At 44.9% G+C, this 144179-nt stretch overlaps 4 protein-coding genes across 6 annotated transcripts in view; 2 read left to right on the top strand and 2 right to left on the bottom strand.

Moving 5' to 3' along the window:
- Positions 1-43353: 43353 nt before the first annotated feature.
- Positions 43354-82946, top strand: RARRES1 (retinoic acid receptor responder 1). Its single transcript, XM_084769448.1, has 6 exons — positions 43354-43705; positions 63794-63859; positions 69197-69380; positions 75728-75864; positions 80953-81015; positions 81095-82946. Exons 1-6 carry the CDS (start codon positions 43451-43453, stop codon positions 81326-81328), a joined length of 939 nt encoding a protein of 312 aa, XP_084625574.1. The 5' UTR covers positions 43354-43450; the 3' UTR covers positions 81329-82946.
- GFM1 (G elongation factor mitochondrial 1) lies at positions 82888-128555 on the bottom strand. Its single transcript, XM_084769445.1, has 18 exons — positions 128347-128555; positions 126552-126704; positions 124900-125032; positions 122467-122671; positions 119999-120115; positions 116772-116922; positions 113277-113431; positions 112168-112252; positions 107918-108055; positions 106623-106724; positions 104617-104673; positions 101321-101458; positions 100056-100138; positions 90119-90281; positions 88537-88681; positions 84380-84540; positions 83338-83391; positions 82888-83234 (listed from the first exon to the last, which is right to left on the bottom strand). Exons 1-18 carry the CDS (start codon positions 128428-128430, stop codon positions 83103-83105), a joined length of 2256 nt encoding a protein of 751 aa, XP_084625571.1. The 5' UTR covers positions 128431-128555; the 3' UTR covers positions 82888-83102.
- Positions 94033-100028, top strand: LXN (latexin). Its single transcript, XM_084769449.1, has 6 exons — positions 94033-94380; positions 95452-95514; positions 96351-96528; positions 96816-96952; positions 99368-99430; positions 99695-100028. The coding sequence occupies exons 1-6, from the start codon at positions 94252-94254 to the stop codon at positions 99791-99793; spliced, it is 669 nt and encodes a 222-aa protein (XP_084625575.1). The 5' UTR covers positions 94033-94251; the 3' UTR covers positions 99794-100028.
- Positions 128556-144122: 15567 nt separating the features above from the next.
- MLF1 (myeloid leukemia factor 1) overlaps positions 144123-144179 on the bottom strand; it is a 24994-nt gene continuing 24937 nt past the window's right edge. For all 3 annotated transcript variants that reach the window (XM_084768534.1, XM_084768536.1, XM_084768535.1), the window contains one exon: positions 144123-144179. This exon is cut by the window's right edge and continues 525 nt beyond it. The gene's annotated coding sequence lies outside the window, so the exon portion shown is untranslated.

The following is a 144179-nucleotide window of genomic DNA, read 5'->3' as shown; positions in this document are numbered from 1 at the left end:
AGTGTGCCTAATCTCTCTGAGAAGTATAAGTGTTTATTCTGAATGCCCGTTTTCCTTCTGTTTGTCTAGGATCAGGCATATGCAAGACGCCGGGTGCCAGAGCAGGGCTCTCCAATGAGCTTGTTTGCTGGGCAACATTTCGCATACATCCTGCAATTTGCTACTCTTGGGAAGTGTCCTGTGTCATTTACTAAAGAAGAACTACGAAAGATTCTGCCTGCTTCCCCTCCCCCTAACCTCCCACCACCACCACCACAGAAGCCAGTAACATAATTTATGCTGGGCCCCAAGGGTGCCCCTGCAGACACCCTGAGGTGGCCTTGGGGACCTATGACACTGCCTGGCAGCCGCCCTCCGGGAAACGTATGCAAAACTTCAAACCTTCCTCCACTGAGTTTTTGGAAAGAAATTCTCTTTGTCAGCTTTCATTTTGTTGATAAGAACAAAATTAACCCCGCCTGCAATATATCAAGAACTGTAGCAAGAAATGCTTTCCTACACAACAGCAGGCCGTTTAAACCCCGACGCATGCGCTAGGTCCGCACAGGTTTGCTTCCTCCGTGAAGTTTGGACTTACTGTGTACGCACCGGGTGATCTCAGGAAATGAGTACAATGTGAAATGCATAGCTTTTTCAAATGCAAAATGAGAAGGATCTTTCTCCAAACTCTTGTCCAACATTTGACTAATGTATCTATTTAATTAGTGTTGGGAAAATAGGTGTTACGTAAGTCATGCTGCCTACCAGCTCGCAGCTGGACTAGATACGTACCTGTGAAAACCTACTGTAACGTTGCCTTAAAGTGAGCCCTCCTTTCTCGGCAGGCAGAGCGGGCTCGGTGCTGCAAACCGAATTCCCTTGTTATGAATCACCTTGGCTTTAGGCACTTAGGGTTGCATGGAAGTAATTTTGAGCTAGTTGAATTGTGCTACCCTGGTTGTGATTACCACACTCAAACAGGTATGAGACAACCCTCACAAAACTAAGCAGAGCTCCAGGGAATTATGCTGAGTTTAAACCAACAAGAAGGCCAAGCTCAAAGGCTACAAACTCTATGATTCCATATATATATATATCACCGTGGAAAGAGCAGAATTCTACACATGGAAAACAGATTAGTGGCTTGCCAGGCTTGAAGATTTGGGGTCAAGGGGGGTGGGGGGAAAGGGAATAAACAGAATATTATTATTAATCGAGGCTATACAGAGATGAAATCACATATATCACTTTTTACATATTTATCATTATACATTAGATCTTTTTTCATTTTCAACCACAGACGGTTTTCACCTTGACTGTGACCTTGGTGAGTGGGAAACATAATATCTTTAATACATGAGTTAAATCTAAGATGGTGTTCAAATGAACCGCAGGTAACTGTTTATGTCAATAATAAATACAGTAGATTACTTTTTTAAACCCATACTTCGGACTTTTTATTACAGACGCAGTTGCTGACTTCCCATACATCAATGTGCTTAAAGTGCCATATGATGTCAAATGTTTAGCCTAACAGCATAAAATTGAGCAGAAACTGTAAAATGTGTTTTATGGATGCCATAAAGCTTGGGGCTGGGGGTCCCCTCTTTTGCATTACTCTGATCCATCAAGTCCACTGGAAATTCTAGATAGCCAATGCATTGGGGAACCAGAATTGGCCTTCGGATTTTCACTGACATTGACTATGACCTCCAAGACAGCACCAGTTTCCTACCAAAAGTGGGCAGGAAGGACAGAGGGCAGGCTCCTGCAGGACCCACAAGGTCAAAACACTAAGCCATGCTCAGTCATCCTCTGCACCCAAACCAAACACGTTCTCCTTCGCTGAGTACACTGTCTCGAGTTCTGGCCTGAGGCTCTTCAGTGGGCAAGACAAGATCGGGGCTGGTAGGCTGTGAGGAAGAGGTTGTGAGGGACCTATAGGAGACAATATGGTTGAAAGGGCTGAGGGCCACATTCCTGGTATCTGAGTGAACCGCAGTGCTTCTTAACCACTGAGCCATCTCTCTAGCCTGAGTAATTATATGTCAAGTAATGAAAGGTTTATTATTTTGTGCTTATGCTCACCAATTCTTGAAATAACGGTGAAATGAAACTTCATAGGAAAATGGGCTGACTGGGAAATGGAAGTCAGTGCAATGGTCTTCGAATCATAAAACCAAGACAGAGTACAGCTCAAGGTGGGGCAGGAAGCAAGTTTAATCGCTGAGAAAACAAAAGGCAGGCGACAGTGAAGATGTCAAAGCATCTGAAAGTGGCATTCTGGAAGTGACCGGCAGGGTGGGAGCCGTGGCATGGGAATTTGGAGTCTAGTGCTGGAATCTCAGTCAAAGCCCATGGCTTGGGAGGTCCCAGGCCCTGGGACAGACAGAGGCTGTGTCTATCACTTTTCGAAATCACCTCGCTGTCACGTCACCTTATAAATATCTGTGTCTATATCCCTGGACTGTTCTCAGCCGTGGTCAGAGGAGCTTCTTCTTGCAGGTGGGCACCGGTCAGTGTGAGACATAGAACTGGTCAGAGTGCTGGGAATGAGAGACTGAATGCTCGGACCGTAGACATCTCCTGCTGCCACCAGCAGGGCTCATGGGACATTCATGAAGAGGAAAGGTTGTACGGGGCTGGGCAATGGAGAGGGCTGTGGACCCTGGCTTGCTAGCCCACTCGTGAACTCGCAGCAGCTGTGGTGACCGGTACATTATCAAGCTAGACAAAATTCTAGCGTACATGGATACGCTAGAGTGGAGCTCCAAGATCCACTCTTTCTGAAGAGCTGTTGGCAATTGATAGTTGTGGGGGAAGAGCGGATCTTTTTTTTTTTTTTTAATTGTGTGGCAGCTGGTAGATTTCTCACGCTTCAGAGAATGGTCCTACACCCATACGGATATCGAGAGCAGTAATTGGACTTAGAATGTTTTTAAAGAGAGAGAGAAAGAAAGAAAAAGAGGACATGAAATTGGGGGAGGATATGTAAGGAGGGATTTGAAAGAGGGGGAAGGAAATGTGGTGGGTATGACATTTCCTTGTATAAATGCATGAAATTCTCAGGAATAAAGAGTAGTGACCCCTCCCTTTTTTTTTTTTTTTTTTAGAATAAACAGTCTGATGGCTACATTTTGCTGCTTGCCACTCAGGCATCTTCACCAGACAGAACGGTGAAGGCTCCGGGATTGCGTGAAAAGGTTCATAAATATGGATAGGGTTTTTATAAATACCGATTTCCTTCCAGCAAGATCATCACTCAGTTCCATTGTGTCACAGGTAATTTCTGCCCTCACAGCTGCTGACTCTGGAGGCTCTTTAGCTCGCGACTCACGTACAGTGTGGGGCCTGTGCCCACTCCGTAATGCTCGCTACCTCCAAGCATTACCCTGCAGCACAGTCCCGGTGTCTGGGGACAGGAAATGACTCATTACACTCACCCACCTTTCACCTTCCATGACAAGTTCTGCCCTTCTCCTGCCACCACAGTCTGTATAGCCTAATTGGCAGCACAAGAAGAAAACACCCCTGGGTGAGATTACTTCATTTACAACTTCCTCATTATGGCTAAGAATGCTGCGCAAGGCTGAGGGGGTGCTGGCATGTAGCGGGATGTTAGCTCACAGTCAGTCACATGCTAGTTGTGAAATGTATATCTGCTGGCTTTTCTTTTCTTATAACTGTATAAAAGACACACAGTTGGGTGGGAAAGGAAGGATGTGAAACTGGGAACTAATAAAAAAAAATACATGTTTTAAAAATATTGAGTCGACAAATAGCACTTTGTGAGTCTACACTTTTTTTTCTCAGTATGTATAGGGTGGGATATGCAGGTATGCATCATGTATATTCACATTCATTGTGTGTGTTCACATGTATCATGTGCGTTTATATGTATCATGTGTAATCATACTCCTGTAGAGTCTAAGGAGAACACTGGGTGTTGCTTCTCAAAGGATGTCCACATTAATTTTATTTATTGAAGGTGAAGTTATTTTGCTGCGCTACATTCTGATGATAGCTCCCTTCCCACATCTCCCAGATCCTCCCCACCCTTCCAACTCAACACCATGCTTCTTTCTCTCTTAAGAAAACAAACAGGCAAATAAAAATAACAAACAGGAATAAGATTAACAAACTAACAAACAACAAAGAAACAAATAAAGAGTATGAGGAATACATACGCACACAGGCACACATATATACATCATAAAAACACAAATTTGCAGCCGGGTGTGGTGGCACACGCCTGTAATCCCAGCACTCAGGGAGGCAGAGGTAGGCGGATCTTTGTGAGTTTGAGGCCAGCCTGGTCTACACAATAAGTCCAGGACAGCCAAGGCTATACAGAGAAACCGTATCTCAGGAGGAAAAAAAAAATTCAAATCACAAACTTGGGAACCATAATACACAAGCAAAGACCGGTATTGTTAAGGGGGGGGGGGCAGGGAATGCCTAAATGAAATAATATGAAACAACAAAAAAATCTACAAAATGCTACATTCATTTGGTGTTGGCCATCTACTGCTGGGCATGGAGGCTGCCCTTAGGTGTGGTTAGTATACCCAGTGGGACTCTCTTGAAGAAACTAATTTTCCCTTGGAGCAGTTGTTAATTGGTGATCGCTTCTTGGTTGGGGATGTGAACTCCTGACTACTTCCTCATGTCAGCGATGGGACTCCATCTGGCTTAGACCTGTGTGGGCAGTGTGCATGCTGCCACAGTCTCTGTGAGTCCATATGTGTGTCAGACCTGGGTGTGTCTAGAAGGCCTTGCTTCCTGGGTGTTGCCCACCCCTTCTGGCTCTTACTATCTTTCTACCTGGCCTTCCCTGAGCCCCAAGGGGAGGAATTAAATGGAGGCATCTCGTTTAGGATGGCTCGTCCCAAGGCTTCTTACCCTTTGCACATTGTTCAGTTGCATTAGTTCCTGTCAACAGCAGAAGGAAGCTTTTCTGATTGGCGGCCAAGTGAGACATTGATCTATGGGAGTTGTTGAAAGGTGCTAGTGTTTGTTCCCTGAGCAGAATAACAGTATGTGCTCTTCACCTAGGTCCATGGCCTATCTAGTCTCAGTCCTGGCCACTAGAGCAGGGTCAGGCACAGGTTCCATTTCATTGAGCTAGCCTTAAATCCAATCAGCTGGTGCTTGGGTCACTCCTAGAGCGTTTGTGCCTCTATTATACAGTCCATGCTGCGGGCAGCTCACTACTGAAGCCTGCAGGGTTGGTGGCAGGGCTGGCGTTTACCATCCTCCTCTGGTTTGCATGAAGAGTACTTTCCAGCACTGTGAGCACTAGTCAGTAGGGGTGAAGAATCTAGTTAGTTCTCGAGTTCTCTGTGTTCGATGAGACAGTTGGGTGGCGTCTTCAGCAGCGGAGCCTCATCATCAATTTGTAGAAAACAACCACTAGCCTTGGCAAGAGTTGTTTGGGGGTTTTCCATTTGGATCGTCTGGCTAACAATTTAATTAGATGTAACCCATTCCCAGCACTGGAGGTTTCACTTGGTGGTGAAGGATGCTGAGGTTTTGTCTCCCCCAATATTTGACAACTCCGTTTGTTTAGGGTAGAGACACGCCCTCTCCCCCCCCCCCCAACCACTCTGCATGACCAAAGTTCAAATTGGAACTCTGTACTTAGCCAGCCAGTGACTGTCTGGAGAGAAACACCCCTCAGAAAGCACCCCCAAATGCACATCACAGGGAGTTTGTTGTTGTTGTATTGTTTTGTTTGTTTGATTGGTTTTTGGTTTCTGAAGACAAGATTTCTCTGTGCAGCCTTGGCTGTCCTGGACTCACTTTGTAGACCAGGCTGGCCTCGAACTCACAGCGATCCACCTGCCTCTGCCTCCCAAGTGCTGGGTGGTACTGTTTCCCACTTGCCTTCCCTTTTCTCAAACAGAAAACAAAGGTAAACTAAGCAAAATACACTCTTTTCTTTTTCTTTCTTTCTTTCTTTTTTTTTGTTTTGTTTTTTTGTTTGTTTTTTTGTTTGTTTGTTTTTCGAGACATGGTCTCTCTGTGTTAGCCTTGGCTGTCCTGGAGTCGCTTTGTAGACCAAGCTGGGCTCGAACTCACAGTGATCCACCTGCCTCTGCTTCCAGAGTGCTGGGATTACAGGCATGCGCCACCACACCCAGCTGTACATTTTTGTTTTTCAATGTTCATGTGTGCTGGATGCATTGTTAGTACGTGGGGTACAGAGCCTCCCCATTTTGGCGTCTCAGACTGTCATGTGCCTGAGTCTTATGGAAATGTTTTCAAATGCAAACAAAAACACAGTGGACAGTGCTTTAGACACGAGAAGTTCATTTTGCTCATGTAACTAGTCCTTTCGTAAATAGGTACTTGGTAAAACTGAAGTTGCCCCAAGGCTCTGATGCTAAGATTAAAATGGTGTTGTTAGGTCCAAAGGAACCCCCCCAAACCACGCCAACCACCACCACCACCCCCAAAAAAGGAAGGGTCAAGGTGAGGGTCTGGGCTTAGTTCAGGCTAGACAACAAAAGTATTGCTGGCTGACAAAAATCAGCCCACTCAACACTCCTTAAGAAACCTGTGAAACAGGAAGAGCCACTTCTCCTGTCCCTTCCTACTCCAGTTAAGCAAATGAGGCATCTAGTTACAAATCAAAGTTCAAAGTTGGATGCTAAACTCCAGGCCTCCCCAGCTCCTCCAGGCCTATGCTGATTCCCAAGCCTCTCCTCGACTACCCTGCCCTCTATAAAGTGGCAAGGTTTTCTCAGTCACCCCAGTTTTTCCTTCTGCTCCCCTGGCCATGGCAGCTTGGGACTCCCCTAGATTCCTCTGGCCATCCTTCCATATCTACAATAAAAAAAAAACCTCTCCACCCAGGGGCAGCCAGTTCCGTGGCTTCACTGTACCCTCTTTAACAGATGCTAGTTCTGGAACAAACCCCAGGAATATGTGTGAAAGGAATGTGACCTAGCCTTAGGCTGGGACCCAGGTGAAAGCACTCTTGGGTGGCTTGACTCCTACTGAGATAAAGACCTTTGATAGACTCAGAGACAGAGGAAGTTTCAGCCCAAGACAAAAGACAGGCTCCTACGACCCCGCCCAGGGTATTGTATTGCAAAAAGGACCATGATTAGGAGGAAAAGGACTTTGGGGAACCAGAGTGAAAGAGATCAGAGGTTCCTGCCCACAGCCTCGGGAGTTAGAGAGGAGACCAGCAAGCAGGGGAGGGGAAGGCTGGAGTTCGGGCAAGGAGTTCAGGCAAAGAGTGTGCAGACTTCTATCAGGCAGAGGATCTTCGAGATTCGGCGGGGGGGGGGGGGGGGGGGGGGGGGGGGGGGGAGAAATTACGCCAAGGGATTTGCCCCTTGGATTTACCCCCCTGGAACTGATACTCAGAAGGTTTCATTCTTGTTCTGCTTAATCTCTTTTCCCTCCTAGTTTAGGGTAGTCAGGTTGTAAGAAAGATACTTTTTGTTTAATAAATTTGTAATAAAGTTTAATTGTTAAGGAAACAGAGCCCACAAATATGTAATTCTGCAAGCTTCCTTGGTGACACTAATTTGAGTCAGAGCCTGTGCCACTGCTCCTAAGGTCACCCAGCCTGCCGCATTCTCACCTTCTGAATTTTCAGAGTCGCTACGTGCTCCATTATCCACACAGGTGGTCCACAAGCAGTACGCCTTAGCACGTATGTCATGGACACAGGCTCACTGTGACAAGCAAACCCAAATCATATGTCAAACTAAACCCCTAAGATAGAGCTCTTTTCTTTCTTTCTTTCTTTCTTTCTTTCTTTCTTTCTTTCTTTTCTTTCTTTTTTTTTTTTTTAAGCAATAAGAGTAAAAAGAGGTGTGAAGAAAATGTTGGGGGCCGGGCGTGGTGGCGCACGCCTTTAATCCCAGCACTCGGGAGGCAGAGGCAGGCAGATCGCTGTGAGTTCGAGGCCAGCCTGGTCTACAAAGTGAGCCCAGGACAGCCAAGGCTACACAGAGAGACTCTGTCTCGAAAAACCAAAAAAAAAAAAAAAAAAGAAGAAGAAGAAAGAAAGAAAATGTTGGAAATGGGACAGCACGTAGCAATAGTATGTGGCTTAGAGAAAGCTTGGGGTGCAAAGAAAATAGGAAGCTTGCAGGCTAGCTCCACAGGGCCTGACAGGTATAGGATTGGAGGTACCACAAACCCCTCAGGGCATTGTGTATTAGTTAAAACCTTGTACTGAGCACAGGTGGGTGCTTGCCCTGGGTTTGACCACCAGCATCTCCTAAGTATCTGAAAGCCAAAGTAATCCTTGGCTACAAAGTGAGTTTGAGCCCTCCCTGGGATACACGGTACTCTTGTCTCTCAATATCTAGAGATAGATAGACAGACAGACACAAACATATATACATACATGTATATAGAGAGACGTATCGGAAGAAAATCAACACCAGCCAACCCTATAGAGCCCAAGGACACTTTATATCGCCAGAACTGGAAGATGCATTTCACAAAATGGCTGGGAACAAAACAGAGAATGCTGCCACAGGATTCAACAAAGATAATTGGAGTAAGGAGCCTCAGGCCCATGGGCTTTCTAATGGATTGTGTTAAAAAATAAATAAATACATAAATACAGAAAGAAAGAAAGAAAGAAAGAAAGAAAGAAAGAAAGAAAGAAAGCAGCAGTGGGTTTCCTGGTGTGTTTGAACTATGAAGAGGGCTTCAGAGATTCTGGGGCAGCATCAGAGCAGTTAGCATCATGTGTAAATTAAAACATAGCACTCATTTTTAACTCAAGTGCGAAAAAGGAAATGTTAGGTAACAATGAGACTATCAGCCTTCACTCTGTGCCTTAGCGGGGGAGTTTTTACACTAGCCCTAAGTGTGTCAACTTGGAATATCTGGTGTAACAACAGCAGCAGCAACAACAAAGACACCACTGCACACTACCAGAAGGGAGGGAACCAAAGTGCTAAATCTCGCCTGTCAGGGGAGTGGCCAGAAGCCAGGGCTGTTGAGTTTCATTTCACTGAAGGCTGGGTGGGAAATGGTCATCTTTCAGCCCGTGGGGAGGTTTTTGTGGTCAAAACTGTAATTCTTTCCCTCAGATTCACCGAGAGATCAGTCCCAGGCCTCCCCTGAGGATCGTCAAGGGCAGGCTCCAGGGATTTCACAGCCAGGCACAGTAAACTCCAGGTGAACTCTGAAGGTCCCTTTCCAGCTAATCCAACAGAGCCAGGACAGGAAGGAGACCCCATTGTGGAATGAGTACAAGGGTCTCTTCCTCAAGCCTTTTATTGTAGAAGGTTGCCTGCCGCTCCGCCCCTTGCCCCTCCCCCATGCCAGCCTTTTGCCCTTCCCCCCCATCAATGCCCTCAGTATCAGCAGGAAGTAGCCAAAGATTATTACTTTGCCTCTTATCCATTTATCATCAACAAAAGACTGGGATGATGCCGGGCGGTGGTGGCGCACGCCTTTAATCCCAGCACTCGGGAGGCAGAGGCAGGCGCATCGCTGTGAGTCCAGGACAGTCAAGGCTACACAGAGAAACCCTGTCTTGAAAAACCAAAAAAAAAAAGGCTGGGATGTTTGGTTTCAGGCATCTCTAGGTTCCTACCTGCAGCAGAGCTTGGCTAGCATACCCTGAATTCCTCAGCCCAGGGCGGGGCCTTCCCTCCTCTCAGGGGCCCTGCACTATATAAGCCAGACATTTTGATCTCCCCTCCCCCTCCCCCTCCCCCTCCCCCTCCCCCTCCCCCTCTGCCATCCTCTTTCTTTCTGCATCTCTCTTCTTTTCCTCCTCTCTCTGCACGAGGCTTTTGGGTGTTTTGTTTTATCTCTCGTGCATGGCAGCCGAGAGCTGCTTCCAATAACCCTGTGTTTATATAACTTCATCTCGCGATCAGCTCACTCCGTCACTTCAATCACTTCGCACCAGCTAAGCCCTCACAATGGGGGAAGAATAGTAAAGTGGTTGGTTGTTCATGCATTCACATTTTTAGTTTATTCAAACTTGTAGGGAGTTCTCTGTCAACGGAGAAGGTGCTCACAGTTCATCAAACTGGCACCAAAAGTAGACAAAGAGATTTCCAGATCAGCAGTAAACTAACCTTAAGCAAACCTTATCCTCTGGGCAGGTGGCTAGGCCATCCCTGATTGGCTGCTCATTATCTGTGGTATTCCCCATAACGGCTGAGCTCATTTCTGAGAAACGGAGGCTCAGGCCTGCTCCAAGCTAACCAGAAACTGAAGCCTGTCATGGAGTCAGCTAGACTTATTTAACCAGGCCTCCTCAGATACAGTTAAGGAGTTTAGGAAGATCCCCCCCCCCCCCGCCCCCAACCTTGGGCATACATTTGAAATTCCTGATGTTGACAGTTGGGTGGGAAGAGTCCCAAAACCAGTGGTGGGATCTCACCCTCAGGAATACGTAAGCAGAGAAACAAGCTGTTGATTGACAGTACTTATCTGGAGTCCATTTGACCTATGGATTCTAGTGAATTCCAGTGGCTCTTCTGAAGCTTGCAAGAATCTGGTAGCCTGAAGTAAAGATGGCAGGGAAGCCATGACTCTCCACCACAAAGATGGCTGCTGGTCATATGACTGCCCTTAGTCAAGATGGCACTGAAGCCATGGCTCTTCCTTTTACATGACAAAGTCAACATGGCAGCCAGCTGAGTGTTGTTAGAAGTCATTGCAGGCAATTTCAAAACATAGCCATCATTGTTGCTACTGCTGCTGCTGCCTCAGCTGCCTTGGAGATCTTGCATGGACAGGAGGAAGGCAGACATGGCTCTGACAGGCCTTGCCCTTTCCCCATTGCCTCTGCCTTGCTAAACTGTTAGATTCCATTCCTAAAGCTAGCCACCAAAGTCTATTCCTTTATCTGGCCACTTCCTCCCCCTGAGGCTGCCCACCAAGGGTCCAGCTATCAAAGTATTGAAGTTGGGCAATCAAAAGCCCCCTTCAGCTCACCTAATTAACATGCCCAATCAAAACAAACCAACTCATCCTGACACAGAGTTTTCCTTTCTCCCTTTACAAACCACACCTGACTCCTCTCTATTCAGAGGTAGTCAGTGCTTTCTCCCTCCAGTGCAAAGTATCCTCCCCCTCTCCCTTGATCCTTTTCTCTTCTCCCTTGTCCTCTCTCTCCTGTCTTGTCTCTTGTTCCCTGCTCTTTGTTCCTTTGGGCAAATACATCTTCTTTGTGCTGAGAACTTGGTCTTGGTGTGTCTTATGCCGATTCTGACCCTTTCACCTATTACACATCATGTTATATGAAGTGGGCACCCCTAATGCTCATGGGACACTCCTGCTTTCAGAGATATGACAATCCAACGGTACTGTGTAAAACGTGAGTGAAGCAAAATATATAAACGTATGACCAAGCACTTGAGTCATGAGTGCAGAGAATGGAACAACTGTGGGTCTTGACCTGCTCCCTCAGTGGGAACTGGAAAAGGCGTGGATTCCCCGCCACTGGCTTCCGATAGCTAGCATCATTCCTATGGATTATGCGCAGGCTGAGTGTGGGAAAATGGTGACACTGCTGCTGACAGGTCAACAAGGCACACATTTGGTTGGCATCCAGGAAGTGTTCCCATGTTTACCTTTGTGCTCTAGCTGAGGCAGAGAAGTGGCTGCTCTTCCCTTCCCAGCAGGTCAGTGGAAGGGGCCCCTACCAACAGCTGGTCCTGTCCTGTCTACTCCCTTAGTGGCTGCTAATCGATTTTTTTTTCCCGACTAGGGTAATGCCTACACTGTTACCTGGGAGTGCTGTAACCACATTCATTTGTATAGCTCCGTTTGGTGATTACTAGCTTTGGAATGTTGTATCTCCTCCCCTGTATCTTCGAGAATCCCCAAAACTCAATTCTGGGTCCATCAATTCATGTCAGTCCAGCCCTTCAGAAGAATTCTTGGACTCAAGAATGGCTTGTTTGGCCTTCACCTCACTCTTTTCTTTGCTCTAGCTACTTTGCTTTCACTCACATTTGTGAAATGTCAGGAGGCGCCATGTTCTTTCAGTTTAATAAATATTTCTCCTTAGCAAGTATGACCCCAACATCTGAACTCTGGGAAATAAGACAACTACAACAACAGCACAATCTTTCCAAAGCAAGTGATTCTGTGCATGCGTGTGTGTATGTATGTGTGTGTGCGTGTGCGTGTGTGCGTGTGTGTGTGTGTGTGTGTGTGTGTGTGTGTGTGTGTGTGTGTGCCCACACACATGTATGTGCTGGAATGTTTTTCCCCCCACTACATGCATCCTCAGCAGAGACTTTGGCACACTTAGACTCCCCAGAGGAAATATAGAATAAAGAAAACTGTAAATCTTGCATCTGGTCATCAAAAGCTCATCCAACCCCAGTAGGCATGTTGGGAGCTTTACTTTGTGTTCTGTTTAAAGGAATCTGTCCATCTTGTCGCTCAGGTTCGGGGGCGGGGGTTGGGGGTGCGGTTATGAAGCCTGCTCTGTCCGATTTCCTTTGGGGGGGGGGTCCTCAACAAGAGGACAAAGCTACCGCTGCCATTTTCCACAGCTTACCCATGCTCCATGGCATGATTTAATGAGTAGGAGCATTTTTGTGTGGGCAGAAGTCTCAGCAAAATGGTCCCCATACACTGCTCCAACCAGCCTTCCACTGATGTGCATACGCTCTGCCTTCAGGAAACGTAGTCCTGGAGAGAAGCTGGGAGTTCCGGGGTCCTATGGAGACACGCAGAGAGGCCAGTGGTCCAGACTGCCACAAAGTAACGCTTGAGGGCTGAAACCTAAGAGAGGGAAGAGTGCAGCCAGAGCGAGCAGGCAGAGAGCAGCAGGTATCCTGGGATACCGAGACATAGAGTGAAACCGCAAGAGAGAACACAAAGGGAGCAGGCAGCTGTGGATAACGGAGGGCACAGGGGGTGAAGGCAGATCACAGAGGGTCCTGTCGGGGGCTTTTCATCCATCGTGAGAGGCAATGAGGCCATTTAAACATAGAAAGCAAGCAGAGCCATCGCACTCGGCAAGCCTCACGGAGGAGTCGGCAGCTAGGCAGGGTGGCAGCGGAGGAGATAGACAACAGCAGAAGGAGGCTCTTTCAGGAGACCGTGGGGAAGGTCATGGCAGGTGACAGGAGAGTCCGGTCAGACCAGACCCTTCTAGAATTAGCAGCCGGAGCATGTGGGTGCTGTTCCCTGAGCATGAGTTCACGGAAGAACAGCTTCGGAGAAAGCCGTGAGGATGACTGCAGCCTGATCCTGTTGGGTTACCTGAGGACACCCAGTTCTATTAATGATTATTCAAAAAACCGAAAGAAAACACGCCCTCTCCTCCCTCCCTTCCCCCCTCCCTACGGACATCCACTTCACTGTCTTGACCCCAAGCAGCTAAGCATATTCATATGATCAATTTTCATCCTGAGGATGGGCCTCTCCTCTTCCAGAAACATCAGCTAAAAGAGACACGTGATGAAAGACCACTTAGATCAAAACAGCCCATTAGTGGCCTGCTGGGGAAGAGGGCAGGAGGCTCCTGGACAGACCAAAGGACTGGCTACTCACCTGCCCTGATCAGACCTTCCATGTCCACGACCAATGTTTGTTCTTTTCAACACAGATATCTGATACCTTCCCAAGAAGACAAGGAGTTTACAATTTGGCTTATTTTTCCATGAATTTGAGACCTTGAAGGAGCACAGTACACATGGATTTTGTGCCCAGTGACGCTGGCAGGAAGGTAGCTTAGGACTTTAGCATGAATCCTGTTGCTCTTTCCACCCCATACTCATTACCTTTCTCCAGTTACTCTGGATTTGTTTGGTTTGCTAAAACCAAACAGAACATTTATGTTCTGCCAGGATAGAATTTAGTTTCATTTCCATTTCAGAAAGAGCCATTTGCCCCTTTGCTCTTCCATTTCCTGCCCACTCTGCCTCCAGAGCTCCCACTCAGAGCCAGCACAAGTCCTATCCTGGAGGCCTCCATAAGTCCCAAGATGGCGGAAAGAGGTGAACGTGACATCCGTTCTCTGATATGACGAGCATCTCCGTCTAATTAGCAAACAGCAAAGTGCTTTTTAATATAATTGGTCTCTAAGTAAAATGCTTGATTGCTGAATCCAACACACAGTTATCATATTTTCTTTAAACATAAAAAAGTTCCACCATGCCTTTAATGCCAGCACTCTGGAAGTATAGGCAGGTAGATCTCTGTGAGTTCAAGGCCAGCCTGGTCTACAGAGTGAGTTCCAGGGTAGCCAGGGCTGTTACACAGAGAAATCCTGCCTTGAAAAACCAAAAGCAAAAGACAAAAAAAAAGTTCCTAAAACAAGCTTTAATTTCTAGATTAGTATCATACTAATAGTGCTTAAAAATTAATACCACAAAAATAATAGCTCATTCATTCCATTAGATAAAATAACTGCATCTTTCACTATTAAAATTTAATATGAGTTATGTTTTCTTGGAAGTCTCCAGAAAATTCACAATTAATCCTCAAAGCTGTAAGAAGGCCTAGAAATCAGTGAGAGAAGCATGGGACTGCATTTCGTAATTCATAGAGTACTAAGATTTTGGGGGCTATAGTCTTAAGTCAGGCCCCATTGGGCTATAGAATTTTTATCAAGCAGAGTGGAATTAGGGTTATGGAAATCTCAAATAAACCACTTCCAGAAAGGCACTTTGGATGTAGCAGAAAACAGGGCCTATGTGACTTTGGAAAGCTCAACCCCATAAGTAGTAAACAATATTTAGCTCCCCTGTCGAGCTTTTGAAACCTTAGAAGGCCCTCAAAACCTTTCCACAAAGCCAGGACAAATTGCTGAGGGGAGAACTTCTCCAACTGTTATGTAACTTGATACTCTCTACTTGGTGACAACATAGGGAAGAGGGAGCCCCCTACAGGGTGTCCTAAGTGTCACATTCTCACTGAGCCTCAAGCAACCTCTGCATTTGGGTACCTGTTCACTGCAGGGCAGCCCATGTGATACCTTCAAGACACAGGCCCACATCACTCTTTGTTTGTTTTTGTTTTTGAAGACAGGGTTTCTCTGTGTAACACAACCTTGCCTGTCTTGGACTTGCTATGTAGACTAGCCTAGCCTCAAATTCACAGAGATCTGCCTGCTTCTGCCTGCCTGCTAGGGTTAAAGGCGTGCATCGCCACTGCCTAGCCTGGCCCACGTCACTCTTAACAGGACAGAAATCCGTTCTAACAGGACCTTCTGAACTTCGTACCTGTCCCGTCTACATTCAGCTCTAACAGAGTGCCTAAGCTTAGCTAACGTTGCAGACCCTTATTACACACGGCTGCGGATGCTAGGAAGCGCAGTATCGGGCACCGGCATGTCTGCCGTCTGGTGAAGGCTGGCTTCCTTCTAGATGGAAGCATTTCACTCAACTCATACAGGCAAATAAGCTCCCTTAGGTCTCTTTTGTAAGGCCACTAACTCCTCTCGTGAATGTCATGCCCGAATCACCTGACTACAGGGAACAGAGTGAAAACTGGATGTGGATGACAAAAGTCAGACCGTCGTCATGGGTGACTCTTACTCATCCATTTGCCCGTTGCTCTTGCGTTTCCTGTTTCTGCCACATAAGCCTTCTGCAAGCTCCTCATACACCCCATATGGCCACTTTCTGGCCATGGAGGTCTAGCGAGGCCACTTGCTTCCCCACCCCCCTTCCTAGTCTCATGAGAACACTTCAGTTCTCTTCAGGAAACTCATTGCCTTGGATTAGTTTGCCTCTCCTAGAACAATGTCCTTTCCTTCAAGAATTTATCACGCTATACAATTATATATGATTATTCATTAATGTCATCCTCCTCCACGAAGCTTTGATTTCTATACAGACAACGCCATGCCATCTGTTTGCTTACTGTGCTATTTCCTAATGCCTGGCCCAGGTATATCAGCCTTCCAGCAAATGCTTCATGTGTGAATAAATGGTTCTGTGACAAACCATCTTTTACAAATAGAATATGAGTCCACTCTCTACCATTCCACACAGGATATACCAATACAAATCTATATCCCAAGTACAGGCAGAGTTTTCCCTTGCTTCATGTTCTCTACAATTTATTAATAAAGTTTGATTGTCTTAATCAGTGCATCTCTCCTCTCTGGGAAGAAAATAAATGCAGGCTTACATACAATGTGAAAGGGCTGTCTCGTCTCCTCCATTCACATACTGGCCAGATGTTGAATGGCTCTGTTAGTGTAACTGAGCTTTCTACAGTTCTATCCTGTTAGAGCCCTCACCCATGCCTTTAGTCAGAATGATACAGTGAGAAGGCTCTATCCCCATCAAGCTGACAGCAAAAGACAAAGAGAAAGGTTGCTTGGGTTGCGTGCTGGCTGGTTTCATGTCAACTTGACACAAGCTAGAGCCACTGGAGAGGAGGGAACCTCGGTTAAGGAAATGCCTCCCTAAGATCAGGCTATAGCAGGACTGTAGGGCTTTTTCTTTATTAGTGATTGATGGGGGGAGGGCCTTGCCCTTTGTGGGTGGGGCTGGCCCCGAGCAAAGGTCCTGAGTTCTATAAGAAAGTAGGCTGAATGAGCCGTGGAGAGCAAGCTAGTAAGCAGCGCCCCCTCCATGGCTTCTGCGTCTGCTCCTGCCTCTAGGTTCCTGCCCTGTTTGAGTTCCTGTCCCAACAGCCTTCACTGTGAACAGTGATATAAAAATGTGGACTCTTTCCTCCCCAACTTGCTTTTTGGCCATGGTGTTTCATCTCAGCAATAGAAAACCTAACTAAGACAGTTGCTCCTATGCTAGAATAGTATTAGTTTAGAGTGAATGGTAGTATTGGTCTCCCAGTTATAGAGGCTAGAGTCCAGCATGTAGTGGCTCACATCTGATGAAGGTTGGTGACAGCTATTCTGTGTTGTCAACTTGACTACATATAGAATTAAGTAAAATCCTAATGGCCTGTTGCCCTCCCTTGTGCTGGAAACTCCATTCCTTCCCTGGCATTACAGCCCACTTCTTCAGGGTTTGGACATTACTGAAGACCAGCTGAGACATGCAGCCTCATGGACTGAACAACTACAGGACTCTTTGCCTCTTAGTCAAGAGATAGCCGTTGTTGGACTACCTGGATAGGAGTGAGGCAGATTAGGGGGACAGAACACCCTTAACCTCCTGTGGGGAGAGATTCCACCCATCCTTAGAAAAATAAATGAGTCCATAGGCAAGTGAGTTCAGAGCTACCGTAGATTAAAATAAAGCAAGGTAACTCCTGATTAAGGACTAACTCAGGCCGGGTGTGGTGGCACATGCCTTTAATCCCAGCACTCAGGAGGCAGAGGCAGTGGAATCGCTGTGAGTTTGAGGCCAGCCTGGTCTACAAAGCAAGTCCAGGACAGCCAAGGCTACCCAGAAAGACCTTGTCTTGAAAAACAGGGAAAAAAAAGGACTAACTCAGATGCCTTGAGCATTCATAATGACTTGCCTTCATCAAGAAGCCAAAGGGAAATCTTGTATTTCTATATTTAAAGAAATTAGCTCCACCTCATTCCTACTTGCCCCAAGCATAGCACATTGTAGTTATTTTGTTTCTTCATTCCTAGTGATTATAATCCTGAATTGGGAGGTACCGAAGTTTCCATTCACCTATGAGGATGCCTGATGATAGAGTCTGTTTTGTTTTGTTTTTCTAAGTGGGAAGAAAATCTTCAGACTACTTCATTTACAGCCAGTCTGTCCTAATTAAAACTGATCTCTGTTTCTGTGAATACAAATTAATGATAAACAGTTCCTTTCAGTTTCTCGAGTAGAGAATAAGTCATCCAAGATAGCCCTGGATGACCCAGTTAATGACTGGAGCAAATTGAGTGAAGTTTTAAAAATATGTGACTAATGGTTCTGTCAAGTTCAAAAGCAAATGTTGGAAATGTACAAACCACATGCTCCAGAGAGAACCCAAGCCAGGACTGGAGTGATCGGGTCTCCATGACCCAACCAATTATTCAAGGGACATTAGCCTGTCTAATATATGTAGCACAAGCCTGGAACTCCAGGAAACATGGGCTGGAACAACTGTGCATACCAAAATGCTTCATTCCTACGTCATGTGTGTGGGGAGTTTGTCACCTGCCTGTGGATCTCAAATAAAACAGGGTAAATTCTGTGCTTGTGGGCGTTTGCCATTGCTGGGGGGTTGGGGGCGTGGGAGTTGGCTTTCTATGTGAAGTCAGACCCCAAGCCCACCCTACTTATGGGGACAGCGCTCACATTGACAGTTTTACCAGAACACAGGAATCCTGATCCAAAAATAGAAAAGCAGTGCTGGTCTGGGACCTTTCAAACCCTGGAAATGTAAGGAAACTGTCACCTGGGAGACTCCCGTGAAGGAACTAAGAAGTAAATTTTTAGACAAAGGGAACCATGTGCCTAAGATTAGAGATTATTTTCCGCTCACACCTAAAAACTTCTAGACAATGTGAAGGTTTCCAAAACCAACCACCGACTAAGCCACAAAAGTTATCTCCCAAACATCCAAATCCAAGGCCGGATGCATTAGAGTATACCTGAAATCATAGCGCCCAGAGGGGCGGCAGGAACATCGTGAGTTCAAGACTCTCCTCAGCTGCAAGGGAGGTTCAAAGCCAGCCTGAGCCATATGAGACCCTGTCTCACAAAACCGAAAACAAAACAAGTATCTGCTGGCACATAAGCAATCTAGGGGCAGGCCACTTCTATTCCTCCCCCTTTCCCTGGTTTTGAGACTCCCCTCCACCAAAATGCTATCATTAAAAATGAGATGGCACACCACGCAGTAGATATGAACGTGGATAGGTACTGTAGGAACATGGAGAGAGAATAACAAAGCAGGGGGTGGGGGGGGAGCCACAGGGGCACAGAGAAAGAGACACAGAGAATGAAAGTGGGGGAGGGGGAGTCGGTTCATCCTTTTATCCTGAGCTCCTGGAGCTCAATGAGTGGCAGGCAGGCGATGTCGGAGGTTACTGAGCAATCTACGGGGAGGCCGAGTACACGCCAACATTGTCAGTATTATTCAGATAAAGGTCTCTAACTGTCCTAGAGTACACGTAAAGTAAAGAACGATACGAGGCAATATGTTTGACTCTTTTCTAAATGTTCCTGAGTTAAATAAATAAATAATTTATTTTATTTTATTTTAAAAATTTTTTTATAAACAAATAATTTAAAAAATAAGTTTTATAAATATACCAAAGAAAATCCCATTCTCGTGGACGTGGCTAATGAAGAACATAAGTGAAAAACAGACATACTCAAAAAGAATTAATGACAGCGTTCAGTTCAAGAAATTATAAAACTAATAAGAAAAGCAGAAGAAAAAAAAAAAGAAAAAGAAAAGCAAAAGGAACTAACAAATGCTTCTTCCCTTGGGAAGAAGCAGAGAGCAGAAAATGCCTTTGGCCAACTCCTTTTCATTCCATTCAGAACCTAGTTAAGATGTTTCATGCTGCAGCCTGGCTCCCTGGCCCACGCCTGCAATCCCAGCGCTCGAGGAGGCAGGAGCAGGTGGATTTTGGTGAGTTCGAGGTCAGCCTGGTCTGCAGAGCAAGTCCAGGACAGCCAAGGCTACACAGAGAAACCATGTCTCAGAGGGAGGAAAAGGGTGTTTCATCCCGCTGGGGATGGAGAGATGGCTCCGCTGTTAAGAGCACCAGTTGCCCTTCCAGAGGACCCAGGTTCCATTCTCAGCACCCACCTCACAGTCTGTACCTCCAATTCCATGGAATTCAACGCCCTCTTCTGGTGTCCATGGGTACTGCAGGTACATGGTACACGCTGGCAAAACACCCATATACATGAAATAAAAGTAAAATAAATCTTTTTTAAAAGATCATATCCAAAGGCCCATGTCTCAGCTGATTTTAGATTCTGGAAAACTGGCAATTAACACTATGTAAACAGCGACAATTTCTAAAGAAACGAAAGTTCGAGGAAAAAAAACCTTCATAAAACTGCTCTATGGTAAGTGAGGCTGGGGAGATAGCTCCGCAGCTGCGTGCACTTGTTGCTCCTGTCATGGGCCTGGGTCTTGTTCACAACATGTACTTGGAGGCTCACAACATCTGTAACTCTAGTTCGAGGCAATATGATACCCTTTCTTGGTCTCCTCTGGTTCAAAACACGCGCATACATACATACATACATACATACTTGCAGGCAAGCACTCCTAAGCATCCTTTTTACTTTTAGTAAACAAAGTAAAAGGAGAAAATTCACTACACTAAATACAAAAAGCAGTATTACTACAGATAGAAATATTTTACAACTTCACCAAAGAATACTATGAGTATTAAAAGTATTAAAATAACAAAAGCAGACAATTAGATGGAAACAATTTATTTTTTTTAAAAAATTGAATAGAAATTTTCTTGGCTTAAGAATGTAAAGACATGAAGGGATTTAAGAAACTATCAGTAAAAATTTATAAAGCAAAAATTAAAAAGGAAGCCAGGCATGGCAGTACACACCTTTAATCCCAGCACCCAGGAGGCAAAGGCAGGAGGATCTCTGAGTTCTGGTCAGCCTGGTCTACATAGCAGCTTCCAGACCAACCAGAGTTACACAGTGAGACCCTGCCTATAAATAAATAAATAAATGTGGAAATTTCTTATAAAACCAAATATCCTTTTACAGTTTAGCACTCACACTACTTGGAGATTATCCCAGTGAGTCATAAGTTTATCTTATACTCAAAATTCCACACATGGGTGTTTCTAGCAACTTTGCTCATCATAATTGCCTGACTCCATGACAACCAAAAGGCCTGTGGGTAAATGAACAGATAAACTGTCATACATCCAGATGATGGAAATTTACTGAACACGCAAGAGAAACTGGTAGTCAACGCTTTGTAACTACATGGAGAAAAGTCAAATTCATACTACTCAGTAAAAGAAGCTAATCTGAAAATCATATACAGCTACATCACATCCTGGAGAAGGCAAAGCTGTGGAGATTTAAAAAAGGCTCAGTGGCTTCGAAGGGCTGAGATGAAGAAGAAAAACGAACAGAGAGAGTAGAAATCCGAGGCCGTAAAGCCGCTCCGTATGGAACCCTGACCCCACACAAGCCACACAGGTTTGTCAGATCCATAAAACGCTCAGCACCGAGATCGAGTTCTACTGCTGCCCACGCACTTTGGTTTGTAACGCACCGTGTGGCCGCATGCAACAAGCGCAGGTCGTAGCAGTTTAGCACATTGGTAGTGGAAGAAGTGGTGCATGCAAGGTGCAAACTCTGTGCCTCCTCAGTTTTGCTGTGGGGACCTAAGGCTGATCTAACGAGGTCCGCTCTGCTCCAAGCGGGGAAAGCAAGTGACAACAAAAAGTAATCACATGATTGTGCCAGATCTTTTAAGTCATAATCATCTTAAATGAAGAAATAGCAAATGCGATCCACCAATGTATTTGATTTTTGTTTTATTTGTATACAAGAGTGTGTGTGTGAGTGTGGGCCCACACATTCCATGGCATATGTGTAGAGATCAATGGACAACCATGGGTGTCAGTCCTCACCTTCCATCTATTTGTGACAGGGTCTCTCTGTGAGCCTCTAACAATTCTAGCTTTGCCTTCCACTCACCAGTAGGAGCAGTCTGCCATACACTGGCATGTACTACTGGGTCTTGCTCTGTGTGTGTGTGTGTGTGTGTGTGTGTGCGCGTGTGTCCAGTTTTTACTTGGGTTGTCAGGTTTGTCTGACAGATGCTTTGCCCACTGAAGAGTCATATAAGCCCAGTATAAATTTTATTCCAAAAATAAAATCATCATTTAACTTCACAAATGTAACCAGCTAAACATGCTAAAAGAGAAAATAATGTCCTTTAGTGGTTTTAAAGGATAAAGTTAACAAAATTAAAGCCCACTTATAGTCAAGCTGTTGACCTGAGATGCAGACTGCCTCTCTGGACTACGGTGCCAGCAGCCTTGGTGTACCTTCAAAGATGACCTCAGGAAAACACATCCATCAGTGGTCCTGATGTAGCAGGATACCCTTTTCAAATGAAAGTGTTCCAGATGGATTTGAATCACTATTACCTGGAACTCTTCATGCTCGGGGTCTTGCCTTCAAAGCATCTTTTCTATTTCCCAGTGGAAAGTCAGGAGCTTCTCTTTAATGGTGTTAATCTCCTTCGCACGTTCAGGTGATTTATCTATGACTCATGTAAAAGAAGCTAATCTGAAAATCATATCCAGCACACACACAACTTAGAAACCCACTCAAACTCTTCTTCCACACTGCAGATTTTTTCATATGTTTCTAATCTGTCTGACTGTAAGTCTGGCCAATAGCAGGCGGCATTAACCATGCTACAGACTGTTATGCTGTCTTGAAATTCCCTCTGCCCACCCCCAAATAGTCCATTAGTATATTATTTAGTCCTATTCAAAATTTCAAGGCACTGCCAGACCTCATCTAGATTTTTTTTTGCAGGAGTAAGAGGCGAACAAACTCTAGTATCATTCCTGAAAAAGGCCTTTGTCCCCTTCTGAAAGCACATGAGCACAGTCTCCGCCGCTGGTGTTCTGGTCTCCAAAATCCCATTGAAACGGCCTGTCAAGCTCTGCTTACAGCATTCCAGGGTTTCATCTGCTAATTCTCTTTGGTTTGTTTGTTTGTTTCAAGACAGGGTTTCTCTGGGTAGCCTTAGCTGTTCTGGACTCGCTTTGTAGACCGGGATGGCCTCGAACTCACTGCAATCTGGCTGCCTCTGCCTCCTGAGTGCTGGGATTAAAGGTGTGTGCCCCCACCGACTGGCTACACCAGCTAATTTCTATGAATTCTCCCACATTATCCCACAATCTTTATTCAAATACCTATGAATGACATGACTCATGAGTTTACATGAGTCGTGGCAACCATCCTGCTTGTTGGTACCAATTTTCTATGGGAGTTACTGCTCTCCACTCTTTTGACCGAATACCTGGCAAGAAAAAGTGTAAGGGAAAAGGGCTTTATTTTGGTGTGCTTTGAGACAGGGTTTCCCTATGTAAATCTGGTGGCCTGGGACTTGCTATGTACATGAGGCTGGCTTCAAATTAAGAGAAGCCTACCTACTTCTGCCTCTCAAGTGCTGAGATTAAATGTGTGCATCATTACACCAACTAAAGAGAGGGGTTTTTTTGTTTTGTTTTGTTTTATTTTGTTTTGGCTTTTTGTCTCATAGTTTGAAGGGATGCGGTGCATGATGCCAGGGAAGCCATGGTGGTGGGTGGATGCTCAGTGGTAACAGGAGCATATGGCAACCGCTTGCTCACATCTCTGGACACTAGGAAGAACTGAAAGTGGAGACCCAGCAGTCAACTGGCTCTCTCTCTCCGTCCTTTTTATTCCTTCTAAAACCTCAGCCCATGGGAGGGGCTAGCCATAGGTTAGAAAGGAAAGCCAGTCTTACCATTAATTGCAGACAAAAGATTTGCCTGTTTATGTGTTGCTTTTTGTTGTTGAGTAAAAAAATATCACAAAGTTAACAGCTTTTAAATTTCCTTTGTCGTCGGGCGGTGGTGGCGTACGTACACCTTTAATCGCAGCACTCGGGAGGCAGAGGCAGGCGGATTGCTGTGAGTTTGAAGCCAGCCTGGTCTACAAAAGGGAGTCCAGGACAGCCAAGGCTAGTCCTGGCAATATACTCAAGTCTTGCACACACTTAAGAAAGGAGTTGGTGCAGGATGAGTATGTCAGGAAAGAAATCTTGGGTGATTTCTTATAAAGAAATCTGATAAATCTCATACATACATATATATATACATACATACATACATACATACATACATACATACATACAGTCAGAATATATATTCTGATTTATTAGAATGACTTACAGCTTTGGTCCAATTAGTCCAACAATGGCTGTTTACCAGCAGAAGGTCCAAGACGCCAGTAGATGTTGAGTCTGAGGTTGGATGTCTCATTTTGTCTTCAGTGTACACTGGAATCCTGAAGAAGTAGGCTCTAATGCCAGTGAAGAAATGGACTTGCTAGCAAGAGTGTGTGTGTGGGGGGGGATTCCTTCTTTTGTGTCCTTTAAATAGGCTGCCAGCAGAAGGTATGGTCCAGTTTAAAGGCGGACCTTCCCTCCTCAGAAAGTCTGGATTAAGGGTGTGTCTTCCCAAATCAAAAGATCTGGATTACAAGTGGGCCTTCCCACTACAAACGACTGACTCCCTCACTATTGTGCCCAGTCATTTGAGTTTTAGTTAATCCCAGATGTAGTCAAGTTGACAACCGAGAATAGGCATCACACCTCTACTCCTCATCAGACTTGATGCACAGTCATCTCTTTCTGTCATGCTCAGTTTCCAAGTGCAAACAATAAGCCGGTTGTCACTGTACCTAACATGATATTCCTCTCCCTTGTACAACTGCAAGTGCATTGTGCATTTAGAATAGGTGGCGATGGGTGCTGGAGAGATGGCTCGGAGGTTAAGAGCCCTGTCTGCTCTTCCAAAGGTCCTGAGTTCAATTCCCAGAGACCACATGGTGGCTCACAACCATCTATTATGTTATTGAATGCCCTCTTCTGGCCTGTAGGTGCACACACAGGCAGAGCACTGTATACATAATAATAAATAAATCTTTAAAAACACCAAACAAACAAAAAAAAGGAGGTGGCGATGACCCTTGAGGGACATTGTTTTAATGTCTCAAACTTAATATGATAATCACTGATATGTAACTCTTAACTGATTTTACATCACAATAAAGAAATCAAGGAAAGAAAGCACAAATGTGTGTACAAACACATTCTTCGAATACAAGAGAATCACCCATGCTAATTATAATCCTTGTTTCTGCCACTAGTCACCTGGCCTTAGCTGGTATTTATAACTGCCTTCCTCTAGCACCTATTCTGCATTTCCTCCCTCAGCAAGCACTTCAGCAGGTCTTGGCTCTTCCTGGAGGAGTGACCTTCATTCCTGATGTGCCCTTTGTCATCCTGCCTGGATTAGGCTATTGTAGTTTCCCACTGGCTTTAATCACAGGGACACGGCAGCACCAAGAGATGCCCTAAAGGATCCCCTGAACTCCAGACATAATCTTTCTTACCTCCACGTGGAGAAGCAATCCAATCTCCCCATGGTAATCCGGATCCATCACCCGCGCCCCCCACACACACTGTAATGCTTTTCTTAGCCTGTTAACTTAAGGGCTTCAGAAACCCAAAATGGCCAAAGGGAAGTCTGAGCTTCCGGTACAATGGAATGTTTGTCGTGGCTCCTGGCAAGAATGCTCTCCTTTCTGGCATCAAAACTTCTACACCAGTAGAACTTAAGGTAGTGGGGACAAGCAAAAAGTTTCCTGATCAATCACTAGGGTGTGATATTGAATGAAACTATTCCCTTTTCTATCCACTGATTCCTGGGCCCAGGGATTCTTGCTATGGGAGAAACCATACCATATATTGGGTGTTGATTAAAAGCATATATGGCTTTCTGAAGAACCCTGCCCAGCCCTTCAGGCTGCTGCCACATAATGGCCATTCCATCTTTCTATCAGGCCAGCTGCCTCAGGATGGTGGGGAACATGGTAAGACCATTGGATTCTTTGATCGTGGGCCCACTGCCACACTTCTTTGGCTGTGAAGTGAATTCATTGGTCAGAAGCAATATTGTGTGAGATACCATGACATACAGGCGTCCTGTAAGTCCACTGGTGGTGGCTTTGGCAGAAGCATTACATACAAGAAAGGCATTGTCCTGTCTATGAAGAAAGTGGCAGTCAACCTGCCACCAGATTGCTGGCTGGTCATCCCCGGGGAATATCTGGGGCTCAGTGTTGGTCTTTGCTGTTGGCAGATCTGGCACTCAGCAATAGCTGTAGCCAAGTCAACCTTGGTGCGTGGCAGTCCCTGCTGTTGAGCTCATGCACAAGCCCCATCTCTGCCACCATGGCCACTTAGCTCATGGGTCTGTTGAGCAATGGCAGGGATGGCTGGGGAAAAGGCTGACTGTCCGCAGAATGGGTCATCCTATCTACTTAACTACTGAACTCCTCCTCGACTGAAGTCACCCTCTGAGGAGCATTTACAAGACAACTTCACATCTTTCACCCATTTGGAGAGATCATCTAATCTACACACTTCTTCCGCAGATATCTTTCTCACCAATTTTCCAATTATTCTCTTTCCAAGTTTCTGACCATCCAATCCATTGGCTCTAGCCCATGAACCAGTGAACAATCACAAATGTGTCCATTTCTCCTTCCAAACAAACTATATGGTCATGGGTACTGCCTAAAGTTCTGTGAAAATTTCCCTCCACCAATGTCCTTGGGGTTGTCCCAGAAAGGGGTTGTAATTTTGCAGCTGTCCACTTCTGGATAGTGGCCGCATAACCTGCAGAGCCGTTAGTCAGCCAGGCCCTAGTCTTCTGTTCTTAAGTCAGTTACTCTTTTTTTAAATTTTATTTTAAGACTTTCTTTTTTATGTGCATTGGTGTTTTTGCTGCATGGCTATCTGTGTGAAGGTGTTGTATCCTGGAACTGGAGTTACAGATAGTTGTAATGCACACAGCACTCTAGCATTACGATCTCCCTGAGCCTTAAAACCCTTTCGTCAGCACTAAGGCAAGAGATACCACGCATCTTTCTCCTTTTCAGTAGGTCATCTTTTGACAAATGCTTCAAGCAACCATTTAAACAAAAATTTAACAGTGTTTTAACTGTGTGAGTGTCCATATTAAGTCTAAAATCTCCATTCAGTGGGCCCATATCAGTAAACTCAGCCTGATTGAGTTTGTGTGTGTGTGTGTGTGTGTGTGTGTGTGTGTGTGTGTGTGTGTGTGTTTCTTACACCACGGTCCCACACTTTTGAAATCCATTCCCACACATATTCCCCAGATGTCTCTGTTTGAATGAATTAGCAAGCTGATTAAGCTCTTTAGTAGTGCAGTGCAGCTCTGCATGAACTACACTTTCAACCCTCCCTCCCCCTCCTGAGAGCCTGCTTTGCCTTAAGTGTAATTATAGGTTTAGAGGCAACTGTTGCTGAGCCTTGAGGGACATCCATCTTGGCCGGGAGTCTCCTTCAGAGAAGTCACAGCTGGTTTAACAGACAATGAAGGATTGTGGGAAATGCGATCCTTCAGGGCTTCCGAGTATGAGTCCATCTTCTGCTGAGGGTGGAGAGACTACTTCCTCATGTGAGATAAACCCTTAAGAATCTGAGGATTCAGAGTTCTCAGCTTCTCATCCCCATCCCACATTACAGGATTCTATTCTTTACCAATCAATGCCCTGACTTTAACTGCCAACATCTTCAGAGCCTGGGACTAGAATTTTCAATATAACTCAGCCAAACCTTATAATGAAGAGTTTGGCTTGATTTTCTGTAACTTGACTTCTATGGCTTCTGGAGAGAAAATCTGTCCCCAGACAAACTTAGAAGCCTTTAGACTGCTTTTGTTTGTTTGTTTATTCACTTTACATCCCGATTGTAGCTTCCTCCCAGTGCCCCTCCCTCCCTCCCTCCCTTCCCTCCCCCTCCCCTCTTTCCCTTACCCTTTCCTAGTCCTCAGAAAGGGAGGCCCTCTTCCCCTATCATCTGACCCCAGCCTACCAAGTCTCATCAGGGCTCCCTGCATCCTCTTCCTCTGTGGCCTGGCAAGGCCTCCCCGCCAGAGGTAAGCGATCAACGAATGAGAACCAGAGTCCATCTTTATGCATCTAAAGCCAGTCCGTTTTATCACTGAGTTCATCGTCCTTCATCGTATTCTGGGATGTTAGAAGTTGGTTAATTTTCTCATGGAGCTCATTCTTTTTTTTGTCAGTTTATCCAGAGATGTTAAAAAGCAACAAACCAGTATCATCATTTTCCTTATTTTTCAACACATTCTTAAAAGTTTTATATACAGTCATTAAATCCATTGCCATTCACAATTGATGAATCAGGATAATCAAATGCATTTATCTCCTTAAGTCTGTAAGTTCACACCATGGGTTTTTAGTACTCTCTGAGCTTTAAGAAGAGGCTTCAGTAACCATAGCTGTTGGCAAATGGAAAGCCTACTCCAGATACTTAAAAAAATTCATCCTTGCTGGGTGGTGGTAGAGCACACCTTTAATTCTAGCATTCAGGAGGCAGAGGCAGGTGGATCTCTGTGAGTTCGAGGCCAGCCTGGTCTACAAATGGAGTTCCAAGACAGACATGGCTACACAGAGAAACAAACAAACAAACAAACAAACAAACAAAAAACCCAAAAATTCATTGTTATACTTTCTGTTGCTTTAGATCCACTCCTGGTGCCAAGTCTGTATTAGTCAGGGTTATCTGGAGGAATAAAACTTACAGAATGAATCTGTATATATAGATAGAAAGGGTATTTATTAGAGTGGCACACAGACTGTTGTCCAGCTAGGCCAACAATGGCTGTCTATCAACAAAAGTTCCAAGAACACAGTAGCTGTTCAGGCTGGATGTCTCAGCTGGTCTTCAGTATATGCCAGAATCCTGAAGAAGGAGCCTCTAGTGCCAGTGAAAGAACGGACTTGCTAGCGAAAGAGAAAGCAAGCAGGCAAAAAGAGCAAGATCCCCTCTTCCATGTCCTTTATGTCGGTGTGGTTCTGATCGAAGGTGGACCTTCCCACCTCAAAGGTACAGATTAGAAATTGGTCTTCCTACTTCAAGTGATTTAATTAAACAATTGTCCCTCACAGACGTACTCAGTCATTGGGGTTTCAGTTAATTCCAGATGTAGCCATCCAAAAGTAGCCATCACAGAAGGGAATATGAACTCTGGGTCATCAGTTTTTTATGGAAATATTAATCCTGCTGGAATTAGGTGATAGGATTTGATAGGATGGGTGAGTGGATGCTTCCCATTTCAAGTCCCCCAAATGTGCTTGTCTTTCCATCTTGCCTCATTCCCAGAGTTTTCTCCACATTACTATCACAGTGATAAACATGGAGTGATCCTTACAAGGTGACATTGTAGCCTTGTCTTCCACACACTCAAATGCCCTGTCTTGTTCATTTTCTTCCCCAAGAGCTGCCATGACTGTCTGCAAGGCCAAGCCTCAGCAATCCCTCTAATTCCACACACACAACAGGTATAGCATCTATGGCATAGTCAGAGATGTGCTGGCTATGTGTCTCCACAAACAGTGACCAAGACAAACAGTCCAATGGGTGGAATCTCCTCTTGCACCTACAATGCTTTGTGCCTGGAGGCCTCATGGAACAATTTGCCAGCCTGGTGTTGTGGCATTGGTTCTGTACACCCAATGACATCCATAGCCAGGCAGGGTGCCTCATTGTAGACTTGTTTTAGTTCTAAAATATTGCAGGTACGAACGTACAGAGTACATTGGTATTGTTGAATAATTCAAAGGGTATCTCCCTTGGGAAATGTGAGGAAACCAGAGATAGTACCAAGTGCCATATACAAGAACAGGACAATTTAACGTAAAGGAATTTTTAGTGTCATGTATGTCTGTCTTATTTCTCTAAGACATGTAACCCTCTAGCTGTATCCATTTGCATTATAAGTAAGACATGTTATAGTCTCAGACATGTGGAAGGTCAGACTGACCAAGGCTGTGGTCACTACAGGGCAAGAAGAGTGACCTGTACCTTGGCTGGGCACTGGCTTCATGGCACTGTGTACTCAAGAGCCGGACATTTTTCTGTAGACATCAATTCTCCTTTTAAAGAAGATATCCTTTTAAAAGTCCAGAAAGCAAAATGGTTAAACAAGGTCTAAGAGTTTGCAGAGGAAAGCACATACCACGGCTCTAATTTCTTTATGAGACAGGATAACAATTTAAAATATTAAGCAAATGGATGAGAATTCCCCAGAAATTTACTAAATTAGCTGGTAAGAGTAAGTGACTCATACATCCCGTGAACAGCAAAAAGGAACCAGCTGAGGGTTAGGCTTTGGCTGGAGACAAACGACCCAAATGCCCCAGCTGTCTATCAGCATCTCTGAAGCAGGTGTCAGTATTTAAGGGATCTCAGTCCCACATGTACCTTGTTGGCGACTGCACCCATACACACTAAACAACTGTAACAGAAGATGTGTCCCCTAACTGTTCAGAGGCCACACACCCAGGTAAGACCACCAAGCAAAGACTCAAAGGCTCGCAATTCGCTTCTCTAGAAGAGGGCCAGTGACTAAGTCCAAGCCACTGAAGGGAAACAAAAGAACATGAAAGGAGCTGCTATTAGGTGAGATTTGATAAAATCAGAGGGGCGGGGCCTTGACAAAGTTTATGGGGGAAAGTTCTGTGGTTTGAATTGGACACTGTACAAGTGCAATGTTAGAATGCACAGCAGACTGCCCCCTGCCCCTCTTACCCGCAATAGCCCTCCGTGTCACAGATACTGACATGCACCCAATTGAGAGACTGTGAATCTCTATGAAATTCGAGTGAAAGCCCAGGTCTCTCACCTGAAGAGGTGCGTTTACCTCAAAGGGGTTACTGATGTCCACACTTCCTGCTCCCCACCCCTTCCTGCCTCCTGCCTGAGAACAGGGAGTCTGGCTGCAGACGAATGGTATAAAAGCATCCCCATCCTCAGAAATGTGTCACAGAGGTTAGATTGGCCCCATTCCTCTCTTCAGAGCCCTTGCCATGCTGTCTGTCTGTCTGTCTGTCCATAGCATTAATAATGTTCACAATAAACTCCTTTCCCCCAGCAATGTCTTTCTCTTTATTTTTATTTTATGTGGGTGAATGTTTTGCCTGCACGCATGCCTGTGCATCATGCTCATGTCTGGTGCTCACAGAGGTCATAAGAGGCCGTTGGAGCCTTTGAAACTGAAGTTACATATAACTGTGACAGACCATGTGGGTGCTGAGAACTGAACTTGGATCCTTCGCCCAAGAGCAGCAAGTGCTCAATCCCTCCGTGTTCTTCTTGAAATGGCATCCTGCCGGGCAGTGGTGGTGCACGCCTTTTAATCCCAACACTCAGGAGGCAGAGGAAGGTGGATTGCTGTGAGTTCGAGGCTAGCCTGGTCTACAAAGTAAATCCAGAACAGCCAAAGCTACACAGAGAAACCCTGTCTCGAAAAACAAAACAAAAACAACAACAACAAAAAAAGGAAAGAAAGAAAGAAAGAAAGAAAGAAATGACATCCTAAGCCTGTCAAGTACACAAACAGTTTCAGCCAATAGCATGTGAACAGATGTTAAAATTTAGATACACTCACAAAAGGTCCACGGTAATGCCACTCTGAGTAGGCCTTCTAGTTGCCCATGATACATGCTAAGAACAACTGGCAACATGGTCCTGGAGAGGGGAATCCAGACAGTAGATGTAGACACCTTGACTATCTACAAACATTTCAGGAGGTGGCATTATTTAACATGAAAACAACAACAAACTACATGTCTCTAACCAAACTTCCTGGTTTGGGCTGTGTTCATGGACTTAAAGCCTAGCCTACGCTCCGGCAAGCCAGGGTGAGCTGTTGGCCAAGGTCCGAGTGAAAGTCGGGTACCAGCCAGCGGGGTCTGAGGCTCCCAGGAGCTTTTCTGATGAAGGCCCAGGGGAAATCTGCATGAGCAGGAGCTCCCGACTCCTTCCATGACAAGACCCTTAAAGACATTCACCTACTAGAAAACTCAGTGTGGCTACACCCTGCACATTCAACAGTGCCTTATAAAGAGGCCGTGTTGTGTTAATCATGTGTCTAGGGCTCCTGGTTTGCCCATTCTCTCTGCCAGTTAAAGAACTGAAAGGCAGGGAAAACCTTCAGCTCAACAGACAGTGGCAGAGAAATCTCACACACAGCCACCGGAAGCAGACAGAAGCGGCAGCTGAAGGCTGCTGGTGGGCAAGAGGAGACACACGAAGGCAGCAGACACACGGGAGAAAGACGCTCCACAAAGCAGAGGGGGCACTACGGAAGACCCAAATCCCATCTCTTCTCAAGAGATTTTTTTTTAAAGTCTCTGAGGGATCTTCCTCCTGTAATTTACAGTTGGTCAGTTTGAAGAAAAACAGGATGGGTGATTGGCACACAACTGTTAGGTAAACACACGCTGATTCCGCCTGGCCTTGAACTTGGGCCATCCATCCCCAGCAGCCCTACTGACAGGCCTTTTGCCTCTGGCCAGGAGGATGAGGAAGAAGCTGGACATGATGCTGGCTCCCCACCTTTACTACCTACCTGTGGCCTCTCTCCCTATCTGTCTACCTACTGAGAACCTAACTCCTGGTCCCTCAATGGTAGTGTCTTGATACATTTGTGACTTGCCTGAGCATGTGTGTGGAAGGCGTGATTTATGCCATCTGTAGTGAAAACCCAGTCTAAACCCCTTCCTTCCCAGGCCTCCTTCCAAGAGCAGTAATTACAAAAAGAAGGAACCCTGAATGTGGTCCAATTTCTTTCCATTCCATGCTACCATACTCCCCAGACCCTGAACATATTTTTCCTTGTAATACACACAGGCTTCATTTGCTGCTTCTTTTACATAAGACTTTTAGGAGTTCTGGAAAGTGATATCAAATGGAATTTTCATCTTGCACCTACAAGGTGAAAATCAAACATGCTCACAACATCAAAGAATCAAAATCCTATATGTATATATACATATATATGCAAATATTCCATATATGTATATATATGTGTGTGTATATATATATATATATGGAATGTCTTTCCATATATATGTATAATACATCTCAGCATCCTGCCAAGTCCAGGTGTTTTCTCAAAATTTGCATCCAGGACAGATTTTAAGTCATTACCCAAGGTGCTTCAGCCCAGCCTAACACTTTCCTAACCACAGATGGTCTCGCAGAGCCTGGACAACATGATGGAGAGACAGACAGACAACAGCATGGTGAGCCTCCGAGGAGAGTTCAAGGCCTAGAACCAGAGACAAACAGCATACCAAGAGCTTTGAAGAGAGGAGGAAATCAGGGCCCGTGTGGCAGAAGGTAGGAGTCTCGTCTTATACCTTCCTGAGGATGGAGATAGCTCCACAGCAAGGCTCTCTGGTGCCCAGAAAAGAAGCAGGGGATGGACTGTATGGCCACCAAAACCCCTTGGGTGGATATTTGCCTCCTCAGGTGACAGCCCTGCCCCTGGGGGTCTTCCAGCTTGAGAGCCACAGGCAACATCTCAGTATCTGTAAGGAAGGAATGGCTGATGCTGCAGATACTGTGGCCTGAATAGAGCTGGATTCTGACATTACATTCTCAAAGACTAGAGCAGGGACATACCCCAGTCCAGCCCTAAAAGAACAGTTGTTATCTGCTAATGAAGGGGTCAAGAGAGGACCCTGCATCGGGATAGGGAGTACACAATATGAGAGGCAGAGCTGTGAGCCTAAGACATGATGGACACCAAAACACAGAGCTCAGGAATTGAGCCTGGAAAGTCTGGAGCACTGACTATGGGTTAGAGGGATGTCAGGAAGACTCAGACTTGAATCTAACTATGCTGCGAGACTTAAGTATGCTATCAAAAGTCTAAGCCTTAGTTAGATTCCACATGTGTAATCTGATCTGTCAAGGGCTGGGCATCTTGCTCAACCAGAAAGGTTGGTTAACATCATGTGATTCGGCTGTTTATCATTGTTGTGGGTGGGTGGCCTGCCTTCTGGTACCAGGGTGGATGGGTGTCCACAATTCTGAGGGCTGGGAAGGTATCCCAGCCATGAGGTGGGATAGTATCCCAAGGCTATCCTAAGACACAGAAGCCCAGAGAGCTCACGGCTCTGGGGTGGGACAGTGTCCCAGGGTATCTTGAGGCATGGGATCCCAGGAACCTCACAGCTCTGAGAGGAAGCTTCCTCAACAGAGGCGATACTGCTCCCAGGGAGGGTCGCCCCAAACACCTGAGGAGCTGAGGAGCCTAGGAGCCTGAGCTCTGCACCTTCTTTGTTTCTTCTTGTCCTCTTCTTCATTGCTTCTTCTGAGGAGTGAGTCACAGCAGGCAGTGAGTCTCTTACAAGAGGTTTATTGGAGGGAGAAATCCAGGAGTAGCTGCCTCTGCTCCCAGAGAAGACAGCAGGGAACTGGGCAGACACAGCTTTTATATAGGGTTTCTCAGGGGGTGGAGCTTTCTGAGGCAGAGATTTCTGAGGCATGGATTGGTGGGATTTCAAGTCCTGAGCAAGGAGGAAGCTCAGGGATTGGTGGTCTTTACTGTTCGTGGATTGGTCAGTTCTCCTGATCAGGGATTGGTGGGGTTTATTGGGAAGCTTGAAGATTCGCCAGTTTTTCTGCTCAGGGATTGGTTCGGTTTTGTCCAGACTTTTCATCCCAAATTAGCATAATCTGGGACGAGTCCTACTGAGGGCAGTTACAGAGATCTGGGGCAGGGGGTGGGGACTGGTCTACTGGAATTTTCTTAGGCACTTTTCTGCCTTGAGGGGTTATAAAGTTTACAAAGTGCCCAGAATTTACAAAGAGTCCACCGTGAAGGCAGCAGGCTGAAGCAGGAAAGGTTGTCCTCATCGTGGGCAGCTCCCATGGTGACCGCAGCAGGGATTCTGAGGCAGGAAAGGTGTCCACTTTTCCATGGCAGTCCACTGAGGCAGGAATAGTCACCATGGACAGCTCCTGCTGAGGCACTGAAAGGAGACATTTTGTCCCCAGTCTCCATAGCGGTGGGAGGGAAAAAGAGGGGCTCACTGCCCTGAGGCAGGAAGGAGGACTGGCACAAAGCCACTTGAAATTTTTAGTGGCCCTGCTGCTCAAGAGCTAGCCGAAGAGTTGTGAGGGGAGAGCAGCGAGCTCCCCACAGCTTGGGGGAAGGTGGCACGTCACAGAGCTGAGGCTGGGGGCGGGAGTCGGGGGTGGGGTGGGGTAGCGGTTAGATGAAGCAGCAGGCCACCACAGCTTGGGGACAGGAGGCCTCTGTTGACCCAGTTCCTGCTCTGTTCTCTTTAGAATGTCTTCATCTCTTCCGGGATGCTTCTGACAGTGACTGAGTTCTCCCAGAAATCACTGTTTTCCAGGAGGTGCAGGAGTGATCCTATTTTAGGTAACCCAAATGCTTACCTGTCGTGAGCGGAGGTGAGCCGAGGTTTCTGATCAGACATAACAACATATCCCTGGGCATCAGACTATTGATTCAGTTGTGCCTGAGAAAACGGAATGCCCCTCAGAATCTCATGCCGGGAGAAAGAAAGGCTGAAGCCTGTGTCAGCCAGAGAAGGAACTCATTTCTAAGAAGACATTTCCTGTAGTCTGACAGGTTGTCAGACCTTCTGCAGGCTAGACTGGAGCTGACACAATGTTGGGTCAGTGATGGGCAGGACCATATGTTGACTAAAACTTTATATATATATATATCCTACCCATATCTAAACCTAAGTCTTATGTCTGGACTCCCAAAAATGGACTCAATTAGTTATTGAAGCTCTTTTTTTGTTGTTGTTCCTTTTACCGATGTGTCTATATTTAATACTCTCCATTTTCGGTTTCTCAGTATTCCTTGTCTATTTAATTGGCTTTCTGAGGGCAGGTGACTGTGAGGAGTGTCTGAGCCCAGGCTCTGACCCCAACAATCTCAGTAGCTATGTGAGATGCTTTTTAAAAAATCATATTTTTGTGTTCACATTGGCAACAGATAGACTAAATAGGAATGATATTGGGATTAGCATGGGACGTGCATGAGAATGACATGCAAATTCTTTTTTTTTTTTTTTTTTTTTTGGCTTTTCGAGACAAGGTTTCTCTGTGTAGCCTTGGCTGTCCTAGACTCCCTTTGTAGACCAGGCTGGCCTGGAACTCACAGCGATCCACCTGCCTCTGCCTCTGCCTCCCAAGTGCTGGGATTAAAGGTGTGCGCCACCACGCCCGGCTAACATGCAAATTCTTGAAGCATTCCTTTTTTTTTTTCTTTAGAAAAGTCTCAATAATTAAAGTCACTTGATGCTCTTCCAGAGGAGTTGGATTCAGTTTCCATCATCTACATGGCAGCTCACAAGTATAACTCCAGTTCTGGGGGAATCCACCTCCCTCTTCTGGTCTCCTTAGGTACTACATGAATGTCACACACTTAACCTATATATGTATAGGCAAAACACTCATACACATAAAATGAAAATAAAATTTAAAATATTAAACATATTTTGCATATCTCTAAATCTTCTTTAAAAACTTAGTTTTGACCCAGGTGTGGTGGCACAAGCCTTTAATCCCAGCACTCGGGAGACAGAGGCAGGCGGATCCCTGTAAACTCAAGGCCAGCCTGGTCTACAAAGTGAGTCCAGGACAGCCAGGGCTACACAGAGAAACCCTGTCTTGAAAAATAATAAATAAATAAATAAATAAACAAACAAACACCTGGTTTTGTATTGTATTTATATTTATGTGTGCACGTGCACTCATGCATGTGACACAGGACACATTTGAAAGTCAGAAGACAACTTAATGGAGTTGATTCTCGGCTTCCTTCCACTTGGTGGGTCTTGTGGAGAGAACTCAGATCACCAGGCTTGGCAGCCATATTGCTAACCCTGAATAACAAAAGGCAAGTGGGAGCAGCATGGGTGCCCATTGATCAGGAACGCTAACACCTGACTCCACCTTACTACGTTTGCTTGTGCACTGGGTCGTAGCAATGCTCGATGCCCCACTAAGATCTGCTCCATCGGTCTGCTTCATAAAGTTAAGCCGGTGATGGATCGCACAGTGGCGCCTCCAGCCAAACCTCCATGTACAAGTAGTTCAATCCACAATGAGCCTTTTTTATTGCGCCCTCGCTTACAGGCACTTTGTTACTGCAGCCGAGCCTAACCCATCCGGGCTGCAGCTTCCCTTTTCTCACAAACTGCTGTATAGTTTATCCAATGAACAGCATTCAATAGTTTTATTTAAACGGCAGACATATCAAAACTATTGATCTTTTTTAGCTTGAATGTTTAAAAACTTCAAATATCTTACTAATAAGGCAATGTACGGCGCCTTCATGGTGGTCAGAGGATAAGACAAAGCTTCTTTCAGAAGGTAGGACATCTTGCTTAGTTCAAAGAAAAGACAGTTTAACTAAGTTCGCTTTAGAGGGTAGGTGCAGCTAAACGAAGATGCTTCACAGTGAGCAATCACTCCACATTCACATGATCCGCTCTGTATACATCATTTCGCACAGAAGAGGCAAAGTGAATGTGACTGTGTTGGAGCCACACCTTATTCTGTTGTGCCATGCTTCTCGGTTCTCTTTTCTTTCTTTTTTAAAGATGTTGTTGTTGTTGTTGTTGAATGGGAGTGCAAAGGACGTTATGGGCCAGAAGAAGACATCAGATCCGCTGAAACTGGAGGTCAATGTACCCAGAACCAAGCTCACCTTCTGCAAGCTCTTTGCAGGCCAGGAGCTTTCGAGGCATCCATTGTGGAACCCCAAGTTTCACTTTTCCTTTACCTCAGGATGTTACTGGCCCCATTCCAGCCAAGCTCACTCTTCTCCTTCCTGGTCCTCCTATAATGAGTTCTCTCGAGCCCCCTTCCGTCTGGAACAGCTGCCCTTTAGCTCTTTCTTCTGAAACTCTGAAAATCCAGATTTTCTTGATCAGCTTCCTAACGTGAAGATCCACCCATGGGATCATGACATTCAAAGGCACTCAGCCCACTGGAGTCTTTGTGTCCTAAGTCACCAAGGTGATTATGCCACCTCCCCATTTGGCAGGTGATGACTTTATCAATACCCTGGTGATTATCTCCACTATTGTAAACATGCTCTGCGATGCACAGAATGTGTGGGAAGAATGGCAAGAAGGAGAAATACTGACCACACTCTCTCCAGCCCATCAGCCTGTTATCTAGGCTATGGTACGTGGGCAGTTGCCTATCTCTGGAGTATGAAGGGCTGGCTTTGGGTTTGCCTTGATAACATACTCTATGCAAAGTTGGCTTATAAGCACTAATATCACAGTTTCCCACGTCAATCATTTCATGAAAGTCATGTATACAAATATTAAAAAGTATTCAATATCTTTTCTCCTTATAATTTTCTTTGAAGAGCGTAAAATCCTAGGTACTGCTGCTGAGGCAGAGGTCCTTTTCACTTACGTGTTTCTCCCTGTAATGAATATACCAGCTTCTTAACTTTATTGCAATGTTCTTTGACTGAAAAAATGAAATAGTCCCAATGTGTAATGTATTTAACATCTCAGTTTATAGATGACAAGGTATAGTGTTAATTCATTATTGGAATGGCAAATGTCTTGCATTAAGTGGCCGGTGGGAAATAAAACACCATGCCAGAAGAAGACACCATACCAAATCCACCAGAATCATATGACTTGGCTTTACAGACACAGTCCTCTTCAGGAGCATGGCATGCCAACATTGATGGCTTGCTTTGGAAAATTGCAAACTCTAACAGAGGCCACTCACTACTTCCATTCCATTCTATTAAAACAAAACCCAAACCATCTGTTGACAATTGCATGCCAAAATGGGTCTATCAAGTCTTTACAAGAGAAGCATTATTTTCTGAAATCCACATAACTTAAATTACCTTTAGCTTCAAACATGAACACAAGATGATTTTAAAAGAATTGTTTCCTGCCCACAGCTAAGTGGAGTACAGAATAGCATTGCAAGTTTATTAATCACCCATGTTTAGTGATGTCCCTACATCCAGAGCAGGAGCACACACATGCAGGTTCCACTGTGAGCTTTCACATACAGGCAATAGTGAGACCACCAAGTGTTTTGAGCATAGGAAACTTGATGCTCCATCTTCTTCTATAGGACGGAAGTTTCTGTAAAGTATCTGGTTACCCTCGCTGCTATCATGGGTCCTAAGGCTGCTAGGCTGTGAGCTTCCCCTAGACCAGGAGTTTGACCTATGAAGACCTGATCCCAAGAAGGCTTCTTACTAGACACTTGGGTACATAAACACACCACCTCAGTTTCCCTGTATCTCAAAAGAAACTAGGATAGTGATTCGTTTACGTCAAAATAAACTAAGAAATGGGAATTGATAAAATGAAGTGAATCTACTTATGCTTTAGCCAGAATTGTTGCAGCAACATCATTTTATTTTTTTAAGATAAAACAAAGGCAGGAGATAATGCATGTGTGAAAGCTGTCAGGACTGTAGGGCTCGATCCCATCTGCCTCAGTACCACTCGATTCCTAGGGAACTTTCATTTATTTTCCCTGTTACATCTTTTCTTCCACCATTTCAGGCTCACTGAAATGTGAAGGGGAAAACTTCATCATATCCTCCCGAGTCCCTGTGAACCACAACACAACACTTGGCAGCAGCAGGAAACAGGCAGAAAGACAGTCTCCAAAAACTGTCCTTCAGTTGACTGCCTCTGCCAGAATTCTCCTTTTGAAACAAAATTATCTCAGCTTCCCTCAGTTAGTTTGGCTTCCACAGTCCGAACCCTCCAACAGTCCTTTGGTCTCCTGGCAAAAGTGAAAAGGCTCAAACAGTCAGGGCGGGGGGGGGGGGGGAGGACACTTGCATTTTCCTTTCATGTCTCAAGAGTATTGAAATGGTGGTTCCCCCCCCCCCCCCCCGCCACACACACACAAAATTACAGTTTCCCCATGGGAATCTCATTGGGGGAAGGAAAGGCTGACTGACACCTGGTCTGTAGTTGTCATATTGGGAACAAGTGGCCACATCTAGCTTGGTAAGACTGTTGTTGGGTCTCAGGCTTTGACCCCCTCCCTCAAACAACCCTGGCAATGCCTACAGTTGTGAAAGAGAGGAGACAGTGCCCCGGAGTGCATATGACCTCACTCCCTATTTTATGGTAAAGCAATCTGAGCGAATGGCTTAACCCCTCTAGTTCCCAGTGCACGGCAATAAACTGTGGCAATTTACCAGATCACCCTGTGAGAGCGAGCATCTAGCGCCATGTCTAAAGCATGGCTTCCCACGATTCCAACCTGCCATTTTATTAAACAAAACGATGTTACAGCCCCAAGTCAGGTCTTCAACTACGCTGTCAAATGTAGTTGCTGCCAGCCACAAATAGTTACCGCTAAATATGCTCAAATTAGGATTTCATGTCTTCAACCGCATTTGACATATCCGAAGCATAACTGAAGCTACATATACATATGCCTTGTGCAGATACAGTATTTTCATCAGAAAGCTCTACCGGACAGTGCACTTGGGTTCTGAAGCTGAAACATCAAATATCTGTTTCTTTGAAATCGTCCCTTGATGGGAGAGGAAAATACGAGCACCCTGCTTCCCGCAGCATCTTTTGGGGGAGGAACCTTCCTTGTCTCCAGTTCAGCCTTCTGCAGGGAAGCCTTTCTTCTTAACCTCCCAGGTTCAGAGAACTCTGGCTAGTGGCTGGACAGCAGCCTGCTTCCCTTTGCCCTTCAGCCTTTGACCCCCTGTAGCATGTGGGATAATGTGGGTAGGTGTGGGAACCTCCAAACTCAGGGTCTTCCTCCTCACAAGGAGCACCCCTAGGGTCCTACAGCAGCCACTGTGAGCCTCATGTGGCCCAGGAACACCATGAAGTCCCCCCATGAACCCAAAAAACTTCATGGCAGAGACCAGAGAGACCATAGCTACTTGGAAAGCAGTTGGCACTTTCGAGTAGGGAGCCTGTTTTTCTGTAGGCAGCCAAGAGCCTTCGTCAAGGGGTTTGGAGACAGACATTACAGGCTAGGGACGCAGCATAGGGATGGGTAAGTTCACAAAGTCTCATCCTAACAGGAGCCAAGGCCTCTTAGATCATGAGACGAAGTTCCAAGGAATCAGACGAGCTATGGTTTCTCCACTAGTGTCCCATGGCTCAGAATCTTTCCTGTCCTGTCTGGGCTTCCGTTCTCTATAGTCAAGGTGGGGTTACCGGATCCTTCTGCCAAGCCCATCTACTTTCATCTCCGCCAGGGGGAAGAAATAAAGACTTATACATGGCTTGATTGGTAACAGTACTTATAAAAGATTAGGTTATAGCGGCTGGAAGAAATATCTAAGCCTTTATTGAATAGCCCAGCAGTTTTGTTGTTGTTGTTGTTCTATTTTTTTTTTTTTTAGCACAACTCTTTCATCGTTCATTAGAAAAAAAAAAGAAAGTCACAGCTGGATTTATTGTTTTTTGTTTTTTTTTTTGTTTTTTTTTTTAATGATTCTATCTTCTTTTTAGCTTGACAGCAGCACTAATGATAGCAATTGCAGAGAGCCATTACTCTGTGCTCAGCACGTCCATGCGGGTATCGGCTCACCTAAACCTCACCAACCCTCAGTAAGGCAGAAGGGGCCACCCAAGAACAAACAGGGGAAATTCACCTTAAGCCAGGCGTCTTGGCTTCAAGTGCAGGCACCAGACTCTGGACAGCGTGTGGGTGCTAACACAGGTCACAAGCCCCTCATTTTAAGCCTGCCCACCCCCATGTTCCCCTCTCCACTCCGTTCTCCAGAAGCAACCACTGTAGCTGTTTCTGGTTGGTTCTTCCGGAAGGATTCTGTGTAGTCATTACTATCCAGAGGGCACTGGCGAGTCTTGACAGGGGGTATAGAGAGGGATACTTCTGAGTTCCGTGCGGTTGAAAAGAACCTGCATGTGTGTGTTAACAGCCTAAGTGCATACACACTGTGCACAGCTCACTTGTTCCGAGTTAACCCTGCAGCCGTGGATGAACGCAGGAAGACATCAAGTAGAGTTCAGATTCCAGGAAAGTCCCTGAGCCTAGATGGTCAATGAATGTGGAAGGTGACGAGAGTGGCACAGACATCTGTAGTCTCAGGGATGTGTCTGACCCCATGAGCAGAAAGGCACAGCAGCTCTGGTTTGCCTGGTTTCCTTCCTCCGGGCTCGAGATAGAAGGCAGCTTGTCCTCAGGCTGTTAATCTTCTGCCTTCTCAGATTGCCTGGCTTTCTAACAAAGTGCAACCTAAGGGTGCCAGCAGGCAGGAGGCAGAGGCAGGTGGATCGCTGTGAGTTCGAGCCAGCCTGGTCTACAAAGGGAGTTCAGGACAGCCAAGGCTACACAGAGAGACCCTGTTTCGAAAAACAAAACAAACCGAACAAATATTCAATCCTATCTCTGCTCGTTGGCATTCTGGACATACCTCACTAGTGTACACTAGCAGATTCATGTTTTCTGACAGCTGATGTCACTTTGCTTCCCAAGTGACCCCATGGGCACTGACCACGGTTCATCTAGGGACAAGGAGAGAGAGAGAGAGGAAAATAAAGTGGAAACTAAGAGGGTCTGGGCCTTTTTGAAATATTCAATCAACTCCCATGATTCTGATGTCCCCTTAGACTCTACTGACAGCCCTGAACAGGCCTAAGTCTCTGGCATATGGGCTGTCTGCTCCTCAGTTCTCCACGGAGTGTGTTATTGCAAACAGCACAGGACACGGTCTCTTGGCCTCTGTGACTGAGCCCCACTCACCTAGGTGTGTGCCTTCCAGGTGCTTATCTGGTTGCTCATCCTAATCTTCCGTGTCCCAGGTGTCTCAGGAATCTGCAGAAGGTGAAACAGTCCACAGATGGGCAACAGGGAGGATACTGTTTGGACAGTTGCTCTTTGTCCACGGGACTGTGGTTTTGATGGTCCTAGGGTGGCTTCCTCCAGAATTCCCATATTGGAGTGCTGCCATCTAAGGGTGCAGGTTGGAATGGCAGGGAAGCTACCCAACCAACTGCTCCCTTTCTCCGGAGGGCTTCCTCCAGCATGCCAGGCAGGATTTAACAAGCTAGGTCTCAAATATTGTTTGGCCTTTCAGTATGGCGGCCACTGACGATGAGGTGGGTTTGTCTTGAGTATCTCTGGCTGTTCTGGGCTTTCTCGTTTTCTGTCTGTCTGTCTGTCTGTCTCGTTTCATTTATTATTTAATCTGTTCTCTTACTAGGTGGGTGGTGGTCAGATGACAACTTGCTTGAGTGTATTCTTCCCTTCTGCCTCGTTGGCCTTGGGAAGAAACTCCAGTCACCAGGCTGAGTCATGGCAAGGGCCTTTTATTCCCTTTATTCGCTGAGCCATCTCGCAGGTCCCCATGGGCTTTCTCTCTTACCTGTGGTCTAGAAAACAGCAGTTCATTGCCATGTTGCGTTCACACCTCACTCCACTAGAATCTGGCTCCAACCCAAGGCCTCTTTCCAGTATTAATTAATCTACTTGATTCTCAGAACCTCTGTCCTGCAGCCCACCGCCCGTCCTCCCTGTCTGGTCTCCAGGCTGGCCCCCAGGTGCTCACTACCTGCCCGCAGCACGCTTTCCGGGTTCCCAGCCATCTCGTCTGAAATTCCCTACTAAGGCCCTAGGCCACCCATCCTGGCTCTTCTTTTACCTGCAGCTAACCTTTGGAGTGGGTTCTCTCTAAAACCCGAGAGTTGTGAAATCGTAGCAGCCTCAGGCAATAAACCAGGTTCCCACTGCTGAGGGCGGGGCCCCTGGCCCCTGGCCTCTCTCACCTCGTCGTAGGGGGTCACTCTCTTTGACTTGCTTTCCTGGAGGCGTCTCTGTTCCTTCTGCTTGGACACGGGCCGGCGACCCGGGGGCGAAGGGGAGTGGCCACCGCAACCTATTTCCGAAAGCACCACGAACCTCGTTTTGGGAGCTCCACGTCAGCTTCCCTCATCCACGCAGTCAGTTCTGTTAGCCCCAGTCGCCCGCATCCATGCATCCCTATCGACCTCCGTCGCCCGTGCTGCTGCTGAGCCTCTGGCTGCTGCTGAGCCTCGCACTGCCCGCAGCTGCCGCGACGCCTAGGGACCAGGAGATCACCGTAGTCCCCGCGCAGTCTCCAGCCGTGGGACTGCCACGCGGGATCCTGCAGCTGGCGGGGAGCACGGCACTGCATTTCTTCAACTTCCGCGCCGGCTCGCCCAGCGGGCTGCAGGTGCTGGCCGGCGTGCAGGAGGGCCGCGCGTGGGTGAGTGGAACTGGCGCGACGCGGCGGGACATGCGCGGGGACAGCCACACTCACAGCCCAAGATTGTGCGCGGTGCAGGGTAGGGGTATGGGCGGAGTCCTCCAACGCTGCCTGTGCCTTTCTGGCGTTTCTGAGGCCAGAAATACCTAACATATTAAGGCTGGGATAAGGGTGTTTGGGAAACGTTAGAAAAGGATCCCATGAACAACAGCCCGTGATAGAGGTACCCAGCGTGGGCAGCTGTTGGGATGTGCACTGTGTACCCAACCGACTCATGACTTTGAATCTAAGGCTCCTACCAAAGTAGGGGAGGTGTGTCCAAAACATAAACCAGCTCTCAGCGTCACAGGCAAGCTTCTGGTGTTCTGTTTTATTTGCGGGCCACTGTGTAAGGTTTCGGGACAAAGTAGTAAAGATCACTCAGAAGTCAGCCCAGGGACCATCTAGTTCCGGCGTCCTGATCTAAGCAGGGAGTGGGAGGGCAGCAATCTTCTGCTTCATGTTTTGCTGATTCTCAGGCAGCAGGTGTACATGTGGAGTTATACAAGTGAGGCCAAATTGCTCCTTTCATCAAACAGACTTAAAAAGTTACACAGCTGTGGAGCCCCAAAGGCAATGTGGCTGTCCGAATGTTCCTCAAATCCAGAGACCTACAACCTTACACCTTACTTAGAGCTGAGCACAAGATTTAAGGTCGAGGATGGTGGGGGAGGTGGTAACTACCATCTTCTATCTAGGGACTACCTTTTGGACTCTCAGCTTTGTTCCTTAGTTCTAGAAGAAGGCAAACTATTATGGCTGTTTAAAAGACAAACAAACAACAACACAATAATTTTTACTGTCTCGGGGACACTACCACCCCAAGCTCCAGCTCTTTAGTGTACTAGCTCACCAGAGAAATGAGGTCACAATTTAAGAGGAACTTGTCTTCCTCTCAGAGAGGAAAGAGTAGCCGTGAAAGCAACCTCTCTGGTTACCTGTGGGAGAATTCTTTATTAAATACAGCAAACAAACAAGCACACAAATCAGACTGACAAAGTACACCAATTTTCAAATACCCGGGATTATTTTCCTTCATTCATTTATGACTTTTAAAAATCATAAAATAAGACTAGTGAGGTGGCCACTGGGTAAATGTGCCCGCTGGCAAGCCTGATCATGTGAGTTCGACCCTCAGACCTGCAGGTGGAAAAAGAGAACCGACTCCTCCAAGTTGTCCTCTGCCCTGCACACGCCCGCCGTGGCGTGCATGCGCACATGCAATAAATCACAAAAATACCTTACACTTCTGTGCCTGTAGCTACCTCTTGGAAAAGGAGTCCCTGGCATCTTTACAAAAGAAGCTAGCTCTCAGAGCCCGAGGGAGAACTCACTCCCTTTCCTTTCACCAAGTGCTCGTTGCTGTTTATCATCGGCAGTAGTACAATGTCATGGAACTTCAAGGAGAGCCTACCTCATCATCCCAAGGGCTGTGTGTGAGACTGTGTGAGGGAGTAAGGAAGCACGGGATCCGAGGCACCAGCCCTGAGGAACAATGTCCTATTGTTTCCCCTCGACCTCCCTGATCCAGCAATTTCAGGAGGCAAGGAAAAGAGGTCAGTGTGCCAAAAATCAATTTCGCCCATGAATCCAGGTTGACACTGTTTTCCTTCAAAGGTTACTAAAGAAAGATCCACCCTTAAAGATGATCAAGTAGGCTGGTATTGGGGAGGTAAACATCTGGCAAGGGTCCATGAGGGTGGCAGAAATGCGAAAGCATGGCTAGGAATGGGGGCTGATTCCTCATGGGGGAAATGCATTGAGCTGGCTTCCTGGGAGCTGCAGCAGGTCCTGTTTATACTTTAAACTGGCTCCTGTGTGACCTCCTGGACACCCATCCGTAGCCTTCTCTAGCTCTCACCCCACTTAGCATAGAAACAAATCTATTCTGCCAACTCTGTGTAGTTATAAAACTTGAATCGTACGATACAGCCACCCAAGTAGCAAACAAAATATGAGTTAGTCCTTTCCCCAGGAGCTGCTCCTTAAGCTTCGTGTGTTAACCATCAAGCTAGATTTCCTGGCCCAGATGTGGCATAGCACCCTTAGGAAAAGCATCTTTTGGCATCTGCTTGGTTTTGAAGTGTTCTGGTCCCTAAGAGAGAGCACAAAGTCAGTCTGGTGAGGACGGAGTCCGGAAGACTGGGTCTGGAAAGGCAGAGCGTCTGCTTCCGTGACAAGAGCAGCCGCAGTATGGATTGCAGAAAGGAACTGTTGGTAGACAGCCACCCATGGGTGTAGTCTTCATTCCATGGGCACTTTGGTAGAATAATGTCCTAGGTTGTCACGTTGCCTCTGTCCTTCACCCAAGACTGATGGAGAGAGTGGGGGGGGGGGGGGGGAGGCGGGGGGGAAGCCAGCAAGTGAATGCCTGGGTGAGGGAAGGGATAAGATAGCTCGTAGGGAGCACTCCCTCCTCGCTTAGGGATAAGTACACTGGGACTAAGTGAGTTTTTCAAAGTAAGGGCCCATAAACAAGGTATGAAGTCAATTCACGTGGGCTCAGTTGCTTAAAGTTTTGGTTCTAGGGGTTGAATTCACAGCTCCTTGGTACGTGGTACATGTTCTACCCTAGAGGTACATGCTCTACCACTGAGCTACATCCCAAGTCCTATGTAATCAAATGATGTGGACCATGAGAGTACATAACAAAAGCGAGAGTGGTATTTTGTGGCATGGCCCAAATATTTGTGCATAAACTAGGTCATGATGAGAGATGCAATTCTCATCTTCAAAAACAAAATCAATAAACCAACCAAAAGCACAAAAGCCAGGCACCCAAATGATTTTTAAAGACCTCTTCCAGCTCTGAGATTTCCTTGATTCTCTTCTTAGTGCTTCAAGAGGCTCATTCTAGAAACACTGTCGCCCTCTGGTGGTCAAATGAAGTAATCACTGTGGGTTAAGGAAGTGGTCTCTGGTGTCCTGACAGAAGAGACTTTACAGAGGCGTGTGTTTTCTGCTGCTGCTGCCTAGTGTCACCTTGCTCCTTGCCACCATTCCAGGACTAAAACTTTCTACATTTCTGCTACTGCATGGGACAGCCTCAGGACAGTTAGCACGGAGCAGATTCCAGGTGGTGGCGGAGATACTTAGACCGCTGAGTGCCCTGGATCAGGCCCACGGGGTTTCTGCATTCCTGGATATGCTGCTTTCACTGACATTTTGAGATCTGAGCAGTTTTCTGGGCATTTATTTCCTAGGAAATCTAGGAATCGGCTGTTGTTTGGGAACTGATAAATGCCCCATTTCCCATCCAGGACCAGAGACAAACAAACAGCTTGACAATGCGTATTGGGAGAAGGGGATTGCCCGTGTTTTATTCCAATAAAAACTAGTAACACAAATATATCCCTTTTGTTTTGATGTAGGGTGTCTAGTTGAAGCTCCATGGGGTTTTTCTAGCAACAAAGCATACCCCATAACACATCATTTCTGTTTCTGTTTGGGTTCCTGCTAGTGGGGTGTGCCCTTGAGAAGGTCTGATGAATAGCACTCCAGTCTTACTTTCCCCCGTGTCTTCCACAGTCTTGGCTCACTCACAACAGCAAGGTTGAAGAGACAACCTCACCAGTTCTTCCTAGAGCATTTAACTTGGATTTTGTGAGTGTGCCGGTTAGTTTTCTGCCATCTTGACAAAAGCTGGGCCCATCTGATAAGAGGGAACCTCAGTTGAGAAAACATCTGCGTCAGATTGATCAAGTCCAGGGGTATTTTTTTTCCCCATTAATGATTGATGTGGGAGGGTCCAGGCCACTGTAAGCTGTGTTCCCTGGGCAGATCATCCTGAGCTGCTGTTTTGAAAGGAGGACTGAGCAAGCCATGGGGAGCCAGGAAAGCAGATGTGACTACTGTTTAGTTCCTGCCTCCAGGTTCCTGCCTTGCTTGAGTTCCTGTCTTGGATGCCTTCAGTGATGGACTATGCCGGGGAAGTGTAAACCGAAGAAACCCATTGCAGTCCCACCCCCAAGCCCCAAGTTGCTTTTAGTCATGGTCTAAAAGGTCGGTGGGCATGGCACATTTTTTTATACCCATTCTTTACAGCCTGAAGGCAAGTCAGGTGGGTTTTGGTAAGCAGTGGGCCACCCTTGTCAGGCCAGAAGGAAAAGTAGTGGTTGTTCTTTCAGGATTCAGCCTACCGTGGGGTCTGAAGCAGGAGCAGCGTTTGTCCCTTGGGCCCTATAGACCCAAGTGCATGCACTCCACTAGGAAAGAACCTCATCCCTTTTCAATCTACGGAGCACTTTAGTCCAACATTAGACACCTAATTACAACTCTTCTTGAAGCCTTCCCTCCATTAATGTCAATAATTCAGAGCCGTTCATTAAGAATGGGAAAGCAATGCATTATGTAGAGCAGGTCACGTGGAAACAAAAACCGGGGAATTAAAGGGGCTGCCATGCATAAGCAAGAGGGAAGACAATAAAAGAGTAAAGTGTAGTCATAATTTCTTTCACTGAAAGAAAGAGTCTAAGTGCTTTTAGGGCCTTCATGAGACAACCACTGAGTCAGAGGCACTCCATGTGAGGACCATGCTGTCTCTGGGCCTGCACACTGCCTAAGGGGAGACCTTATAGCACAGAACAAAGAGATAGCACCCTCCTGCCCCGGTCTGCAAATGCTCAGGCAGACTAGAGTCTTTGCAGCATCACCCCAGCTCCCTGACGGCAGAGTCTGCACTGGGTGAGGGAATGCCGGAAGTTGTCGACTTTTGACTGGCTTTCTTTGACCCTTGCCCCAAGTCACCCAACCTAACTGTATAGAAATGCCTCTGTAACAAATTGGTTTTTTTCATATTGTCTCCCTAGCCACAACATTTCACACTTGGATTTTCACATGTAAGACCAGGAGGTTTGTAATCACAGGGTGTTAGTGCTCCAAATAAAGGCTACTGGTGTATGTGTGGCGGGGGTTGAGGGTGGGTGATTGCTCCACACAGGAGTCTGCCCTAGAGTCTTCCTTTGTGGAAGGTTCTACAGGAAATTGAATGCAAATACTCAATCCTCAAAGGGCTAATTTTTAATATCAACTGATACAGTTTCAGTGACTGCTAAGTAGCGAGTCATACATGCTTAGATGCACACACAGGCAGCCAGGGCAGTGGCAGCTCATCCAGTGGGCTCTAGAGAGCTGACCCCACACTGGTGAAGGCTAGTAGCCATGACAGAGTCCTCTTGGGGTTATTTGTTACGGTCCCTCAGGGTATCATCTGGCCCTAAAATCAAGCTACAAAAGAGCTTGTGTGTACTTGCAGATAAGGCGTGTGTGAATCTATAGGCAAGGGCACATGTCCAGAGCAAATGTCACGTTAGGGAGCCCAGCCAATTCTAATTACTGTGATGCTGGAGGGTTCAAAACATGAAATACATTCACTTGTGGTTCTGGAGATCAGAGATCCAAAGTGGGGTCACACTAGGCTGAAAGCAAAGTGTCCCAGTGCCTCACTGCCCTGGGGGCTCAGAGGAAGCCCCATGGCCTTGCTTCTTCTTGGTACCAGCTGCATCCCTTGGCTCATGGTTCTGTCTTTTATCCTCAACACCAGCAGCGTCAAATCTCTCATCTCCAGAATAACCTAGGATAACTTCATCAGTCCATAATGGTAAAGCCTGTAGGGTCACTGTTTGCCCAACCACACCAGTCCGGAGGCCCTTGAAAATACTTCCCATGTTGCCAGGCATTGATGGTTCTTGGCACATGTCTACCTTTGCTCCTTTTGCTCAAGTCTTGAAACCATGGCTGTCTTTCACTGTGGAGCCACTTGCCTCCTGCCCTGCTTCCTGGGGATGACCAGTGTCTGCTTTGACATGGCTCTTCGATAGACAGCTTTCTTTGTTTATGGTCAGATCTGCCTCTTGGATTACACTGTAAGTTTCTGCAGGTCAGGGGGTGTCACATCACCTCAGCTTCTGCACCACACCACACTAGCACAAGGCCTTTCTGGAGACAGTGTTCAGAAAAATGAAATGACAATAGCAGGAAGGGCGCTGAGATCACTGGGAAATTTGGAGACGGCCAGACCAAGACCCTCCTGGCTCTCTCCTCACTGGGGAGAGGAGGCTTTGGAAACTGTGCTCCTCTTGCATCTAGCTTGGTCCAGCTTGGTCCAGAAATGAACCAAGCTGAAGACAGAATCTGGTGATTTCCCTTCACGCTTCCTACCCCAGGTCAAGAACATGTATCCGGGTCAGGCTGCTAATGCAGTGTCCTCCGGCAAAGATGGCCTCGTCCTCCACCAGCGGTGGCCTGTCCTAAAAGCGACTGACTTCTGTGATATAAACTGGGTTTGTTTTATCTGCCCTTGCCCAAAAGGAGGAAATGCAATAATATAATTCCAGGGTCTAATATAATCTGCACTCTGTCCAGAACCTAAGAAGGGCACAACAATTTTTATTCACGAATGAATTATTTTTCTCCAACGGAGCCTGACGCATAAGAGTAACCTTATAAAGTGGAGAGGTTTGCTTTTCTTGGAATAGCATGGCATTTATGTTTTCTCACCAACTATGAAGCTGGAGGGGACATTTAAAGATAGAATGTTAGACCACTGGGTCCTAGTGTGGCGAGAGCAGAGACGAGAGCCTCTTATCACTCCTTACAGCATAGCTTGCTTGTCGCTTGCCCATGTCCCCAGCTTGAAAACATTTAGGTCCTTAGGTGTGGACCTAAAGAAAAAGAGGGTCCAGAGTTCAGCAAGCAATGGCAGGAAGGAGGATTTTGCTGGAGCACAGGGGCTTCCTTTCACACATGAGCCTTGGCTGCCTCATCACTCACATTCTTTGTGTTACAAATGAGTTTGTAAACTGTGCCCTTAGCACGGAGACATGCCTGTCATTTCTCTTTTAGTTCCTTGGCTTCTTTCTAATACTCACGCCTCACATCTCAATGGCTTATACAATATTTCAGAAACAAGACAAAGCCGACGAAACCTGGCAACATTCGTCAGAGCCTGAGAAGAGTCCGCCCCAGGATCAGAGAGAAACAGCTTTGGTCCATTAGTATGAAAATCACATTGTGGTTGATATCAACAGCATTTACTGAAAATAAGGCCTGAATCAGTAGAGCTGCACTTAGAACATGTGCTTTTTTACTTCTTGGTGCGTATACAAGTGCCATATATAGCAGCCGACATGGCCACAAAGATTTTTGCTTTCTGTGGTTTCTTTCTGGTGGTCAACAGCAGAAGTGGAGTTTGCAGAAGTAAATAATTGCTAAGTTTTAAACTACAGTCCATCCTGATAGTCCGAACTCTCATGCTAGCCCACCCAGTCCCACCGTGAATCACCCAATCGTGTTGTGTGCCTGCACTGTAAGTCTACCACCTGCTAGTCCCTTAGTCGCTTCCTGGTTAGCAGGCCAACTGTCCCAGCACCACAGTGCTTGTGTCGAAGCAATTTTATCTGCTAATAGTTCTATTTTATTGTTGTTAGTTCTTATTGTGTTGGCTGGGGTTCTTTGGTTCTTTTTTTTCTTTCTTTCTTTCTTTTTTTTTTTTTTTTTTTTGGTTTTTCGAGACAGGGTCTCTCTGTGTAGCCTTGGCTGTCCTGGACTCACTTTGTAGGCTAGGCTGGCCTCGAACTCACAGCGATCCACCAGCCTCTGCCTCCCAAGTGCTGGGATTAAAGGCGTGCGCCACCACGCCCGGCCCTGGCCGGGGTTCTTTAGTGGAGCAGAACCGAGAAAATCTACATGTAACCTAAGCTGGGACTCACTGAATTGGCTAACACCGCTAGAGGCAGGACAGTTCCACGGCAGCCACCCGCAGACGGGAAAGCCTGTGGAACCTGTGGCTGCTCAGTTCCAGAACTTGTGGTTCTAAGACCAAAACAAGCCAAGGATGTGCCCCCTAATCTGAGGCTGAAGGCCCAGGGAGTAATTGTACATGTGCTTACACAAAGGCTGGACAATCCAGAGTCCACGGAGAACGGCTACCGTGAGAATGCCGGCTCAGGATAGACCAGAGCCTTCTCCCAGAACACAGCGAGGGTGTGTGTAGCTATGAAAGAACACAGTTTGCTATTAAAGATAGTCACTGAACTTCTTCCAGTGTCAGAACTGGTTCTTTGGACGCTAACATAGACCGAAGACTGGCTGAGAGGAGCGGCTTGTGATGAATGGGATGGGGAAGGGAAGACACGCCCTGAGAGTGGGTCTAATGAGCCGGATGGAGGTGCAGACGGAATAAGAAGACGGGAGGAGAAGGAAGCATATACATTTGGTGGCTTCTTTTCTTCCTAACGTATGTAGACTTTATTTAGAATTTATTTAACATTTTGGAAGAAGTTCAGTGACTATTTCTAATAGTGAATTTTATTCTTTCAAAATTCCATACATGTACGCTGTGTATGGATCCAGCCCTGTGGAATAAATATCTACTGGATTTTTGGCCTTTCCGTCATAAGGTAGCCACTGTTGGTCTAAGTGGACTAGCATCTAGGCCATTCTAATAACCCCAAACCTCTTTTGGAGACCGGATCTCCTCACATAGCCCTGGCTGCCCTAGAACTCACTATGTAGACCAGGCTGGCTTCAAGTTCACAGAGATCACCTACATCTGCTAGGATTCAAAATGTGCACCACCATGCCTGGCCTCAGTCCCATTCTCAAGGACCTGGTACAGGCTTTCCACATTGCTGGCACCCACACTTACTGAAGCCGTGCCTGGAAAGCACTGCGAAGCCACAGTGTGAACCATTTAACAAACAGATTGAGATCAATGCTCTTGGTGATCCTGATTCACTTCCTGTGAGAAGCAAGGAATTCACTAACTAAAAATTTGTGGGAAAAAAAAAAACAACAACAAAGAAAATAATGATGGCTGGCTGGTTGCTTCTAGCATCTCTGGCTTAATTAAGGAAAGAAAGGAACAGGCTCTGTGATAAAATTAACCAATTTCTAGCATCTCAGAATACAGTAACAAAGGAAAATAACAAACTCAGTGATGCAGTTTGCCTGGTCCCAGATGGGCATAAACAGTTGCAGTGTCCTTATGAGACTGGCTGAATTGCAACAAAAATGCAAGTCCCAGCCTCAGAGGGTGTCCAGAGTTAAAGTATTAATCACTAATTAGTATGGAATGGGATTCTGTAACTTAGGGTGGAGATGTGTGGGAGAAACCTACTGAGTGGAGTTCTGGGGGGCGGGGGTACACGGTATCTCATCTGAAGAAGTTCCATACCATTCCCAGTGAGCTTTCTCTGCCTCATGATTATGGATGAAGAGAAAGCTGCTGCTTCAGCACCATGCCTGCCTGCCTGTTTGCCCACCTACTTGCCCGCCCACCCACTTGCCTGCCTGCCAGGCTACCACCATGATGGCCATGGACCCTAAGCCCCTGGAACCAAAAGCCCAAAATTTAAGCTTTCTTTTATAAATGGCCGTAGTCATGGTGTTTTGTCACAGCAATAGAAAGTAAATATGACACCTTCCCTTAAGAGAGAAATACTACATAGCAAAGTACTTATCCGCGTAAAAGAAAGCAATGAGTGAATTTTCTTTAAAAATTACTTTATTCCAGGATTCCAGACTGCCTCTTCCAAATGTCTCTTCTTGGAAAATACCTACCCCAATACTAGATTGATAGCCTGTCAGTTGTGCTGATGCAGAGGGTAGAATTGCTGCCTTGATTCCTGAAGCACTGTAGCTTCATTCTCCAGACTTTGGATGTTTACATCGGCCACGCTTTGAACGGACCCATCTATTTCACTGATCCTGGTGATGGCTTCACTTTAACACCCATGTGAGTGGTGGTTGCTAGAATTACTTATCCCTCAGAACCCAGCAGCTAGAATTCTCCTCCAAGTGTGGTCCCAGGGCCAGCAGCATTGCTATCAGCTGGGATTTGTTAAAAGGCAAGTTCTCAGACCACACCCCAGACCAACTGGATTAGTCCTCGGTGGGTGGGCACAGCACACAGGGTTTTTGCAAGTCCCCTGGGGCATTCTGGTGAACACCCACAACATGAGAATAAAGCCATAAGGGACCCCTCCCTTTACTTTGCCCCTGTCCAGTACTGTGACCTCAGCCTCAACTCTACCCCATGTTAATGTGCTCGCAAGCTGGGCTGCACTTTGTCCTGTCAGGAGCAATTTTTCTTTCCCTTGTTTGTCTTGGTCCTAATCTTTCCTGCACTTTTCAGTCCTACCCTGAGCCATGCTTCCATTAGCAATTTGCCCAAAAGGGTCTATCCTTAGGGTTCTACAATCTCAGAGCATCTTTACATCCATGCTGTTAGGGACTGCATCATATCCTCCCAAAGGGATCTGTTGAGGTCCTAACCCAGCTGGCGAGTGCTCCCTTACTGTAATGAGAGTCTTGAAAGATGTAATCAAGGCACGATGAGGTCATACTGTATTAGCTTGGGCCTTACATCCAGTGAGTGCTGTCCTTATAAAAAGAGCTATAGGGCCATGAGAAGGTACAGACAGGCAGAGAGAAAGAACAGCATCCAGTGGCAGAGGCTGGAGTGATACAGTTGCAAGTCAGGGATGCCAGGGATTGGGATCCACCGCCTAGAGCCAGGAAGAGGCAAAGATGGGTTCCACCTGTAGCCTCAAACGCGGCTGGTCCTCCTGACACCTCGACCTGGATTTCTAGCCTTCAGGACTGTGAGAAGAAAAGCACCTGTTGTTCTTAGCCACCCAGTTTGTGGTCCTCTGCTATGAGACTCCGGCAAACTAGCACAGGGGCCCTTCCAGGCCACTCCCTGCCAGAGAGAAGTTCTCATTTGCAAGGATCTGGGTCGCAGGCACAGCCCAAGGTCCACCTTAAGCCAAGGATTCATTCTCGCTCTCTCTCTTCCGCATACACTCCAGCAGCCACATTGCTGTCTTTTGCAACCTCTGGGGAAGATGGATGGGATCTGTCGATAGGCCACGTGCTACAACTGACAGCTCTTTTTTTTTTCTTAAGTTTATTTTATTTTTAATCTATTCGCAATACATCCCGATTGTAGCCCCCCTCCCTTATATCCTCCCGGTCCCATCTTTCCTCCCTCTTTCCCCTCCCTTCTTCCCCTAGTCCTCAGAGGGTGGGGGGCCCTCCTCCCCTATCAGGACTGCCTACATCTTCTGCCTCTGCGGCCTGGTAAGGCACCCCAACCAGGGAGAAGTGATCAATGAGTGGGCAACAGGCCCAGGTCAGAGGCCGCCCCTACTTCCCATGTTATGGGGCTCACCTGGACACTGTGCTTCTGATCGACCACATCTGAGCAGGAGGGCTTGGTCCTCTCCATGCACTGTCCTGGATTGCTGCATCAGTCTCTGTAGGTCCCCCTGGTCCCAGATTTGTTGGCTCTGTTGTTCTTCTTGTGAAGCTCATGTCCCCTCCAAGTCCTTCTACCCCCATCCTACCCCCAGGTTTGGTGTGAGTCTCAGCATCTGCTGGGTGGAGTCTTTCAGAGGACCTCTGTGGTAGGCTCCTGTCCTGTTTCCTCTCTTCAAGCATCCTGTGTCTATTCTGTTTGCCCTTCTGAATGAGAATTAAGCATCCTCCCTAGGCTCCTCCTTGTTATTTAGCTTCTTTAGGTCTATGGATTGTGATATGGTTATTCTGTATTATATGGCTAATACACACTTATAAGTGAGTATATACCATGAATGTCTCTGTGGGTCTGAATTACCTTACTCAGGATGATCTTTTCTAGTTCCATCCATTTGCCTGCAAATTTCATGATTTCCTTGTTTTTAATAGCTGCGTAGTGTTCCATTGTGTAAATGTACCACAGTTTCTTTGTCCATTCTTCAGTTCAGGGACATCTAGGTTGTTTCCAGATTCTGGCTATTACATAAGGCAGCTATGAACATAGTTGAGGAAATGTCCTTGCAATATGGTGGAGCATCTTTTGGGTATATGCCCAGGAGTGGTATAGCTGAGTCTTGGGATAGCCCTATTCCCAATTTTCTGAGAAAATGCCAGATTGATTTCCAAAGTTATTGTACAAGTTTGCACTCCCACGAGCAATGGAGGAGTGTTCCCCTTTCTCCACATCCTCACCAGCATGTGCTATCACATGAGTTTTTATCTTAACCATTCTGATGGGTACAAGATGGAATCTCAGAGTCATTTTGATTTGCATTTCCCTAATGACTAAGGACGTTGAACATTTCTTTAGATGTTTCACAGCCATGCAATGTTCCTCTGTTGAGAATTCTCTGTTCAGCTCTGTACCCCATTTTTAAATTAGATTATTTGATTTGTTGGTGTTTCATGTCTTGAGCTCTTTGCATCACCTGATATCTTTTAACTGGGCAATTCCTTGTTCCCTGTTTCTTCATTTATGAACTGGCAATACTGAATATCTACCTCAAAGCTTGGTGACGTAAGTTCTGGTGATCTGTAGAGTGAGAGTGGTAGGTGTACATGGATGGATGGTGGCAGGATGACAGATAGACAGACAGATAGACAGACAAAGAGATAGATAGATAGATAGATAGATAGATAGATAGATAGATAGATAGATAGACAGGTGCATGGCCTTGACTGACTGTAATAGATACATACAGAAATAAACTCATCCCTCCCCAGTGGCTCGCAGGGTGCTTTTATATATAAGCACTATATAAAGACATGGTATTGATTTGATAAGGATCCAAGGAACATTTCTCTTACCAGAAAAAGAAAGATTGGTGGATGACGAATCTGATCCTTTGGTGGTACCCATTGTATGCTTTCTAAAACAGGACTTTGCACGTAGCCTCCTACCCTCCCAAAAGACTGTAAGTCAAGCCCAACAGTGTCAAATTGCCGAGCCATCCACAGAAGCCAGAAGAAGGACAGAACAGCCAGGAGAGACAGACAACACTCCTCCCATGGCCACTGGGAAGTGGGAACTAAGGAATCTACAGACCAAATACACAAAGCCCAGATTCAAATATAAACTATCCGCAGCTAATGGTCCATGCTGTAAGGCGCTATGTGCTAGGCTAGAGCGCATATACTCTACTTTCACACAGAATTAAAAAAAGAAGTCTGCAGTAAGGAGCTGCTAATTCCTTTATGCTATGGTCACATGCCACTTGCTTTGTTTGACTTTTCTTGGCAAAGAATTTTATTTTGGAAAGCATGAGAATAACGCTCTTTGCCTCTGGCTGTGTTTAAGACAGTGGTGTGGCCTCCTCATCTGTTTTGCAGATGGTCAGTTTGGGTGGTATGGGATGTCGGCTGGGCACTAGATGCTCTGATCTTCCCTGCAGCCTGCTCCCTGTGGTGGGAAAGCTGGAGATGGCTCCCTGCTGTAGTGTTGGATTCGGCTCCTTTATGGTCTCAGTTTTCACAACACAGATGTAGCAGCCTATTGTCCAAGAGTCAGAGGGGGACTGCATGGTGGGCAAGAGGGAGTCAGCTGACCGTGAGTAGTTATCCCAGGACCTGGGAGGTTGGCTAGATTCAAACCTGGATCTAATCACTTTAACAGTGAGAAAACATTATTAACCTAAGCTGTGGGGTGGGGCATCTGCACCAAGCTAATTTGGGTTAGATTAATGCTTTTGAGAGCTTCTATGCCTTTTTAAAGGCCTGTTTGTTTTTGGAAAGGTACAAGGGGAGGGGTGTAGGGGTATGTTGGGGTGCTGAAGAAGCAAGTTCCTGGTTCAAGCTCCATACTTAGCTTTCCTTAGTGGAGGCGAGGAGGAGAAAAGGAGAGAAGGAGGGGAAAGGGGAAGGGAGAGAGAGAGAGAGAGAGAGAGAGAGAGAGAGAGAGAGAGAGAGGAAAGAGAGAGAGAGAGAGAGAGAGAGAGAGAGAGAGACAGAGACAGAGACAGAGACAGAGACAGAGACAGAGACAGAGACACAGAGACACAGAGAGAGTGACAGACAGAGACACAAAGACAGACAGACAGAGACACAGAGAAAGACAGAGAGAGAGACACAGAGAAAGAGAGACAGAGAGACAGACAGACAGACAGACAGACAGACACACACACACACACACACACACACACACACACACACACAGACCACAGAGGCAAACAGAAAGACCATTTTTTGCTTGCCCCACACCCACTAATCAGCACCCTTCCACTGGCAGCAATTTCCCAATATGAGCGGCATAGTGTATTTGTATCCATTTTTATCGAAATTATAGAGCTTTGTGTACAAATCAAGGTTTTTGGGATCTGTCCATGCTGTGGTATATATGCCTGCTTTGTTCCCTTAGACTGCTGTACACTATTCCATTTAGGCACCGCCTCCCCCCTGTTAGTTGCTCGAAGTCAGCCTCTAACACCCACATTACCACATGGTGCCTCACTTAATACCCTCCTCAACCTGCTCACCGCTTCTCTAGGCATACAGTACAGGGTTTCCAGACAGGAGAACCTTCATACTGGTGTGTATGCTGCATGAGGAAGATAACTGACATCCAGGCTGTTTCCAGGCTAGTGTCCCAGCAGTAAGGCAAGGCAGCTGTAATGCCGTCATGACCTGCAAGAGATCCCGTCTACCCTCACAATGCTAGTCGTCAGGGAGCTGTGCAGGGACAAATCACAGTGGCTTTACTTTGCATTTCCTTCGGGTGAGCGCAAACAGGCCTTCAGAGCTGTCACAGCATCCTTAGCTCAAGGAGAGCATTCAGGAAGTACCCAGCGATAGCTCAGTCCAGTGTCTAGGGTTGTTCTTCAAACATAAGCATCTCAAATGACCCTTGATGTTAGCATGCTGTCTCAGAATAAAATGTGCTTTGGGTCTTTAGTTAGGGTCACTTGTCACTTAACACTGGGAATATGTACTGAGAACTGCACCATTGGGCTATTTGTTCATTTGTACGAATAATCCTAATGTGTCATCACACAAAGCTAGATGGAAGAGGTCACACAGTATGGCTCATTAAAGCAACCAAGAGATACATGAAGACAAACTGTGTGCAGCTGCTGCCAACCTAACACCCCATACTGCTCTACCCAAACTTTTTCTAGTAGAATATATTCTAAAATGATAAAAGCACATCACAGCAAGCACGTAACATGGTAATGATTATCAAGTGTTGCACATTATATGTAATTCAATGTGGTACACTTTTAAGATTTTTCAGTGTGTATGTGTATGTGTGTGTGTGTGTGTGTGTGTGTGTGTGTGTATGTGTGTGTGTGTGTATGTCCCATGGAGATAGGAAGAGGGCATCATATCCTCTAGAGCTGACGTTTCAGATGCTGTGTCCACCCAATATGGTTTCTGGGAACCAAAATTGATTCCTCTGAAAGAGCAGCCAGTGTTCTTAACCACTGAGCCATCTCTCTAGCCCATGTGCTGCATTTTTATACAACTGGGGTGGTGTAATAATCTTACAGATCTACATATATGTGGTCCATGGTTGACCAAATAACACTGAATAACATGTGTCTATGTGTAAATTCTTTTTGTACCTTCTATTTTTTTAAATTTAGAATTTATTTCGGAATGTGTGTGTGTGTGTGTCTGTTACTTGTGTGTATGCCTGTGCACCATAAGCACACCTGATGCAAACATGCTGTCAGAGATCATCAGTGTGCCTGGAACTGGAGTTAAGGATGCTTGTGAACCACATTACAGGTGCCAGGGATTGAACCTGGGTCCTCTGTAAGAGCAGCCAGTGCTTTCCATCACTGAGCCACCTCTCCGTCCCGCCCCCCTTGTACCTTCTAAGGGACTTCTATCAATCAGCCCAACATGCACTTCTCTCTGCATTTGTGGTCCCCACCGTGGCCAAAGCCCCTCCCTACTTTTGTCCCCCTCAGGGATTTTCCTGCACTCTCTGTGTTCTCTTTGCTGTGGGCATCCTTTCTCTGCTCTTCTGCCAGAGGTCTTGAAACCTCTCTGTAGTCATGCCCACTGTAACGTGCTAGGCAACCCTCACCCACCTACCTGGCCAGCTGCTTCCTGCACGGAATCCAGCCTTTCTGTCCTCCAGTTCCCCTGGCCACTCCTCAGGCCTTTCAGCCCTCTCTTCCCCTCTATGAGATGACTCATCCACTCCCTCCCAAAGTCGGCTCCTCCTCCGTCTTCAGAGTTGAACTCAAAAGTCACTTCCAGACCCTTAGATTGGATCAGTCACCCTTTGTAAGATCATAAGTCAACTCTAATCAGATAATCATGTCCACAGTGGCATATAGATGGAGTATTTTTGTTGTTGTTGTTCCAGGCTGCCCCAGGGTAGACAATGGTATTGTTTTTGCCTGCTTTCTCCTCATCTAGCCTAGGGCTGGGATAAGACAGACCCTCTGTGGTCCTGGAGTGGATATTACTGAAGAGCAAAGGCTACCAGTCAGGGACAGCGAGGGCTCCCCCCACCCCCCTTTCGATGCTTCCTGAGGCTTATCTCACACAGGCCAGCTAAGCACCCTGTGACTCTGAGTAAGGAAGAAGGGGCAGGCTTTGGGGAGGAAAGATAAGAGCGGGCCTTGATACATGATAGGGGGCAACTCAAAGTGCTAAAATCCTATTTTGGGTGAAATGAAGAAGCTTTCAAGGGTGTAAAACTAGTTAAAATAAGCAGATCAAATAGCAAAGAAAATAGCATTTCAGAGAGAGAGAGAGAAGTGGGGGGTGGGGGCTCTGAAACCTCGATGAGCCTGGCCCTGGCTCGCTCCTTACTCCTCCTGCCAAGGAAGGGCTTATTGGGAGTTCTCTTAGCTTCATGTCTTTCCAAACGCTGGTAATTCAAATACTATCTTAAGTCCCTGCTTGTCTTTGTTCCCAGCACTCCCAAGACAGAATCAGGAGGATCTCCATGAGTTTTGAATAGTGCTTTCCAGACAAGGCTACAAGCTTTGCCTACCGCAAACAAACAACAAAACTAAATAAACATGCAGAACTAGTTAATAAGGAGACACGCCTCCTCCGCTAGTGCTTCTGTCTGGCAAGCCAGCAGCCAGCCGGGACTTGTTATTGACATGAAGGCTGATGCTCCTTTTGGCTCTTCTCTTTCTGTAGGTCATCCCGGGGGAGAGCATATCCACGTCCACGCTTCGGCCACCTCTGCTCAGTGCTCTTGGCCACCTCAGATGCTTGCCGTCCTGCATGGCTCCTTCTAATTCTTCTCTCAGAGAGCTCCTCCTCCACCCCTGCTCCTCACATCTGCAAACCTAAGGGCAGCCCTGGCTTCCTCAGACTAGATAGCATTCCGAAGCTGTGACACCCCAGAGAACACATCAGGTCACATGTGGAAGGCAGGGGCCCGGAGGCAGGGCAGCTGGCCTTTAAAGATCTAGAAATCTGTGGGCAGGGAACATTCCTCTGATAAGGCAACTCCTACCCTTCGTCTCCGTATTTTTGTCTAGCTAGCAGTGGCTCAAGAGTTAGCGCAGGAGTTGGTAAGAGGGCTTAGTGGGTATAAATGCTTGCCACTGTCAATCCCACCAAGCGAGAATAAGACCACTATCACAATTTTTTTTGAGCCAAATTTGAAGCAATCTTTATTAAATATTGGCCAGGACCATGGCTAAAGGCCAGGTCCATACAGAGGACTCCCAGTGTACGGCAGCCAATTATGTTACTCAGGGATTTACAAAGGCAAGACACACAAGGCTGCATACTTCCTGCCTTCATCCAATCAGAGTTAAGCATACACCCTGATGTACAGCCTGCCTACATGCGATCAAGCACACACCCTGTGCAGTTGGTGCAATCAAGCTTGTTTACAGAAGCAAAAACACGCAGCTTATTATTTTTCGTGAACAAGAGCCTCCAGTATTCCAAGAAGTTATTTGTTTTTGGGCAAGTGGGGCTTACAGGTTAGAGGCACATATACATGTGTGTGCTTGTGTGTGTGTGTGTGTGTGTGTGTATGTGTGTGTGTGTGTGTGTGTGTGTGTGTTTTAAAGTTAAAACATAACTTTACCCATCACACCACCAAACCTAATGACCTGGGCTTGATCCCAGAGACCCACAATTTAGAAGTAAAGAAATAGCTCTTGCAAGTTATCCCCTGACTACCAACCCCCCAAATATACACCAAAGAAATGTAATTTAGAACTGAAAATAGTTGTTTCGGTCCTTGCCTGCTGCAGAAAACCTTCCTAAACCTAGGACAGGCTGCTCTCAGCCACATTGATTGGTTACATTTCAGGTGCTTGCACTTTAGAATTAGGTTCTGGAAAGCTGCCTAGGGTAGTTTATTTATCTTTTAAGCTCCCAGTGCCTGATATAGGAAGTAGACAAGAGGAAACGGGTGGACAGACAGTCTTCTGTGTGTGCCTTTGGTAACATGTTGAAATTTTATAATTAACCCTAAACAAACACCATTTTTCCAGAAATAGCCATAAATTTTCATACTTATGTTTTCTACATAAATAATTACCATTCACTGATATCTCTTATCCAGTTGTAATAGCCAGGTTAGCCATTGCATACTTAGGCCAAAATTAAAAGGAAATTGATATTTATGAAATTCCATTTAATTAGGGCTATATGAAGTAACTTCAGCTCTATGCAACACAAAGGTAACTTTTTTTCTAGATAATACTCCTTTTATTAAGTGATGATTTTGGTCTGTTTTAAAAATTGTGGCAAATAATATACAATTCTACATAATTTAAATTTACTCCAAATATGTTCTAGAATCAGTTCAGAAGTTTAAGACATCCAGACATCTATATGAAACGATTAGAAAGTTAGCCTGCCTGTGGCTACTATAAAGGGGAGTCAGTGTCAAACAGCTTTCTGTTACAGCAAGTGCCCGAGACAATCAACTCAGAAAGGGAAAAGTTTTCTTTTTGCCTCACAGTGTCAAGAGTTTCATCTCATGATGGCTCCGTGTCGTTGTGTTTGGGCCTGTGGCGAGAACCCAAGTCACAGTGGGAACGTGTGACCGAACAACACTGCCCACTTCATGGCCGGGAAGACAGAGACAAGAAGATGATAAGCATGGTCTTATGTAGTAGCATGCTTTGGTGGCCTAAAGGCCTGTCATTGGACCCTGCCTCTTAAAGTCCCACTTCTCCCAATGGCACCTTGAGGGGCTAAGCCTTTAAGCCTTCATCACAGGCCTTAACACGTAAGAAGATCTGAGGAGCCCTTCATTATTTCTGCCTGTAGGGCATCCCTCGGATACTGCATTGTCTCGGCACATCCCTTGACCACCACTCTTCCCTAATGCTCTCTCCTGAAAATTCACTATTCATCCATCACCTGTATTCCATTTGACCAGAATGACACAAGGAAGCGTTCATCCGCCTTCCTGCTGATGTCGCCTGAGTGCCCAGGTCAGGGATTGGGACTGGTGCAGAGCATCTGGGGGATGAGGGAACTGTGGCTCAGCTTCCGCACACACCCGTTTCTCATTGAACTACTCTCACAAAAGTCAGCATCCACTCTGGGTTCACGAGATCCCTTCCCCAGCTTTGTCCTTGTGAGTAGGTGCTAAACCATACTCACTTTAAGCAGATCGAAGTCTGAGATGTCTGTCCTCTTGAAGAATCTCCAGCGTTACTGAGGCGTTATCTACAGCAGCTTCACTGACGGGCTGCACTGCCCCAAGAACACGATGCTTTTGGTATTTTGTAACATGTTATGGGTATGAGTGTATACCTACCTACCTGTACGCATGCGCACTATATACATGCCTGGGGCCCTTGGAGGCCAGAAGAGGGCACTGGGTCCCCTGGTACTGGAGTTACAGTTGTGAACCATAACCTGGGCGCTGGGAATTGAACCTGGGTCCCCTGAAAGAGGAGAATGTGCTCTTAACTGAGTCATCTCTCCAGCCCAAGAATATGATATATTTTACTTGTAGTCCTGGCTGTCCCAGAACTCAGTATGTAGACTGCACTGGCCTCAAACTCACAGGAACCTGCCTCCCAAGTCTTGTGACTAAAGACATGCGCCATTATAATCCAACAGGAATACGAATCTTAGCCTGGTGTAGTGGTGCGCGCCTGTAATCCCAGTACTTGGGAGGCAGACACACACAGGTGGATCTCTGTGAGTTTGAGGCCAGCCAGGTCTACAAAGTGAGTCCAGGACAGCCAGGACTGTAAGAGAAACCCTGTCTCGAAAAAAAAATAAATATAAAAGAATATGATTCTTGATATGAAAATGCTTCTGCCTCCTCTGTGTTAAGATTCAGTTTCTGTGTTTCAGGTTGACCCTCAGGAGGGATGTGAAGTGGACTTGGTTTTTAGCACAAAACCCTACAACCCAGAGCAGGTAAGCTGCCCTAATTAGTGAGGTAGCCTATTGGCAAAGTCCATAAATACAGTCTTAAAGCCTGGAGACATCCTCTTTTCATCCTATTTTTGTTTTTAAGAACGGAAGGAAGGACAAAGTTTAGGAGACTGAGTACCCGTTGCAGCAGTGGAGAAAGCACTGGCCAGTGAACTTACCCTTCATGACAATAGGAAGATAGCTTATCGAGTGTGCTGCAAGAGGGCAGCAGGCTGGGCAGCAGGTAGAATGCAGCCTGCAGGTAAGGCAGGACTGTTAGGGGGACGCCATTGGGGTGCTACATTTATAGTCCTGGTGAATTTTTTTCCCCTTAAGTCGATATGCTTAATTTTCATTTGAAAATATTTTGATTTAGTCTTTGAAAATTCCATACATGTATATAGTGTATTTTGAACTTCTCCACACCCTAGTGCTCTTCTCCAACTCCCCCAAACAGCCACCAACCTATCTCTCTCCAGCACTCATGTCCATTACTATTACTACTGTGATTATTAGTAGTAGCGCAACCGAGTTTAATTAGTATTGAGCACTACAGACGTAGTGCACGGGCCTCTCGCCAGTGGCCACACCACCCAAGAAAAGTGAGTTCCCCTCCCCCAACAGCCATCAATTTGCAGTAGTTCCCCAGCTAGGGGTGGGGCCCAAGCAGGTCACCACATCTGCTGTGGGTTGATGCATGCATGCATCAGCCATGTCATGGAAGATGGCTTTTAAAAAAATTGTTCTGTGTATATGGGTGCTTTACCTGCATGTGTGTCTGTGCACTGAGCATGTGCCTGGTACCCTTGGAGGCTGGCAGAAGGCATTGGACTCCCCTAAAATTGGAGTTCCAGACAGGTGTGAGCCGTCATGTGAGTGCTGTGCATCGACACTGGGTCCTCTGGAAGAGCAGCCCGGGCTCCCAACGCTGCCTCATCTGTCTAGCGTGAAGTCAGCCTGTTCATAAGCTTCCTCCTCTCTCTCTGGCTCTTGGCATTCTTTCTGCACACGCTTCTCTGCTGTGCTGAGCCTTGGTGGGGGGAAGTTGACACGGATATCCCATACACTCGTCCATGGCTGAGAACTCAAGTCACTTGTTCTCAGCATTTTGGCTGCTCATGAGTCTCAGCATGAATTGCTGCTCGATGCAAAAAACAAAACAAAACAAAAACCTACACTTTTAACCAAGGTTAAAAGCAACACAAACCTATGGGCATAAACATAAGGAGTTAAGAAGACAGTGTGACAATGTGACCATTTATCTAAACATCACCCCTGGGGCCTGTGATTCCCCAAGTCTTTTGATAAGGCTCACAATACCCGACACAAAACCCCTCACATTCCAGCAGAAACCTATTGGTTACATCCATAAGCGTTGTGTTGCTTCTGCACCAGTGGGCACAACTGTCCCGGCAGGTCAGCGTTGGAGCTCACAGGGTCCAGTGCTGAGGAAGACAGCTGACCATGTCTCTCCCCGAGCATCCTGCAGAACACCTGCCGCCACTGTGAAAACCAGCAGGCACGGGAGACTTTCCCAGTGGGTTCGAGATTGATTTCTCGATGTCCTGCCACCATGGTTGTTGTCTTCAGTAACAGGGTCCTAATCTTTAGTCATGGTACTTTGCGTACCTCTAGGGCCTCCTGGACCACTGGCTTGTAGCAAGGTCTCCTGTGCACAGCATTGAGCATTTTTTTAAAAATTTATTTTATTAATTTATTCTTATTACATCTCAATGGTTATCCCATCCCTTGTATCCTGCCATTTCCCCCTCCCTCCCATTTTCCCCCTACTCCCCTCCCCTATGACTGTGACTGAGGGGGACTTCCTCCCCCTTTGTATGCTCATAGGGTATCAAGTCTCTTCTTGGTAGCCTGCTATCCTTCCTCTGAGTGCCACCAGGTCTCCCTATTCAGAGGATGTGGTCAAATATGAGGCACCAGAGTACATTTACACTATGGAATACTACTCAGCTATTAAAAACAAGGAATTCCCGAAATTTATGGACAAATGGATTGAACTAGAAATGATCATAATGAGTGAGCCAACCCAGAAGCAGAAAGTCTCAAATGGTATATACTCACTTATACCTGCATACTAGCCCAAGGGGCATGTCCCATGAAAATCTTCACTTATCAGGAAACTGGGACAGAGTGGAGGACATCCTATTGGGACTCTAGATGAGAGACGCATGGGAGAATAGCAAAGTAGAAGGATCCAGAGGGTCCTAGAAACCTACAAGTGGAACATTATGATAGGCAGATTTGGGCCCAGGGGTCCCGCTCAAACTAAGGCACCAGCCAAGGACAATACAGGCGGTAAACTTTAAACCCCTACCCAGATCTAGCCAATGGTCAGAACATTCTCCACAGTAGAGTGGAGAGTGGGGTATGACTAGCACTTAACATTTTTTTAAGGAGCCTATTTCTTCTGGGAGCCAGTGTTTCTTTGAGTGGCATTTTGTGGTGGCTAATTCCTGTCACATGAGGGCGGACAGTTCAGATTGGCAGGTGTACTATTCTGGACGTTAGCATGAGCCACTTTGTACGTAATTTCCAGGCCTGCAATCTCAGCCATGTAAACAAGGGCCCTGCGAATTAGAGACGTTCTGGTTGGTCGCCTCTCTGTCCCGGTCAAAGGCTCGGGTCACAGAGATCAGGCTGCTGCAGAGCTGTGGCAGCAGCTTGTAATTCCTGCATCATGCTTGAGGACCAGCTCCCTTTCCTGATCTCTGACGAATGGCTTCAACAATTAGTGGTTTTATGCATCTGCGTGTAAAACCGTCCACGTACCCATCGTCTCCCCCTTCCTTAGGGCCCCCGGGAGAGAATTTCACAGCTCCCTTGGGTGTCCCTCTTCACGCTCCGCTCCACAGTCCCCAGAATGACTCACTAGGAAATGCCAATATGTTCTCTTTCCTGTCAGCTGGTGATATTTCTAGTTGGCAGGCTGGCATAGCATGAAGCCAACTCCATAACAGGTTAAAGAGTCCCATACACAGAGGCATTGCATAAAACACGGAGCCGTGCCCATGCATGCATGCTACAGGCGTCATCTGCCTCGATGCAACCCCCATCACACAGTCCATGGTTTCCTAAGCCCAGATGAGTATCCTTGTGTGCAGCGACACTGGGAGGCCAGCCCAGGCTGTCAGCGGTGGTTGCCTGGGTCTAAGAAGCCTGGGAACTGCAGGCCATGCCCCACATCAAAGTGTCACAGAGAGGCAGAGGACAAGGCACGCCATCCCTAACCCAGTGCTTCTGGAAGAGATCTTACCAGAATTCACAAACGATACACTCAGCTTGGCTTATTAACCTTTGAGTTAGTTTTTCCTCTAAGGAGTAGGAGGATGTTCTGTCCTTTACAAACTTAAAGCATGGGAGTGAAGTTGAAGGGGGTAAAACAGCTTTATTTTTCTGACCAACAGCATGTTCCTTTGGAACAGTACACTAGGCGTGCAGCTAGCTAACAGGAGTGGAAGTCAGTCTTTCACCTTCACAGCACTGCGTCCATGGAGCTGTGCAGTGGGGAGCAATTCAAGGAGACACGAATGCCCAGGTTTTTTTTTCCCCCCCTCTTCCCTGGGAGTGATTGACACCAAAGGAGATCGGGAGGGCCTCTCTGATAGGAGCTTAAAGAGCCTTTCAGTTCTTCTATGCTGCACCTGCAACTAGCATATTGATGCACCCCACGAACCCCTCCTCTCACCCAGAACAGGCACTACAGGAGAAATGTTGCCCAGTGGGAGGCTTATTTCAGCTTTTTGTTTGTTTTTGTTGTTTTGTTTGTTTGTTTGGTTTGGTTTGGTTTGGGGGGTTTTTTGTTGTTGTTTTTTGAAACAGGGTTTCTCTGTGTATCCCTGGCTGTCCTGGACTCCCTTTGTAGACCAGGCTGGCCTCGAACTCACAGTGATCCGCCCTGCCTCTGCCTCCCAAGTGCTGGGATTAAAGGCATGCACCACCAGGCCCAGCTTATTTTAGTTTTTTGAACTAGCTCTAGAAGCAGGCTTATTTTGAAGATCCAACTTTGATTATAATTTCTTTCACTGTGGGCCTTTTGAGTTTATTTCTGGTTCTTGCCTTAACCAGGATGCCATTTAAACCACTGTAAAGAAATGAAGGGTGCTGCTTCCGCTGTTCCACCAGCCACATTTGGATATGGCACTCTGACTAGGAGCCCATGGCTTGGTTTGGGTGGGGCTGTGGCTCCTCAATCCAAGTCTAATATTGATGGTATAGGTATGTGCATTTTTCTGGGGAAGGGTTCTTGGCTTTAATGGTCAAGTTAAAGAACCTTAGTAAAACTGGGGAAGACTCGCTACCCATGAGCACACAGCTGAAGTCTAGCAGAAGCTCCAGTGTCTTTGGATTTGAAATAAGTGATCACAGAATCCACAGAACAAGAGCAGACAAGCATCATTCTGCAGATGATTGGAGTGTCTAATTTGGACCAGATCTCAGAAGAGGGAGGCACAATTACTATAACATGGGCTAGGAGATGAGCTCAGACAGGAAAAAAATTCAAGTCCTGAGAGCTTCAGATGTGGAGTGGCTTCTTTTATAAACCTTAGCATTTTTGGTCTTGAAAAGTGGAATGGAAGGAGCCAATTCATGCATGGATCTGATGGTATTTTTGTTAACAGGAACCAAGTCAGTAGGCTTCATGTCCAAGTACTCACTGTGTTGGTTCCAGATGGAGTGAAGCAGCCACTATCCTGCCTGTTGAGCCAACAAGGGTTCTACAGACTCCAGTGCTATGTCTTCAGAAGAGGCCTGGCATTACTATGTAAAGAGGAAATCAGAGGTGAAAGTTAAAATGACAGCAAAGATGGAAGATTACCATCTTGCTGTGTTTTAGTTTCCTTTCTGTTGCTGTGATAAAATACAAAAAAAAAAAAAAAAAAAAAAAAGCAACAAGAGAAAAAGGATTTGCCTAGCTCACAGTTGAGGAACACAGTCCACAATAACAGAGAAGTCACACCATACCACCAACCAGAAAGCAAGGCGTGAGAATATATAGGCTGCTCACCTCATTTTCTCCACCTACATACTCCAGGATCACAGAGACTCACACCAGGGTGATTAACACAATCGACACAACATCCCTACCCCAGCTGTGCTGATAGGCCCATCTCCCAGGCGATTCTGAACTCTAGCCAGTTCGCACCAGTTCACACCAACCACAAGCCATGAGCACAAAACCCACCTTCTAGAACATTCGGCTCCATCTGTCGCCGCCAGCCTGCCAAGCTCACTGGCTCCTCAGGCTGTGTGTCTGTGTGAATTGCAGTGAGCACAGTTGATAAGGAACCTTCCTGGGTAACCACAAAACCTTCGTTTCAGGAAGGTGAGGAACGTTTGGGCAGATGTTCTGCGAGGGTGTTTTTCAAGAAAAATAAACCCAGGCCGGCCATTAACGTAACCTGCGCGCGGCTCATTGAGAAAGCGAAGAGACAAGAAAAGGATTATGTACTTTACAAGCAGATGAAGCTATTGACGACTTCTCTGCGCGTCATCAGCATCCCAGGTATGAGCCAGTCGTTGGGTCTCCTGTATCGGGAATGTATAATCATTAGATCTTAAAATGAATGACTATTTACTTTTGGATGTCCAGAGAGATGCTGACTTTCAGCCATGGATCGGGATGTGTCCCATGACTTAAACATTTTCTGTTCACCTCTCCAACATACTAATGCTACCCAGCGCTGAGTCCCTTTAGCTGAAAATTTGCATCCCAGAAGAACTGACTCTACAAATAAAAAACAGAGTCTTTGCCCCTCCTGACCACCCCCCCCCCAAGCCAAAAAAACCGGTGTGTAGATTAGAGTGCAGATTTCAGGGGAGTCTAGAATCTGAGGGGACACTTGCACCGTTCTTTGTTGCTAGCCTTAGAAGGTTTAGCTGACAAGACACTGTGCCTGTGCTCAGCCCTTCTGCCCCAGGGCTGGCTGAGTGACTGTCTGAGCCATTCTGGGCTGCTGCATTGGGGTCACGTTTATCTCATTTCAGGTCAGCACCTAATGGGCACTGGAGCCGTCTCCAAGAGATGTGCCCTGCCCTCTGCAGTGACTCAGCTCGAGAGGAGCACAGCTCATTTATCTTGGCACTCAGCAGCGTGTGCGGGCGGCAGTAGGTAGTCAGCACTTACTGGCAAATCCAATTTCCCAAGCCACAGAAGCCATCTCTGCACTTGGGCACGAGCTTGACATCTGGCCTCTCCAGCACTCTCCATCCCACACTCTGCTCTTTTGCCCAGATACCCCTCCATCCCTCATCAACACCCGAGAACCTCAGGCTCCATTCCTGACTGCATCCTCCCCACTTACCAACACTGACTAAACACCAGCAACGAATGGCGCTGCTTGCGTTTCTAATATTAGAGCCTCAGATGATTCTCGCCCGAGACTTCATTGACAACAAAGATCCAAGCTTGAGCCAGAGGACTCTGAGAGTTCTGAATATAGTGTTGAAGATATTCATGCTGCTTGGTATAAGTGAACTAATGGCTAATATGGTGAAATCTATAGTTATACGGGAGTTTCATTTCCCCTTTTAGTTTGGGAAATAGTTTGCTCTTTAAATATGTGCACGTGTGTATGTACAGGAATGTGCACACATAAGTGTGTATGTGCCCATAGAGATCAGAAGAGCCTGTTGCAGGTTGATTGTAAGCTGCGTGGTGTGGGTCTGCTGTAAGAGCAGTACAGGAGTTTTTGTTTGTTTGTTTGTTTTTGTTTTTCCAAACAGGGTTTCTCTGTGTACCCTTGGCTGTCCTGAACTCACTTTGTAGACCAGGCTGGCCTCGAACTCACAGTGATCCGCCTGCCTCTGCCTCCCGAGTGCTGACATTAAAGGTATGCACCACCACACCCAGCACAGTACAGGATCTTAACCACTGAGACTGTACAGAACTTTTTCCAGAAATATTTGCCGTGTTATCATTAGCTTTGAGACACTTTTCAGTAGAATCATTCTTCTAGATCTTGTTCACTGACTTGAGTCCTGTGTATGGGCCTTTCTACAGTCTACCTAGATTTAGCTACTATAAAATGTCAAAAATATCCAGCTAGAAAGATGGTTCAGTGGTGAGGAACATTTGCTACAATCATAAAAACTACTGGGTTTGGATCCCATCACACAAGTAGGAAGGCTCAGTAGCCCACGGACACCTGTTAGCTATGGCTCCAAAGGCCACGACATACACCTGGGCACACACACACAAATGCATAAATAATTCAGTCATAGTGGAGGCCCCTTTTCATTAACAAGCTGTGAGTTCTGCGGACTGTAAACTCTGCAGGCACTGAGTGATGCTGACTGTTCACACATGCAAAACTGTCTCCTTAGGACCAAAAGGGAGTGATTCAGTGGACAGATACACCAGAGTTTAGTCTGAACGAAGGCTGAAGAGATCAGAGACATTTGTGCTGAAAGTTCATAAATCTCTAAGGTGATCTGTGTATTGATGAACTCACTGTTCTCATGTTTCCTTCAAGGGAACAGTCCGTGTCACTGAATGAGTGCAGGATAAAACTTGTTGAGGCAGTTGCCCTAGATTCTTAGAGAGTACAAGTTATCAATAGGAAGTACAAAATACAGTTTGTTTAAAAGACACGAACTTTTATTATAATGTTACAATTCAACAAATCACACAACATATCCCTACTTTAATCTTCCAATTAAAGTTTATTTTTATTATTTGTTGAAAAATATAGTTTTGCTCAAGATTATTACCCTTCTAATCTACTTGTCCAGTTTCAAATAGGAAATGGCTTTTGATATACTGAGTAGCTAAAATCAAGTAACAGTCGATGTCTGTAATCAACTGAATTTATCATAATTTCTAAAAACAAAAAACAAAGGCGTTGGTTTTAGATAGAGTCCAACTATGGAGACAGGCCTGGAGTAGCCAGTTAAAGTCTTAGCAGTGTTTGTTTGTTTGTGACAGGATTTCTCTGTGTAGCCCTGGCTTTGTAGACCAGGTTGGCTTCGAACTCACAGCGATCTGCCTGCCTCTGCTTCCGTTAGTGATGGGATTACAGGTGTGCTCCACCATGCCCAGCTGTTTTAGCAGTTTCCGGTCAGTATTCAGATAATCCAAGGCATTAAACTTCTGTAGTTTAATTAAGGAGCAAGGCAATCTAATCTTTGCTCCACTTTGTTTTCCCTTGTGCTTTTATTATGGATAATGTATTCCCTCTCTTTAGTCAGTTCACAAGCTTCTCAGAGGGACCACAATTTATGAACAGGAGAAAAGACCTGAGGAGCTACAATGTATCAGTGACGCCCTGTCTTGCTGAGAGCATTCATCCTTGTCACATGTCCTCACTACTGACAGCATTTAGTGTCATTTGTCTTTGAGGGTGACTCATTTGGCTATCACAAATCTAAAGCCACAATAAGATAATATATGTATATTGGTGAGCTGCATGAAGGTTTCAGTCACTGGAAAAGAAGAAGAAAAGGATCTCAGAAACCTGCAACAGTGAGTCAAGGCAGAGGTGTCCCTGGCACTGCCTGTAACAGTGAGCCAAGGCAGAGGTGTCCCTGCCATTGCCTGCAATAGTGAGCCAAGGCAGAGGTGTCCCTGGCACTGCCTGTAACAGTGAGCCAAGGCAGAGGTGTCCCTGGCACTGCCTGTAACAGTGAGCCAAGGCAGAGGTGTCCCTGGCACTGCCTGCAATAGTGAGCCAAGGCAGAGGTGTCCCTGGCACTGCCTGTAACAGTGAGCCAAGGCAGAGGTGTCCCTGCCATTGCCTGCAATAGTGAACCAAGGCAGAGGTGTTCCTGGGACTGTGTTGACTTTGCAGTCTTGTATTACACATCCTGGAACCATAATGGTTTAACTAGCTACTCCCATCAAGGAGAAACTACGTATGCATTCATAAAGTGTTAATCCTGCCAGAAGGCAGAAGTCTGAAGCGTCTCCTCAGCAACACCAACAAGCTCGCACCCCACCCCCACCCCCCGCCCCCAGTTGACTAACACGGCTTGGCAGAATGACAAGTGGCTACAGAAGTTACCTGGAGAAGTCAGTGTATCAGTGCTCAATTCTGAGTGTGAGGCATTTGGATATTAACAGGAGAGCTTGATGCGAGCACAGCCTTAGAGGAGTCACCTAACAGAGGATGGTGGCAGAGCAGGGGACGAAGGCCTCTCATCTTCACTCTCAAGTTTTCTTCTAAAAGCACTGGCCACGTGCCAAGCCTCCAGGGCACTCAGTACTCCTAATGTCTTCTTGTTCTCTATGGAACAACCACATGTGAGCTTTTGCCTCGCTGTAGGGAGAGCATGCCTGCCTCTTGTATTTAGTGTGAGACAGTTGACCTTCTGCTGAGCCAGTTGCTTGTCAAACTCTAATTTTTACTTATTTTGATTTCTGGGGGAGGGATAGGGGTGGGAGACATGCGTGTGGGGGTAGTTTTGTGGAGGCAGGTCTCTCCCTCTACCTTTATGTGGGGTCTGAGGATTGAACTCAGGTCTTCTGGCTTGTGTGACAAGTTCCTCCCTTGATCCCCATGCTCAGCCCATCACTTCTACAGCTTTTCACCCCACCAATCTTTTTTTTTTTTTTTTTGGTTTTTCGAGACAGGGTTTCTCTGTGTAGCCTTGGCCATCCTGGACTCACTTTGTAGACCAGGCTGGCCTCGAACTCACAGCGATTCGCCTGCCTCTGCCTCCCGAGTGCTGGGATTAAAGGCGTGCGCCACCACGCCCGGCTCACCCCACCAACCTTATCTTCCCAAACTCTCTCATCCAAGGATCTTTATTTTTAAGCTTTTAGTTTTTAGGTGTGTGTGTTTTGCCTGCCATGCATGTCTGTTTATGCACCACAGTGCAGCGCCCAGAGAGGACGGATGACATCAGATCCCCTGGGATTAGAGTTACACAAGGTTTTAGGCTAGCACGAGGGTGCTGGGAATTGAACCAGGGTCCTCTGGAAGGGCAGCCAGTCTCTTAAGTGCTAAGCTATCATCTCTCCATCGCAGGATCTATCTTCTGTCCTTTTAAAATTTATTTTATTTTATTTTATTTTTTTTATTTAAAGACATGGTTTCTGTGTAGCTCTGGCCGTCCTGGAACTTGCTCTATTGACCAGGCTGGCCTCAAACTCAGAGATCTGCCTGCCTCTGCTGGCTGAGTTATAGGGATTAAAGGCGTGTGCCACCACTGCCCAGCTAAGAGGATCATTTTTTCTTTTTATATCCCTGATTCTCATTTCTCCAGCATCTCCCATGGTTTTGTCCATCAGTATCCTTTTCATCTCTGAAATCCTGCCCACCAGCAGTTCCTCATCTTGTGCTGGAGACAGTGTTCTTTTGACCAGGTGCTTCCCAGAGCCATCGTCCCCTTTCCTCTTTGCTCTGCTCACTCTTCAGGAGAGTCTCTTCACGCGGCTCGGCCATTCCTAACCCATCTTCTGCACTTAGGTAACTGAAACTGTTCCGGCCTCCACCTCTGTAAGGGTTAGCCTCACCCTTCACACATCTAACATCTCAACAAGCTCCTTCTCCCAGCAAGGCTTGAATAGTCTGCCCTTTAACTGTGTTACTCTTCTAGGGTTTACTAGAAAATTTGATCATTGTCACCTCATCTCTTAGCGTTTAATAACTTGCCACTTCCTAGGTTGGCCTCCAGGAAAACATCTGGGACCCATTCTGCTGTCTTCAAACTCTTGAAGTTTGTCTGTCAACCACTCTTGTGGCACTTTTCCATAGGACTTAGCAATAGACCCTCTCAGGGCTTAGACTTCAGTTTCCTCCTGCCTGTCTGTACAGACTCAATACCGAGTCCATGTTCTCCTGGTTTTGCAAGAGAGGCTGTTCACAGTGTTCACAGCCATATATTTATATTCCTTCAAGACCAGCCATTGAGTCTGAGCCTGGCAGTGTCCTCCTCAGCTCCTGCATCCTTCCCTGCACTGACCACTTACAAGACTGGGATTCAAAACCCTGAAGGAAAAAAAAAAAACCAACTCATTCCTTGGGAGCTACCCTCACACTCTCCAGTCCAAAGAAACCTTGCTCTTGCCTGCTTGGCTTTGGCTGTCTCTAGGAGTGCATCTGTTGTGCTTCTATGCCACCCACAGGCACCAAAGTCATTAGGGAATCATCTCTGAATGGTTAATCACCACAGACCAGCCAACTGTTTTTACCAACCAATAGGATACATGCTAAAATTTACTTTCCCTTAAGAATGTTTCCTAGGATGCTTGCCTTGCTGGAGTACCACACTGCTGACAGGCCATGACAGAAGCTATCTCCACCAGACTGTACACAGTGGTGATCTGTGACATCATCCTAGAAATTAGTCACTAAAGTTTGACTTTCTAAAAGTAATTAATCATTGTATTCCTATCTCTTGAAGTCTGATATTGAGTGGGTTTTAAGTGTTTGCTGAATTAAAAAAAAAAAAAAGGTTCAAATAACAAATGGCATAGGGAAATTCAGCTAATTTTTTTTTAAAATGTGTTCAGAAAGTGACTGAAAAGCTGGCAATTCATTGGTTAGCTTTAAGGCCTGTGGCTAAAGGACATGATGGCACCGACTTTCAAGCCAAACCATCAAGGGAGAAGATGGCGGTGGACTTTTTAAGCAAAGTAATGTTTTCTCAGCAGATGTCTAGATTAACAATTCGTATCATTGCAATTGTTGTTTTGTATGTACATGGTGCTGCAAATTGTCATCCAGTCAGTTTGGATGTACTTGGCACAGCAGACTGAACAGAATCTCCATCTTAACTGCACGGCCAGATCAAGCTCGTGCTGAGGTGGCCTAATACCACACCCCTGGTTTCATGACTGAAATGTCTCAATTTGTCCTAAGAATGCCTTTGTACAAATGTGCTTTTTATCCCCCCCCCCCCTCCTCTCAGACCCTTATGGACACGTTGATCCCTCACTGAGTCCCCTCCGGGACTTGGCTTTTCTCGGCAGCTCTTATGTGATGTGGGAGAAGACATCCCAGCATCTGCACTACTCCATGGTCCAGCTCAGCAGTGTGAAGCACTTGGTAAGAACTTGAAAATTAGCGGGGCCAGCAGAGCCACAATAGATACAGTGCTCCTGACAGGACCAGTGGGAATGTTTACCTTCATGGCAAGAGTTTTAATTACATTTTGTTCATTTAGCAAATATTTGAGTGACTTGCAGTGGCCCAGGGATTGAAGCGGCAGCAGTGAACACAACCACATTTGTTGACTTCAATGAGACCAATTCTAGAAAAGAGCCAAATAAATAGTTAATAAACCAACAAGATCGGGCGTGGTGGCACACACCTTTAATCCCAGCACTTGGGAGGCAGAGGCAGGTGGATTGCCATGAGTTCAAGGCCAGCCTGGTCTACAAAGTGAGGCGACAGCCAGGACTACACAGAGAAACCCTATCTCGAAAAACCAAACCCAAACAAACTAAAACAAACAAACAAACAAAAAAAAACAACCCCAACAAATATATATCAAATGGTGGTGGGAAATGCTATGAAAAAAAGAAAGTGGGGAGAAAGAAATGCAGGATTTTGATAGATATGGGGATCAGGATTGGGGAAAGAGGGGGTACAATGGAGAGGAGCCCATGCAGAACCCTGGGAATCAGACTCCGGAGACCAGACTCGGGTGCAGATCTAACTTTAGTGTCCAGTGTAAAGGCTTTAACAGGTTGAAGGGCAGATCAGACAATCCCATGCCAGCCTCAAGCACCGACAGCAATCAATCAGGTTATAGGGAAATGTGGGGAGGCAAGATTACTTCAGGAGACTTCTGTAAAGATGAGGGAAGCGGACCGCCCTAGCCTCAGATCCGTTTTGAGATTTTGCTAATGTGCTGGGACCAACAGGGTGCAGTGAATCAGGACCCTTCAAGGAGTCTTAGGAGCCGCTGACCCTTCCCTTGCCATTCTCTGTGGGCCTCCAAAAGGCTTATATGGACACTCCCCACAGATAAGCAACTCACATAGTCAAAGTAAGGCTAATGGAGGTAGTGATGACTCTGGAGCAGAAGCCAAAAGGCTCTGAGAGCAAGAGAAGGGAATTTGAGACAGGAAACCATCAGCAGCACGGTGGCTGATGGGTTGAAGGAACAAGGCTTGTGTGTCTGTACAGAGTGAGCAGAGTCTGTGCAGGAAATGAGATGAAGCGGCAGGAAGCGGAGGGTATCCGCCCTTGTAAGTCTGGGAGGTCGTAAGCCCAGGCTTGTCTTTATCCTGTTAGCAGAAGTGTGTGACATGGTGTGATTTTCGCAGGATCTTCCTGCCTCCGTTTTGACAAGACTGCATACAGTGAAACGAGGGAGGTGGCCTAGACTAGGGGCAGCAGTGAGGTGGTGTGTGGGTTCAGGTGGACTGGCCATAGTGCTTATGAGGTGGATATGAACAGTAGAAATGGTTAAGTGTTAAAGGGTAAGTCGTAGGCCTGAACTGGAAGGATAGCTTAATTAATTAGAAAGGACATCAAGAACAGTTTTAGAGGAAACTGCCTTGATTTGTGGCAGCAAGGCAGTCTGGATAGTCACCTAGTCATAGAGGTTTGTGTTTAAGAGACAGAGATGGGCTATAGCATGCCCACGGAGACGGTGTTTAAAACCACTGCCTGAGGGAGAGCTCACGTGGTGCTTTCGCTAATGGAGGTAGCCTGAGATTGAGTCTGGACTCTTCTAACCTCAGATCTGACAGCCGAGTCCATCTGGAGGGAAAGTTGGCAACAGCAGCCAGGTACTGGTCACAGGCGACCTAGTTCAGGTGGGAGCCAGTTGAAGTTCTCTGCTCTCTGTTACACCCTCTAAGTGGGAAAGCAGCCATGAGCTGAGGACGAGGACACGAGCCTGTGTTAGGGATGTGAGGTGGACCCCTTCCACTATGGTAGTGATCTGTGCGAGGATGACTTGTTGCTCTGAGCAAGGGGAGTAGGCAGAGAGCTGACTTTAGCCAGAGTTGGGAATTTTCTCAAGTAAATGGGATACACGAAGAGAGGGGGTTCTCCAGGATACATGCTAAACCAATTGTGAGTGCTTACTAACAGGAGCACTGTCACAATTTGCCCTCGGATGCATCAGCACTATCTTCTGAGGAACTTGCCAAACATTCGGTATTTTTAATGCTGATGATAATTTTGTCTGCTTTCCAAAGACCACTGTAAAACAGGCATCAAAAAGAACTCCTCTTCTTCTTCTTCCTTCTCCTCCTCCTCTCTTCCTCCTTCACTGATCTTTTCATAGAGTTCTTTTTACTAGCAACCATCCTCTAACTGGCTATTGCCATGGAACAAGTCAGGGTGTGGCTCTCATTCTTTTGCAGAGGTGGGGAGCATGGGCGGGACAGCTATCACTTCCCCAAACTTCCTGGATGGGAATGATTATCTGAATACTCAGGGTTACACTTACCTGCTGATGCAACAGTATAAGGAAATGCAAACTTAGAAACTCATAGCCCCAAACGAGTGAGACCCAAGAGAAGCGTGGGCAAAGAAAGGATGGGCAGAAGTACATTCATAAAGACAGACCCACAATTATTTCTTTAGACTTGAGGAACCAATGGCAATCCCAATACTATAGACTATGCCAAAGATAGGAGAACATATCACCTAAGAGAAAAACGGGCATAAAGGCTTTCACTGTACCTTTGATACGAATTGGCCAAAGTAAAACTATACATTATTCTGATCCTAATGCACCAGTGGCAAATCTTGTAACCACTTTAAAATACCTATCTACCAGGTCACCATTCCATCACTCACCATTAGTCAGTTCCAGCCTTTATCCCAGCTTAAGGTCCCCACGCACACAAGATACAGAACAGAAATTACCTCCCCAGCCCCATCTATTCTGCTGAGAAGTCTGGTCAAATATGCATCTTAAGAGCTTAAGCCTACTTAGCCTACTAAAACCACATTGATTCTATTGGGGCTTTGGGAGATGGAGAGGACATGAGGCGGGGGGGGGGGGGGGATGCTCACAAAACATGGTATCATACAAGGCTCCCTCAGGTTTTCTGGGGAGGTTAAGGTGCTAAGTTACTACTACTACTACTACTATAAATAAATCACCACCAATCTGGAACATAAGCAATTGGCACTTGCGAGAATTTGAATAGAAGCCAAAGAGGTTATTTCTGAACAGTATCAAAAATAATGACTTCTTGGCAGGGCTTGACATGGTGAGGGCAGACTGCGAGGTAGACGGTTTACCTCTGCAGTTCTGTAACAGGCTGTGCTTTAGGTTTGGATCCAAGGGTTCTTCCTCCTGAAGGAGGAGTCCATACAAGCAGAAATGCAAGAACGTTTCCACAGCTTTAGTAAGGAGCTTCATGGTCACAGTGAATCATAATTCAACTCACACGCTTAGCACAGGTTAGACCCTTCTTTTTGTCACTGCCGGGCATGAACTCATAGTTCCCACACGTGAGGCAGGCACCCTACCTCCAAACTACAGACAGTTTCAGCACTGCTCTGTGCTTTGAGCACAACTTTATTAAATGAAGTTGGTATTCTATTGTTTATGGAAATCCCAGCCCCCGCCTCTTTACCTAAAACTTAAAAGATTACCATAATCTTGTTCCAAAATGCTAAGCATAGTAACAGTTGCCTGTGATCTTAGTATTTAGAAGGTGGAAGCTGGAAAGTTCGGAGTTCAAGACCTGCCTCAGCTATAGAAGGGCAGCGTGGGCTACATAAGACTGCATCTCAAAAATAACACCCATTAAAGCCAGGCCCCGAGAAACAGTGCAGGCAGCAGCATTCCGTGACAAGGGTCCGCTGGTGTGTAACAACTTGGGCAAGATCAGCACTTCCTTCTGAGGTAGAGAGTCACCAAATGAAGACCAAGCAAGGCCAAATACACATTTCCTGCATCCGTGGGGACTGGCTCAAGCCTGAGACCACAGATTGTTCATAAGCACCACACGTGCTCCCACACACTGTCTCTCTAGATTGCCTATGTGCGGTGCAAAGGCTATATCAATTGTTATTCTGTTCTGTTTAGGGAACAGCAACAAAAACATGCCCCCCAGGTTCAGAATTTATATTTTTTATTCTCGGTTTGTTGCACGCATGTGTGCAGCACCCACAGATACAGAAGCGTAACTGTAAAGGGAGTGCTGGTAACTTACTCTCTTATGGGTTTTCCCTGATGAACTCTTGATTGTGTGGCTTGCGCCTCTGCTGTTTGAACACCGTGTGTATACAGCCAGGCGGAAAGGAAACCTACCCAGTAGTGCAAGAAAGGCGCCGTACAAGGACAGTCTGTCCCTGATTCACCTGCTTTCTTGCATCCTCTTCTGGAGGCCCCTCCTCTCCTAGTGCACGTGGCTTGTGAAAATCCCCACTGATATACGAAACGCAAAGACAAAGCCCAGCGTCGAGTTCTTCTTCATTGTTTTCCCCTGGTCTTTCATATATTTAGTAGTTTCACTAAAAGCCTGGTCGGAGACTAAAATTATATTCTAAAAACTGAAAGTTTTTTTAAAAAAAAATTCTATTTCTGTTTTTATTAGTTAAAAAAATACTCTTAATATATAAAAATATTTTAAAAATTGACTTACTGTTAAGATTTATAGAAAACAAGGGTATAAGGACAAATGCCCACATACCAAAGCATATCTAAAATACTGGTTTTAGCAAGATTATGGGAGCACACAGCATTTATGAAAGATGGAGAGACTGGAGTCAGACCTAGATTTGAACCCTGCAAGATGGAAGAATCACATGAGAATGTCCCCTGGCTGCCTGCAGTGGCATCTGGCCTGTGGCAGGCACTGCAGAAACAGTGTGCTTTTCAGAGAACAGGGCCAACACATCAGAGGTACATCCACAGTACCTAGATCACCAAGACTGAGGAAGACTCGCCTTATCCTCACAGACTTCAGCCTTCGACAAAACCCATAAATACTAGAAAAAAGGCTTTCAGGACTTTCATCCAGACTCCCGTGGGACCCAGTGATAGCACCTCAGCAGAACCCATGACTTCTAGAACTTAGTCCGCACCATGAGTGGTGTTTCAGCAGGAGAGCTGACGCCGCCCAACCCACCCACATGACACAGCCTTGCAAACCCCGAGGTTATAAAAGCGCGCAGTGCTCGACCACTAGGCTAACCCTGTTTTCCTTCCTCTAGAACATGAATGACGATGGCGTGGACTTTGACTTCACTGTTCTACTTCATGAATTCTCAACTCAGGTAAGATGCAAAGTTGTGTGCCGAACTGCTTTTATTTCAAGTTTTTCGAGTTTATGACGTTTAAACCTTTCTTTCCTAGGAAATCATCCCCTGCCGTATTCAGCTGCTCTGGTACCCTGGTAAACCGCTTAAAGTCAAGTACCACTGTCAAGAACTCCAGGGCCCAGACGAAGGTTCTGGATCCGGATCAGCTATGGAACCAACAGAACTTAGTAATTTCGAAAGAGAAAAAGAACTGCTTCTATCAAATCCTACTTCATCGCTCCTGCATAAGCAAAGGTCCAGGCGACCCGGGCAGGCAAGCCTGCACTAACAAGTCAACGTTCGGCAGCCCGGCTTGTTTTTCACTTGATTTGCCTTGGTGTTTAACTGAGAGATGCACGGAGCTAACTGCTCAGGACTTGCCAGTCACGGCACACTCAACACACAGCAGGCGGATGGCAATTGCTTCTGGGAAAAGGGCTCACCTCTAAATTTGTACTTTTCATTCTCTGGACACATTGTAGAATTAAATAATGTATCTAAGAAAAGCAGGTGCTCAATTTAAATCTTTTTATCCCAGAGTCCTAAAATCCTAAAGTCTACAAATAAAGAAAACCACAAAGCTGCACAGGGAGGTGTCACAGGCCTGTAGCACCAGCACATGAGAGGTGGCGGGAGGAAGACCGGGAGTTCGAGGCTAGCCTTTCCCACATGAGAGCCTGTCAAAACTCCCACAGGACAGAAAAACAATTTATTGCATTTCTATTATCTAGTTTTATCCAGAAAGTAAAACAAGACTAGGGTATGTACATGGCATCAGAGGTTTTGGGGTGAAAAAGCAGTCTTACGACAATACAGCCCAAGAAAGGGCAACATATTCTGGAAACAAAAGCTTAACACTCGCTCTTTCTCAAGCGCAGTGAGCACAGCACAGGCCAACTCTAATTACTCCAGCTGAACTCCACGCCAGAATAAACTGACAAAGCAGCAACTCTCCAAGTCCTACTTTACCAGAATCTATGACGAGAAATAAGGAGAACATATGTAAACACCTTGTTCTTGTCCGATACAAGACTACAGATAATAGTGTACTCCTAACACGCAGGTGCCTGTAGACTTGTAGATGCTACAAATTGATGCCATTTGCCATCTTCAGTACTTCAATCCCCCAATGAAGAATCTGAAAAATGCTCTCTAGTGAGATCATAACGTCACTTTAAAACAGGAAGCCAAACAAACAAACAAACAACAACAAAACAGAAAGCCTCATTAAATGACACTCCAGGAAGTGCCTCAATGTACATCATTTACTCCCAGAGTCTCAACAGAGGAACTTTAAAATATCAATGAGGGCTACAGAGAGCTTATTGGAAAAGCAAAGCATTGAAAACTGTTGACTCTTGAATATAAATGAAAGAACGGCATGGTTTCTGTACTGTTTTCCCAACTTTTCTCTATGTTACATCCCATGACAAAGAAAATTTCGGGAGCTAGTGTGTTGGCTCCAAGCAAGCATGAGGAGCTGAGTTCAAGCCCCTGGTGGAGACAGGCGGTGCAGCACAGGCTGCAGCCCAGTGCTGGGGCACAGGCAAGAGGCTCTGGGCTTTCTGGTCAGCAATATGCAAGCTTCAGGCTTAGTGAGCAGCTTTATCTGAAAAAGTAAGCTGGAGGACATCTGAGAAAGACAACCTCTGGCATGTACATTCACACACAAAATCACAGACATACACACACATGCACAGTGCTCACACCCACAACACACAACACGTGGCAAGAGGACTGTGAGTTTTGAGTCGAACCTTGGCTTATGTCAAAAAATTGCAAAGCAAATTTATATATATTCTAAGTTGAAGTTCTTCTCTTCTTCCCTTATGTAATATTAAATATACATCAGGAATATAATTTTATTTAAGGTCTTTCACTAAACAATAAAAATATTCAACATGGTTTATATATACATAATTATCTTTGCATATACACAGGAGCTCCTGAGCATTGTTTCAGGAGGACCCCTAACATTTGCTTCAGCCACCTGAAGCCATTCCACGGGAATCCGTCACCTCTAAACCTGCAGCAAACAGTCGCTGCATCCAAAGGAAGCAACATCAGTTCTTGGCTTTTCCTTTTTTTACAGGAAGTTGACCCGTGGCTTCCAAATACTTATTAATGAGTTCTTCCTGTGTGGCTGGTAAGCACGGCTGGTACCTGCAATACTCCATTGTGTACTCTCCTTTGCCCTGCAAGTTCAAGAGAGAGAGGTTTGCTTGCACGTGCAGTGAGGCTGGGTGCAGAGCCTCACGAGCACTCAAGTGAACTTTACCCCACGTTAAAGCTGCTCACCTCTGTGCAGGAGCGAAGCTCAGTGGAATAACCAAACATATTATTTAGGGGAACCTAAAAACAAACACAATGAGTATTTTAACACCACCTGTCGAAAAATTTTTAAGGAAAACACAGGGATGTAACTGTCAATTTAATGCCTTACAATAGCTTTCTATGACAATTCTAAGATTAAAAGAATCAAAAGCCACAGCAACAAAGTCTGATCCCAGACAGGAAACCCTATTTGAAAGTTAGTTGACAGGCATAATTAGAGCAAATCTTTCTATTCCGAGTGTGTATCACTGGTGGCCTTCCCTTCTCATCCCCACACTGCTGTCTACCTCCAGTTCACAATTGTTTTTTCTATGGAAATATTGAGTTTCAACTGTCTGCATCTGTGGGGGAATGAGGGGACGGGGGTACAGAGGACTTTGGGATCTAACCTGGAGGCTCATACGTGACAGAGTGTACCTCACCACTGAGCAGCACCTAAGCCCTCCTTTGGGTACTGACATGATATTCTGACAGCAACATCTCTAGAGAGGCGATCTATAATGTGATCAATACTTTCTCCTCCATGAGATTTAAGTTAAGGCAGGCATAGATCAAGGAATTAAATACTAGCCTTACAACACAACAAAGCAGCTATATAAATAAGGTTAAAACAGGAAAAAAATAACTATACACCAAAATAACAAATCATCAAAAATTATATTTAGTATCTCTCTATATATAGATACATAGATAGATAGCTGCTAAATATATATATATATCCCCAAAATATAAAGAATCCTAATTTTGGCTTTTGCACTTAAAAGTTGTTTTCACAGAAAATTACACAAATTGCCACAAACTCAAAAGCAAATGTTTCAGTTTGCTCTAACTGATTACTTTCTGTGGCTAACGAAAGCCAGCCATGTCTGTATCCCCAGAGGAATTGCTTCGTGAGGCTGAGACATGAGGATCACTGAATTCCAGGCTAGCCTGAGCTACAGTGTGGTACTGGATCTCAAAACAACAGAACACGGAAGCCCGAGAGACCCTCAGTGAGCACACTTACATCTGCGTACAGCGTGAAATAGTCCTCCACTCCATCCTGCCCTGTGATCACTCCATGGCGCCGGTTAATTCCTGCAATGACTGTTCCCTGAAATTCGTTTGGAGCTATAACTTCCACAGACATAATAGGTTCAAGAATACATAATGTGGCATTTGCCAAGGCTAGGTGTAGAAATAAAAAACAACAATTCAAAAAAAAAGTTAAGTGTATCAGCTATTAAAGTAAAATTCTCTCCAGGTCTACATGAGACAGACAGCACTTTCACAATGATAAGCTTACAATTTCTCCGGCACACATTTTTTAGTAGTCATGGTAACAGTGATGTATGTGGAAGACATTTCCTTCTGGTGCTAGTATTTCAATTAGCATAATTTTAAAAATCCTTAAATGTCCTTAACTGCAGAGGACAGAAAACACTAATCATCAAGTCCCACACTACGTAAACTATCCGGCGGTGCTATGTGATCTTTCTGGAACAGTCACTTTTGAGACCAAAGTAAACTTTAGCATGCATGTATGATCTCTCTCTCCCCTCCCTCCCTCCCTCCCTCTCTCCCTCCCTCCCTCCCTCTCTGTCTCTCTGTCTCTGTCTCTGTCTCTGTCTCTCTCTCTCTCTCTCTCTCTCACACACACACACACACACCCCATCGCAGGCAGCAGAGGGTGCGCAGGAGGAAAGGATCCCCTCTCTGGGAAGTCTTCCCCTTTCTAGGTTGAACAGTTCCCCTGCCTGACTGAGACTTGGGCTTTTAGTTTCTGTCCTCTAACAAGTTGCTTGCCTCTTGTGAAAAGTCTGTCCAGGTCTTAAATTTCTTCACCAATAACTAAAAAATATCAAACTAGATGTTAACAATTACTTAAACACAAAACTCTTGTATTTTCTGGTCCCATCTAATACACAATTAATACTTTTTTGTTATAAATACTAATAATTACAAAAAAAGTACAATAAAAATTCAAATATTTGCACTTCAAACATTTACAAAAATTTAGTAGCAGAGCTAGAACACAGTACTTAAGTTCAAACCGGCTGCATTATCCCCAGCAAAAGGTTGGAAGCAAAACACAGGAGAGATAATTAAGAACTATTTTGTTTTAAAACAACCATAGTTTTCCCAGAGGCATCAAATTACCCATAAGAAATTAATTATCAACCATTCCTGTCTATTCATATAAGCACTTCTAAAGACACTATAGTCCTAAGTGCAGTAACTGTTAGTGACAATGTAATACATGCCTCTCAGGACCAGCAGGGACTTGGTGGCAGGTACCAAACTCTAGAAATGTTCAAGTTTCTCTGCCAATTATACAACGTATTTGACTAGAACACTACTGAAATTACCTGTTGGTTCTAATGCCTAATTCATGGAAAGTCTATGTAACAGAAACACTGGCGAGTCTCTATTTCAATCCACGAGGAAAAGCACCAATACCAGCAGGCCGGGTACTTAAGAGGCTAATGAGGAAGTAAGCAAGGCCTAAGACTAGTCTAGGCTTAACTTTAAGCTCCACCAAACTAGTATGTCAGCTTGGGTTATGAAACTAATTACTCTGAACCCCAATACTCCCAGCACTAAGGCCACTATGAAGATAAGCCCACTCACGTACTCAACACAACACGGTGGGTCAGTAAGCAACAATGGGGCAAACATGTCGGGAAACAAGTAACATGGCACAATGCTAGTCAAAGGCAATATAACAGGGAGAATTGTATTCAGTGTGCTAAATGCATGCATGCATGTATGTGTGTATGTATGCATGCATGTACCTGGTAAATTTCCAAGTAATATTCCCAGGCAACTTGGGAAGTTCAAATGATGGGCACTCTACATAGTAAGGAGAAAAGAAAGACTCAGACCCATGCCTGGCAGCAATGGCAAGAGAGCCCCAAGAGGCTGCTGGGCTAATGAGGTACAGGCAGCTCTGGCTCTGTCCAGCATGGCTGGAAGCCCTGTGTTTGGCAGAGTGCGTTAGACTGGGCCAAGCACACGTGGGTTCACACATCACTTTCACTGACTGATGTCTATGGCAGGTTCAAAATTGGTGTTTTTTGAGAATCTAAACTATTTCCTAATCTTGATATTATATCACAAATTTTACCATATTTTACTATATATAATAATAAATACAATAACCTAAAAATAAGCTACTCTAATACTGAGATCAGCAAGCTATGTCCTTACCCCAAAGGTAGCATTTGGGTTCTTCTGACTATTTCTTCATGATTAAAGGGAAAAAGTCATGGAACTACATTTTATCTATAAATAAATGCAAATATTTGCCAAAAACAATGCAATTTTTCAAAGAAAAGGCATGAAATTTGGAATAAGAATAAGCTTACCTTTTAAAGTCCTAAAAAAGAGGAAGTTTTAAAATGTTAAGGGTGGATGCCTTTAATTCTAGTACTCAGGAGGCAGAGACAGGCAGATCTCATGAGTTCGAGGCCAGCCTGGTCTACAGAGTGAGTTTCAGGACAGCCAAGGCTACACAGAGAAACTCTGACTCAAAAAAACAAAACAAAACCCACACACTAATTAATTTAATTGAATAAAATCAAGCACAGACAGGAAGTTCTTGTCAAACAGTAAAGATGAAGACCCCAAATGCGCTGTTTTTCACGTTAGTATCTGGCTTGTCTGCACAACTTGGTTTTATAAAAAGTTCCCATTTGAGATATAATCCAGTTTTCCTTTGCACATCCACTAAACAATTACTCAATTTCACTGACTTTTTCATTGGTATATGTGTATATTATGGATATGTATCTATATTTATATATAGAAAAAGCTAAAAAGGATGAAGTTACATGTTAATAAATATTTCAAGGTAAAAAAGTAGATAATCTAATCTGACTTAATAACATCCATATTATTTTTTCTTCAGACTGACCCAATTCCTGTACCACAGACTGCAAAGCCTCTTTATTTATTTAATGTATGAGTGCTCTCTTTGCATGTACACCTGCAGGCCAGAAAAGGGAATCAAATGACATTATAGATGGTTGTGAACCACCAAGTGGTTACTGGGGTTTGAACTCAGGACCTCTGGAAGAACAGCTAGTGCTCTTAACTGCTCAGCCATCTCTCTAGTTCTGCAGAACCTGTATAAACACCTTTAACTTGACATTAAGAAAATGGAGGATCACTTATTCTTTTTATAACTGAAAAGTAGACTAGAATTACTAAATTTAAATAAAATAGTTAACAACATAGTGTAGAAAACAGAAGCACTCCCAGCTACTGCCTAACAGTAATCAGAGATGCAAACTGAGCCAAACAAAGTTCAAGCTCCAAATTCATACAGAACCAATAGAATTCTGATTTACAGAATGGTTTGGAAATAATTGCTAAGAAATATTAATTCTCTACTATCTGTTTTAATTCTCTTTGATGGAAATATTTTGTGGAATATTTATTATGTAAAGACACTTCTATATATTACTAAGGAATTGACAACTAAGGAATTGATTACTAAGCAATGAGGAGGCAAAGAAAATGAATTTTCTGACTTCAGGGTAACTATGAAGTTCTTTTGCTGGATAGTTCTGATGCCAAAGTGCTTTGCTGTCATTTGTTTCCTACTCCCCTGAATTAAAGGCAAAGAACCAGATATGCCTGCCTGCACCTCCTCAGAGTTCTAGTTCACCGTTTTCATAGAAATATTACCCTGTGTAAGGTGGCAATTTTAGCAGTTTAGCAGGAAGTCTGTATTATACATAAAGTTTACTGAATTCTTTAAAACACTTTCCCATATTCATAATAATGCCTAACAGCTTAAAACGTTATATATGAAAAAATTACTTACAAATTTATCAACTCCTTGACATTTAAATAAATCAGTTAAAATAGCATGACTAGTTAATTTCTCTTTAAGATACTTTAAGAGTTTTGAGTACTTGTCTTCTCTGTTAAAGCCAGAACTTCAGACTATTTACAAACCTAAACAGATGAAAAATATGAACCCCGCTAATTTAGAGCAGGGTGAGCGTTGGTCTCTGCAGGGAGGGAACACAGCCATCTCCTGTCAGCAACAGTACTCCTCCCTTACCTACCACACGCCACCCCGAGGTCTACACTGAGGAGACCAGCAGTGCGGCTCTGGAGGCCGTGGCAGTCTCCCACAAAGACAGCTATGGAGGGCATTAGGACACAGCGTACCTTGTTTAAGAGCTCCTTCTCCAGCTCGGATGAAAGAGATTTCATTCGAATCAACCATGTGGTGTGCTCCATCTTGCAGAACAAACCGTAGCCCAGAAAGCTTGTGACCAGAAAGAGGGCCCTTTTCACAGGCATCCAAAAACCCCTAACAACGAACGAATATAAAAGTACAGTGAGATTTCACTGGCAGAGCTTGATCCAAAATGCCCAAACAGGTTATTGCGCAGAAGTGTGATGTCCTTATGATAAACACTGCCTTTCACCTCTCACAAGACTCCTGAGTAAGCTTGGCATTTGGGTGAGCGATTCTGTAGAAAAGGACAGCATATGAAGGCGTGAGCTGGCTGGAATTAAGCGAGGGGCACACATCATGCCTGCCCCATAGCCTCAACTACAGAAACCACTTACTGCTCACACTCCATTACGGAGATAGCAGGACCTTCCTTTCACAACGAGGAAATGGAGGAAAGGCAAACTAAGGTCACCGACCTTACCAAAGCCTATGTGTCTCGAGCCCGCCTTACTGGCAGATGGCATCATAAAAATCACTGTGTAAATGCATGCGTGACGTTGTGAAGAACCAGAATTAAAGGAAGCTTCATTTTCCCAAATGCAATTTACGTTTTTAAAAGACAGCTTCACTGAGGTATAACTCATCCCCAACAAAGTGCATCCATTTAAAGAGTACAGTTGACAAGTTTGCAACTCATTTTCAGTCAGTAACCCTCCAATTCAGTCACACAGCCACACACACAGGCACACACACACACAGGCACACACACAGAAGGTTATATTTCTGACATTTCAAAACTGTAAATTATGTATGCTGAAAAATATGTAAATTCTCTTATGTGAATTTTGGAGACATCTGATATTTAGAAGTGTGTGAATGATAAAGTATTATCTTAAAATAACAGTATACTAAATGAAATACATTACTAACAACATCAAAAAATTATAACCCGCTGTCCACACAATCAACAATTGCTCAGAGCGTACAGCAGCTTTAAGTAACAGGGAAAGTGAAGCAAGCACTGATCCTTTGTGCATGTGTGCACAGATCTTTGCAGTTTCACACATCCAACCTTATCTGGCCTCCATATTTTTGAAGGGTGGAGGTAAGCAGTTTACTTCCAATTTACACATTTAAAAAGGAAGCAGAGGCAGGTCTCTTTGGACCTGAGGCCATTCTGAGCCACATACAGACTCCCTGTCTCAAAGGAACAACCTAGGTCTGAACACTCACTCAGCAAAACTGCTGTAGAGCCGTACCCAGGGCTGAGAAACGTAATGAACGAGCATCCTACAACAGCATACATGAAACGTGCATAACCCCTGAAGACTACAGAATGGATGTAATGACAGATTACAGTCAGTGTCAGTTTATGAACAGATGTTACATATGACTAACACAGCACGTGAGCTGGGAGTTCTAAGATGGAAAGCCTGACAGTATCATAAGGACACTGGCTAACGTACAGGAACCATGACAGACACCAGCAGGACAGAAGAGAAAGACCGATTCAGTCCTAACAGCCTGCTTTCAAATAGAGACAATCGCTAGAGCTCTGCTAAGCATTACCTTCTCAACGGCAGGCACAAAGGGCTTTGGAATGTTGGACCCAAATGTTTCATCGGAAAACTCCAACTTAGTGTAGTCCTCTGGGGCCAGCGGTTCCAGCACGCCTATTACTTTTCCAAACTGGCCGGCACCACCTGACTGCTTTTTATGTGTAAAATCAAACCTGCAAATGATTTAGGAAGAGAAAACAAGCAGAACATTAGCAATTAACACCTCAAATAAACTGCCACTAATTTACACAGAGATCCCCATTTCATATTTGTTTTACTTTATCCTTTGACCATGATGGCCATACTATGCAATTTTCTTATGAAACTTATTTAGAAGAAATTCTGTTCTGCTCTCACTCAGTGGTGAAAGTCAGGCATACCACCTTAGTAGTCAAGTTTTTTCATTTGTCTACAAGAAGGCTGAGTCCAAGGCTTCTAATAATCTACATTTCAAAGAGTCCACCCAGCTCTGGACGGCCACCCTTCCACGTCACACAGTGCAGGAACCAAGGACGCTCACGTGGACGTAAGAACTCTGATGGGTATAGTAACCATCTAGGCGATTGCTACTTGGCTTTAGTGTTTGGCACTATAGACTTGGGTGACTCAAAGGGAGCGCCAGATGGAATAATTAACACCTGAAGATGATTAATGACAAAATAATAGCGAGGAGCACAAAAAGGGCTTTCAAGAAGAAATGCACACAAGTTTACTTCAAGCCAATGGAATAAGGATAAGAATAAGTATTTTACACACATCAAATATGGAGACACAAGCTCACAGGCGGCTATTTCTTAGAAAACATGGAGACACAAGCCAGCCACTTCATCCTCTGACCTGAATCTTCCAGAGGACAATCACTTTCAAAGTGTTTACAGTATCTGCTGCAGGTGAGTGTGCATTAATGGGTGAGTCTGTAAGTGGCCTGGAAAAAGTAAATGTAAATAATGGGAGGAGATGCAAGCCTGGAAGGGGCAGGTGGCCTCAACAGCCCAAGTGTAACTGTGTTTCACTTGCTGCCTTCTAATAATCTTCCAGAAGCCAAGAGCTTTAGGACGGGCTGGGCAACCCCAAAAAGGGAGAACCTAGTTCTCCGAGAGGGAAAACCAGTACCCATCAGAAGCAAGACAATAAGTAGAAGGCGAAAGGAGCGCCCCAATCACAATCGGTGCTGCCCAGAAGCTCTCAGGCACTCAGCGCTCCCTGAGGTACTGGGCAGTTAGTTTCAGTCTAACAACAATGGAGCATCTCTATAAAATAGCCTCACTGAAGAGAAGGCTCAGCAGGGAAACCAGCTTGCTGCCAAGTCTAATGACTTGAGTCTAACCCCTGGAACTCCATGGTGGAAACAGAACCAGGTCCCACAGGTTGTCCTCCAACCTCTACACTCCTGCCATGGCACACACAAACCCTGGAACCAATACAAAATGAAATATTAAAAAATGAAATCAATAGTCTTCATCGTAATGAAAAAAATAGTCTTTATCTGGACTATATAGATTAACTATTAGGCTAAAACTAATCATGGCTACATAAACTGAATTGACAATTCAGCCACAGCACAGATGCAGGGCACCCCAGCACAGGGCACCATAGTACAAGGCACCCCAGCACAGGGCACCCCCACACAGGGCACCCCATCACTGCTGAGGTCTGCAGGGAGCAATGTCCTAAGGACCAGCTCACCACCAATATAATTTGTGAACAGGAGGAACCAAGTGGCAGAGCACGAGAGTGTCAGGTTTGTGTTAAATACTATGCATAGACTAAACCCAGAACTCACCACTGTTTCTAGTGTTGTCTTACAGGACAAGACCTGGGAGCTGGAAGCTAAGGCACTAGACAAACGGGACTGCTACCTACCACTGAGCCAGGATCTATACCAAAAGCAACACCCTTAACCAAACATCTTCCAAGAATGCTAACCGGACCCCTGGCCAATGCATTCACTGAGGTGTGTGTCACTAGTGGGCACTGCATGACAACAGGTCATACAGTCATAAAGGGAGACTGACTGACTGGCAGGCATGCTGAAGGTCAAAGAACTTCTAGCCTAGAGTCACACCAGTGAAAGACGATTAGTTTTGTCAAAATAACATGTCACAGCAAATGTAATGTTAAGGAGAATTGTTTGGTTCTCTTTTTTTTTAGTATCAAATTTGTAGATTCACTTTTACTTACTTTAGGTTGTTTTGTTTTGTTTTGTTTTCCTCTCACTATTTTACCCTGGGCAGTCTGAAACTCTCAAGAGATCTCCCTGGCTCTGCCTTCCAAGCGCTCGGATTAAAAGCATGAGCCACCATGCTAGGCCATTTTGACTTTATATTTATATTGAAACTTCTTATTGTACAAACAAGCTACACATTATCCAAGTCTGAAGGTAATGAATTTATAGTAGGCAACTAAGACCTTAAAGACCCAACTGGAGCAGAGAGATGCTCAGTGGTTGAAAACACTTTCTGCTCTTGCATAGGACCAGGGTTTGGTTCCCAGCAACAACATGGCAGCTCACAGCCATCTGTAACCCCAGTTCCAGGAGATGTGACACCTTTTACTGACACTTCCTTGGGCAACATAAGTAACATGAAGACAAAAACACTCTAAAAAATGCCTTAGGTCGGGTAATGATGGTGCATACCTGTAATCCCAGCGCCCGGGGAGGCAGAGGCAGGTGGATCTCTGTGAGTTCAAGGCCAGCCTGGTCTACAGAATGAGTCCAAGACAGCCAAGGCTACACAGGGAAACCCTGTCTTGAAAAAAAAGGAAGGAAGGAAGGAAGAAAGAAAGGGCACAAGAGTAGGAATGATATTCTTTCAATTCAGCTTATTTAAGATCTAAATGAAAAGGTAAGTTTCTCTTTTAAGTAATATAATTTTGAGAGAACCCAAGTTGGTATTTATATTGTTAAGTGACATTGTGTTATAGTTTATGCTAATTATTAAGCACAGAATCTTAGACTAACCAGAAGACTTCACGATGCTGACTTTGGAAGCCCACACTGCAGCCCTTACTCCTCTGACTAGACGTCTACAGAAGTTACAGGAGACACAACTAGTAACTTACAAAACCATACTGCCTGCTCTGCACATTACCTTCTGACTCACTAACGACACAGCCGCCCTTTCCTGGACACCATCCAAGAAACGTTCACTTACATACACACACGTCCTCATTCATAGGAAAACACCAGCAGCACATGAGGAAAGCAACACCTCACACACTGTGTAGCACTGCCCCTTCTTTTTAGGGTGTCACTGTACCATACATTAGTACTTTACCCTCAAAACCTTCAATAATCTACATTTAAGAAAAAGAGAGCTGGGGCTGGAGCTAAGAGCACAGCAGAGGGTGTGAGTTTGGCTCCCAGCATTCACACTGTGTGGCTCACCAATGCACAGAAGTCCAACTCCAGGGAGATCTGATGTACCTGCACACACATGTGCACACACACACATATATATACATAATAAGAAATCATAAACATAAAATTTTAAGACAGAGAGCCACGAATGATAGCTCATGCTCATTAAGCTTTATATTTCTAAGATCAGTGAGATAGGGGAAATGTGCAGGAACATTGAAAGTTTTTCCTCCGATCCTAGTTAGTCCCCCAACTTTATAGCGTGGTTTTTCTGCTTCTCCAGTCTGGATCAGCCTGGGTGAGCAAGCCTCCCACAAAGAGAAGAGAGTGGGTGAACCACACTTGAGAACTTTGCACCTTGCCCCGTGAGGCCCATTTGAGAAAAGGTGTACTCCAATCTGCCTGTGAAACAGTCTGCCAGGAGCAGCTGAAGGCCTCCACAAACACTGAGGCAAGTCGGAAAGCCCCTCCCCCTTCCTCCTGAACCCTCCCACACCTGCCCCAGCCAGCGGAGCCAGAGGGAATGCCCAGGCTTTTCTCAAGACGGTACCCGCCTACCCCGGGGCGGGGCCCAGGCTCCTAGCAGCAGAGCCACAGCCCCAACAGTTTCCTGAGTGAGGAAGAGGGAAGGAAGGCGCAGAGGATCCCTCACCCAGCCCAGCAGCCGGCTTCGCCACCACGCGAGGAGACCATTCGGCCGCTGCACTCAGCACTAACAGGATTCAGGCTGCACACACTGTGGTCCCTTTGAACTAGGGCAGCCCGCGCTCACTGTTGCCCAGATGGAAATCCCACCCACCCACTATGCGGCCTCCAGGGCCGCCTCGGTGGCTGAGAACTGCATCAACTATCAGCAGGGAACCCCGCACAAGGTGTTCCTGGTGCAGACGGTCCAGCAGGCCAGCAAGGAGGTGAGTGTGCGGGGATCGGCCCAGGGATCGGCCCGGGGATCGGCCCGGGGATCAGCCGCCACCCCCCACCCCGCCGCGGCCCCCTGCTCCGCCTCCGAAATTATAAGGGACTCACCCCAGAACCGAATGCTTTCCCCGTAAGGCGTGTTATTTCAAGGAATTGGGAAGTAATGAGGTGGGGGTCTCACCCTTTGCTGTGGTGAGAGAAGGTCTAGAGAAGAGGTCTGCTAAACAATCTGGAAGCTGTTACTGTTTCTCAATCTGCTGGGAGCCTTGGTTAACAAAAGCTTCTCCAAACAACTCCCTAAACTTTAAGAGCAACTCTTAGGTTCTTTGCCCAAAACGAAGGGAAAATGTGAGAAAGCGGCCCAGAGTACAAAGACAAAAGCACTGTGTGTTGCCCACATCCTCCCTCTGATGATGCGCTTTGAAACAGGCTTAGGGGTTTTAAGGCCTAGCCTACTAAGTGCCCCTAATTTTTTTTTTCACTGCTCAAAGGTGGCTTTTGTTTTGTTTTGTTTGGCTGACAAAGAAATGTTTAGCTTTTTTTTTTTAACTGCCGGGTGTAAACTTCAAATGTATTTTTTCATTTAAAAGTGAAATATTCATAAGATTTTTTGAAATGTTGTTTGACAGGTCAAGAGACAGTGAAAACAGCACTTAGGCACGTTGTCTTTGGGCACTTAGCAACAATCTGCCTCAAATCACTTTAGTCTCTGAACAGTCTGGGACCCTTGCTTTAAGATGCACCTTTCCAAAGCTGTATCCTACTGTCATTTCATCTGTGTGCCCTGTATTCTTCTACACAATCTAAAATAAACTTGCTAGAGACTGCCAAATTAGACACTAACCACTTGGCAACAGGAAGTGAGGCTTGAGGGAGAGGTGATGAGCTATGGTAATACATACATTCTGAAAAATGTCAGCGCGAAATCCACTGTTGTGTGTTTTAAAAGATGCGAAGCTTTAATGTATTTCCTCTCACCAGCCATGTAATAAGAGACTTCTAACTAAAAAAAAAATTGGCTTATTATAATAGTCCTTTCTCCACTACATTTTTCTAAATTTTAGGATATCCCAGGAAGAGGGCACAAGTACCACCTTAAATTTTCTGTGGAAGAAATTATCCAAAAAGTAAGTGAAGCATCCTTTCCAGTGAGTGCATTTTGATTCTGAGTTTTCTAGGTGGTTTTACTGGAGGGTTTGCTCTCGGGCTGCTGTGGCTGCTGTGAATGTCTGAGGAACAGCACTGCAGGCAACGCCACAGCGCCAGGATGCGGTCTTTCTTTCTAGTGAATTATTTAGAAAACAGTCTGTATTTCAGTTCAAATAAATTACTCTTAAATAAATTCTGAGCTGTCTGAATTTATGCCTTGTATGACTGAAGGAGGTAATTCATTCTCCAGTCAGGACTGCTTTCTCATGCATCCTTTCACTTTGGTTTTTAACTGGGTATTCTAATTAAGTACATTTAGAAACTCGGGAACAATAGGCCTGCCAACTGTGATTCCACTAATCTTTCAGTAGCTCGCGGGGCAGGAAAGTTTGAAAATTTTTCATGCCTGTCAAATTATTAATGAAATAAAAGGAAGTGCAGTTTACACCACAGCCGCCTTGAAGCCCTGGAAAGTCCACGGCCTCCCTGAGTGTAACACTGGAGTAACTAGAGGAAATCCTCTAAGAGACAGACAAGCTGCTAGCAGCCATCCACTCAGCCTGCCACAGTCATTACTGTTATATTAGGAGAGACTGCTGTCTACCCTTGGAAAAATGGGGCTTTAAGAAGCAGAGAGAAAGGGTATGGCGAGAGCTTAGGAGTCGTACTTTGGTATGTAGTTAGACTAGAATTTGATCTTGTAAACCGACAGCTCATCGGCAAGGTTAGAATTCATAAGATTCTGAACCGTCGTAACTTATAATAATGAATGACCATCTGTGAGACTGATCTTTTGTAAAAATGTTCCAAACAGCAAGTTACAGTGAACTGCACAGCTGAAGTTCTTTACCCTCAAGCGGGACAAGGTGCGGCACCAGAGGTCAACTTCACATTTGAAGGAGAATCTGGCAAGAACCCAGATGAAGAAGATAACACATTTTACCAGAGACTCATGTCTCTGAAGGAACCGCTACATGCACAGAACATACCAGGTACACACGTAAAGCATGGAAAATTATAGTTTCTCAAACTTGAGGTGTATCTCTATTACCCATGTTCAAAACTGTTTGCTGTTATCTATGTTGAAAATGCCTTTTGCAAAAGTACTTATCTAATACTTTAATCCAACAGTAAAAACAAGCCCGGAATTGTATACATTTATGGCTTAATTTAGTTTTTACACATATTGGAACACTAGAAAGCATGACTAAGAATTTGGATTTTTTTAATCTAAAAAGGTTAATAACTACATTTAGTATATAAATGTTTCCTCTACCAGACAGTTTTGGAAATGTGTCTCCACAAATGAAGCCAGTTCACCACTTAGCCTGGGTCGCCTGTGGTTATATAATGTGGCAGAATTCGACGGAAGACACATGGTATAAAATGACAAAAATTCAAACTGTCAAGCAAGTGGTACGTAGTCTCTCTCCACAAAGTATGCTGTTAACAGTTAATACTGACAAGGTACTGAATTCATAGTTGGACAGCGGTCCTATTGCCGTTTTGTACTGCGACTGGTGAGCCTGGCAGTCTGAAAGCACAGCAGGCCAGTCAAGACTGCAGAGGGTCAAGTTAAAGGAAGCAGAGAAAACAATAGCACGGGTCCCAAGAGTCACTTGGCTTCCTAGCAGTGAGCGCAGACGCGGCATCTCTGCACAGCCTCTCTCTTCCTAACAGTCGTGTCCGGCGAGTCTGCTTTTCCAGGTCACACGTTGCAGGAAGTGAGCTTTAGCAAAGCTAAGGATTTCCTATGAAGCATCTTGCAGTAATGAGTAGTTTCTAGACTGCAGTTTCACAGGTTTATTGTTCGTTCTTACTCTCTCATGCCAGGCAATTCAGGTCCAGTTATCTGTGATGCTTTATTCAGACCCATTCCCAGAGCAAAAGGGCTGTAGCTTTATTAGTATACACAAGCAGAGGCTTGGGCATGCTACACACTCTTAATGAATCACCCTGTCTTTAATTTGCTTTACAAAGGCCCTGAGGGCCATTTTTGGTAGCACTCACAAGTAAAGCTGCACTTCCAAAATTAGCAAGTTTTGAGTTAAAATTTGGCAAGTGGTTTTGTTTTTTGTTTTTGTTTTTGGTCTTGATTTGATTTTTAAAATTCAGTTTAATAAGGAGTATTTCCTTTAGCAACCTAAATACTGTATTTGAGTTGCTACTTTCAAGTACTACTGAACTAACCGCATTTTTCTCTACTAAGTGGTGGTTCCCTGGCTACCTAGAGACACAGGCCTGGCATTTCCCCCAGGGAGAACCGCAGCACTGTGGTTCTGGCCGTGCCTTGGCTCCCGCATGATTCTTTTCTCTAATCCCTTTAGACAGAGTTTATGACCTCACATTTTCTTAATAGCCTTATGCTTTCTCAAGGCTGATATCACAGTTATGAAGAAATGCATTTTCCTAGGCCAGAAATAAACCAGAAGAAATTCTTTAAGTTTTACCATTTTGAGGTTTAAGGGCAAATTCAACTGGTATCTAATGGAAAGCAAGAAAGATAGTTTCTATAAAATGTGAGAGCAATGGGCTTCCTGCTGCCTTCTTTCAGCCTGCGGCAAAATCTGCAGGACAGCAGGGGCGCTGTGTCTTCAGGGACCTCTGTGCCCACCTACTAGGCACCTACAGCTGCTGGCAGCACAGCTGGTTACGGCACGCATTGAGAGGCTGCAGACCCGCTAAATACCGCAGCACTCTGAGAAACAGCGCATCTGCTTTCCAAATGCACTTCACAGACACCAACCTTGCTTCCAGCATTCCTCTGAAGATGCTGAACTGTCAGGCCAGCCAGGTGCAGGCCATAAATCCATAATCAAGCATCCTCAAGCTACATCCAGCAACATACAAGCTAGTGGTTTTATTCTTTTAAAAACAAAACCCTGTAAATGTTCCCGATATTTTAATAGCATTAGTGAAAACCTCAGCAGGAGGGCTTATGTATATTATATATCTTTACCTATACAATGCAACACGAAAGCTCTAGTGCGTGTAAGGCACTGACTTTAAGGGGAGCGCTTTGCTGATATACTCAAAGGAAAGCTCACATCGACATGTTGTATGAATGGTGACTGTGGGGCTGTGTTCATAAGCACTGCTGGCTGTAGCGCCCAGAGCTTGAGTTGCCTGCTGGGCTCAGGACATCAAGGATAAGTCTTGAGAAGCCTCAGCCTTGTGGGGCACAGCAGATTTCTGATGATGTTTTCAGCCTACATAGAGTAGTTCTGTGTAGCTCACTGCATAAATGCTTTTTATTTCTGAAGTAGCAACCAGCACAAACCAAAGCTTTAGTTGTAAAGTCAGATAACTTAGTCATTACATTTTATTATGGTCCATTTTCTAAAGAATGTTACATAAAGGCGGGGGCAGTGGTGCATGCCTGTAATCCCAGCACTCGGGTAGGCAGAGGCCAGCGGATCTCTGTGAGTTGGAGGCCAGCTTGGTCTACAGAGTCTAGGACAGCCAAGGCTACACAGAGAAACCCTGTCTCGGGGGGTGAGGCGGGGGGAGCTATACAACTTATTCCTTTTAATGTGAGCTCCCTTGGCCTTTGTTGATGCTAAGGGTTCCTAAATAAAAAGCTATATCCAGTAATGCTCTTAGATAGCTGCCACAAATTGGAAGGAGAAAAAGCACATGAGCAATTTTTAAAATAACAAATACAAAATGATGATTTAAAAAAAAATGGCTTGAGAGAGTATTTGTTGATTCAATATAAGAAAATAGTTTCCTATAAAATATGAACTTCAATTTTTTATAAATCAACATTAATTCAAAAAATTAAGATGCTATTTTTGTCATATTGTTTAAATACTCTTTTTTTTGTCATAGCAAAGAAATGATGACTTCATTGAGTTAGACTATACCATTCTACTCCATGACATTGCATCACAGGTAATATGCACGACTTATCTCTATTTGATGCCACTTAGAAAATTAGGAATTCTTTTGTAGCCATATGGTCACTTTATTTCTTTTGACTCTAAGTAAAAGTTAGTAAAAGTTCAAGCAGGCACCAGGTTGAAGTGTATTATCCTTGTGGCAACTGAACTTGGTTGGTGTTATTTCTGGTGAAGACAACTTTTAAATAAAACTGCCAACAAATCATAAACTCAAGTACGTTTTCTAGTTTCATAACGGCACTTTGTTTACTTGCAGGAGATTATTCCTTGGCAAATGCAAGTTCTGTGGCATCCACAATATGGCACAAAAGTAAAGCACAACAGCCGACTCCCAAAGGAAGTGCAAGCAGAGTAAACAAAGACCCTAACGCGGAGATAAAACAGAAACATGCTCATTAACGATGTGTACGACTGTCCTCACTGGCATCTCGCCTAATAAGCCAGATAAGTCCCACAGTGCCACTCTGTATGTCTTGGCTACAGTACCGAGCTGCACAGATTCCATAATAAAGAATATCACTATATAAGAATGTCTCTCTAGCAGCAACAGAACTATGTGTATCCTCTAATAAAAGTCCACTTCGGCCTCACAGAGTCTAATTGCATTGGATACTTACGGCACAGGGGCAGTGATGGTCTCTCTAAAGGCCACTTTGGGCTTTCCTGTGATACAAGGACAGCCATATTCTCTCTCCATTCTCTGAAATAAATTGGGGGAGGGGGATATTTTTTTGTAGTTTATAAAGTAAAATGAGAGAAAAAATACTTTAGTAGCATCCAATGAAATAACTGAAATAATAGTAAAAACTAAACACTAAATTTTAAATTAATAACTGGCAAGAAGCAGATGTGATATTCTAAAACTACAAACTACCTTTACATATCTTATATAAATGAGTTCTAATTTTCACTACCAATTGTCTATCTGCTAAAAATCTACCGTAGTTTCACATTTGTGCACATTCACTGGAATAACAACGAATCTGTTGCTAGGACTTGCTGTCCCAGCTGCAGAGACTGAGTCAGGAATCTTCTGTTTACATCTGACCATGTTCACATTTGATCTATGAGACTCTTTTTTGTCTCTATTGAATTGACCTCCATGTTTTAAATTTAATTAGTTCATTATTTTTTGAGACAAGGCTTCTCTGTGTAACTCTGTTTAGAGCTCACTATGTACACCAGGCTGGCCTCAAACTCAGAAAGATTCTCCGGCTTCTCCCTCCCGAGTTCTGAGACTAAAGGCCACTTTGCCCTGCCCTGTGTCTGTGTGTGCATGTGCCATGTATGTGTGGACGCCTGAAGAGGGCACTGGATCCACTGGAGCTGAAGTCACAGCAGGCCGTGAGCCACTCAACATGGGTACTAGCAGCTGAAGTCAAGACCTCTGGAAGCGCAGCAAGTGATTTTAATCACTAAGCCACCGCTCCAGTCCTCATGAACAAATGTCCCGGGAGGTAGGTATAAAACCAGGCTATCTCCCTAAGGCTGGCTTTACTTGACCCAATTATGGACTGGGAATAGAGGAAGGTTTTGTTACAAATCCCAGAACCTTGATTCTAGGAGTCTACAATGTTTAACAAATAAAGAGTTATATAAAAAGAACCAGTTTATAACACAACATGGGAAGCAGTGCGGTGCCATGCTACAAGCCGTAGCAGCGCCTCAAGAAGTGCTGTTTAGTCATTACTTTGAGCATTATTGACGCTTTATCTTTTCTTTCAACTTGCTACAAAGCCAAGGATGACCCTATAGTAACTGTCCTGCCTCAGCTCCGGGGGTGATGACAGATGAAGTCACCTTGCTGGGCGCCATCACCCACTGTTCACAATGCACACACAGGAACAGATGTGGCTGCACAGCGCTTCACTGTGATCCATACCTGAGCGTAGATCTCCAGGTGCAGCTCTCCCATCCCAGACACAATTGTCTCCTTGCTCTCAGTGTCAAAGTGGACTTTAAACGTGGGGTCTTCCCGTGTAAACCTGCCAATACCTTTTGAAAATTTGTCCAGATCATTCTTTAAAAGAGGGGGAAAAAAGTCAGTATAGGATTGATTAAACATGAAAAACAAGTGGATTTTGAGAAGATGCTACTGAACAAAACCATATATCAGAAATTAAGAAATAAAGTGGATCCATGTTTAGTACCTTTTCTGGAAAATATAAAACCTTGGCCATCACAGCCAAGAGACCCTGGCAGCTGCACCGGACTGCCCTCCATTTGAAGACCGAGAACAAGGGTCCAGGACTTAGCCCTGTCACTTCCTGTCACAGCGACCGAACTGTCCATCTGTGGAGACTGCCTAAGCTGAAGGAAGACCAGGACACTCTTGGCAATGCTCTGTAGAGTACAGTCGGCATGCTTGCCAAGGGTCTTCCGTGAATTCAAGAGGCTTAGCCGCTCTTAAGACCAACAGCGAAGGAAGTATCACATCAAGAGGTTTCGCTTTTGAAACAATCCCCCGGGTTACTGTCTGGACGGCTCTGTACTTTGATGTAATCCCATACAGTAAGCAGGATGAGCTGTCCGCTTCTCCTAACTCTTAAGATAGGGAGAGCTCTCTGAGTACCCACAGTAGGCTCAGTGTAGTCACAAGGTGTTTAAAGATAGCAGGCAGCAGAAGGGGGAGGAAAGGGATGCAATGATGACAGAAAAGCAGGAACAAGACCCAACCCCTTGATGCCAGCATTAAAAATGGTGGGGAGGGGGTACCGAGGACTGGAGAGATGGCTCAGTGGTTAAGAGAACATCCTGCTCAGAGGACCAGAGTTCAGTTCCCAGCACCCACGTCAGGTGGCTTACAACCACCTTTAACTGCAGCTCCAGGGAATCAGATGTCATTGATCTCCCTAGGGACCCGCAAGCACACGCATAGATCCACACACAGATGGACACACATACATGTAATTAAAAATAAATACATGAAATCTAAAAATGATAGCAGGGATAGAGGAGGGGCAAAAGTCTCCTTCTTCCCCCAAAAGGTAGGTGAGCAGCCTCTGGGAGCTAGGAATGGCCCTGAGGTGAAAAAGAAATGCAAACGCAACCCACAGGAGCCCAGTTCTCTTCCCAAGCATGAGTAAGCAATGAAAATTTTTTCCCATAAAACTTCTAGAAAAGAATGTAAGCCTGAGCTGTGGAGATGGCTCAGTCAGTAAAGTATTTGTGTCACATGTCTGAGGGGTTGAGTCTGAGTTCCCAGTACTCAATATGGTAGCATATCTGTAATCCCAGTACCTCTGGCCAGGTGAGTGGCAGGGACAGGAGAATCGCTGGAAGGCAGCAGGTGAGCAAGTCTGGCACACAGTGGTGAACAAGAGAGACCCTGTCTCAAACTAGGTGATGCTCCCACATGAGGGTGTCCTCTTACCGTTATGAACAGATGCCTGCACTCACACTAAAAGGGACGGTCGGAGCGCGCATGCACACGAATAGCCCCACTTGATTGATTTAGACTATAGGGAATCATATTAGTCTCTGACCTACAGAACTATAAAATAATCACCTTTGTGTTGTTTTATGTTACTAAGATTTTGGTGATTTCTTATGGCAGCAATAGAAAAACGACACGTCCTATATGATTAGTATTAGCAGCAGCATGAATCACATAATTGGAGCTGTGATGGCCAATGTGCAAGGTATTTCAGATTTAACTGTAGTGTAAACATGTAGACAGAGGTTAGGTCACATGCCCAAAGCCACACAGCTAACACTCGAGGGCAGTCAGTCCCGGGGCTAGTGCACCCAGGCCACTCTTGGCTTTTCTCTGCAGAGCCAACTCTGGCACTCAGCAGGAGCAGCGTCCCTGCCCCGTGAAGCCCAAGTCCTTATGGTGAGAGCCTTCATCGCTTGATTGAAATGAACTACTGTGAAAAGACATGTTTAAATGTTTGCATGCATACACAGGTTCCCCCGGTTCACCCCATTTCCTGGTGTTATTGTGAGCTACTAACTGTTAACTGCCTTCCATCAACTCTGAATGTGAGCAGGAAAGCCATAAAGACATCTTTCATTTCTAACCTTGCTAGTGAGCCTTAGGAAAGAGCACAAAACAATGCATGTTTCAGAGACTTAAGATGTGAAGTTTATCCCCAAGATTCTGAGAAGATGGACTGCTTTCATGGTTTTTGCTCCCTTGACTTTCTCTTCTCTACACTGGAAAATGATCAGAAAAAAAAAACTCCCAACTTTCTCAAAACAGATGAAGCAGCAGCCGTTAATGATGCATCTTACAGGACAGTGTGTCCAAATATGTCTGTGAATGACAGTTCTCAGCTGTTAATGATGTATCTTACAGGACAGTGTGTCCAAATATGTCTGTGAATGGCAGTTCTCCGATGGCAAGACTTTGTAAAACGTTCACTCAGTACATGAGAAAATTAACTCCAACAAGGCAAGTCAGGACCGAAATACTTATGGCTCAAGATTGAACTAAGGGCAGCAGAGAGCAGTGTGAATGCAGGCACTCCAGCAGCTCTGGCTCTGTAGAACGCCAGTGACATCAAACTAGTTAGATAACTGTCAAAAAGTACACTCGTTAAAACCCTGACTATGAATTATAGATGAAGTTCTTAAAAAATCATTTTGGCTTATGATGTTATAGTAAAGCACTTTATAACAACCATAAATCTAGAAATATAGTCCACAAAGCTTTTAATTTACCAAGACTGTAAAGTACTAACAGTGAAGTTGTACAGTAACCTCAGACAAACACCTTTTTCTCCTCTTTTCAATAATTTTCTTCTTTTTCTTTTTCTTTTTTTTTTGGTTTTTCGAGACAGAGTTTCGCTGTGTAGCCTTGGTTGTCCTGGATTCACTTTGTAGACCAGGCTGGCCTCGAACTCACAGCGATCTGCCTGCCTCTGCCTCCCAAGTGCTGGGATTAAAGGTGTGCGCTACCATGCCCAGCTGTCCCTTTTCAATAACTTAAGGTTCTGAGAAGGTAGACTTATGATCCATGGCCAGTGTTAAGACAGTTATAAAGTACTCCCTACTATTAAGTACACTGAGGACTTTCTAGAATCCACTACTAAATGACACGGTGATCTCAATACCAACAGAAGACGCAGAGGCCAGCGCGCGCGGCTTCCCACAAGACGCCGTGGGCAATGTGGAGAACAACCAATGAGAGCTCGAGTTCAGAGCCATTTGTTGAGGCTTAAATCAAACTCCTACCTTATTAGAAGGCTTCATTGCTACTGAAATGACAGGTTCAGGAACATGAATTGATTCCTAAAAAACATTTTTTAAAAGAACACACAATCATTCAAAGGCGGTACCATGACTAGTGATAGATAAATGCAGCACATTAACAAGACAAAGGGCAACCACTAGCCACCATCTTAGGCTGGGCTACATGGATCCTAGTCTGTTCTGTATTAAATAAGGTATGCACGTAACATTAATAAACACAGACATGTGCTTACATGAACTCCTCTCTCCTCAAATGAAATAACTGATCTAACTTATTTACCTAAGTATTTAACATACTCACTACAATGAAGTTATTAAATGTGGGCATATGTTCTTATTGCCTGTTGTATGTTTCCTATTACAATTTTCTGATAAGTTGTTATATCTTATTTATGATAAAGAAAACAGAAGGGCCCCAGAGTCCTTAGGCACACATCTTATTTGATGAGCTCTAAGAGGCAGAACCTACCCTCACATTACAAGTCAAGTTACTGAAGGCTTGAAAAGAGCATAGGATGACTTGGCCAAGGAGCAGGCAGCAGTACCGGGCAGCAGTGAGGCTAACACGGCCAATTTCCTTCAGTGTCTAAGTGAACAATTCCCACAACAACCACCTATTTCACAACGCAGTGGCAAGTTTTCCTTATGGGCATGAGCGTTTTGCTTGCATGTACATATGTGCACCCAGTGTGCAGGAGCCCATGAAGGACAGAAGAGGGGACTGGATCCCCTGCAACTGCAGGTAGTAGCTGTGAGCCACCATATGGTGCTGGGGACACAACCTGGGTCCTCTGCAAGAACAGCAAGAGCTCCTGCCACTGAGCTATGTCTCCAGCCACAGCAAGCACTTACATAATGCCTAATCTAAAATATCAAGTGTCTTTAATATGGTATGAGGAACTACTATAGGATTTAGTCAAATAGACTAAGTTCTGATGTAAGAGCGCCACAGTAAGCAACCCCCTGTGGACTGCGTACTCCTACTCTTTTACTGAGCCCAGGGAGTGTCACCCACATGAACAGGGTTGAAGACCTTGTTCTGTTATGGGAGAATAAGATAGATAAGTTGAGTGATGGGGATAAAGACAGGAACTGCTTGAACATGCTTTTCTCTCCTGGTTCTTCAAAGACCTCTGAATTCCAAAGAGCCAGCTGCCTGCAGTGTGGTACCTCTGCCTGCCTTCTCGGCTCCCCGCCTTCTGTGCTGGTTTGAATGAGAATGGTCCTCATAGGCTCATACATTTAAATGTTTACTTTGCAGTTAGTGGAACTGTTTGGAAAGGACTAGAATGTGTGGCTTTGTTGTAGGAGGTGTGCCACTGGAAGTGGGCTTGGAGCTTTCAAAAACCCTCCCCCAACTCACCCCATCCCTGCTGCCTATGGATCCTGATGTAAGGCTGTGAGCTACTGTTCTAGCACCATGTCTGTCTGGTTCTCACACCATGATGATCATGGACTGACTCTCTAAAACTGTAAGCAAGTCCCCAGTTAAGTGCCTTCTTTTATAAGAGTTACCTTGATCATGGTGTTTCTCCATAGCAACAGAAGAAATATCTTCTAAGCATAGACATGTTGTTATCCCCAAGTCTATCCTAAATAATAAAGTGGTTCTAGGCCACTAGAAGAGTGCTCTCCAGGTCCTGATTTAGTAGGTAGCACTCCACTAGGAGAGCCACCTGACAGGGGCAACAATAAAGTGGCACCCGCGGTGGGGTGAAGAGCTGGAGGCACATTTCCCAAGTGCTGTCTAGTAGAGCCTTCCCTCTACACTGAAACTTCAGAGAACTGTGGGATGGCTTTATGAAGAAAACCAGTTAAGCCCACACGAAGCATTTATGTAGCTGATATTCAAAGAGCTAAAACCAACAAAGGGCATGACGAGCTTGCCTCTGGCATTCGAAGCTGTTTTGCTGCAGTGTGAAATACACCAAGTACAAGTAGACACCTGACAATCAGGGGATGGCCAGCTTCTCTGCTGCACGGCTTACCATAGAAAGGCCGCTGTTGTCTTTGTTTGTGAATGTGTCTCCGCTTGCACAGTCGATGCCAAACAATGCAAAGATGTCTCCAGCATATGCTTCCTCAACATCCTAAATAAAGACATAATGCAATTATGCTTGCACATAAAAGTAATCAAGGCACAGTATGAAGCAAGTGCACTATAAACACACTGCACATAAGCAATGCAGACATGCTACAGGGGCGAGCAGCTCCAACGCCAATAAGCAGTCATGCCAGACATGACTTCCGCAGATCTTTAAGACGCAGTCTATCTGCACTGACAAGATTTTACGCTCAGTGGAAAATTCCTGGGCTATGGCTTCTTTAACTGGTCTGTTTTAAAAGCAGAAGTTACAGTAACCTGCCTCGGGGCAGTGAGACCATGGGAGACAGACTTACACGGGAAACTACAAAGGAAGTTTGGTAAACAGAGGTAGTAGAACAGAAGCCATTGTACTAAGAATATTTGTAATTTCTCACAGATGCAAGCAGAAGGAAAACACAGGAAAGCTAGAACAAAGCAGTGCTGCTCCAGGCTTCCGTGCTACTGTCCTTCACAGTCCACTCAGCACAGCTGTGGTGGATGCCTTCTTTGGTGACACATATTTGCTTGGCATGAAATGATCTGTGACAATTACTAACTGTAGCGTGTTCCTTGCTGCCTATTTTCCAAAGCTGCCAAGTTTTGTGACTGCGTATTCATCTTCCAAGAGATAAAAGGTATGTCTTCCAATAACTTTCTATTTTTCCCTTAAGCCAATAGCTCCCTGTGGGAACAGGGCTAGCCTAGAGGAGGAGTGGCTTCGTGCACCCAGCATCTTTCCCTGTCTGCACGGATGGCAACAGGCTAAGGCATAGTCAGAGCCAATGCAAGACGTAAGTCAAAGACCGTGACTTCCTCAGGAAGAAAAGTTACCGATCTTCAGGTGGAGTCTGGAAGCAATACGGCCCTGTAAGTGTTTGCATTATGTATTCCGGGCTGGCCTTGTGATCCTGCTTCCTGAATGCATCTCACAGCTCTTTATGAAAGGACTCAATCTTGTCCCAAATCCTAGAGTCTCTTTTCCTGACCTTTGGCCTCTGAGAAAGTACAGCACCTTCTAGAGGAACAACCTGCATTCATAACACCTGCCAACTAATTAGCCTAGAGCAAGGTGCTAGGTCAGAGTTACAACACGGCTGATGCAAAGGAAGCACGGGAGGCACGTGTTCAAACACAGCTGATGCTCCACTGAGCTCAGACACCAGGACGCACACGGTGCAGACTCAGCAATACACTTGCCTCCATCATGTCGGCATGCATCCGAACCAGCCGCTGTACCCGCACTTTCTTTCCTGTCCTCGTGTTGTAGATGGTGTTTCCCTTCTTGAGTTCACCTTGATAATTGCGGACATAAGTTAACTGTCCAAAACGGCCTGCCTAGAAGTGGAAAGGAAAGCTTTTCAGTTATCTCCAAATATTCTTTCAGCTTTAGAAATCATCTCAATACGTTTTAGCTGATTGCCACACTATACAGCCATTTGAAAATCTCTCAGGCCAATGAAACACGACTGCTGCTGATCCATCTTTTTGGTACCTGAATCAAAGATAACCTTGTACTTCTAATGTTATTAGATTTTTATTATTTATATGTTATCTTTTTTACTAAACTAAACTAAACTGAAAAATCAGTTTAACACAATATGGTCTAAAATATAATGTGTAATTATGAAGACAATATACCCATAGATTTTGTCTAAAGCCACCTTTAACAACCACTTACAAAGCACAGAAGAGTTCTATGCAGAGACTAAGTAATCCACACTGGATTATTAGATACATACTTATGAGTTGCCATTTCTATCAGGTTAATTTCTGTATTTAGTAGTGCAGCAATAAAATCCCAACAGAACGTTTTTAGCTGTATTTTTAAAAAATTACATGTATCTGTGTGTTTCGGGAAACAGAGTTTGGGGAGCCTGCATGACACACTGCACTAGTGGATGTCAGAGAACGGCTTTGCAGAACTGGTTCTCTTCTCTCATCAGATGGGGATCAGGCTCAGGCCATCAGGCTTGGTGTTAAAAGCCTGCATCACCTCATGCTCCCAACAGAAACTTTAAATAAGTGACCTTAAAATTCATAGAGGGACACATAAAAATAAACATTTCTCAAAAACCACAGTAATCAGAAAAAAATTCTTATTGATATAACACATTAATGCTCATACTTAAAAGTTTACCACTCGGGCTGGAGAGATGGCTCAGCGGTAAGAGCACTGACTGATCTCCCAGAGGTCCTGAGTTCAATTCCCAGCAACCATATGGTGGCTCACAACCATCTGTAATGTGATCTAATGTGTGCTGTATACATAATAAATAAATTTTTAAAAATTAAGTTTACCACTCAAGCCATAAAAACCAAAACCATGCCGCTTTCAGGAAAATAAATGGAACCAGAACTATATTAAGCAAAACAAATCAAACGTGAAGACATAAATGTTTTCTGTGAAATATGATATCTAGATTTAAAAGTATGCATAAAACATGAGTGTAGAAGGGAGTGTATGTGGAAAGAGGAAAACAGAAGGAATAACTGAGTGTAATGGGAGAATTGGTAGAGAACCAGAACAAGTCACATTTAACAATCCACTGAATGTAATATCAATATCAAGGGTATAGTACATCCCCAATGGATGGCAAAGGGAGGGGAGACAGACAGAAACGACGGAGGGGAAGGGCAGCACAGACACACTGCCGCACTAACTAACCCAACCCAGAAAGACAAACGTCTGCGCTCCCTCCCATGTGGAGCCTTCCTACAAATGCACATTCTTGCATTTAATTCAAGTGGCTCTAGAAATGGGTATAGCCTGGCAGGTGCCCAAGCCTCATGCCTATGCACATGTTGTGACCACTAACTATTTAAAATCATAAAGAGGCAGGAGGGATGGCACAGCATTCGTTAGGAGTGCTGCTCTTCCTGAGGTCCTGAGTTCAAGTCCAGGTGCCCACATGCCAGCTCACAGCCCCTATAACCATAGTCTCATGGGATGCTGTGCCCTCTTCTCCTGGGCAGACATATAGACAAAACCCCCATACACACAAAATGAATGAATGCATGCATTCATGCACACATACATACATACATACATACATGAATCAATGACTAGATCTTTTTAAGAAGAACTCTAGGAACATAGGAGGAGATGTACTGAAAGGGCCTGGGGGAATGCGAGGGGAATTTGGGTTAGAGATGATCACGATACATTGCAGGCATGTATGAAATTATCAAATAAATAAAAATGTTCTTTAAAAAAAAGAAGTCTATATGTAAATATATAACAATGGATTAGCAGAGAGAAGATGCAACCTCATAACATACATCAAAACAAATTCCAGCTGAATTAACAATGCAGAGACAAAACAAAAAAAATAAAAATATATTATCACAAAACATATACAAAGAAAAGTCCCCAAGTTAAATTTTTTTTAAAAAGTAAAAAAAAAAAATGAAGAAAGACTCATATTTTACTACAAATTGTAAGTTGTTAATTGCTTTTAAAAATCCAACTTGTTAGCTGAGTGGTGGTGGTGCATGCCTTTAATCCCAGCACTTGGCAGGTGGCTCTTTGAGTTCGAGGCCAGCCTGGTCTACAGTGATTTCCAGGACAAAGAAATCCTGTCTATAAAAAATGAAAACAAACAAACAAAACACCAAAAACCCCCAACTTGTTAGCAAAAGTTGCCGAGAGCTGTGCCAAGGAGCCTGAGGGGACATGACAATGTCATCTCTCAAGCCAGCGGGATGGGTACAGACTGCAAGGGATATGAGCAATAACCATACATACTTCAGTACACAGGGGCTTACTAAAGATGAGTTAATATTGCTCCATTATTGCAATGGGAATGGGAATGAATTTTCTGTACAATCTTTATCATTTTTCAGCAAATCTAAAATATGCTGTTTTAAAAATTCACAACTTCCTTTGTGAAAACAATAACAACAACAACAAAACCAAGGTAAGCATCATGGCGGGGACCATTGCTCTTGCAGAGGTCCAGGTTCAGTTCCCAACACCCACAGGGCGACTGTCAGCTCTCTGAACTCCAGCCCCAGAGGACGGACAGACACTCTTTGCAGCCTCCACGGGCGCTACATACAGACACACATGCACACACATAAACCAAAAATAAGGAAATCATTAAAATAATTTAGACTTTATTTTCCAAAATCTAAATAATATTGCATTATAAAGTTACGCCCCAATTAGGAATTCCTTTGTAGCCATATCTTAACATTGGCCATGGATCGTAAGTCTATCTTCTCAGAACCTTAAATTATTGAAAAGGGACAGCTGGGCGTGGTGGCGCACACCTTTAATCCCAGCACTTGGGAGGCAGAGGCAGGCAGATTGCTGTGAGTTCGAGGCCAGCCTGGTCTACAAAGTGAATCCAGGACAACCAAGGCTACACAGCGAAACTCTGTCTCGAAAAACCAAAAAAAAAAGAAAAAGAAGAAAATTATTGAAAAGAGGAGAAAAAGGTGTTTGTCTGAGGTTACTGTAAAACTTCACTGTTAGTACTTTACAGTCTTGGTAAATTAAAAGCTTTGTGGACTATATTTCTAGATTTATGCTTGTTATAAAGTTACGCCCCAATTTACTTACACAAACTACAATGCTGTACATTTCCAACTCTCTATAGATTTCAGTTTTAAAAATAGAGCTTGTTTGAGTCCCTTCATAAGTGACTCAGGACTTTTTTTCTAAAAGTGGACAGACTACTGTTTATAATAATGTCCAATAATTAGATAATTTTAAGCCAATTATGTCATACTTACTTAACATACTTTTTTTGTTGTTTTGTTGTTCTGGGACAGGGTTTCTCTATGTAGCCTTGGTTGTCCTGGCACTCTTTCTGTAGACCAGGCTGGCCTCAAATTCAGAGATACGCCTGTCTCTGTCTCCCAAGCGCTGCGATTAAGGTGTTTTGCCACCACCCCCAGTTACTTAATACAATTTTATACTACCATTTAAAATGTTTAAAGTAAACTGGCAATGGCAGCATACAGCTATAATCTCAGCACTCAATTTGGGGCCAGCCTAGGCTACATATGACACCCTGTCCCAGAACACAAAACAAGAAATTAAACATTCAATTTATAGAAACATGGAGTATGTTTATATATATATATGTTAAATGGAAACACCGAGGTAAAATTACATAGAATATGATTTCTGTAAAATTTCACACTTTAAAACAGCCAAGAGTTACTGCATCGCCAGGCGGTGGTGGCGCACGCCTTTAATCCCAGCACTTGGGAGGCAGAGGCAGGTGGATCACTGTGAGTTCGAGTGGTCTACAAAGTGAGTCTAGGAGAGCCATGAGTACACAGAGAAACCCTGACTTGAAACCATGCCCCTATGCCCCAAAAAAGAGTTACCATGTCTAAAAACAAGGAACTATCAGCTTACTGCTGAAGGGTTTGGCCGTCCTTATCTCTTCTGCTTTGCTAAGTGTTTATGTGGACTACGTTAGAAAGCAACCTACCTCCAGCTTAAAAGCCAGGCCCACAAAGGGGTGGGAGTTGTCTCTTCTGGAGTTCATCAAGACTTTGGTCTTCTCTTTTGAGTCACTTAAAATAAAAGAAATATCAAACTATAAAACCATAAAGCTAATATTTCTTTGTGTGTGTAGTGTGTGTGTAGTGGTGTGCACACACGTGTCCACACATGTACCTGCATGCAGGGACGGAGGCTGGGAGCGACCTTGGTTGTCCTGTTCTACCGCCACCTGCCTTGCTCTTTTGAGACAGGGTCTCTCAGTGAATCTGCAACGAGGCTGGCAGCCAGCACACCCGAGAGCCTCCCGTCACCACAACACCACTTGTGTCACAAGCACAGCACCGAACGCAGCTTCTTACACGGGTCTTCACACTTACGCAGCGAGCACGCTCACCCCCTGAGCCACCTGTCTAGTCCCAACACTTCTTCCTACCAGTCGGTTCTTAGCAAAGAGAAGAAGCTTATGCTTGCTAACCATTTCCGGCTTACACATAAATAGTTTCACTGAAAGAGCTCAGTGAGAGTGAGTCCTAAGGGCTTTGTGACTATACAGACAGGGCCAGAGTAGATGTAAAAACCTGGAACGCTGATACAGAGTGGGCAAAGAGTAATGATGTGTGAGAGCCTTAAAGACAGGGTTCTTTCCTTGTTGTTGCTTTACATTTTATTTATTTTGTGCTTATGTGGGGGAGGCATGCATGCAGGTAGCATCAGAGGACAAGCTCTGTGAGTCAGTTCTCTCTTTCCACCCTTTGGGTTCTGAGTGGTAAACTGAGGTCATGAAGCCAGAGAGCCGACCGCTTTATCTGATGTGCTATCTCACTGATTCAAGTTTCATTTTTTTAGATTAAAAAAATACCTGTAACTAAAAATAAATGATACTAAATAAAAAATGTAGTATTATAAACCTTGAGAGATAGTAAAACAAATCATAGCTCTAAATTACAAATGCTGTGAGAACTCAGACAGTAAATATGCCCCTCTATTCCTAAACTGACATCCAACTAAAAATGAAAGAACAATCCTCAAACTTCTTCATAGTGTGCAAGCATTAACACATCTTCCCGTAAGCACAACTCGGGTGGCAGTACTTACTCCTGATTGAGCATGGCATAGTTCTGTACTTCAGACGGATTGGGCAGGAATTCTAAAACAGCATCCAAAAGAGGCTGTACGCCTTTGTTCTTCAAAGCACTCCCCAAAAACACCGGCGTAAACGACCTACTCAAAGTAGCTCTTCGGATGGCGTGCTACAGAACAAAGAGAAAATGAGTCACCTTAGCAACTTATGCTCCAGATCAATTATGAACAAACAAAATGACCCAATACTCCAGGGAGAAGACAAAAATAACCTCTATACCTCAGTCAAAATATTGAAAAATGGGGAAATTTCTGCTTTTCTTAGGGCCAAGAAGTGATTTATGGGACAATTACTTTTTGACACTCCTAAAATCATTCCTTTTTATTTGGTACTAAATGAGGCACGTACATATAAAACAGACACACAGAATACTATAAACTGTTAACAATTGTATAATAATGAATACACACACACACACACACAATCTGGGTGTGGCAGTACATGCCATTAATCCCAGTACTCAGAGGCAGAGGCAGGCGAACCTCTGAGCAGAAAGCCAGCAGTTAAGGTTAGAGATCAAGACCTGGTCTCAAAAACAAAACAAAACAAACAAGCACACAAACAAACACCAAAACCAAAGCTCTGCAGACATGATCAGAAACCATCAGGTCTCAGATGGAGCAGGGAAGTGGTCCAATGGGATAGGACAGCTTTTACTGTAAACCATGGTGAAGGTTAATTTTAATTGTCAACTTAACTCAGTTCAGAATCCCGGGTGGAGGTGGGGGTTGGGGTTGGGGCTGTGAAGGTCTGCAGATGTCTTTAGGGGATTATTTTGACAGCATTCACTGAGGTGGAAAGACCCACACTGAATGCAGAAGGTGCCATTTCATAGCCTGGCCCTGGACTGAGTGAAAAGGAAGAAGCGAGCTGAGCACCAGCAAACACGCCCTGGTCCACTGCTCTCGCGCTGTCTGAAGTCACCTGCTGTTTCGAGGGCTCAGAAATGGCTGTGAGAAAAGCAATTAGGCTATCCCAAGTCATAACGGCTTCCCATTTCTCTCTAATATGCAAATAGAGACACACACATCATACTCAGTCTACAGCTCTAAGACATATGAGGGTGATAAATGGAATAGAAGGCAGGGTAAATTAAAACTGTCCCATAAAACAGTCCAACAAAGTCTCCATTTTCCAAGAGGTCCCTTTTCATAACATTTTAAAAGTTGCTGTTTTCTAGCATGTCAATAAGCATCCACCCACAGCACGGACCCTAACATATGCCCCCTCGACCTGGGGACACAGGGCTGCGCTCTGCACAGACAGGCCTGCAGAGTCCTGGGTCTGGGGAAGGTCCTTGCCATTTTGAACTGGCAGCAATGGCTTGTTCTGCTGGTGCCCTGCACAAGGCAGTGTTTGTTAAATACTTTCTTTTGGCAACAGTGCATGCTAGTAGACCCCAATAAAAATCTTGGACACTTGGTTTCTCGTTTTTGCTTTGTTCAGTTTGCTTTCGATTCTTTGAGACATGGTCTCCCTACATAGCCCAGGCTGACCCCGTACTGGGATCCAGGGCTGGGATACCAGCATCCACAGGTGCTGTTACAACTTCTTACTGAGGTTCCCCTGGAAGCTCACACACGGGCTCCCTCAGATTATCTCATGTGTCTTTCCTTTTGCTTAGTTTTCTCTCAGTGGAGTTCATCAAAGCCGTAAGTGCAGCCATGTGCTAAATCCCAGTGAGTTACTAAACCTATGGACACATTTTAATAACACACACACCCATCTCTACTATGGTTTGCAATATGTGCTTGACTTTACTTAGGGTTAGACTTCTATGACCTATGAGTGTTCTGCACTCACCAAGGCTAAACTGCTAACTGCTGAGTCGTTAAAGAACTCACATTACAAGCTATGACCCCAGTTTAACACTTCCATGAAAGCCAATAAGGACCCTCAGCTGCAGCACAGTTACTTCTTGTCTCTGATTTATTGAATTTACATTTACATGTAACATGTACAAAAATAACTATCCGATCTCTGCTATGCATAACAAGTGGTTTAAACAAATTGTCTTTTTAAAAATACAGAAAATTCACCATTGTAACCGTTTTGAAGCATATAAGTCAGTAACATTCTGTACATTCATAATGCTATACCGTGCTTATCATTATCCATCTTCAAACTTTCATATTCTCCAATTAAAACAATAACTCCCTGAAATCAAGGCCAACAACCCATGTAATCACTTTACTTATTTTTGTGTTTTTGAGACAGAGTATTTACTCCACAGACTAGGCTACTCACTATGTAGCCCAGGATAACCCTGAACTAGTAGGAATTGGCCTATCTCAGCCTCCCAGGTACTGAACTCCAGGCCTGGGGCCACCGCACTCAGCTCAATAATCTACTTTCTATACATTTAACTACTCTTGCTATAGCACATAAGCAGAATTATCTTAGAAGTTTGGCACTAAAATGTATTCATAGCTCATTTACGTTGTTACATTCCTCAAAATTTTCTGAAATAAAAAGTATTTTTATGTACAGACCGATAATTTTTATACATCCATTCATTTTTAATGAACATTCATTAAAGGGTTGTGTCTCCTCTTTGACTGTTGTGGATAGTGTTTCTGGAGTTGTGGGGTACAATTAAACCAGATGGGGGGGCTGGAGAGATGGCTCAGAGGTTAAGGGCACTGACTGCTCTTCCAGAGGTCCTGAGTTCAATTCCCAGCAACCACATGGTGGCTCACAACCATCTATAATGTGATCTGATGCCCTCTTCTGGCCTGCAGGTGCATGTGCAGGCAGAACACTGTATACATAATAATGAAAAGTAAAACTTAAAAAAAAAAAAAATTAAACCAGATGGGACCCCTCTTTCTCAGGGTGTGCCTCCAGCGAGAGACAGCCATCCTGTTTCCCACAGTGTTGGTTTGTTGCATTTCTACAGGAAGGCAGAGGGTCTGATCTGCCCCACATCTGCATTGATACATGCTTTCTGGGCTTTCTGTTTCTTTCGCTAGTTGGTTGGTCAGTCTGAAATAACATCCATCTTCTTGACATGAACATATCTCACTATGGCTTTGATTTGCATGTTTCTAGTTAGCACTGGAGAACATCTTTTCACACACTGATACCTGATTATCTCCTTTGGGGAAATGTTTACTCAAAAGTAACTTCCATAAAAGTCAAATATTTTTACTCAGATTTTAATAAGAAAGATCATTAACAAAAGAATTATGTTCTCTGGCCCCAAATCAATCCTTTTTTTAGTATATAAGATTTATTTTGAGAGACTAAAGAGGTGGCTCATCGGTTAAGAGCACTGGCTATTTTTCCAGAAGACCATGGTTCAAATCCTAGCACCCACATGGCTATTCACGATCATCTGCAACTCCAATTCCAGGGATATAACGCCCTCTTCTGGCCTCCAAAGGCACTGCATACAGGCAAAACATTTAAAAAATGTTTTTAAAAAGATGTATTTTGAGAGCACTTGCCTTTAAATCAGAAACTGAGGGGACTTTTTCTTCCAGGAACAGCTCACCGAGCTGCTCATCTGAATTAGCCACACATTCAATTAGTTCCTGCCGGTGGTCAGCTGCTGCGGCCCTCAAGTCTGCTGGAATCTCGCCATACCGAACAACCTGACTAGGAAAAAGAATACTGTACTTTAGAAACCCTAGGACTGTTCAGTTAAACATATAAAACAGCAGAAGTGTGGCTACCAGCCAAGGGGTTTTGTTGACGCTGCTAAGAGCTCTGGGGCATCTGCACTCAAGCAGCCAAGAAGGCAACATGAATTGTCACCATTCAGACAAACAGTGAGCAGGAACACTTCAGTGGAACCTGGTCAAGGACACCAGCGACCAGAAGAGCCTAACCCAGCACAGTCTGCTACCAGGGAAACAAAGCAGCAGCCTTGATGTTATAAAAGGGAACATAGATTATTTTTCTGCATATCAAGTTTTTAAGAATGATATATGATCAAAGATAAAGTCCTTCCCAATTTAATACAAACTGGCTCATCTTATTCTAGAGGTTAAAAGGAGCCACAGAACACAAGGTCAAAACTGCGACTTAGGAACCAAGTGTGGTGGCACACCTTTGATCCCAGCGTTGAGAAGGTAGAGGCAGGCAGACCTCTGTGAGCTCAAAAACAGCCTGGTGTACGTGGCAAGTTCCAGGCCAGCCAGGACTACACAGAGACCCTGTCTCAAAAAAAAAAAAAAAAAAAAAAAAAAAAAGCAACTTAGAAAAGTTATGAATTAAAGAAAGGATTCAAATTCTTTTCAGTGTGGCCACAGGCCTATTTTTACTGCCATCTAACTGGAAAACAAGAGAAAAGAAAACCCCGTCTATTTAATACTCGCGTTACAGCAGCATAAACTAGAGATCCGCAAACAAGCACACTGTAAGAAAAAGTAGCACTTTTTGATGAGAAACCTAGTTTCAAACCCTGTCTGAAGCCTAAGCTTCTGGAAATTCTGTAAACAAGGGAAGTAAGATCTGAAGGCTTTAAGTCACAAAAGCCTTTTGTCTAGTCTGAAGCACACCACCTGTCTTCATTGGGGGGCCGGAGGGGGGGATTTGTGGGGCGTTTGAAGCAGAATCCTGCTGTGTGCTGGCCTTAGTCTTGCTCCTGGCTCAGCCTCTACGTGCTAGGATGACAGACTTGCGCTCTCAGCTCTGCCTTTCCATTAGAAACCAGTGGCCGGAAACGCACAGGACTGATGTTTGTTACCTATCGGGCAGTTACACCTTTCTGTTATCACCGCTGGTGTTTTAATTCTCTCCTGTTCAGCCCCTAGATGAGCGGTTCTCAACATGTGGGTCTTCACCCCTTTGTGGGTCATGTATCAGATATCCTGCATGCCGGATATTTACAATTCACAACAGGAGCAAAAGTAGGGTTATGAAGTAGCAACAAAAATAACTGTATGGTTGAGCCTCAGTACAACATGAGTGAGGGACTGTCTCAAAAGGTGGCAGCCTTGGGAAGGCTGAGAACGGCTGCTAAGGGTGAAGAGTGCATTATGCTCGGTCCATTTCTTACTCCAAATCGGGGTATTCTAAATAAAACTTTGTGTGGTTAGCTTTGCTACTTGTAGGAAAAGAGTAAACTACCTAGGGCCCATTGTGGTGCCCCACATTTTTAATCCCAGCACAGGAGCAGAGGTAGGCAGAGTTCAAGGCCAGCCAAAGCTACACAGTGAGACCTTGTCTCAAAAGACAAGCAAACAAACAAACAAAAAAACCATATAAGCACCCTTACTAGAGATGGCAATATTCTGATAAGTATGATTATGATCAACAGAATTTTCAAGAGGTCAGATGGTCTTCAGCAGTTTAGCAGAAAATCCCTCAGAAAGGAGCCTTGGGGGAGCCACTGGGACCTTTCTTAGAGACAAGGACTCTGACTCCTACACTGTCTAGATCACTGTTATTCAAACTGCAATGTGTAAATGCACTGTTATCTACATATCCTCAGGCATCTCCAGAAATACAAGTTTTATTCCCTGGCTTGGATTTACTGAATCATGACCATGCAGGAAAACCCAGGAATGTGCCTTAGCAAGCCCTGCAGGTGTTTTGTTTTAGTACAATTATGACTTTCTTTTTTAGACTTTTATTTCATGCATAAGGATGTTTGCTCACATGGATGGCTGTGCACCACATGCACGCCTGGTACCCACGCAGGTCAGATCCCACGGACTGGAATTGTGGATATTTGTGAGCCACAGTGCTGGGAATTGAGCCCACGTCCTCTGCAGAGGCTGAGTGCCCTGAACTCCCGAGCCAACTCCCCAGTCCCTCCGTCTTATTTTCTCACACAGGGTCATTCATGAATCCTGAACTCTTAACGTGGCTAGGTAGACTGATTGCTTAATAAGACAGGGGTCCACCTGCCTCCATCCCCCAGGACTGGGGTCATCCAGGCTTTTAAATAGAGACTAGAAATTCATATTCAGGCCCTGAACTTTTGAGGAAGGCACCTGACTTATAGGCCACTTCCCCAGTCTCTACGTATTAATGTTTTAATTTTGTAATCTTATGAAGTATGTCAGAGAAGCATTTATAACTTATAAATTTATACCTTATTAACTTATATCTCAGGATATATATGTGCAACTTTAAGCCAGGTGTAGTGGCACATGCTTTTGATCCTAGCACTTGGGAAGCAGAGGCAGGTGGATCTCTATGAGTTCAAGAACAGCCTGATCTACATAGTGAGTTCCAGGACAGCCAGAGCTAGGTAGAAAAACCCAGTCTTTAAAAAAAAAAAAAAAAAAAGCGCAACTCTAGGAGCCTACAAAATGAAATGAACAAGTGAAAGGAAAGAAACGTCTCTAGTGAGAACTGAAGGCTCCTCCCGTAGGGTGGCGGCACACACCTGTAGTCCCAGCACTTGGGGGGCTGAGGCAGGATAGTGATTGAAGTCAAGCTCCGCTCTCCCACTGAGCGACACCCCCAGCACAATACAGTAATTTCCAACCCAAGTGAAGACCTTAGAAAAATAGGGGGTGGGGCTCATGCATGCACAACATAAAGTGATGTGATGTGTCCCCTCTCTAGAATGCAGGCTGACTAAGAACAGTTAATTTTAAGTTATTAGAATCACCTGAAAGAATAGCATTTAGGCACATTTGAAAAGATTAGTCTATGTCATCCTTTTCTTTGATGTTTTTCAAAATATAAGATTTTAGTCGTGTATTTTAGCACTTACCCAAAGTCTCCGTCAAAGTAAACAGCTCGCTCCTCAATGAGGTCTATGACACCCTCAAAATCACCCTCCAAACCAATGGGTATTTGCACGAACGCTGCATTGTGGTTTAGTTTGGATCTGAAAAACAGAAATGCTTGTTTATCTCTTCTCTCAAAATTATTTTGAAATGACAAAAGGCAAAAACAAAACAAAATTTTAAAAAATGGCAGGGGGCTGGAGAGATGGCTCAGAGGTTAAGAGCACTGTTCTTCCAAACGTCTTGAGTTCAATTCCCAGCAACCACATGCTGGCTCATAACCATCTACAATGAGATTTAGTGCCCTCTTCTGGGGGGCAGGAGTACACGCAGGCAAAATACTGTATCTTTAAAAAAATGGCAGACATCAGAGAAGTGAGAAGTGCAAGAGAGGCAGGTGAGGAAAAGAGACACAGGCAGCTGAAGCAGAACAAGAAACTAAAAAACACCAACCACATCCAGATAAGGAAGAATGGCAAATAATCCTCTAGCCCAGATGCCTAAACACACTCATCCAGAAGACAATCAACTGCAGAGGCCAGGAAATTAAAAGACAGTGGGACAGAAAACCTAGTGCTCATTCTTAAACCTTGTGACAGAAAGACAGCCGTTCACGGGGAGTGCTCAAAGGCTCCCCTCCGCCCACAGGTAGGCACACGCGCTGAACAGACTGCAGGATAGATAGATAGATAGATAGATAGATAGATAGATAGATAGATAGATAAAGTAGGTAGGTAGATAAGACAGACAGACAGATTAGGTCTCCTTAGCACAGAGCTAAGAACTACTAGTGCTGAAGAAAGCCAAGAGCTTACACTGCTCGTGTCCGAGGCTGGAAAGGTGGCTGGGAGGTTAAGAGCACCTGCGGCTCCTCTAGAGGACCCGAATTTTCCCCCCAGCACCTGTCAGGGAGTTAACAACTGCTTGTAACTCCAGCTCCAGGAGACCCAAGACCTCCTTCTCGGCTCCCTGGACATCCACACATACGGTACACTTACACAAATACACATACACACAAGTAAAAGTCTATATATGTGTATTTTTTTGAAAGATTTATTTACTTTTATGTGGTGTTTTGCCTACATGTAATGTCCGTGTGAGGGTGCCAGATGCCCTGGGACCAGAGTTACAGACAGTTGTGAGCTACCATGTGGTTGCTGGGGAATTGAACCAGGTCCTCCGGAAGAGCAGCCAGGGCTCTTAACCATTGAGCCATCTTTCCAGGCTCATAAAAATAGTTTTTAAAGAAACGTATTAATATCCAAGAGTTACCAGAGGAAAGAAAAAAAAATCAAGATTTTGTAGTGCTAGGATTAAACCAAGGCCTGACACGTACTAGGCAAGTGCTTGGCTACCCAACGACATTCCCAAACCAAACTTAGACATTTGAAAAGTACTTCTATGAAAAGAATATGGAAATTAGCTATAGAATTGCTGAATATTTTTAAATGGCTAAGGAACAGGAAAGACACAGAAGACCATCAAATTCTTGAGTAAAACTTAATATTCAAAACTAATCAATATGACTGCTCAGTTGCTAAGAAAGACACGTGCCATAAAAGCTTGATAACTGAAAATGCAGCCCTGGAGCCCATGTGAAGGTGGAAGGCGACTCAAAGCACACAGCTGCCCATGGATGCCCACGTGTGAGTGGCATGGATGTGCACACACACTCACCACCCACACATATGTTCCACACACACAGTAACAATCAATCAGTCAATCAATAAGGGTTCTCTTATGAGCCAGTGCACAAGAGGGAGAGAAAGTATGACAGAAGAGAACACATGACGGCCAGGTCCAGAAGTCCCAAAATCTGCTTCCCAAGAGTTCCAAACTGAGAAAAGACAAACAGGAGTCAGATAATGAACCAAAGTCATCAAGTCACGCAGAAAGAGAAGGTTCTCAGAAATCGGAAGAGCTGGCGGAGTTCATTGGCTAGCAACCACTAGTAAGATAAGGACCCAAAATATGTTTACTTGTACCAAGAAAATATTTCAAACACACAAAGACGATAAACCTCACTTCCACATTTGCAAGCACATCCTCCGTCAGACCGTTGTCATCAGATATGCCACTCCTAGGCGTTTACTACCACAAAGGTTTCAGCCTCCACCCATCAGCCCTGCTGCGTAAAGTCTGACAGGGCCATGACAGCTATGTCTGCTACATCTGTCAAGACCAGGAAGCTCCTCCTGCACCTCCAGCTTCCCCCACAGCGGCACAGCAGCACAACCTGCTTTCTGGAACCATCTGGCACCCCAGAAATACAAGACACATTCTCCCATTTCACAGAGAAGGCAGCTGATGAGCCACAGGGTAAATTAAACCACAGATGCTGGGCTCCATTTACTAAGACACGCAGGCTTTCAGGACTAAACCTTCAGGATACAGTTGAGTAACTGCATCAACTGTCCTGGCTGCCGGGTCCCGCACACCCGAGGCTCAGTACCTCATCTGCTGAAGGGCCCTGGCTGGGTTGGAGCCCATTCGGTCCAGCTTGTTGATGAAGGTTAAGAAGGGGACGTTGTAGCGCTTCATCTGACGGCTGACAGTCAGGGTCTGGCACTGCACTCCACCAACAGCGCAGAGCACAAGGACTGCGCCATCCAGCACCCGCAGGGCCCTCTCCACTTCTATTGTGAAGTCCACGTGGCCTAGGAGAGGCAAGCAGTACGGCAGGGCTTTACATGTTAAATATACAAACCATGTGTCCTTGTTAGGTTCCCACTGCTGTGATAAAACACGGACCAAAACCAACATGGGGACTACAGGGTTTACTTGACATGCATGCACCGCCCACCATCGGTACTTAAGACAGGATCGGAAGCCAGGATCATGGCTGCCCACTCACTTGCTCCTCATGGCTAGCTCCGCACACTTCCTCATATGACCCAAGACCACTTGTCTAGGGGTAACAAGCCAGGGGGCTGGGCCTTCCTACCCCTTAGCAACTAAGAAATGCCCCCACAGAGGTCCTGCACGCAGCATGTTGCAGGGACCTTCACAATTGAAGTTTCTGTTCCCCTTGACTCTAGCTTCTCTCAAGGTGACAAAAAACCAAACCAAGACGATTGATCCCTTGTCAACCTCGCATACCCATACAACGATCTTTTTCCCCCTCTGTCAACTTTTTTTTCTCAATACATCAACCTTGAACAATAACCTTTCCTTTCTTGTTTATCCTCAAGACCTCATATTAATATTAGTCTCACAATATAAAACATAACCTTGAAAGTCTCAGTCTTTAAAAAACCCAGTGTCTCTTTTAGAAGTCTAAAGACTCTCTTAAGTATCCAATCATAGCTGTGGGTTTCTGGAAAAAAAAAACACAAACAAAAAAACAAGTTAAAAGCATTCTTACTCCAAGAGGGAAGAGCCAGGGCACAGTCACAATCAAAGCAAAGCAAACCCACAATTCAACAACATACTCCTTCCGAAGGTTGGGGCAGCCCCACCTCTCTGATCTGCCATCCACAACACACACAGCGTCTCTCTGGGTTCAGGCCAGCTCACTCCACAGCTGCCTGCTGCCCTTGGTGTTCACCCCACTGTACTGGAACCTCCAAAATTCTGGGGTTCCATAAAAACCAGCTGCACCTTTAGCCATAGACTCTCCTAGGAGCTCTTCAGGGCTAACAGTATCACACGATGCCGAGCCTCAACTTCTCCATGACCCTGTCAATCCCGAGTCTTCTACTGTGACTGAGGCTGCACACACACCAATGGCCGCTCACAGGGCCAAGCCTCAGCTGCTCTCCAAGGCCCCCTCATGGCTTCAAAACCAGTACTAACCGGATGACTCTTACACAGCACCATGTTCAGCTGCTGGCAGCGACATGCAACCTTGGCTTCCCCTCAATAGCGCAGCTTCTGTGTGCTTACCCTGGGGAAATACTCCCAGATTGCACCTCGGTGATGCTGGTCTCTTCCTAAGTATGGCTAACGTCTCACCTCCAGCTGACCTCCATCAACCGTCTCAGCGAAGCTTACTAACCACACCCCAGCTCACCAGACACCATATATTCTTAGTTCAAAATACCACACAAGAGGCCCTGATACAGTCTCGGCCCCTCATCACCGGCCCTTTCAGCAGTCCTACTTTCTCAGCACTTGACACCTTTCTCAGCTCCAAGTTCCAAAGTTCCTCCACAACCCTCTCCAAAACCAACACGGCCAGGCAGGTCTGTCACAGCAGCAACTACGACCTGTACCAGGTTCTGTATTAGCCAGTCTGCTATTTATTTGATCAAACACTGCAGTTTGGGGTTAAAAGGTTTTATCTGGCTTATAAGCGACAGTCCATCCTAAGGGAAGTGACGTAGGAACCCAAGGCAGAACCTGGATACAGGAACTAAAGCAGAAACCATACAGGCTGCTCACTGGCTTGCTCAGCCCACTGTCCTATATGTCTCAGGACCACCTGTGTGCACACGGGGAGGGGGCTGGGGGGGCCTGGCCCTCTATCAATTAGTAATCAATAAAATGCCCTACAAACACACCTACAGGCAATCTGACAAGTTGACATAAACCTATCCAACCGGGGCATTGTTAACAGTTTCCCATCTCTGCTCATTACACTTCTTTACACTATAACGCGGAATCCTCATGTCACCATCTTCCCGCAGCCAGCATCAGGGCCAAGGCCCAACAGCATGACTTCTATAGGAACGAGGGAATGCCAGAGTACGGTAAAGGCGAGAGCCCTTCTCGTGTTGTTTTTCAACGAAGCAACCTGCTGGTGACATGCTTTAAGTCCCGAACCTGGTAGCGAGTCAGTTTCTACTTTTAGAATGTGATACTCAGAGATGAACCGGGACATAGCAGAAGAAAGGACCACATATACTGCTGCCCGGAGAGCCTACAGGACAAAGCGCCCGCTTACCTGGAGTATCTATAATGTTGATATTGACGTCTTTCCACATGGTGTAGGTGGCGGCGGACTGAATAGTGATTCCTCGCTGTCTCTCTAGCTCCATGGAATCCATGACAGCACCGACTCCATCTTTCCCTTTCACCTGAGCATGAGCACAAAAATGCAGACTTTTATGTCCTTCACCCCAAGAAAGAAGTCTTTACTGAAACGGAACAGGAAAACAGAGCTTGTGTACACAACCGCAAGAGAAGCCTAACCCTATGGGCACATCACTTCATAACACTGATAGCTGATGATGCGTTTCCTGCCTCGGCTACCATGCTTGTAGCTGACAAGCATTTGAGGCAACCGTCTCTTTCCCCTGTCCTGCTGGCTGCTGGCTATGAACTGACCATATTCAGGCAGCTGACCTCTCAGTTCTGTTCCACTTGGACTCTGAGGCAAAAAAAAAGGTAGTGGTCAGCTTTTTAAGTGTGTGCTTTAACAGCTGCTCTTCACCTAAGCAACAGTTCAAGCTGGAGAGCTAAGCTACTCAGTGGTGTGGCAGTATCTTTGAGGGTCATTATTTAAAATAGTGCTTTCCAGGCAGGAAAGTATAGTTTTAGTATAGATTACATTTAGTGCTCTGAACAGAAATTCCTGAAAAGAAGCTGTGTCTGGCTGCGAATGCAAAACTCCTGGGAGGAGTCTATCTGCAGAGACTGCTGGGCCATTGGAAAACTTCTGTACTGTGGAGAGAGTGGAGTTTTGCAGGTTTGGGGGCTAACTGTCTTTGCTAGTTTTCACCACCTGGAATAGCCTTGCCCTGCCCCGCTCTGTATCTTAAGTAATACCATGTGGGAATAAGCTAAACCTCTTATAAGCTATTGACTTAGCAGAGCACAAGCTTCTGCCACTCCTAAAGCTAAGAATGTCATCAGAGAGCATCCTGGGCCTATAGAACCGTCCCCCACCCCTTTCTCATGGGTCTGGCCTCTCTGGTATACCTACCAAGTCACCATGAAACCGCTTGCACGTTGGAACATGGAATCTGTGAGGACCCAAATCTGTGTTTCTGAGCCATGATCACTCAGCCTGGCTCCAGAACTAACTCTTTTATTTCTTTAAGACGAGAGCTGCGGTTTTGTGCATCGACAGCGCCTTCTGAGACTCACCTCGGTTTAGCATTATAAACACAAGAGCCTTCGCTGAAACGGCTACGACTATTGTGAGAGCTGTGTACGGGTCAGTGACTCGCGGTGATCACTTAGAGAGAGATTACCCACAGTAACATTTCCAGCTGGCCGGCCTGACCTCTCCATCTGACTTTGGCTAAGGACACTCCCCCCTATGACAGTCGCTCTCAACCTGTGGGTCATGCACGACCCCTCTGGGGTGCAGCGACCCTTTCATAGAGGTCGCCTAAGACCGTCAGAAAGCACACGGTTACATTATGATCCATAGCAGTAGTAAAATTACAGTTATGAAGTAGCGACGAAATTAATGTTATGGTTGGGGAGGTCACCACACCATGAGGAACTATAGTAAAGGGTCACAGCATTAGGGTAGTTGAGAACCACACCTCAGTGACTACGGTTTTCATGCTAAAACAAGGTTTTATGAAGCTCACACGTTTATAATTATGTTCACCACCGCTCTGGGAGCGGCCATTAGCCACACACCTCATGCATCGCGGAGATTCTGCCAGTGTAGTACAGCACCCGCTCTGTGAGCGTCGTCTTCCCCGAATCAATGTGAGCCGAGATCCCAATATTTCGTATTTTCTCATTGGGAATTGTCCCTGAGGAACACCATCGGTAGGCCTTCCAATTAGCCTGAAAAACAGTTTTAAAAGCTCACCAACACACCTTTTATTAAGAGATCACAGGGCAAATGGGAACTATAGATTTTTTTTTTCTTGACCTCAATGCAAGGAGTCTTATATACAGAGCCCTGGATTTAATTCCCAATAATTCTCAAAAGCAAAAGTAGTACAGATACTATTGCTAAATGTTAGCTTTAAACCTTTTAGGTTTGTGTGTGTGTTTTGCTTGCATGTACACCTGTGCACCACATGCATGGTGTGTGTGTGTGTGTGTGTGTGTGTGTGTGTGTGTGTGTGTGTGTGTATTTTGCTTGTATGTACACCTGTTAACCACATGCATGCCTGGTGCCAGAGGTCAGAAAAGGAACTGGATCCCCTGGAACTGGAGTTACGGATGGCTCTGAGCAAACATGTGAGTGCTGGAAACGAACTCTTGTATGGAAGAGCAGACATGCGCAGGTCAAAAGGACAATTTGAAGGACTCCATTCTCACCCCTTCACCGTGTGGGCCCCAAGACTGTTATTCAGTTTGCCATATTTGGCAACTGCTCTTATGTATTACGCTGAGCCATCTTGTTTGCCCCAGACCATAGTGTTAAAATACACACTAACTATCATAAAATCAGAACTATACCTCTCAAGGGCCACTTTAATAAGAAATAACAAGTTTCTTTGGGTGGCACACGCTTTCCATGCCTGCATTCGGGAGGCAGAAGCAGGAGGATCTCCAAGTTCAAGGCCAGCCTGGTCTACAGAGTGAATTCCAGGACAGCCAGGGCTACACAGAGAAGCCTGTTTCAAAAACAAACTAACAAACCAAAACAGAAAGAAGAAATGAAATACAAGTTTTAGATTAAATTGTACCTTGGGTTTTCTGTCTTTCCCTGCCCTGTAGTTCACAGCTTGCAGGGTATATATGGACATACAGGGGCTACACAGCAGCCTCAACACAATGCCCAAAAGGTTTCCAACTTCATCTGCATGAAAACAATGAAGTATCTTTTTGGGAAGGGGTTGTTCCTGTTAATCTTACTGTGGGGAGAGGGCTGTATTCAAAACTGCACATCCAAACGCTTTGAAACCACTTCTGGGAAGAGAGAAACTGAGAACGTGTCAAAGCAGATAGTTGACAAGTGCTTGGATGATTAAGCCACTGGGACATTTGGCAGGAAAAGAAACGGGAGCTCCATGCCAGGTAAGGGGCCACATCTACCAAAGGCTGCTCTTCTCTATCTCACGCGAAAGTCTTTCAAAGTTTAATCTACACACCTAAGTGGGAAACATGACCCGAGAGAAGAGCACGAGGAAGTTGAGCGCCAAATCACAGAACAACATGACCCGCTCTCTCTCTCTGAGAACATCCAACCATACCCAGTAGTCAGAAGAGAACCGGACGATGAGCCAGAAGTCCGGGGCTCGAGCCCCCCCGGGACACTAACTTTCACCTGACCTTCACTCGGGGTACTTGAAGGTAGATTACACCCATCAGGAGGGAGGATCCCAGCGCAGACCTGCGGGTGGCAAGACCCGGCTGGCATGCGGATACCCCGGGGCTTTCGGGGCTGGGGTCGCTACCGCCGCGCTCTAGACCCCGGGTAAGGAAGGGGTTTTGCCACCTGCCGGGCTCTGGAAGGCTCGCCCGGCACCAGTACCTGCTTCCCCTGCCAGCCCAGGACGGCAGGGACCCGAGGGAGCGGCCCGTGCCCCAGGGCGGCGGCGACCCGCAGCAGCCGCATCACAAGTCTGGAACAGCCACTTCCAGGGCTCCCTCTCTGTTCAACTCTGCTCAGCGCCGGCAGCGCTCAAAGTCACGCCGGCAACCCGAGCCGCAGGAGCACTTCCGGGAGGAAGGTCAGGAGGGCGGCTGGAGGAAGGAAAAGGAAAAGGCCCCCTCCGTCTGAGAGCGATGTAGTGCGCCCTCTCCTGGTCAGGAGGAGGAAGTGCAGTTTGTGCCGTGGATTGCCATAGGGAGGTGGCATTACTACCTAGTCGGGTAGTGTGGTCCCTTTGTCTTTAAAATAAATAAATAAATAAATAAAATTATATTTTTTAAAAAAATCATCGCTGTATATATAAGAAAAATTCACCGGGAATGGTGCCACACTTTTTTAATAAGAATATTTCGGAGGCAGAGATAGGCGCATCTCAAGCTGGCCTGGTCTACATAGAGTTCCAGGCCAGTCAGACCCTGTTTCAACAAAGTGAAACAAAAGCAGCAAATTAAACATGGTTGTTTCACCTGCATAGCAATGGGGGAATGTGTATAACCATTTAAATGGAAGAAGTACACAGATTGTCCACATTAGTACCCTATCAGAGAATATGGGGGAAGTGACAGAAGATTGTTGAATTACAAATAGAGTTTCTTTGGAACGTTATTTACTGCTCGTCAGTACCAGTAGCTATACACCCTTGCGTCTGCAAAACTGTGCCCATGAGCTTCTACTTGGACATTTTTGTTTTGTTTTGTTTTGGAGACACGGTCTCTCTGTGTAGCCTTGGCTGTCCTAGACTCACTTTGTAGAACAGGCTGGCCTCGAACTCACAGCGATCCACCTGCCTCTGCCTCCCAAGTGCTGGGATTAAAGGCGTGCGCCACCACGCCCGGCTTACTTGGACATTTTAAAGGCATCTAAAACTTGACACTTCTAATAGGACGGAGCTTCTGAACTTTCCCAAACCTTCTTTACAAGTCTCCATCTTAGCAAAAGAGTATCCTTTCTTTCGGCTGGCCTAGCCAAAAATGGCAGTCATTTTGGGCACCGCTTGCTGACTCCTGTAATCTAAATCTCCCAGCATATCCTATAGGTGCCACCTTGAGAATACACCCAGACCCTCCCACTTTGTTTCCAGCCCCCAACGGGGCCATTTCTTCCTATGATTACTGTGATGAGCACCGGGTTGGTCTTTTTGCCTTGTCTTTGCTGTGTTTCAGTATCCGAACCGATTAAAATACGCTTAAAAATTTTTTTTAAGTTGTTCATTTTACATCTCGATTGTAGCTCCCACCCAATCCCACCCACCCTCCCTCCCTCCCTCCCTCCCTCCTTCCCCCTCCCTCCCCTAGTCCTCAGAGAGGGGAGGCCTCCTCCACTAACATCTGACCTCGGCCTATCAAGTCTCATCATCAGTTTGCCGCTGCTGGACAAGATTCCACGGCTCTCTCACCCTTTTCTACGTCTGCACACATCCTGCACTTTCTCCTGTAGTTCATTATATTTTATACCTTTCACGATACCACATGACAAATCACAGTGATGTCTTTCATTCTTGTAAAAAAAAAAATGTCAGAACCTTATTATTTAACAACATTGGCCTAACTCAGAGATTTAGCCCTGGAGCCACTCTGTCAGACACTTGCTGGCTAGGCCTGCCTAGCCGGAGAACAGCTAGTGATATATATATTTTTTAATATACGTGTGATCTGTGCCAGAGAGAACATCTCCTAAAGCAGGAGAGCCACCATTGGTGGAGAAGGGCGTGGGGAGAAGGGGATACCCAGCAACTGGAGGGGCGTCCTCGTCTGCTTACCTGGGTCACCTGAGCCGTGTGACGCTGACGTCGTGTGCGTCCCTGGGATCTCTGCCACCCAATAATCACCTTCCTCCAATCTTTACAAACTCTGTTGAAATTCTGCTTAGGTAGTCATAAAAAGTGACGCATTTAGGACAAGGGTGATGACTATGAATTTCGATGTCTCCTGAAACTCTGTATCGCTGATTTGCGTCTGATGCTACCCAGCTTGTCTTTCCTGTCTTGCCTTTCCCAGCCACAGCCCCCCACCCCCATCTAGTTAGTGTTGGCCCTGAAGATGTAACAGTAGGAGCTGCACTGATTGGAATCTCCAGAAAGGGTTGTCTATGGTAAAGTAATATTTTGTCTTAAGGTAACGATTGTTCCGAATGAAAAAAAATTTTTTTTAAAAAAGGGAAAAAATTATTAAAGAAGGCCAAAGTATATTATAAAAACACTGTGAATGTTAGTTAAAATATGCTAATGGTGTGATTTTAACTACAATTACGGATCATGAGACTTTTAAGGTCAAAATTCTATACCCTGGTGTAAAGTTAGTGCCTGTTTCTCTGTTTACTAAGGTTTTAAAAAAAATATTGATCTACTCTCAGTAATGTTTACAGAAAAACTGGCTTAGCCATGTGGGAAGGACTGTAAGCTTTGTCACAGGTGAAAGCAGTCTTGGCGGGCTTTACCCTTGGACACATCATGGATACTCCCTGAGATTAACCTTGAGATAGACAGGGTGGAGCCATCCTGGGCCTGGAATTCAGGGAGCAGACCTGGGGACTCCACCTGGACTACTGTGTTTCTAATCGACCCTCAATGGGAGAAGGAGACAGCTCTTCGCACGTGAGACAGGCAGGCGGAGAGGAGAGAGGAGCAGCAGGTTCAGACCGGGCTTGAGTGCCCGTGGATCGGAAGGAGGATCAGCGAACAGGCCGGACCAGCATGCAGGCCAGAGACACCTAGGGACCCGTCCTGTGGAACAGATACCGGAAGGTTCACTCTTGTTTCCCTTTAACCTTTTTTCCCTCCTGTGTAAGCTAGTTGGGTTGTATAATAAAGTTTAATTGTTAAACAAAGCCAACAAGCCATCAGGGATTTTATGGGTGTTTTGTTTTCTGGTTTTTCGAGACAGGGTTTCTCTGTGTAGCCTTGACTGTCCTGGACTCACTTTGTAGACCAGGATGTCCTCAAACTCACAGAGATCCACCTGCCTCTGCCTCCTGAATACTACAATTAATCGTGTGCACCACCACTGCCCACCTAGGATTTTATGTTTTGTCCTTTTTGGTTTTTTTCCTTTTTGGTTTTTTTCGAGACAGAATTTCTCTGTGTAACAGAGCCTTGGCTGTCCACGACTCACTTTGTAGACCAGTCTGGCTTTGAACTCACAGAGATCTGCTTGCCTCTGCCTCACAGTGCTGGGATTAAAGGTGTGCACCACCATGCTGGGCCCATGTTTTATCCTCTTATTAATGAGGCATTTAGAACTTGGTGATTTGGTTTTACATGGATGCCAAGATTGTATATTTCCCTCTAGGGTATAACTTTACTTGTTGCATAGCCAGCTATTGCCTTGGTAGCAGAAAAAGTTGTAATAAAATGGCTCAGGCCTTTAATCCCAGCACTCAGTGAAAGGACCAGACATTGCTAAAAAGGCCATAGCTAGAGTCACGTAGCCTCTTTGAGCACCTGCTGCCTCCACGGACACGGGCCAATCCCAGTTAGAGTCTCATAGCCGCAGACAGAATTCCCCTAGAAGCCTTTAAAAGAGCCTGTGAACTCTTCCTCTGGGTCACCGCCATTTCTTATGGCTGGTTGGCCCCTACATGCAGGCTGTCTCTGAAGAATAAACACTCTTTGTTTTTACATACTATTTGAGTCTGGGGTCTTCTTTCAGTGATTTTTGAACCCTTGCATCAGGAGGCAAAGGCAGGCCAAACTCTGTGGAGGAATTTTAATTCAGAACACAGCTGCTCTGGCAAGAGGTCACATCCAAAGGCTTTCTAGGTCTGTGTGATCCAGCTGTGTGACTTGCTGGGTCATGGTGGCACATGCCTTTAATCCCAGGAGACAAATGCAAGCAGATCTATACCAGGCCAGCCTGGTATAGAGCAAGTTTGAGGTAAAGAAAAGCTTAGGTCCAGGTGTGGTGGTGCACATCTTTAATCCCAAATAATGGAGGTAAAGGTAGCTTGTAGAAGGAAGTGTCCTTGTTTGAAAGTGACAACTAATTGAGTGGTCAAAAGCCTGACAAAATTAGCCGGGCATGGTGGTGCACGCCTTTAATCCCAGCACTTGGGAGGCAGAGCCAGGTGGATCTCTGTGAGTTTGAGGCCAGCCTGGTCTACAAAACGAGTCCAGGACAGCCAAGGCTATACAGAGAAACCCTGTCTCGACAAACCAAAACAAAAAACAAACAAAACAACAACAACAACAACAACAAACAAAAAAATACTGACAGAATTAGAGAAAGATTCAGCAGAATAGGATACACCCAAGTCTCACAAGAACAGAGAAGAAAGGGAAGCTATGTAAGGAAGGAGAGAGAGAGAGAAAGAGAGAGAGAGAGAGATTGAAGAGAGAACAAGCTAGACTCAAGGGAAGACAGAAGATTAGAACAGATTGCTAGAGTTAGTGTGGAGGCCAAGCAGAGCAACTCAGAGGCTGAGAAAAAAAGCCAGCTGAAGTTAGTCAGCTTGAAGAAGAGTTTGAGCCAAAACAGGTGAGTTGAAGCAGCCAGCCCAGAGCTCAGAGCAAGCAAGGGCGAGCTCCTTCAGCAGTAAGTCTCAGAGGCTGAAAACACTCATGGAGGCTAGACGCTTCCAGGTCCAAGCCTACGTTAGCAGATGACAAATAAGGCAAATAAAAGTTACTTTTACAGATCTCTCTGAGTTCAAGGCCAGCCTGGTCTACAGAGCAAGTTCCAGGACAGTTAGGACTACACAGAGAAACTCTTTTGAAAACCAAAATAATCACTACTACTGCCACTACTACTACTACTACTAATAATAATAATAAATAATTATTAATAATAATTCCATAGTTTAGCCAGGCGTGGTGGCACAGGTCTTTAATCCCAGCACCTCAGGAGGCAGAGGCAGGCGGATCACTGTGAGTTCGAGGCCAGTATGGTCTACAAAGTGAGAAATCCTGTCTTGAAAAACAAAACAAATAATTCCGTGGTTTGTTCCTGCTAGATTTTATATTAATGGTATGTATTAGAATGGAAAAATACTTAATTTTTTGTAAAATGTATTTTAAGTCTATTTGGCCTACTGTACAAATTTTCACTGAACCTCTGAGCTCCAGTCCTCTGAACTGGTTAAACAATGGCATTCTCACTGACTTCTCTAAACTTGAGTGCTAGCTACTCTTTTATGGAAAAACGTGTTTATCTCCTTGTAAGAACTGGGCACCAGCTCTTGTTATAGATGGTGGTGAGCCACCATGTGGTTGCTGGGAATTGAACTCAGGACCTTTGGAAGAGCAGCCAGTGCTCTTAACCACTGAGCCATCTCTCCAGCCCCATTCTAACTTTTAAGATATTTAAAAAATATTGTAAGATACTTGGGGATTTTGTTTGGTAATATTTCTAAATGATAAAATGATACTGATCTTGGCTTAAGTGGAGGTACAAATGAGCACAATATCATCTCATGTTATTTGTATTTCTGCAATGACCCACACCTCCAACTTTACTTAAACTTTCATATTTAAGGGAGTCAAGTATGTTCTACTATCGCTGCGGTATCTGAGTGATGACCCCCGTAGGCTTATATACTTGTTTGGCTCCTAATTGGTGGATTGAGGTTTCAAAAGCCCACACCAGGCCCAGACTCTCTCTCTCCTCTCTCTCTCTCTCTCTCTCTCCTCTCTCTTTCTCTTCTCTCTCTTCTCTCTTCTCCTCTGTTCTCTGTTCTCTGTTCTCTGTTCTCTGTTCTCTCTCTCTCTCTCTCTCTCTCTCTCTCTCTCTCTCTCTCTTCTCTCTCTCTCTCTGCCCTCAGTTTGTGGATCCAATGTAAGCTCTAACTACTGTTCCAGCACCATGCCTGCCTCCCTGCTGCCAGGGTCCCTGGAAAGGTGGTCATGGACTCACTCGGGGAAACTGTAAGCCCCCAATTAAGGCCCCTTGACAAGTTTCCTTGGTCATGATTCTATTCTCAGCAACAGGACAGTGACTAAGAGAATTGCTAAGTGTAACCTCCATAAGAGAAGTCCTTGTTCAGTAGAATTTGGCTTGTAAAATGTAGATTTTAAATGGGGTGGGGGGTGGGGGAGATTGTTCAGTGGTTGAGAGTGCTTACTGTTCCTGCAGAGGGCCTGCTTTTAGATGCCAAGGTCCACCTTAAGTGGCTCACCACCCCAGCCCCACACTCCCCTCCCTCCCCTCCCTCCCCTCCTCTCCCCTCCCCTCCCCTCCCTTCCAGGCAGTAGAAGATCCAAGGCACCCAACAACCCCCTTTGGCTGCAGCAGCGCGGTATCTGCATGCATGTGGTGTACATACACACCGGCACACAAAGAAAGCATTTAAATTGGCAAAAACTACTTAAAAACCTCCTCAAAAGGATTCCATTCTGTGCGCTATTTTGAATCCAAATTCTTACAGCCAGAAACAAAATTCTTTCTACTAAGAAAAAGAGAAAAATTTTCTTTTTATTGATAATATTCATATTATATCTCAATTGTTATCCCATCCCTTGTATCCTCTCATTCCTCCCTCCCTCCCACTTTCACCCTATTCCCCTCCCATGTGACTGTGACTGAGGAGGACCTCCTCCCCCTGTATATGATCCTAGGATATCAAGTCTCTTCTTGGTAGCCTGCTATCCTTCCTCTGAGCCTGCCACTGGGCCTCCCCATCAAGGGGATGTGGTCAAATATGGGGTACCAGAGTTCGTGTGAAAGTTAGCCGCCACTTTCCACTTAACTGTGGAGAATGTCCTGTCCATTGGCTGGATCTGGGTAGAGGTTTGATGCTTACTGCATGTATTGTCCTTGGTTGGTGCCATAGCTTGAGCAGAACCCTTGAGCCCAGATCCACCCATCATAGTATTCTTCTTATAGATTTCTAGGACCCTCTGGATCCTTCTATTTCCCCAATCTCCCATACTTCTCTCACCTAGAGTCCCAATAGAATGCCCTCTCCTCTGTCCCACTTTCCTGGTAAGTGAAGACTTTCACGGGACATGCCCCTTGGGCTAGTGTCCAGTTATAAGTGAGTATATACCATTTGAGTCTTTCTGATTCTGGGTTAACTCACTCATTATGATCATTTCTAGTCAATCCATTTGTCCACAAATTTTGGGAATTCCTTGTTTTTAATAGCTGAGTAGTATTCCATAGTGTAAATGTACCACAGTCTCTTTATCCATTCTTCTGAGGGACACTTAGGTTGTTCCCATGTTCTGGCTATTATAAGGCTGCTATGGACATGGTAGAGCAAATTTTCTTGTTGTGTGCTGGAGCATCTTCTGGATATATTCCAAGGAATGGAATAGGTGGGTCTTGAGGAAGCCCTATTCCCAGTTTTCTGAGATAGCGCCAAATAGATTTCCAAAGTGGTTATACTAGTTTGCATTCCCACCAGCAATGAAGGAGTGTTCCTCTCTCTCCACATCCTCGCCAGCATGTGGTGTCGCTTGAATTTTTTTATCTTAGCCATTCTGATGGGTGTAAGATGGATTCTCAGAGTTGTTTTGATTTGCATTTCAAAAAAGAGAAAATTTTTACTGGGTCCAAGCAATTGGACTATGTTTCTACTACTTTTTTTTTTTTAAGATTTTTATTTTATTATTTATACATTGCTCTGCAGAATGTGTGCCTGCATGTACAGCTGCATGCCAGAAGAGGGCACCAGATCACAGTATAGATGGTTGTGAGCCACCATGTGGTTGCTGGGAATTGAACTCAGGACCTCTGGAAGAGCAGTCAGTGCTCTTAACCTCTGAGCCATCTCTCCAGCCCCATGTTTCTACTACTTTTTAATACATACATACATACACACACACACACACACACACACACACACACACACACACACACACACACACACACACAATTATTTTAATAAGCCTTATTGTAGGAAGGCCTGCATGTGTGAAGCCATGAGTGAAAGTGTGCTGTTGACATGTGCACAGCCATGTGAAGGATCCTAGCCTCCAATCAAGGGTAAATGGCAAAGACTCCCTTCCTCTGGGATGATGGTTTAGAGGAAAGGGCAAAGCTTTCCTCAGATTCACGTGTGGATCTTGCTAGTGTGTGCAGAAAATGTCCGCCATAGCTTCATCCCAGCCAAATATTTATGCCCTCTACAGAGATTGCTCCTACTAAGATCATCTAAGCCTGTCTCCTTGCACCTGCTTGTACCATGAACCCTGCCTCCTCCTCCTCCTCTAGTTGTATGAAATAACCCCACCTCCTGTTCAACTCCATATAAACAAACAGGATTGTGTGGTTTCTCTGACAGAGAGCCTAGTCCACCAACCCTGTGTGTTTCTGTGTGCACATTTCCCTGGCCACCCCAGTCAGATCTGTCTCTGGAACTATGCTGGGTGTAGCGCTGCCCTATGGCATACCCAGACACCTGGCTACCTTTAAGCAACTTTAACTCTATTGTCTCATGCGATAGTCAAAGATTTGGGTTGGCTGTTTTCTTCCAAATTACAAAGAAAATAACCAGATTCTTTTTTTTTCCCCCTAATAACCAGATTCTAAATGCCTGAAAAGTCCATAGTCCTTGGTTAAAAGAGTATTTACAGTAGCCAGGGTTAAAAATTAAATATTTGTACTTTAACAATACGAGGACAAAAATTACAAGTAACCCTTATTGGAGTTCTAGTTCCCTTTCTGATTATAAGAAATAAGACTTGGTGCCAGGTGTGGTGGCGCACACCTTTAATCCCAGCACTTGAAAGGCAGAGGCAGGCGGATAGCTGTGAGTTCGAGGCCAGCCTGGTCTACAAAGTGAGTCCAGGACAGCCAGGACTACAAGAGAAACCCTGTCTTGAAAAACCAGAAAAAGAAAAAAAAAAAACTTCAGGTTTTGAGGACTCTCACCAGAACCATCGCCGTACAGTGGTCACAGGCAGGACCTAACTCCTTTGTGCGACAGACGCTCTTGGCTTCTGGCTTTATCAGCTTCCTCAGTTTTAACAACTTACTAGGATCACGGTTATTAGATTGTATGATATAAATGATCTGTTATTTGTGGTGTTTATTGGGATCTGACATAACTATCTGCTGTATATGGTTTATCACTTGTGTGGCTTGATTTGCTCTCTTCCAGATTTCCGTGGACTCTTGTCCTCCTGATCTCTAGCCCCGCTTAAATCACACAGACAGACTTTGGACCCGCATAGAGGTAGGAACTATCTGCATCTTCATTTCCGAAAACGTTATAGATGATGCACTTTCAGCCTTCATTGTCCAACGAAAGGAACCAAAGTATCGAGAGGGAAATTGAGGCAATACCAATGGGAAAGATTATAGGGACGAGGGAAGGCAAGGAGCCCCTCACTTAGGAGCCTGACGGGTCTCACTAGCTAACACTCGAGAATTCCAACACAGTCAGCATTATTTTGAGGTCTAAACCTGCAATTTTCTAGGACTCTGACCAGAAGCTCCCTGTACACTAAAAACACATGTATGTGGTAACCCTACTGGTTCCTGACTTTAGTTTTATCAGATTGCAATCTTATCCACAGTGATCAGAGACACCCCATATAAGTTTTCAAACGAGAGAAAAAAATATGTTAGCAACCTTTTAAGAAGTAAATTGAGATCACTTTATCTTTACTTTTGTGCTTAAAATCTGCATTTAAATCTCTGCATTTAAGAGGCCTTAAGCCTATCTCTGGTTCATACTGGCACACCCTAAAATTCCTTTCTGTGACCAGGCTAAGGCTTTACCTGAGACAAAATCCCTAAAAGATTAAGGGAATTCCGCAGTCTGCTGACATATATCAACAGATAAAATGATCATCTACAAGTAAGAGCCATAACTGAGATATGAATGACTCATATTTCCTAATATTAAGACTAGGTACTCCAAAGTGGAGCCTTAGCCTTTGCTGTTGGGAGCACAAACATGTACAACCACTTTGGAAATCAGTGTGGCGGTTCCTCAAGATGAGAATCGCTCTACCTTAGGATCTAGCCACATCTCTCTCGGGCATATCCTCAAGGGATGCCTCGTCCTACCACAGAGACACTTGCTCATCTGTGTTCACTGCTGCTCTCCACTCATAATAACCAGAAATTGGAAACAACCTACATGTGCCTCAATAGAATAGATAAAGTGTGAGACGTTTACACACTGCAGTATTATTCAGCCTTTAAAAGAATGAAATCATGACATTTACAGGTAAACTATAGAACTAGATAAAAATCAACCCAAGTGAAGTAGCCAGACCCAGAAAGAGAAATATGGTTATGTATGCACTTACACTTGGGACATTAGCTGTTAAGTCAGTGATAACAAAGCTACAATCTATAATATCGCAGGAGTTGGGTATAGAGGAAGGAACTAGAGGAAACAGCTAGATCTCATGAGGAAAAGGAAATGGATAGATAAAAATGAATGGGGGACTGGAATGGGGTATCAAGTGGGGAGAGAAGTGGGTGGGGAAGTGAGGGAAAATGAGCGAGAGCTAAAATTAAGGGCCATAGGAGGGGTAGCCTGGAAACCTAATACAGTGGGAACTTCCTAATACAGACACATATACGAAGATGATCTAAGTGAAACCTCCAAATGGGCAAGACAGAGACCCAACTGGCCATCTCTTACTCCCAAATAAAACTTCCAGTCTGGGGACTGGGTTACATCTAATCCAACTGTTTGCCAAAGGAAGTCCCCAAACAACCCGGGCTGTGGCCAAGACTGTTAAGTTGCTCTCCACAAACTGACAGCAAGGCCCCACTGCTGAAGACGACACCTCCACAGCTCCTTGAACACGGAGAAGTCAAGCTGGTGCCTACAAAGTCTTTACACCCATGTTCCAGTATCTGCCACAGAAAGGTACTCTGCATGCTCCCCAAGGAGAAATGTAAACACCAACCCAGCCACAAACTCTTGATTTACGATGGTGTCCTGCCTGAAAGATATACTAATGTAGTGGTGGCACAAAGCTTATGGGAGTAACCAACCAATAATTGATTTGGCTTACGGTCCACTCCACAAGATAGAGGGATATCTGACACTGCTAGGGTGACTAAGAACCCGAGACTAGATAGCCCGGGGACCTAGGGTAAAACCAAATATCCTTTCAGTTATTCTATTGACTTCACCTTGGGACACTAAGGGACACTTGGGACACCTTGGGAGATGTCTCCACTAAGTCCCTCCCCTCAGAGCTCAGGGAATCTGTGGAAGAGCCAGAGGAGATGAAAGACATCAGAACAAGGCCCTCTAAATCTACATGATGAAAGCTCATATGAACTCATCGAGATTGTGGCAAAATGCCCAGGGTCTGCACTCGTCTGCACCAGGCCCTTTATGTATGTGCTATGGCTTCCAGTTTAGTGTTCTTATGGGACTTCTGAGTGTGCGAATGAGTGGGTCTCTGATTCTTTCTCTTGGGATCTTTTCCTTGTTTGTTTGGTCTAATGGGTGTGTCGTTTCTCGTTTTATCTTGCTCTGTGTTATTGTATTATATTTTTATTATTATCCTGTAGAAGCCTGTTTTCTAATGAAAGACAGAAAGGGAGTAGATTTAAATGGGGAGGTGGGGAGCGACTGGTGGTAGAGGAAGGGGAAACTGTAATCAGGATATCTTAAATGAGAAAAATCCATTTTTATAAAAAGGGGAAACCTAGATATTCCATATGAAGCTATAGTCATGAAATCAAACAGGCAAAGAGAAAACAAGTTAAAATATATTAAATATCCCCATATGAAATATTACATAGAGTACAAGACATAGATGAGAAACACTATCTATGGGGCTTAGCTGGTTAAACTGTGCTTCCCTTATCTACCACTTTTATGTTTTAGTTATTGTTATTGGTTCTTTTAACTTTTGGTATAATAGTTCTATTATATGTCACAAATATGTCAGACATATAAGACAGGAAAAAAATCGACTCAGATCACTGTGGCTGGATTTGATGTGGTCCAGGGATTTCTTTAGTGGCTTTACCAAGCCTTTGTCCTAACTTTAACTGTTTACTTATCTATTAAAAAAAAAATCCAGGAAATGAGCCTTCCCAGGGCCATGGGGCACAAAATGTGATGTCTGAACAAACGTTTTCTCTTCTCAGGAAAAAACACTCTTGTGTTAAAGATTCTACAACTCTATTTAAAACTTCTGTGGTTATGTTGCAGGTCTCGGGCCAAACAGCCATTCATTGCCCGCCTTTGTGGTTTACATATATATTTAGACAATTTCATACCTCTGTATTGTGAGTATAAGTTCTCAGAAAAGAAAAACCTTGCTGTAATCCACCTACCTAGTGTTTTCACGGACATATTTGAAAAGTCTTATGAGTTTCTTTGTACTGTTAATGTAAATCTTCATGAAATTATCACCATGTTGTAGTATTCGGGGAAACCCGAGTCTGTGTTCTCAGGCACAGCAGTCACTCACATTAGGCTCCAGAATAAGTTATCTCTTGTGAGATGAGAGTTGTTTTTGGATCAACAATTATATTTTGATCATACGCATCTCTCCTACCACCTCTGGTCCCTCTCCTCATCTCCTCGATCCCGTTCTTTTTAAAAGACAGTTCCTCTTTTACTTTCATCATACTTCCCCCATTTTTGTTACTTTTTTTTTTTTTTTTGAGATTTATTATGTATACAGTGCTCTGCCTACAGGCCAGAAGAGGGCACCAGATCTCCTTATAGATGGTTGTGAGCCACTGTGTGGTTGCTAGGAATTGAACTCAGGACCTTTGGAAGAGCAGCCATCCCTCTAGCCTCCAGCAAAAAAATCTTTTTTTGTAATTTCAAGAATGTCATCAGATCCTATCTGAGGCATATATCACAGACTGGGCCAGCTTTGCTATTTCATTAACTCAACAGCTTATTTGGAAAACACCTTGATTTATGACTTCCTGGGTACAGTTATTACAAAACTTGAGGAACCATTGCCAGGTTGGAAGATGGCATGTAGAGGAATCTGGATTTGTAGTCCTGGTTCATGGCCATTCAAATTGGCTCCAGAATAAATTTTCTCATTCCTTTTGAGGTAAGTTTGTGGTTTTGCATTAACAAAGAAAATCTAAACTGAACAATTTGACACATGAAGCCTAATTACCTCTTTTCACTTTATTTCCAACAAGCACTTTAAGGCTGGGCCAGTGTTGACTATTAATCAAGGAAACAATTTGCTTATTAATAGGAATGGAGGGCAATGGTTTTATTTTTAAAGCACACTTGTTTCAATTACTTTCATTGATTTGAGCTGGTATTTAATGCATATAAAACCTAGGCTTTTATGAAAGATTTTACATTCACACATGGTTTAGACTACAAAAAATAAGTGACTGTTAAAGGAGAATGAGGAACAGTTTGCATCAAGTTCAAAGGTTAATGATAAAAGAAGATATACCTATGGGAAAAATTATCAAGACATGTCTCCTGGGCTGGGCGTGGTGGCGCACGCCTTTAATCCCAGCACTCAGGATGCAGAGGCAGGCGGATCGCTGTGAGTTCGAGGCCAGCCTGGTCTACAAAAGTGAGTCCAGGACAGCTAGAATACATAGAGAAACGCTGTCTCGAAAAACCAAAAAAAAAAAAAAAAAAAAAAAAAAGACATGTCTCCTATTTGAAAATTAACAGAATTTGGTGCTTGACATTCCTCATAGTTTTATTTTTTTAAGGGTCTATGCAAGATCCCCGGAAAACTTACACATTGGGTGACATGTACTGTGTGACGGTCTCTAAATCACATATAACTATATATATATTTCCTACAGAATCACTGCTGCTAAGAGTCATAAACTTTTAAATTTTATTTAATTTCAGTAGAAGACAAATTGCAAGGGGGAAAGTGTCTATATATTCTGTAACTGCTATAATTTAAAGGAGTTATACTATAAGGCACAGCTAACTAAGGTGTTTCGAATTTGAATATGATTGAACGTTATCTGTGTAGTGATTTAGGCAAAAGGAGATTAAGCTGACTATTGAGATTTTTGCTCTACCAAGTCAAATTATATGAAAGCACTGTTTAAAACCAAGGCTTTTACTGGGAAAGTGCTTGCCTTGCGAGCACAAAGACCCGAGGTTCACATGTAAAAAACGTGAGTGTAGCAGTGTACGCTTACACTCCAGGTTCGGGGAACTGGAGAAGCGTAAGTTCTCAGGGCTGGCTGAGCAGATGACTTAAGTTTGATGGGTGAGCACTAGGCCAGCGAGAGGACTGGCCACTGAGGAACACCACCCGAGATTGTCCTATGGCCTCTGCATCCATGTGCACACGAACCCACACACAAATGTGTACTGGCACATGTATGCACACGCGCGCGCACACACACACACACACAATGAAGTAAAAATATGTATTTGCAATATAAAAACTTTAGACTGTTACGTTATTGGTGTACTAAACCATGCATAAGAGGACCATTTTAACTAATAATGCTCAATTAATTTTAGTTATTAAATGAACACACTTTTAATGGCCAATTAAGGACACTAAGATCAGTAAAATTAACAAGCAAATATTATAGTCAGCTAGTAAAGTATGAGCATAGGTTTTTACTCCTTAGAAAATACCGAGGCTTATAGAATGCTGAGTTGGTTTTTTTTTTTTTAATCATTTTTTCCTTGATAGAAATTATGGAAGAACTAAGATCTCTATATTGTTATAAACTTCATCCCTAACTTTTATAAAGCCAGCTTAGTGCTTTAAGTCCAGCGTAAAAAGGCTAACTGAACATTTAATTGGTATCACTAAAAGAGGGGCAACGGAATTATTAACACCTTGCTCAGAGATACACATCTAATGAATGTTGAGAAAACCAATTATTTCAGTTTTCAGATCAGAAAATGTACTTAAAAAAAATATACAGGGAGTCTCTCATTAGGCTCTGACAAATTTTAAAGAGAAAGTATATATGTTATGATAAATTATATGAATGAGATATGGAATAAACCCTATGCTCTATGCAGAAATTATGACAAAATTCACATACTTAAGCAATTTAAAATATTTTCATTATTGGGACTCTAGGTGAAAGAGGTAAGGAAGAATGAGGAAATAGTAGTTATCCAGAGGTTCCTAGAAACCTACAAGAAGACCATTAAGGCTGGCAGATCTGGACCCAGGAAGTCAGCTCAAACTACTGTACCAACCGAGGACAATGCATGCAGTAAACCTAGAACCCCTATCCAGATCTGGCCAATGGACAGCACGTTCTCCACAACTGTGTAGAGAGCAGGGACTGACTCAGGCAAGAACTGTGGTGGCCCCTATTTGACCACTTCGTGTTGGTGGGGAGACCTGGTGACACTCAGAGGAAGGGACCTGGTAGGCTGTGATCTTATAGTGGGAGAGGAAGTCCACTTCTGTCACAGGCCTAGGGGAGGAGAAGAGGATGAAAGAAGGAGGGAGGGGAGAACGGGAAGATACAAGTGAGGGGATAACAACTGAGATGTAATCTGAATAAATTATTTATATAAAAATTTAAAAATTTTTGTGAATATTTCTTGAAAATAAACTGATTATTCTTGTCCTTTTTCAAGGTACTATTTCTTAGAAGATACTAATAGTGTATGTGTATGTGTGTACATATGTATATATACTTTATTTTTGAGATATGGTCTCTCATAGCCTAGTACCTTAAAACTAACAGCCGTTCTTCTGCCTCACCAATAGTTTTATTATTTTCAGGGTTGACGCTAGCTAATTATACAGCACATTATAAAATTTGAGAAAAACTACACTTTGATTCACAGCACTCTACTGTGGTGATAGTAGACACGATAGATTTTATTTTAATGTTACTTTTGTGTACTGA

This window comes from Acomys minous (genome assembly GCF_964271855.1).
Source record: "Acomys minous genome assembly, chromosome: 19".
NCBI lineage: Eukaryota > Metazoa > Chordata > Mammalia > Rodentia > Muridae > Acomys > Acomys minous.
The sequence above is the reverse complement of the archived record's forward strand: the minus strand, read 5'-3'. Positions and strand labels throughout refer to the sequence as shown.

Bases quoted from the DNA above. Each gene is read 5' to 3' on its own strand.
- RARRES1 (XM_084769448.1), top strand. From the start codon at position 43,451: ATGCATCCCTATCGACCTCCGTCGCCCGTGCTGCTGCTGAGCCTCTGG. The intron at 63,860-69,196 runs GTAAGCTGCCCT...CCTTCGTTTCAG, and splicing joins AACCCTACAACCCAGAGCAG to GAAGGTGAGGAACGTTTGGG. The intron at 81,016-81,094 runs GTAAGATGCAAA...TTTCTTTCCTAG, and splicing joins TTCATGAATTCTCAACTCAG to GAAATCATCCCCTGCCGTAT.
- LXN (XM_084769449.1), top strand. From the start codon at position 94,252: ATGGAAATCCCACCCACCCACTATGCGGCCTCCAGGGCCGCCTCGGTG. The intron at 95,515-96,350 runs GTAAGTGAAGCA...TGTTCCAAACAG, and splicing joins TGGAAGAAATTATCCAAAAA to CAAGTTACAGTGAACTGCAC. The intron at 96,953-99,367 runs GTACGTAGTCTC...TTTTTGTCATAG, and splicing joins TTCAAACTGTCAAGCAAGTG to CAAAGAAATGATGACTTCAT.
- GFM1 (XM_084769445.1), bottom strand. From the start codon at position 128,430: ATGCGGCTGCTGCGGGTCGCCGCCGCCCTGGGGCACGGGCCGCTCCCT. The intron at 126,705-128,346 runs GTACTGGTGCCG...ACTGTTTTTCAG, and splicing joins TGGGCTGGCAGGGGAAGCAG to GCTAATTGGAAGGCCTACCG. The intron at 116,923-119,998 runs GTAAGTGCTAAA...TCTTTTTCCTAG, and splicing joins TACTTTGACGGAGACTTTGG to TCAGGTTGTTCGGTATGGCG.